This window comes from Lytechinus pictus, chromosome 3, assembly GCF_037042905.1.
Source record: "Lytechinus pictus isolate F3 Inbred chromosome 3, Lp3.0, whole genome shotgun sequence".
In the NCBI taxonomy this organism is placed as follows: domain Eukaryota; kingdom Metazoa; phylum Echinodermata; class Echinoidea; order Temnopleuroida; family Toxopneustidae; genus Lytechinus; species Lytechinus pictus.
In genome coordinates, this window is record NC_087247.1 from 5,383,708 (window position 1) to 5,514,382 (window position 130,675).

Consider the following 130,675-nt stretch of genomic DNA (forward strand, 5'->3'; position numbering starts at 1 on the left):
ACATTCAGAATCAAGCAGCAGTCGGTACCATTTCAACGGCCAGAAAGTATGATCATGTGTTTCATTTGTTCAAAGAGATTCACTTGCTACTGGTCAAAAACAGAATTATAGAAAAAATTGCTTTGTTTACTTGTCCATTAATAACCTGACACCACAATATATTTCATGCTGGGTTTTGGTTTACAGACCCTTTTCTATCCCCCAACTTAGGTCAACAGTGCATAAGTTTCACTGGTCCCAATATTCAAAATCCGTTCATGTTCTTCTGTACAATTGTTTTTTAAAGCTTACAAACCTATGAATTTTATTTGTAACACCCACTTTATGTATTGAAAGCACTTAAAAAGTAGTATTATTCATTTTTATGATAATAAATAAATATAGGATTTGAATAGTGCTCCTATATTACCCCGGCTAAGCTAGACTACCCACCGCATCCGGTGCTCACAGCTTTTTAAGGACTTACATGTACTTCCTGCAGGTACCCATTTACCTCACCTGGCTTGAGTGCAGCACAATATAGATAAATTTCTTACTGAAGGAAAACACACCCTGGCTGGGAATCGAACCCATATCCCTCAGATTGAAAGAAAGAGTCTTAACCACTAGACCACGACCCCCCCCCCCACAATTATATTGGAAAGTGCTTTGAGCATGTTTACATGAAGAAGTGCTATAAATGTTAAAATGTATGTATTTATTTTAATAGAAAGCTGTTCAATATAATTAAACTCCAAAGTTTATTTGGCAAATTGACATAATCCTGGCCTCCTATTAGATATAACTGACCTTTTGAGGAAACAAAGGTTACATTCTTCCATTGTTTAATGTAGACTCAATATGGGACTTTCATGAAAAACCCATTCATTTAATAATAGAATCCTAAGGTTTTTTTTTTTTACCTCAGAAGACCCTTGACCTTCACCTAGTGACATGATATCTAATTATCTTGAAAATTAATAAACCTAAGTGAATTTTTTGATGTTGATACCACAGTACAGTCAAAGTTCATTGACCATAAATTTAACCTGAAACTCATGCACAATGATGTGATAGTTGAATACCTTTATGTCCAACTTTCTTGAAATAGATTTATATACGCACTCTCAAAGGTTTGCCTTTTCAGAAACTTGATGAGATTCAATGATGATAATACAAAATGGTCAAATTTTTGGTGATCGTAAAATACCTCAGACCTTGATCATATGACCTGAAACTTGTGCAATATGATTAATTATATTTAAAGGTCAAGTCCACCCCAGCAAAATGTTGATTTGAATAAATAGAGAAAAATCAATCTAGCATAACACTGAAATTTTCATCAAAATTTGATGTAAAATAAGAAAGTTACTGCATTTTAAAGTTTCGCTTATTTTCACAAAACCGTGATATGCACAACTCAGTGACATGCAAATGAGTCAGTCGATGATGTCCATCACTCACTATTTCTTTTGTTTTTTATTGTTTGAATTATATATTATTTCATTTTTTACAGATTTGACCATAGGGACTGACTTGACTGAACCAAATAGTAATAAACAATGCTATTTCCACATGTATATGGAGGAATTAATCACTATTTCACTTGACAATGAGGGGAAAATTAAAATATTTCATATAATAAAATACAAAAGAAATAGTGAGTGGATGACATCATCAGTCTCCTCATTTGCATACCGACCAGGATGTGCATATAACTGTTTTGTGAAGTTAAGCGAAGCTTTAGAATGTCATAACTTTCTTATTGTACATCCGATTTTTTGTGTTATGCTTGTTAGATTTTTCTCTTTTTATTCAAATAAATTTTTTGTTGGGTAGGACTTGTCCTTTAATGATTACCCAATGTTTTGTTGGAATATCATAATATAGATCCATATATTTCCAAAATTATTAAAATATTTATAAGTTTACTTTTTCAAAATGGACACCACCTGCCAATTTGGTTATGGCAATAATATCAGATTAGGAGCTCAAGACCACGTCACCTCCTGACAGATTTAAAATTGTCATTCATCAAGTGTATGCCCCCCTATTATATTTAACACTTTAAAAAAAGCAAAAATCACCCAAAATCACTATACTCAAAATGACTATCTGCGGTAATTTTGGAGTTACAATACTGGATTTCATGCAGAATAAGTACCATTTTTCTTCAAAAATTGTCCAGCATTAAAATGAGTGTAATTGGATAATTTATTTGAGTACTGTACATGTTATGTGGATTGGATTTAATTCTAAATTGAAAATGGCCCGAGAGAGTATTTTTACATTAAGAAGCATATGTATGTTGAGCACCCTAAAACTAGGGGAAATGAAAAGGAAAATTTGAAGTTTTCTTCAACTTTGTAAGTTTCTGAGAAAAATAAGATGTTACCATGGCAATGGGAGGTTTGCAACATTCATATTTATATTTATATTAAATGCAAGTGTTACCAAGGCAACATCAATTTTTTCTTGATGAACTCATGCAGACCACTTACTGTATTTTTTGTTCAATATTTAATGGTTCAAACCTTACGCATGTAGATTGTGATTTTCATGGTATTTTCCACCATTATCTCCCCCATGTTATTGGGTTGCCATGGCAATGGCCTAAGATAGTATTTATACATTTAGCAACAAGCACTTTTAGATCTAGCATCATATAATTAGGGGAAATTAAAGAAAATTCAGATTCTACAATATTTGTTATCAAATGTATACTTTTCTGAGAAAAAATAAGCTGTTACCATGGCAACGGCCAATTTGCAATATTGATATTTATCTTTAAATTCAAGCATTGTCAAGGCAACATCAATTCCTATCATTCCAATAAACTCATGCATAATACTTATGTAGTTTTTGTAGTAAATGAGTGGGAAAAACCCAACGCATGTAGATTACATGTACATGTAGGTCGCTTTTATTGTATTTCTCGCCATTGTCTTTTTTTACCATGTTATTTTTTTTTTTTACCAAATTAGGTATTAGTTGGTTGCCATGGCAATGGAATGAGAATGTATCTATACATTTAGCAAAAATCACTCCTATGTTTAACACCCTAAACGCAGGGGAAATGAAACAAAACACATATTCTACAACTTTAAATCAAAATTTTTACTTTTCTGGAGGAAAAATGAGCCGTTACCATGGCAACGGGCCAATTGGAACCATTTTGATGATCTTAAATATTTTGAATTTCATTTGCATTTAATTGGAACCTTGAATTCAATCTATTGGCTAATTTATATCATGTTTATCTACCATTTACAGGGGAATACCTGCTATTTTTGAGAAATTAATCCGTTGCCATGGCAACGGTCGAAGACGGCATTTATAAATTTGGCAACAAGCAGATTCATGTTCAGCACCCTCAAAATAGGGGAAATAGCACAAAAAGTCAGATTCTACAGAAAATGTTTGGTAACCTTAAATATTATGACGAGGAGCTGTGTACTATTCAGTCAAGTTTGTCCTTATTGTCAAATCTGTAAAAAATGAAATATTGTTTAATTCAAACAATAAAAAACAAAAGAAATAGTGAGTGAGTGACATCATCGACTCACTCATTTGCATGTAACTGACTCGTTCATCTAACTATTTTGTGAAAAATAAGTGAAACTTCAAAATGACATAACTTTCTTATTTTACATCCGATTTGGATGAAATTTTCAGCATTATGCTTGTCTGATTTTTCTCTATTGATTCAAATCAACATTTTTCTGGGGTGGACTTGACCTTTAAAATATTAAGATATAACGGCAAAATAATCATGGCGTATCAACTTACCTGGGAATTTACAGATTCTATGTCCTCGCCGAATTCCAAGGCTGGTGTCACTCCTTGTGGTACCTAAATCTTCAAATGATACTGGGATAAGCTTTGGGATGGTTTGAACCTTTCTTCCGCTGGGATGTTGTTTCTCTTTACACTCAGCAAATATTGGAAGAGTGTAGTTTAGTCCTAGGCCGTCACTACATGATATCCCCAACGCATTATTCTCTTCTGGCGAAACGAAGAGTGCTAATTATGATCATTGAAAAACAATACGATAAAAAAAAATCGGCAGCAGTCGAAATGTTAGATGTACTGATTACCGGGCTTATGATTTTTTTCACTTCTTGCGTCTTTTTTTTTCAATTCTAAATTTAGTTAGAATAGTAATTCTAAGAGGGCCAGTCTGGTACACTAGCTACGTCGCCCACTTCCTGAATATATATATGAATTATACAGAAGTTACTTTCATAAACCAAACACTATTGTAAAATATAATTTTCAAGGAATACACAACATCAACACCTATTACAGTAACATATCATGATTACTATAGAGATAGAACCGGGCATGGTGGCTCAGTGGTAGAGCGTCCGCCTCATGAACGGGAGGTCGTGGGTTCGATCCTCGGCCGAGTCATACCAAAGACTTATAAAAATGGGACCTTCAGCATTTCGACTGGAGAAGGGTAATAATAACATATTATGTTATGCAGGGCCCGCTGGAAGAGCAGTCTTATGATTGAAGTGGCTACCCTGGGTAAATAAAACGTTATTATTATTATTATTATAGAAGAACTCAGATGTTATGGTAAGATTGTCAGAAGTATTAAAACAAAATGTAAAATAGCAAGAGCATGAAAATTGGCTGATTAGAGCTAAGTATGATAAACATATTTAGCAGAACTCTAATCCCCCTAAAATATTGCTTGTGATGTGACAACACCGACTACACCACTGGACTTGAAATTATGCTGGTGTTTTGAATGACCTCGGGAGATATGGCGTTTACAGCAATTCGTGTTAAGCACTGGTGATGAATGTCGTCTGCTGCTGAACCGAGCGATCGTGTTGGTGTCGATAATCTTGTAATTTCCCTAATTCACATATACACCAACCCTCAGGGATTGGGTTAATCGTGATTGCAAATTCGGTGTTAGTGTTAGTGTTGGCAAACTCAAGTTTATACATGCTAATAAGCAATGATATTTGCCCTTCCTGAATCTTGAAATGATATTAGCCTTTGTATACTTTATGGTGATGTTTTGCAACATTTTCTCTCCGATTTTACTTCTCGCGCAAAGACGTCATAAGTTATCAATAAAGGGGGTTTTACACGAGATCTGCGTAGAGTTGCGTAGAGACTACGCAACACTACGCCGCTATTTGTTTTGCCTACGCAAGTCTACACAACTCTACGCAAAATGGGTACGCGGGATGGCTGTTTGGCGTAGAGCCAGGTCTACGAAAGTCTACGCAAGCCTACGCAACACTACGCAACTGGACGCCACTTCTACGCAACAATACGCAACTGCACGCCGCTCCTACGTAACACTACGCCAAAATAATGTTTCTCAAAACACTTGTTAAAACTTGCGCATGGAATGGCAGAAAACGATTTCATCTCTAGAGTAAAACTCACTGAACAAAATGCAGAAGATTTCATGGAAAAAAATTAACAATATTTTGTGAAAAAAACAGTTATGTGCACTTTGTCATGAATATTGATTAGGTGGGCTGATGATAAAATGTCCCCACTTTCTTTTTTTTATGTCATTACATAACATAATTATTTCATATTTTCATACATGTGCGTACGAGACGTCTCTCTTATAATAAAGTAGGTTGCAGCAATTAACGTCCAATGCATTAAATCGGTTACCAATCCTATCTTTTTAATTCTTTATGGACAAAATTTGAAGAAAAAAAATTATTTAATATAATATACAGGCTGTAATAAAAAAAAAACAAGTAGAATATGATACCATCAATCCTCTCATTAAATATTCATGAAGACATGCATGGAACTGTTTTACCGTATAATGCAAATATTTAAAATGTCATAACTTTGATATTCCCTGTCCGATTTCGTTCAAATTTTGAGTGTTGATTTTTTATTTTTCTTCATATGTTTCTAATATTGTCAGCCAGGAGTCCCCCCTTTAATTGGCTCAAGCTGGACCCTACTGGTTCTTACCAGTTTCTGTCTCGACTGCATAGCAGAGTGCCGCTTTTCTGACGGTGGCGGCGGCGTCGTCAATTGATATGATTATCGGGAGAGAAATTTTATTACATATTTTAAGTAATTAAATATCGAGTATTTCTCATACACTAAATTGTGATTCACAAATTTCCATCCTTCTGCATGCCGATTTCTTAGAACTTTACCAATTTGAACCAGCTGTGAGTGAAACCATTATAGTTGCACAACTTACTTAATTAGTTGCAAGTTAACTCGTACTTTATCTAATTGCTACTAAGAACCTTGATGTTTTTTGCTCGTTGTCTTGCCTGAGCAAGACTACATGTATAGGCGCCGCTTTTCCGACGGCGGCGTCGTCAAAATTGAAGTCTTAACCAAATTCTAGTTTTTGAAATGTCATCATAACTTTATAGAAAGTATATGGACTTATTCCAGAAACTTGGACATATGGATTATCACGTATACCAAACATCCTGCCCGAGTTTCAGATCACATGACTAAGGTCAAATGTCATATAGGGTCAATGAACTTAGACCATGTTGTGGGGGGATCAGTATCGAAATCTTAAGCAAGTTTTTGAAAAGTCCTCGTAACGTAGAAAATATATGGACCTAGTTCATAATGGTGTATCATTGCATATCTTGCCCGAGTTTCATGTCACATGTCCAAGGTCAAAGATCACTAACGGTCAACAAACTTTGGCCAAGTAGGGGGTATTTGTGGAATTGTCATCATAACTTTAACAGCTGATTGATCTAGTTAATGAAACTTGGACATAAAAGCATCCATGTATCACTGAATATCCTGTGCGCGTTTCAGGTCATGACTAATATCAATGGTCATTTACGGTCAATGATCATTGGCCATGTTAAGGGTATTTGTAGAATTGGCATCATAACTTGGAAAATTTATGGATCTAGTTCATAAAACATAGACATAAGGGTAATCAAGTATAAATAATTGTTTTGCACACGTCTTAGGTCACATGATCATGGTCAAAGGTCATTTTGGGTCAATGGACATCGTGTTTTATTATCATATGAATGTAATACTTTTGTGGATAATTATTCAATTTCTGTTTTCAACGTCAGCATTGCTGCTATATCGATTTCGCGTAATGCGGGCGAAACTGCCCGATGCGTTCCAATTGTTTTTTATTTTGCTTGTTCATTTTTAGTACGTCGTTTTTTTCAATAATAAAATGAAATCTGAAATACAAGATATGCAATTAAATAGTGGCGACATATATTTCAGACAGCAAAATATTGTAACTATAGTAATGCACGTAGCGCTACGGTTGATGAGAATAAAAATATATTTTTAGCGCTTAGAAACAGGCTCGATATGGCACTAGGAAATATTTTGTTTTACTTAGGGGTGATGGTATGTAGGATAAATTTGACCAGCAAAATAACAACAGCAACCAAACAGAGTTTTCACTCCAAAATAAAAGTGATTCGGGTCAGGACAAAAAGATGGGTTCAAATGCCAAGAAAAATATAAAAAAAATAGAAAAAGAAGGAAAATAAAAGACAAGAAAAAAAAGTATTATATAACTGTATTTTCTGAATATTATTTAAAAATCTATCACAAAACAAATTTAATTCTAAAATGGTCAAAATGCTCCGGATTTTAAGAAATTTTGCCACACGCGCGCTTTTGTGCCCTCTCATTTTTTGGGGCTAATTACCCAACAGCATCATCGACTACCTTGATAAGATCTGAAAGAACTTGTTCATACATGCCTATAGATTACTCTCCATTTAGGCTTGGACTACATGTATGGGGTAGTCAGCATTATCATTATTGTTGTTATCATGATATACCATCAAAGGTGTTCATGCTCAACTTCAGCATTTCCAAATTGAAATGCAGATTCAATTTATTCATATATCATGAATGTATTATTTGAACTAATTTCCTTCAAAAGCTTGTTGCAAGCCCGCATGGATTTAATTAGGAAATTGGCACTTCTATTCATGCACGGAGTGTTTTTTGCAATTTTTTAATTAAACTTCCTTTTATTTACAGATTTATCTTTTGTGATAGCATCGTGATCTAACTGCTCTTTCAATCATAGACTCGTGGGTTCGAATTTCCTTCAGCAAAGGTTTATCCACATCACTGTCTTTGCACACGACCCAGTTGAGGAAAATCAAATTTTAGAAGAAACTGTATCTAATTGGATTTTCGATTACTATGTACCTCAAAATCGATTTAAATTTCTTTGGATCTAGCGACTAATAATAATTGATAATTTTAATATAAAGGGCTGCTATAAAGTTTACACACTAGCCTGAATTCACGTAATCTTACAAGTCAAAATTATTACTAAAAGCAGGGGCGGATCCAGGATTTTCCAAAAGGAGAAGGGGGGGGCACATTTTCCAGAGAAAAAAGATGACAAGCAAAAAATGTAATAAAAAAGTCTTCACTTTTAAAAGGGGGAGGGGCACACTTGTGTTGTAACGGCATTTTTACAATACCAATTTTAGTTGTGCCTCTCAAAGGGGGGGGGGGGGCACGGGCCGGCTGTGCCCCCCTGGATCCGCCAGTGACTAAAATAGTCCGTAGTAATGCGGTGTCCATACGCTCACAACTTTGTATTTAGACCGAGTAACGATATCAATTTATTGTATTTGCTTTCATGCACGTAAGAGCTTTCTCTTACCTGCATGGATTAAAAAAACCCTGATTTTTCTAATAAATCAATAAGCAATAATGCATTTACAGGCCCCGGTTACAGACTGCCATTGACTTTTACAGTTTGATTTCCGGTATGGGTGCGTGTGCAATATTGGATTACTGAAGGGAAAATACATAGTAACCCACAAATCTGTATATCAAATCACCGATTTTGTTTACAAATATTTTATTGTTTATTTATAATTGTATTTAATTAACGAATCCTTAACGACCATATTGGATTTAGCTCTTTTTTTAGAATAACATTGTTTTTTATTTAGCTCCTTTTGGAATAAAAGCTAAGTTATCATGTGCTTGCCAACTTTCCCAAAAATATATATTTTTAATGCGATAGGTGCATTTGATTCACATGTCTCGAGTACACATACTTATCCATAACATAAATCAGATTTGGTAAAAGTGGATATAATCCCTTTGAATTGTACAAATCATATATTGGAATGCGAAAATTACATGTTCAATAATTTTTCACATCTTTAGCTAATAACAATGAACTTAACTATAGATTTGAAGAGAAACCTATAATCGTTATGGTTATTGCTATGTCATTATACATTGTTGTTATTGTTATCATTATTGTTAATATTATTATTATTATTACTACTATTATCACAATTATTTTTTATTATTATTGCTGTTATTATTATTATCATGATCATGATGATGATCATCATCATTATTTGTATTACTAATATTTTCATCATCGTCGTCATTACCATCTTTTTAAAACCAAAAACAATACTGAAACCAATATAAGAACTAAAAAGGCATTGGGAAATTTAACTTACCAACCAGCATACATGGTAGAAGCCTGCACATAATGGTCAATTGTGCCATCTCCCGCTTTCAATATTAAAATGTTGACATAATGAGACATATATGTTCACAGCCGGCAGCTTCGAAATGTCAGTGGTTAAAATCACTAAAATACACTGAGGTAAAAGTGTTATGTCTAGTTTAGTCATTTATTAATGTTGCGCTCGTTTGCTGCACAGCGTTCCTTTTTGACTGGCGTGCATGTGTGCTACGCCTCTCTACTTAACGATACCAAAACACCTGACGTAACAATGATTTTCAACCAATGCAATCAGGGGCGTAGACAACGGGGGGGATGAGGGGGATGCATCCCCCCCACCTCACAAGGTGGGGGGATGGCATGTACAATCATCCCCCCCAGGTTTTGGGGAATGATATTTGGTTACTTAATAAGTCATAATGATGATAATGATAGTAATAATAATAATGATAACAATAATATTAATAATAATAATAATTATGATGATGATAATAATAATCCTCATCATTATTGTAATTGTGTTTATTGTTTTTAGCCGCATTCACACGGTGAAAGCCAATTCAGACGGTAAAAAAAAGAAAATCTTACAAGTATTTTGTGGTTATCTTGTGGTTTGGAAACCACAAGATAACCACAAGATTAATCGCGCATATTTTGCAGTGCGCGCAATCTCGTGGTGTGGAAACCAAAAGATAACCACGAGTTTTGCGTTTTTCTGAAGAGGTGTAACAGCAAAATTCACAGAGATAAATAAATACGTAGTGTGGTTCAATATGCAATACTATGTGTCAGTCCATTCTGTATTCGTATGCCACGGTGTGTAGATCTTGTCGATGTATGTCTGTCCATTCAAGGCGTAGTATGTGTGTGGTGCGCGCACACACGGGTGTGTGTGTGTGTGTGTGTGTGTGTGCGTGCGCGCTTGTGTGTGTTATTTTACCTCATTAAGTATGCATCAGATTGCACGATTTCAAGTTCAAAATTGCAAAAGCTCCCTACCGTGGGAGGGGGGACACCCCCCTCCCACACCCTCCCCCCGCTCGGTCGCTTCGCTCCCTCGCTCGGGCGCTTCGCGCCCTCACTACCGTTGGCAGCCCAGTCATCCCCCCCAGGTGTACGTACCTGTCTACGCCACTTAATGCAATATCATATGAACGTGTATTATCAGTCACTCCGTGGTCTGGCGAATATGACTCGAATCTTTCAGTTTAAAGTCTCTGGGTTAGCATCCCAGACAAATTGTACGTTCCTTCAGCCAGATATATCCGTACTGCATGTACTGCCCTCAGCCAAGGTTGGGGGCATTGGTACCTGACAAGGTGAATTCATTAAAGCAGATATGAACCAATAGCGCCATCTCGAGTCCTTAACTACTCATACCTGGCCAGTTTCCTGACCCATAATGCTAATGTAATATAGTAAAAAAAGACCCACTTGAATGATAACATGTTTTTTAACTACTCCATACATTTATACCACAATATTTATGTTACCAAGTAGCAAAACAATTACTTTTCCTCTAAAAACATTTTAGTTTCTCAATACAAATACAATTATAAGTCAGTTTATTCTCTGTAGTTATCAGTAAATATCTGAAACGTATATTTTAAGACTATGTATTTATAATAGACAGTCCATGATATACCACACACAGCTCACTCCCCCTTTAACTTTTCAAAGCGCTTGAGCTAAAGCAACTGTTGCCCTTGACAGGCATACGCGCATCCAGTAATATAACTTACGCTATTAGTAGTGTTTTTAATATCGTTATTTCCGATGCTCCTCACCTCCAGAATTGAATTGATGCTCTCTTTATTTCAAATCACACTTATATCTCCAGGGGCGGCGACTTAGTAAAGGAAAGGGCAAACAGGCCTATTAAGTTGACTTCTTTCTTTACTTCTGTCAGTCGAGTATTAACAGAGGTGCATGACCCAGTACAATCTTTTTGATACTCTATTCTCTTCCTTTTAAAAAAATAACTTCGTCTTACTTTTCCCCTACTCTGCTTTTCCTTTTTTGAAAAATCATGAAGGTTTTGGGCGCCCCTGCCCCTGTATCGCCCCCTTTTTTGTCGAATGATTACATTAATTTGCAGCGGAAGTAATCCGAGTGGGGGCGGGGGACGCACAACTATTGTCATGGATGCTAACAATACAATATTCCATGTCGTCTTATGTACACTGAAATAGTCAGCATCGACATTAATAATTAGAAGGTTAATTACAGCAGAACCTCTGTTCGGTTGATCAAATCAGGGACCTATTGTTGACGGGTATTCGTTGTTGCGTTTAATAAATTAATTGTGATTGTCTGCTTCAATGTCGTCTCAGTAATATTAAAGTAGACACCCAAACGATTGAAAGTATTTTATAATAATATATTTCCCCCTCATTTTAAAGGGGAAGTACTATTCATCAGTATCGGTCGCACAGAAATGCTGTTAGCTTAACATTGCGCTAACACAGCGCTAACAAAGGGCCCTGTTACAACCGGTAATCTCGCCGCGATGGCTAATGTCAAAGCATGGAGCTATTAATGCATTATTTACATCACAATCTGTATATCATTTTTCTTTAACAAATCAGCTACTAACAACATGGGTAGAATGATCGCACAGAAGGCGCAGAAAGCACTGTTAGGGCGCCGTTGGGCGCGTGAGTGTTGTTTGGGGATTTGAGTCAGGCAAAATCTATAATTTGTGCGTAGTGATCTAGATTTAACTTAAGATTTAGTTATGATTATTTGCACATCCTACAAGTTTAAAATCTTGTCTAGGAAAGGGTAAAGGAATGTAATTCATTATTATATAGGCCTACAAAAATTTCCTTATTATTACATTTTACACATGAAATGACAGCAAGTAGTAAATATATATTTACTAATTTCATTAAAAAAATATATCGAATTAGCTTTAAGAAGATCAAGAAAATTAGCCTCTCATGATATTACGATGGAGATTCTGTATACCAAAAGAAAATGCAATCCCACTTTTCATCAGTTTATTTCGTTTGAAAATGCTCTTAACAGACTTCACTCATCATGCTCATGATAGAGTATTTGCCAATGATGATTATCATGCGATGAATTTCATCAGCTATTGTTCTTCTTTCTAATGTAGGGTCTATTCTTAAAAATGTCTTCAAAGACTTTAAATAAATGATATATCTTGGAAGAAAAAAATCTTGATGAAAAGGATCATATCTTTGGCACTAATCAACATCCCCCGCTATACCCATTCTTAAAGGGGTACTCCAGGCTGAAGAAACTAAGACGGTTTGAACAGTAAAGTGAGAGAAACAAAACACTGACAAATCAATAAAAATTGAAAATGAATACAATATATTATGCAGGGGCCGCGGAACGGTTTTCAGAGTGGGGGGGGGGGTGGGCTGACCATGCTAAAAATCACAATCATATGGTCATTTTTACATTTTTGTACATTTTTGTACACGGTCCCTGTTATCTTAAAATCTTGCATTAGGCCCTACTTCGGTGAAATTTATATTCATGTCTTCAGGAATATGCAATGAGGGTCTGTTGTATCATACAAAATTAGGTTTATTTAAATTTTGTCGACCCAGAATATTGCTTCAAAGATCATCATTTTGTTACTCGGGTGACATACACACATTCGAGACAATTACGAGTTCATTTCAATAAAATCAGAAAAAAGGGGACAGAGCTAGAGGATATGGCATCATCGTTCCATTTATTGCATATTCATGGCCACATGCTGCTCAGTAATATCAATTGCAAAATATATACAGTGTAAAATTTTTATTATTCAAGAATTTTGTTATTTATATCAGATTTTGATGACATTTTCAGCAATTTGCTCATCTAAGTTTACTCCATTTATTCATATATTGTTGTGAGGGCCCAGAATACCCCTTTAATTTGGTCGAGGTCTATTTTAAATTACTTGCTTAATATATTTGCAATCCATATTTCTGCCTTCATCTGTCCTCCGTCAACATGGTCAAGCTAAAATATTAGTGACGTCACATCCCGTACACAGCTGGCTGCAGCTAATATACATGGCATGTACTTTGCACATATTCGTGTCTGTATGAAGGAGTTTTGAAACTTTCAATTTTGTTTGTTTGTCTGATTTGATGTTAAAATGACACAATTTTCAGCCTGGGGTACACCTTCAAAGGGGAAGTTCAGCCTGAAGAAAAGTTTTTTGAAAAAATAATAACAAATATTGGCGAAGGTTTGAGGAAAATCCGTTAAAGGTTAAGAAAGTTAATTGAATTTTTTTTATTTTTTTATTTGTGACGTAATAAACGAGCAGCTGCCCCATATGTTATGTAATATAAAATGCATGAATTTCACGCTTTCAATGCTTCCTGGTGATAAACTTTAAGATTCAATAACTTCATTATTTATTATCCGATTTAAATATTTACAGCCCGGAGCGTCTCTTTAAGAAGTAGTGGTGATAAATTAATATTATTATTATTTCATTACTTAAGAAACGAATCATCTACCTAGCTCTTTATTTATGAATTCACCCTTTCTTTCACTAATTCATTCATTTATTCATTCATTCATTCATTTGTATTCATTCATTCATTTTGATTCATTCATTCATTTAACATATCATTCAAGCATTCACGCATAGCATATTTTGGAAAATAAGAGAAACATAACAGTGTGTTTGTCAAAATTTGTAAAGGTGTACGAACTCTCTGATTATTACTTCTGCGAGGTATTAGCAATGACGCATGTTTCTTTAACTAGACATGCTATAACAAATATGTAAGTTTATTTTTCGGGTCAATGATAATGTAATCATATTTCTATGCAAAAACGGGTCTCGTTCTTACCCAAACATCACAAAGCCTTGCATTCAGGGTTCCGTCTTACAAAGAGTTGCGATTGATCCGATCAACCACAACTATGGAAAGCCAGCAACATTAACATGTAAAATGCATGTTTGTTCAAAATATGTGGAAGATCTGATGGATATTCATGCACTAATTGTTTTCTTGAAAATTCAGTGTGCTTCTCTTTGCTTACAAAGGACATTGTGCACACTTCGTGTAGAATGAAAATTATGACATTATGGATTTCCCATATTATAGAGGTTGATCGGATCAATCATAACTCTTTGTAAGACGGGGCCCTGTTTTATCACACCCAAAACACAACCAAAATAAACTGACTTAAAAATACACTAGAAAATGCAAACTTTCAATTCATTGTATACAATGAAAATAATTTATTTACATGTATATATTCAACTGGCACCACAAAGCACTCCTAAGTAGAATTGGATTGAGACTGTCCATCCTCTATAATCCGAAATCTTCCTTCGTTGTATATAATGCCAGATACATTATTCATTTAATTAATTGACACCACCAATACCAATAAGTTATATAAGAAATGACAAGGACATTTTTCATTGATTGTATATATATATAATGGAAATGCTTTATTTGTATGTTTTTTATCAATTAGCACCCTAAAGAATTTTTGAAACGAAGTGTTATTAAAGCTCTCCAGCCACTCTAAATAATTAAATAAAATTATATTAAGACCTCTATGCATTGTATATTATGCTTTTTATTTATTTAAGGCCGAAGCACCTTCTAAACAAAATTATCTTACAAATGCCCAACCAATCTATATAATAACATATATTATGTCTCCATTCATTGTATATTTAATTAATTTGCACCCCAAAACAACTTCTGAAATTAAATAACTTGACCAACAGATAAGTTCGCCTTTCACTATATATAAAAAAAATGCTTTAATTACTAGGCATATCAATGTTGTATTGTATTTGTGTTACAGGCGTATCCCGCCACAAGATTTGCTTTTGGGGAATTAGGCCTTCTTCTGTTAACAATTCTTTATATATATATATATATGTGTGTGTGTGTGTGTGTGTGTACTATATAATTACTATTTTATGACAAATAATTTGTATGATTATATCGAACAAAGATATTTTGTATACATGGAAGAAAATGAATGTTTATTTCAATTGAAAAATATAAGCATTGATCATATATATATATATATATATATATATATATATATATATATAAGAAGATTTTGGAGATTCGTTCAATAAAATTGATCATTAATGGCGGATAATTATGTCATTTTATAGAAATTGCTCTTAGATCTATTATCAGAGAACAAAAGAAAAAGAAAACTACTAAAAACCTGTACCTCAATTCATACGTTAAACCTCAAAATTAGAAGAGTTTTTTTTTTCAATGAACGTTATCTTCACCTACGGTTTAAATAGAGACAGAAATAAATATATTATTTACAAACTAAAATAACAAACAAACAAACAAACGATTAAGCAAAAACAAACACAATATGGATGGGTCCATGAATTATTTCAAGTAGGCAACTCGTCGGCCATGATGGTGGATATAAGTCGATATCAAGCGAAAGCGCCCAGTGTCAGATCATCTGTAGAAAAAATAAGCGAAGTATAAGAAATACAGAAGTGATTAATTCGATAAGTAAGCATACCAATTCCACAAGCTACTTCGTTGAAATGTTTTGGTTATTTTGGTAAAATCATCACGGAAAACTAAAGCATCAAACATCATTTCCTATTTAAACGTTAACTGCTTTATTTCAAATTAAGAGTGCACATACATTTACTGTTCACCTTGGTTTAAAGCTCTCTTAACAAATGCCAGAAGCTTTACGCATTCGTGCATGATTGAAGTCACATCATATACATAATAATAATATATAGCATTTATGAGGCGCCGATTATCTAGTTGCCTATTCGAGAGCACGCTAGATATTACTCTGGCTATAGCTCCAGCTGCTCCAGGCGCTTGGTGCATTCAAGGAATAAATCCTGCCGGGTACCCATTCACCTTAACTGGGTTGAGTGCAGCACAACGTGGGTAAATTTCTCGCTGAAGGAAAGCACGCCATGGCTACGAATCGAACCCACGTCCATCTGATTGAAAGTCAAGAGTCCTCTTACAGCTCGTACATACAGCTCGTACATGCAATGAATGCCGACAGAATGTAGAGTGGCCCGTTCTCTTTTTTCTGATGGAGGCCTATACCCCCGTAGTTTTGTTAATTATTGGTGTTCCTTTCAGAATAGCAGGTCAGACTACTTAAGCATTTCCTTACGCGACGCTCTTATGAAACATACGTTTGAGTGTACTACTCACCATTGTCGTACTGGGTGCATCGTCCGGCGGCGTCACGATGTATGCACCCAGAAGCCCTTTGCACACCGCTAGTACCATGGTGAATGCAACGTCCAGTAGCATCTAGCTGGGTACAGCCACCTGTTGGGGCATATTGGATACAACGTCCACTGGCATCCTGGGTGGTACATCCGACAGCCGGAACCTGTTGAACACAACGTCCGTTGGCATCGCGTTGGGTGCAACCACCAGTTGGTGTATGCTGGACACAACGTCCACTGGCATCGCGTTGGGTACATCCACCTGTTGGAGCATTTTGAACACAACGTCCACTGGCATCGCGTTGGGTGCAACCACCAGTTGGGGCATGTTGGACACAACGGCCACTAGCATCACGTCTAGGGCACGTTCCCCCATCGGTCGGGAACACGCCTGGGGCACGCGGATATGCAGGAGCAGCGGGTGCATATGGAGAGCCTTGATGATAAGAGTCATCTCCGTAACCTGGATAAGATGGAGCATAAGGTCCAGTCGGTGGAGCATATGGAGACTGTGGGGCATGAGGAGCGTGTGGGGTATTTGGTACGTGAGGTGCCTGAGGGGCATTTGGAACATGTGGAGTATGTGGGGCATGCGGCATTTGTGGAGCATGAGGAACTTCCGGGGCATATGGGGTCTGTGGCAGTTGTGGCGCATGCGGAGTGCGTGGCACACTCGGGGCCTGTGGTGCATGTGGAATTTGGGGGACCCGTGGTGCATTTGGCATTTGGGGGACCCGTGGTGCATTTGGCATTTGGGGGACCCGTGGGACACTTGGGGCAGATGGTGTGTATGGTGGCAGTTGGGGTGGTGGGGCACGTGGTGAACTTGGAGCTGGTGGAGCTGGTGCTCGAGGAAAAAGGGGAGGAGCTAAAACGGGGCTCCTTGGGGCAGGTGCACGTGGGCGTGATGGAATTGCTGCTCCTGGAAAGACTGGGACACCCGCAGAAGTCCCTGGTATTACGACACCAGTTGACGTACCACTCCCTGTGCTCCCATCTGTTCCGCCAGTAGCATCAACACCTACTTCTGTGCCATATTCTTCCTCACTGCTGTCTTCATCACTACCGTATTCGTATTCTCCATCTGCTGCGTTTTCATATTCCGTAGTGGTAACATCTACATCCGAGATAGGTGCATTGGCGGGGGCAACAGGCTGAACAACAGAAACTCCATCCGTTCCATCTGTGCCATCAGTTCCGTCAGTAGTATCAACGCCGGTACCCTCATATTCGTACTCTTCGCTGCTGCCACTATCGCTGTAACCACCATTTGCAGAGTTACTCAGATCGTATTCAGTAACTGTTACCTCAACATCGGCGTTGACACCTGGTACAGGGGCATATGCAGGTCCTCCCGGGAGAGGAGCTCGTGGTGGCACAATGGGAGCTCTTGCCGGGGGTAGTGGAGCCTGTGGAAAAGGTGCACGTGGTACCACAGGAGGGCTTGGAGCGTATGGCTGTCTTGGCGAAAGTGGTACATTTGGAACTGGTGCTCTTGGTACTGCGGGAGCACTTGGATAATATGGCGCTCTTGGTACAGGAGGACTCGGAGCACGAGGTACTTGGCGGAACGTTTTATCGCATGATCCTTTGTGTTGTACTGAGACTGAAACGCCCGATTTTACGGAATCGTCATCGAGATCACATTCATTGTGATACGTGTGTCCGTTTGAACCGCAGACCGCTCCAGATCTGCTGTCACATGAGTCCCTTCGAGCTATGCAGAAAAACAAGACAATATTTGATTTGCATATGAGGTACTTGTATGCGGTAATAATCTATTAAACTAAATATAACATGCCGCATACTGCTGTCCTTTGCTTTCTCCTACTATTGATAATAGTTTCATATAATTTAATTCAATAACCTTTTGAAAGTCCTTCTGGACAAAAGTCCTCATTTAAACGTAATCTTATTTTGTAAACATTCTATAAATATTGTAGTTGATAATCATTTCCTTGCTCCTATTCCGTACAGCTCGTTCTATACTTTGTATCAAGATGATATCCTTCGGGTATGAAGGTGTGCTGAAGCTTTAGACATGTTAAATTTAAACGTGTAATTTGATTGTAATTGTTTTATTCTGATGTTTACTATTTGTAAACTGATGAATCACGCATGAAGTAAATAGATTAATAGATTGATGAAAACAAATTAAATAATAATTGATTGTAATACAAAAACAAATTACACCAAGTAGGGTATTAAACCTTTATGCTTATTCGGTGGTGATTTTGTCCGTTTTATTAAAATCCAATATAAACACCTTTCAGGCTAGGAAATTGACCAAAATATAAGGTTTTCTTCTTTAAGGTCTCTGATACACAATGACTACATTCTTTATTTGATATATTACAAATCCAGTTCATGCATACGTATTGTGTATAACCACCCCAGTTTTGAATAGGCATACTTCTAAAGGCCTCAGAAGTCAAATATTTTCAATTTAAATCAACTTACTTCTTGGCATTGCCTGGGTTAGGAGAGCTAGTGACAGGAGACATATTGCTGACTTTATCAGCTTCATGTCGATCCAAGAATCTGTCGAATGAAAATCAATGTAAATTTTTTTGAAGTCACGTAAAACTTTGAAATATTATTAGGCATCAATACATACTACGACTGCACGTTCAAACATATCAAAGGCTCATATGAGTGTATCGTAATACACGATAGATAATATTAAAAACTATAAAAGCTTAATGAAATTAAATATCAGACAGTCAAATATTCTGTTTTCCTCTTCAAGAAAAATAAGAAAGAGGGGAGAATACATGGAAGAAGGGAGAGGAGAAAATAGAGAGAAAGGGAAATGAATACAATAAATGATTAGTCTAATGATGAAAAAAAGAACAGTAAGAGATAACGAAATTACAAGAACATGGTAATATACATCATAGATGAATAAAAATAACTGGATATAAATCTACAACAGATAACGATACGGTAATCAACGCGTCATGGTTGTAAATAATGCATGGATAGTATCTGATGTGATTTTTTTAATTAATATTTTAGATGAACTGATGAAACTCAAATTTCTGAAATGTATTGACCGTTTCAATTTTCAGGATTGAAAGATTACAGGCGAGAATGGCAGTTATATTCAATGTAGCTTGATAAACACTAACCATTAATTAAGACATACCTTTCTTTGAAATCCAATATAAACAGGGCACTACACACAGTTCCAAACTCGCAGAAAAGGTTCAACCAGTATCCTGAAAATGTGGAACCTTAAATTCCTGAGATGCGAAAGATCATGAATGATGCTTTCCTTCGAGAAGGCACATCATTTATAGTTACAAGCACCCAATTATAAATCTTTAAAAAAATATGCAAAATCAGTATGAACGTCGCATCTATCTCAATATAATTCAAGAACAAAAACACTCGTGATTCGACGATAGGGTAACCCTGAATGGCTTTACCAGCGCCAATATTTCTGATGCTGTGATTAACTTTGTTTGGTTTATCTCTACTAGATAGAGACACCCTCTCCTAAATTGCTAAACTATTTCCTGTAAATCATGGTCAGTTTAATTTATATGATTCGTTTTCTTTATGTAATTTTCATAATGTTTACCCCCTCACCCGAGTGGCTTATACAGGTTGTCATTGGCCCCGATTGATCATGTTGATAGGCATCGACAAATTCACTGAACGAATTATTGAACAAGCCTGCAGAACGGATGGATGTATAAATCCCATTGAATAGGGGTTAAAACAAACAATGGTTATCTTTCAAGATTGTTAGAAGGAAGACTGTCTACTTTGAGCAGGATAATATCAGCGAAGACTCGCAATTTAGAAGTTCCTTTCACTTCTTAAAATTGTTGTTGTCTCAGAACTGTGTAGGGATGGAAGTTTACCAGAAGTTTATTGACTTCAATCAGTAGAAGTCGGATCCATGGTTGAACAAGTCTTGTCTGATAGAATGTGGAGCTAATCCAATTTCAAAACACGACGCTAGGATATTTTGCTTGCATGATATTTTTTTTGCGAATTTGCAGTTTATAAACACAATCATAAATATATGAGAAAGAATGAATAACTATAACACATGATCCTATTATTAATTTATATATATATATATACACATATATATTAGAATATTTTGTTAATGACATGAAAATGAATTAATATGTGTACACGACGGTGTGTTATGGTGTGTGTGTGTGTTTATGGATGCATTCGGGGGGGGGGGTCGATATGTTTAAAACATTTAATCAACATGTACTGGCAACAAAGCTTTTCCGTTATCTGATTTGTATGAACAGTAGCGAGGCCCTCTTTGATTTTATCCTTAAAGTCTATTTGTTGGTTTAAGCCTTTCGGATTTACTGGGATAAATATCACGCTTCAAGGATTGAGCATTAATGCCAGAGATTCAGGGGCGCTGATTGATAAGCATGATATGCACGTACAAAATATCCTGTGAGAATTCTTAACGAAATATAGTATAAAATACGAATTATTGAATATGCTAAGTATTGATCAATAAAATTGTCTATTACTTGTAACGTCTCGGTGAAAGAAAGGAGAGAAAAAAAAGAGATTATGGAAAGGAGAGAGAATGAGGAATAGTCACCTCAGAGAGGGAGAGAGAGAGAAGGAGAAAGGGCGATAAAATGACATCTTCAAAAGTCATGAATTATACAAAATGGCAAATGAGATAGAGATAGATAAATAAATGAATATAGATAGATAAAAACATCTAACAGTTACTCGTATTGGCTTCGATGAAAAACAAAATAATTCTAAAAGTTAATTTGTTTTGTTAATTGAGACTTTATTGTAGGAAAATGCTTAACTTAAATTTGAGAATAATCCTACAATAAATACTTAATTGGCAAAAAAAAAACCAGTAACTTTCATAATTATTTTAGATAGATAGAGAAAAGTGTTAAGTAAAATCTAATTTATTTTAAAGAAAAAAACCCTGAAAAGTTGAAATTTTGTCCTTTTCATGGTGTCCCCATTTATTTCCGGCGTTTTATGTTCTTTCATTCCATTTTGCCTAATACTTGGCCGTAAAGATCATTATGCTTACGTGTGCCCTGTTGCACTACCATTGTGTTATAACGTTGTCATTAAGTCTAATTATGGTAATTTGATGAGAAATATGAATCTGATAGGCTGGCATTATTACCAAAGAAGTTAACATTGGGAGCAAACATACTAATAATCGCGAAGGTTTTATACAAATATGTCCAACTCACTTCTTAATTTTGCTTGCACCCCTCTCATGCATCGCTCTGTCATCGCACTTTCCTCTCTCTCTCTCTCTGCCCATATTTTCGTTTTTATTTTTTCTACCAATTACATTTCCACTCCAGAATGCTTATGATCCAACTTTACACAATATATTCATTGTGGTTTCGTAACCTCCTTATTCCTTCGAGCTCTTAACCTCTTTCACTGGCGTTTTGTTTTGATAGAAGTGACAATAAACATAAAGACGAATAACCAAATGTAAAATGGCTTATAACTAAATATGGGATCATTGAAAACACGTATTTCCGTTTTGACGTATATTCTGATTATTGTTATTCTAGTTTGTTTGTAGCATCCGGTCAACAATTTTGTTCTGGACTTTCCCTTAAACAATTAAACGACAATTTAAGTAGCGCACACTTTAATAGTCCATTTATAACAATTGAGACTTTAGAAAGGACAAAGTCAGTATGAATGAATTGTCAAAAATCGCGCCTGTTACTTCTCGACATTGGTTCATCCCTTAACTGTATAGTATCTAGCCTTAAAACACACTGTAAAAACGTTGTTTAGACGTTTAAGCGCTTTGTTTAAGCCCGTCACTCAAGCAATATTTGTTTAAAGTATTAAACAAGCTATTAAAAAATTGAACAGGTTGTTTAAACAATATTTAGAAATAAATAATTGCTTGAAAATTTAAGCAACTTGTTGTTACAGTGACAGGCTTAAACATTGTCCATTATTTGTTTTACTGTGCAAGATAAACATGACTCGTAACTCCATGGTTCAATTGAAAACGATAAGGAAGATTGCATTCAAGAATAAATGGTATACAAGTCGATGGAAATCAAATTTGAACACATTTATTTCAAATCAAAGAAAATAAATAAAATATAATGAGGTAAAAACAGAAATTAACGTAAACTACATGTAAAACAAAAAGAAAAGAAAAATGAACAAGAAATTTCGAAATACATAGAAGGAAAGAAAATAAATCCTTTAATGCTAGATGAAACTGATTTTGATTTCATATTTGAACACTTTTCTTAGTGTCAATATTATTCATAATGCAACAGAGCTATCTAAACAAAAAAAAATACTGTATGTCTATGGCAAATAAATATATATTTCCCTGTTTGAATTCAAAAATTCCTTTTTTATAAAGATAATTTTAGTTTATTAAAGCCCTTTAATATCAAACATTTGATTTTAGACATCGTGTTTTCCCCTGTTTTTTGTGTGTGTTTGGTGAATAGACCAAAAAGGCTCCAATTCAATTTTTGTAATTATTTCTCAATCCCATTACCTTATGCATGATGATATTAAACTAATTCATATGAATTAATCCACACATAACTTAATACTTGTAAAATAAACAACTGCAACACCAAGGACACTTTGAGGCCAATATTTATAAAAGTTCTATCGTTTTCCAGACACTCCTCCGGAACATGCTTGACCAGAAGGATCATGGTTGCAACTTCCTCCACTGGGGGCATATACAGGACCTCCTCCTGGTGCTCCTGGTCCTGCTGGTCCTCCTGGGGCATAAGGGCGAGCTGGAGCGTGTGGTGCTGGAATCCTTTGCCCAGGTGCATTAGGTCTAGGTGCTCTTGGTCCAGGTAGGGGAGCACGTGGCCCTCCTGCAGGTGCTCGGGGCCGAGTTGATGGAGCACGCGGTCCTCCAATGGGTACACTGGGCCTGGGTACAGGAGCTTGGGATCCAGGTGCAGGAGCAAATGGTCCTACAGGTCCCCGTGGAGCAGATGGACGCGGGCCCGGGGCATATGGACGGCCGGATACACGCGGTCCGGTTGGTGCACGGGGCCCGCCCGGAGCTCTTGGACTGCCTGGAGCACGTGGACTACCTGGGACACGTGGACTACCTGGAGCACGAGGCGAACCAGGGCGAGGAGCACGTGAACCTCCACGACTACCACCAATCCCATCAGCTCCGACAGCCCCATCAGTCCCGCCATCTCCACCAGCCCCATCAGCTCCACCAGTACCGTCTCCAGCATCAGCACCATCAACACCATCTGCGCCATCAATATCACCAGAACCGTAGTTATAGTACTCTTCACCACTACCACTGCTTTCGTCACTGCCGCTTGAACCTTCACCTTCGTAATCTCCGTAGTCAGCATCAACTTCACCATCGTAATCACCAACGTCTCCTCCATCTCCACCATCCCCACCGTCACTTGGGGAAACGGGTGCAAATCTTGTTTCGGGAACTACTGGTGCGGCTGGTGCAGCGGGGACAGGTGCAGCCGGTCTTGGTGCAACTGGGGCATATGCAGGAGCTCTCGGAGGCTGTGGTCTTGGTGCAGCGGGTACGTATGTTGGAGCACGGGGCATCGGTGGAGCAGGAGCCCGAGGAGCTTGGGCATCTGACTGCTGATCTGAACTTCCACCAGCATCGTTCCCGTCTTGAGTAAATGGACCACTACCTCCAGGGGGTCCCGGTGCGAATCCAGGCATACCTGGAGCATGTGGGGCATGGCTCGGAGGAAATGGAGCATTTGGATAGTATTGTGGGGAATTTGGCTGGTATCCTGGAGCAAATGGCACACCTGGTGCATGTGCTGGGGCAGATGGTGCATGAGGTTGTTGGGGTGGTGGGGCGTTAGGAGCTGACGGATAAGGGCCTGGAGCAGGAGCTCTAGGCGGTTGATAGCCTGGGTGTCCTGGAGTGGGAGCTCTAGGTGGTTGATTTCCTGGATAGCCTGGTGCAGGAGCTCTAGCTGGAGGATAGCCTGGTGCGTGTCCCGGTGCTGGAGCACTAGCAGGAGCCCCTCCTCCCCATGATTGGCGGTCAGCACCACAAGCGGCACCGGGTTTCCCCAGGTCGCACGAATCTCTTGGAACTGAAAGAAAACGGGCAATCAAATGAAGATAGTAAAGTAGATGTGGCCGGCTACATTCTAGACGCGTAAGCTTTTTATGGCACAACGAGAAATCAATTTGTTTTATGCTCTTTATTTGTATTCATTCCAACTTGTAAAATCATATTCACATCGACTAAGAAAAATAAGTTACACTTGCAGATAAAAATACATATGTACAAAGCAGAGGCTGGACCTGGTTTAGGTGCAGCACTATTATGGATATATTTTTTTTTTCTGAAGGGACTATTGTCATGTCTTGGATAAGAATAAATAACCCTTCGAGTGAAAAGTGAGAGTCAAAACCACAAGACCATTTCGCTCTCACACCATCATATTGAAAATGAATAATTTATATATACCGTATACCACAACTAAAAAAGCTATCAATTATTGATATTGGTTACATATCAATAATATAATAATAATTATAAAGTACGTTATAAAAGCATTTTGTCGCAAATAACTAAAATGAATTACCAACTTGGATTTAAAAAATTGCAAGGAACTATCATAAAAGTGTAAATCATATGACTAATGCAATGAAACTCACATCTAGGAGACGCCAAAGAGGAAACACTCAGCGATAAAATACATGACAATATAGCGACAGTCGCCCTCTGCGTCCTCATGATGAACTAGTGCCTGCATAAAAATACGAACCAATGTGAAATTAATGTCAAGTCAATCAAAATGTTTTGAAGCATTTATTGCAGGATCAATTCATGGCAGAGAGTGTGCTACAAAACTAAAATATAAACTCATGGCGAAATTTAAATCCGGGTTAGAAAGACGGTCTTCAAGAAAATACATTGTTTTATCATAAAATTTCAATAGATAATGTTAAAAAAAAAATGAAATACTGTAAATCATTAAATATTGTTTATGTGACACGAGTGCAAGAGACAAATATCCAATAGACTTACACGTGTTGTACAGTTTTCAGAATACAATTACTCTCTGGTATATTTCGCCGACGCTTCTTCCTCCCGAAATGCCCGGAATGGAAAATGTTGTCTTCTCTATCTGAGCCCAGAATGTATATATACCCTCTGAGATGTGTATTAAAATAATCATCAATTGCTCATCCACAAGGAATAATAGCAAGAAAAATTGAAATAAGTTTGAGAGCGAGAGAGAAACAAAGAAATGCCAAGGAAGGGGACCACGTGTTTGCAGCGGAAGCTGCCTGTTGTTCACGGTTATTGTTATGACAATCTATTTTTCACTGTGAACAGTAGCAACCTCGATGGCAGCTTCATGGTCAATACCGCAACTGCTTCTTACAACTTATTATTTTTAACATCCAGTTGGTTTATTTTTAATGTCTTTATCTCTTCAATGGCGTGAAAAAAATCAAGAAAATAGCTTGATACATCCCAGCTTTAGGACAATGCAAGGAGTTAATGATATCTAAATTGTTCCCTCATAGATCATCATCGAAACTAAGACAGATGCTACGCGATGAGGAGCAATGTCAGAATCGGCCTGTTGCTAATATTCTTTTTTAAAACCATATGCGCCTGAGGTAATTAATATTAATTCATCATTTGACCAATCAAACTCTTCAATTCGAGATTCAACTTGATGTGAATGATAATGTATGTTGAAAATCATACTTTCATAACATTTATTTACGCTTCATTGCCAATCTTTATTGAAAAATTCATTATCTTTATAGATCTATGAAAATAGATTTTATACATTACAAACACTGAAAAACAATTTGTTTCAAGATGCCCATTATTCACTTCTTGAGGTGTCTTGTTTGTCTAAACGTTTATTTTGTTTATCGTCCTCTTCTTTGTTTCTTTGCAATTTGATGACAATTTATACTTTGCCACTATATACAATCATTGAGGTGTCTTTTCTCTGTTGCAACGATAATTCAACAACTACGTTAAAAAAGGTGGAATCCCACTCACTTTTTTAGTCTTATAAAGTTTTGATAGAGCAAAGCACAATTAAGACCACTGTGAAGCAAAAAGATGGAGGCGCAATGGTATTTGAAAGGAGGGATGCTAGATGAACTATATAAAAATGACGTAAGAATAGAGGTAAATACCAAGACTTAGAATACTATTTTATGTCACTCTTTATTTGAAGAGTTTAGTTGCAAAAGGGCTTAGGTCCACTTTGGACCATTCTGAGAAAAACCATGTTTTTTATTCTCACTTACTGCAATATTCTTATGAGAAACTAAATTGTCATGATGTACTACCCTATAATGTGAACATAAAATTGGGTATAAAAGAAATCTACCTGTCTTCAATTTTTTCTATAAATTCTTTTAAAAATTATCATTGTGGACCTAAGCCCTTTTGCAAGTAAACTGAAATGAATCCAATCTATTTTGATTAAAAAAGTGATTTTTATTTGCCACTTTTTTCACGTTTTCATGTAAATTTCAAATTTTCTTTGTTTTCATCAAAGCGACTAAAAATGTAAAGGTTTTGAGACAGAAAACAATAAAATTTATGAACAATGGACCTAACCCCTTTTGACAAATGAGCTCTTCAGAAGAGTTTGTTTGCAAAAGGGGTTAGGTCCACTCCAAGAAAATATTTTTTTTATTCTCCTATATTGTATATTCTTATGCGAAACAAAATTGTCAAGATTCCCTACCATGACAACATAAAATTGGGTATAAAAGAAATCTTCCTTTATTCATATTTTTTTTAATATTCTTTTCCAAAAAATTCGGTGTGGACCTAATCCCTTTTGCAACTAAACTGAAATGGACCTAACCCCTTTTGAAAAAAAAAGTGATTTTTCTTTGCCATTTTTGATCACTTTTAAATAGGAATTTCAACTTTTCTTTGGTATCATCTTATAGAGCTACTAAAAATCTATACATTGAGACCAAAAAATCAAATTTGATGAAAAATGGACCTAACCCCTTTTGCAAGTGAGGTCTTCATTTGTTTCCCGTTGTGTTGCCTCTTTTCTTTTTTATCATCCTTTTCCCAATATTTGAAGAAAAAAAATCGCATCATGCACGTGGGTGCATGGGTGGGGTCCCAAGTCCCTTCCAACGGTTTAGTTTCCGACCATTGTTCTTGTTCTTGATTTGTTTATTGCAATAGTAGGTATCATCATTTTTTATTCATTTTATGAAAGAGTTTGATTTTACATGTTAAAAATTCATAATTATGAAAATGGCGTTTATTGAATTTCATAACCAACAGACATTTTCATTTAATTCATAAATAACCGATGAAAGGCATATCTGAGTCGATCATTATTCACGTAAGATGTCAAAGACAACTTCTTATTTATCTCAAAACCTTTTGCTGATTATTTGATATTATATCTCATTATGTAAATTTAAAACAGTATTCGTTTGAAGAACTCGTTTGGACAACTAAAACAAAAATCGGCAATAATAAGTTTCCTTCAGTTTCAAAATCCTCCTGCAGAAAGAACGTTTAAAATTGTTTGAACAGCTGATCACTGAATGCTCGTTGTGGAAATTTGAGAAGAGTGGTGATTATCGTTATTTTGAGCTTTCGTGAAGGATATAACTTGTCCGCACTTGACAAATGCAAATACAGGAATGAAAAGTAAGTTCATTATGTGCAAACCCTTCAGACATCATAGAGTAACAATTGTAATTACATGTGACTTAAGTGTATTCTGATTGGCTGAAAGTCACGTGATTATTCGGACCATTGTGATTCGCATTAAAATTGTTCCCTCCAGCCCTCCATTTCACTCCTGGACCCCCCCCCCCTCTCCGCGCGTCATAGCTGAGTCAAACTTTTTTTTCTCTCTTTTTTTTTTCTTTCTATTCAAGCTCAATATTCGTTTTACTCTCGTCTGCGTTTAACTTAATGAAAATCAATTACAAGTGCAGTGTTGCTTCGTACTTCGATCGTCTATCATCGGCATGCATTTCTTGTATTTTTTTCAGTGACAACCTGTGATGGTGAATCACCAAATTGTTCTGGACCATTTTATAAAGATGTTCGTAATTTATTGTATAAATGACCTTTAGTACAAAATACTTGTGACACCGTGTTGTGCTAATTGATTTGCCCCTATCATGCCTATGTAGCTGACTTAGCACCTAAGAACACGCTCGAGTCGTAAGCGTAGTCGTGAGTTACTTTACAGTTTTATGAAACACCCACCTGGAAACTACTTTCGATTCAGACCTGTCGGAGAACCACGAACAACACTTGCCTAGAGCATGACTGATAAGTTAGCTAGTGCGATTTTCTTCTGAAGTATTTATGTTATTGATTTAGAGTTAAGGTGGCTATGTTTTCATTTCTCACATATTCAATTTTTTTCCCATTCTGTGGCCATTCTAGTTACGTGCATACGCATTAATTGGGACTTTTCGTAAACCTCACGGACGATAATATTAGGGTCCTCTAACACAAAAGTTGACGCTTAATCATACACTTGAATTTTAAGATTGATTGTACATTATAGTCAATAGAATCAAACGTAGAAACTGCTCTACAATCAATGCTAAGCTTTGTGTTACAGGGGGGTTACAGGCCCTACAGATCTCCTGCGACACCCGCACCATACATGCATGTACATTACGACTGATAGTCAACATCGTATAGATTATGACATATGGATAAGAAAGTGGTTTTTCAAACAAATCGAGTACATATTGAGTGAGGAAAAGTTTGAATTAAGGCTTAGATATAGATCATTATAGTCCATCGAATCGATATTGCATTTAATGTGGATTATTGGTGGATCACTGGCAATTGATTCCCTTTGTCAGATCACCTCTCCAGCCGAAACCATTTCGCATGCGTTGATATGTACACAGCATGCAGTAGGCCAAATTCGTCTGAACTCAGTCGATTTTGCGGGGTTTTTTCTTTTGTTTACTCCTTCTACACAAACGATATGCCTCTAGCACAAAATGTAATGGGCATTACGTTTTACTTTCCGCAGAAATGGGGGATTAGATTCAAATTCCGGGGGGACCACTTCCATTGATAAGTGGATACCAGGCGCTACCATGGGGTTTCGAAAATCACCCTAAACAAGGGAAGCAAGTCTTTTCCAGATTATGAAAATGCATCTCTTAACAAGTATTTAGCTTGTAAAACCCTACAAGTATTGAAAATATATCCCCATTTTCAGTATTTTAAACATCGTTTTTGACACCCTTATAACGTTACATAGGCATATAACGTAACGTTCTTGCCCACTCTTTGCCTTTTTACGCGTGGTCGCGCCTGGTATCCACTCTTCAATGGAAGTGGGCCCCCCGGGCGGCCTTTCTCGAGCTCTTGGCGGAATCAAATGTGGCTCTGGAAAGTCGTCCTAAATCGGATATATCGCTGTTACCATAGTAATAACCAGAATTTTGCACACGGAACGCAGATTGAATGTTTCCGTTCCAAATGCGAAACGAAAAAAAATCTCATGTCACACAATTTACATTGCAGGACAGAGTTTTACGACCATGACGGCGGGCCCAAAAGTCTCTTCCAAAATCAACTACCTTTGTAAATAAGCGTACACGTTCTCGAACGAAAGGTCGGGAAAATCCACACGCGCACCGCAAACCCAAAGACAAACACAAGTCCACAAACATGGGTCCGCACTCAAAAATATTGAAAAAAACCCACCATGAATAGAGGCGAGATCTACCTACATCCCCATCCCTCAAAGTTGTGCCATAACCATCTCTTCACACTCGTCTATTCATTATTTCCCTTCCTGTGCTCCCCTCTATTTTCTTCGGAGGCGTTAAAGTACCATCGACACCTTTTATGTCGACTTTACGATATAACGTTGTCGTCAAGTTGTCATACACAATTTTCTATGTCGACTTCGCGAGATTTTTTATCTCGCCATCTCTACAAGTCGATTGCACTTTAGAGCTTCTGCATGTCTAGCACAGAAACGCCCTCACACTCACCAAAACACACAATAACACTTTATTTATTCTTATTTGGATATTTGTCCCTTTATCTCTCTCTCTCTCTCCCCCTCCCTTTCTTTTCATTCTCAGTTGATGTCACCCCATTTTCTGTCTCCATTCTCTCATCTAATCGCTCTTGACGGTTTGTCTGGGTTTTTTTTTTTTTAAAGCATGCTTTACAAGGAATATCTTGGGGTATCTTTTCCCGTTTTATTATCTCTCTGATGCCCTTTGGTACAATATTTTTGTAATCATTTATCCTCTTGGTTCTCTTTGTACTCGCCTCTTTCATTCAAAAAATATCTGACATTCAAAGAAATTAAAGTCATAATAAACGATTAGTTCGAATATAAATTAAATATATAATTCCACACAATCAACAGAAAAAAATCAAATAAAACAATTCAAATAAATAAAAGTACTAAACCACAAGCAGAATACATTATCATACAAGATCAATGCGGAAAATGAATATTAACAAAACATAATGGTAGTCACTCAATAAACTAAACAACGAAATCATAACGAAAATTAGTTTATGATGATTTTCAATAAATAAAGATAAAAAAAAACGATGCAAAAATAAGTTATTATTAATGAATCACAAATGCCTATTATAATGCATGTTAATATATAGATGGTACGCCTCAATTATATGACAGAACTGGAACAATCTTTAGAATATATGTATACAGTGTATTAACACGATCCGATCAATTCGGGTTCGAAAAAATATATTACATGAGGTCACTTAATTCCAAGAACTTAAGTGACCTTAAGAATGAATAGACAAGTGTATACAACTACTAATAATGATAAACAGCTTTACCGTAGTGTGTGCATTTTTCAACAATGGAAATCAAATAAAACCCATTAACTGAAATTAAATTTTCGGGAAAAAAACCCATACAATTCTAATTGAATAATTTATGCATTTTTCCCTATTCATTCAAATGTAAACATAAAAAGAGGGTGCATCACAAAAAACATGATGACTTATACCAAATTTATGTACGTTATATCCTGCAGATCAATATGAAGACAAAGCCATAAGCTCCAAGGAGTCGAAAGTTTGTTGGTGATTGCACTTCGAACCTGATACAAAAGAAAAAGAAATATAATTAAGAATATTAGAGAAAAATCAATGTCCATAAAGATGAAGAAATTCAGGTTTTTTTTCATCTTAAAAGACAGGGCAACTGTAACGTATTTAGTGATAGAAAATAACTATTTGCCCAAATCCATAAAATAAAAATGAAGATAATCAATTACGTAAAAGCAAAAAAATCATGATTTTATTAATATTATTGATGAAACATAAATGTTATTGCATCTGAACCTTTCGAATTTCATGGGGTTATATTAAAAAGTGTAATTTTGCAGAAAGGAACATTCTCATTAGTAGGAGTAGGGGTAAGCTGTAAACACATCAGTCACTAATTATTATTTTTAGCTTAATGTAAGAGGAAAATAATCTTGTTACTGTTGATAACTCACCTCGATTATGTTCTGCATGTCTAGTCATCTAAAATAAAGGGGGAGAGAAAATAAAACAAATCAGAAATCAAGCACGAGCGTGCATCAAGCATTAAATATGAAATAATATATTTTTAATTAAATGATGAGACAGATTTTCGTCTTACAAGGTAATTTTTTTTCGTTCTTTTTGATGTATTTCTTTACTTTTAATCTAGATTTTCAAACTGACAAAAATTCCTCGAAAGTTAAAAAATTATATATTCCCCTTCGACGATTAATAGTAGACAGTGATTAATTGATTGAAATGGTTATACGGGATCATACCTTCATATCTAGCTTTTCATGACAGTGCATTGTCGGACATTGTGAGGGCAAGATGAGATTTATATATTAGTTTTGATAGATGCCAATATATTATCATGATTGCATTGATTCATAATGTTGTATTTGTTTACAATAGTGTTTCTAATAGGCTAAGAAAAATCACCTTCACTTGAATTGTTAGGATCGTTCGCACCACCATCGGTGCAAATGAAATCAGAAACACCATCATTACAAGTGCCAGTGCCTGCATCTCCACCTGGGACATTTGCGGTTCCACCATCGGCTCCAGCGGGGACGAAACCAGGAGTTCCAGCGGGTGAAAATCCAGGAACTATTCCAGGTGCTCCTCCAGGTGCTCCACCAGGTGCTCCGCCAGGTGCTCTTGGCAAAGCACGACCCACACTAGGGACATATGGTCGACTTGGAGCATTGGCACGGCGGCGACCACCAGGGGCAGAATATCCAGGACTAGGAGCGAATGATCCAGAGGAAGGAGCAGCTGCAGGGTGTGGAGCACGAGGTAGGGATGGGGCACGGGGAAGTGCACGTGGTCTGCCTGGAGCACGTGCAACTCCTACACTTCCACGTGAAGATGGAACACCAGATGTCGTGCCAGGAACACCAGCAACTGTCGCAGTTCCGGTCCCAGCATTCCCATCTGCGCCGTCAGCGCCATCAAAACCATCGGCACCGTCAACTCCTTCTGTACCATCAGCACCCTCTGCACCATCATATCCTTCGTAATCGTAAGCCTCTTCACTACTGCCACTGCCATCTCCGCCGCCACTTCCGCTTCCTGCACCAGCACCTGCACCGTCACCTGCGCCGGCTCCTCCTGCTCCAGAATCACCATCAAAATCACCACCAGCATCTGCGGCGAAGCCGGCGAAGCCACCACTACCCACTACTCCTGGAGCATAACCAACGCCTGGGATTGGAGCATTAGGTGCAAATGCAGGACCAGAAGGAGCGGGTGCAGCAGCAGGTCTTGGTGCGGCTGGTCTCGGTGCAGCGGGTCTTGGTGCCGAAGGTGTAGGAGCACGGGCAGGGGGAGCACGGGCTGGAGGTGCACGGGCCGGTGGGGCAGCAGGCGATGGAGCATATCCGGGAGCTGAAGGAGCTGCAGGTGCAGGCGCATACTGAGGTGTTGAGTCATGTGATCCCGAAGTTCCTCCACCTTGATCATATTGCGGACCAGATGGCGCTGCATATCCAGGTTGATATCCGGGTGCCACAGGGGCATGTGCAGGTGGGGCTGGGGCTGCAGGGCGTGGGACTGGAGCTGCAGGGCGTGGAACAGGGGCAGATGGACGTGGAGCAGGAGCTGGAGCCCTTGGATGTGGATGAACAGGCGCATTTGGAGCTGCAGCTGGACCATGACCTCCAACTCCGCCTGCTCCCCCAGATCCACCTGGAGCATAGGGGGCTGATTGTGTCCCCCCTGATGACGATCGGCAAGATCCGTAGTGAGAAACCGATACGTCTTGTCCAGTCCTAGATGCTTCTTTTTCCATCTCGCATTCGTTATTGTATGATTTTCCATTGGAGCCACAGACGTTTCTTGTGTCACTCTCGTCACAAGAATCCCTTGGAACTACATAAAACACAAGACATAAATACGGCATCTTAGAAATTATATACAAAACAGCCACCATACACAAGAAGTTTATGATAAACAATTCAAACTTACGCTTTCCTTAAAACATCATTTTTGGAGCCCACTCTACATTTATGCCCCACTTGACAAGCAAATCGCACATAATACCGTAATCCAACATTTATTATTTATTTTACACAATATAGTATTACTGATTACAGAAAAAATATAAACTTATCATCTTATGAAAAAATACGATTACATGAGACGTTTGCAATAATTTTGTCGACCTGGCTATTCTCTAAAATACATTTATATCTCTATCATAAATGGCAATTTAAATCAAAGGCGATGTATGATATATATATACTCACTTCTGGGTGCACCAATTGAAACGGCAATAAGAGAGAATAGGAGGGCCAGGATAACTTGATGTTTTATAATTTCCATGTTGACACTGTTATGCAGCTTTACAAAATGTTAGAATTCGATTCTGCTCAAGCTTTCACTGCTTGTGGAGTTTGCTGAAAGCGAAATGGTGGAGAAGAACTATCGCCCCCAATATTTATAGAATCGGCATATCTGCTATTATTTATTAACTAATGATGCAACATTTTTTTTTTTTACATGAAACCCTCAACCACATCAAAACAACAATGACTGAACTTGAGATAATCATAATGTTAATCGGTCTTGGTTGATATCAACACAGTAGCAACCTTAAAATATAGACAATGACTAATATAAAGATTTTTGTGCACATTCTTCGATTTCCCCCGATTATCCTCGAATTATACATTATAGATAAAGAAATAGTTTCTTCGACAATAAGAAAAGAGTGGGATTAACACTTGATGATGCATAGTTTCATTCTTAGAAATGATTCTTTTTGTAGAAGGGGGGGGGGGGTCGGGAAGCTCAATGCCGGCAGCTGTATTGCGCAAGTAAAAGTGCCTCACCACACACATGACACATGATTCGATATCTGTAGAATCTTAAAATTCTGCATGAATTCTTACGATTATCAATCATCCCCCTTAGGATAAGACAGAGGCATATCTCGTTAGGATTTAGATTTAGGGCCGGGGTAAACTTAACTCATAACAGTTTGCTTTCAACTTTCAACAAAATGGTCTAGTTGTTAAACAACAACATTTGATATTATTTTTATTATATCATTGATTTTGTATATTCACAATAATAATAAGGAGTGTGTATGCCTACCATCTATTCATAATGATCATCTTGTAAGAGGGGAAAATGCATCTTTTATTATTTCAACAACCGTCCAGGTATCTGGATTATTCGTTAATTACTCTAATATGCAGGATCATGAAAAATGTTTTGTTTTGTTTTCATATGGATGTAGCGCTACCATTTTCATCCGAATTGTCCACCATATGACCTTAGTTTGTAAGAATTAAATTATTAATTTCTTCTCTAAAATTGCTTACTTACTATTTTGTATTTTTTCAAAAGAAAGTGGAGTAAGTTCAGTGGAAAAGTTACCCCTTATCGTCCCCTTCTTTCTTTCGTCACCCTCGTTCACTACTTGATCTTATTAATACAGTAGCAATGTTAAATCAAGGTCTCCAAATCTGTCATAATCTGCATACGATTAAATGCATTATCAATGTCAAAAATGGCAAGTAGAAAAAATATGTCAAATAATTATGAAAATTATGAATATCATAGTTGGAATGCCCTTTTAAAGATGGATTTGTACAAGTCTTCATGAAATCATTTTAAGTGTTTGTGAATTTATGATGAACAATTATTTTTTTTCTCATTTGTTTTAGTATAAATATATATTTTATTTTATATCATTTTATTTTATTTTAATTTTATTTATCTATTTATTAATATATTCATTTATTTATGCAATTACTTATTTATGTTATTATTATTATTTTTTTTTTTGGGGGGGGGGGTCAGAAAAATATAGGATAACTAGTTATGAAGACAAGGGTAATATGTTGGGTTAATGCAGACAACAATTTTTTTTTTCTTGTATAAAACAGAATGTAGGTAACATTCCTTAGATACATACATATTTTTCAAAAAACTGTTTTTATTCAATAAGGCAGTCTAATTCTTTTTAAAAGGTAGCATGAATCAAATATCAAGTAAATGCAATTGACTCCTTTAGGTATCAATACTTCTAATGAATTTTTTTGTGTGTACAGACGTTTTTCAATTACATAGGATTATTTACTACTGGGACCGACTAGCGTTTAACGTCACCATCCGAAAGACGTGACCTTGGATTGAATCTCGAACCTCCGCACAAATTAGTGTATAACTTATCCATGTAGCTAAGATTGTAGATTATGTATACAGGCCAACGTCAAAACGTAGGTCTAGGTTTTAAACTTTTCAAGAAGAATCTTGATTTAGATTTCTCACTGAAATTTCAAAGCAAATATTGTTACATTTTGTACATAAGCTGCATTCTATGCGAAAAATCCATCTTGAAACTTTCGAAGTAAATATTCAGCGATTCATCTTTACACTATCGGCCCATTTCAAAACTTGACAGCACGGATGAGAAAGCCGTTTTAAATACAAAATTATCAAATAAATTCGAAGAATATCAATATAGTCATTTCCCCACACGAGCATTTAACTCGCAAAATCTTGCCCTGGATGTTTGACGTTGGCTCGTTTTCCATCTTAAGCGAGGTGGTTTCACAAGCTAAGTTAACTAAAACAATACAAGATGAGTTAGAATTATTGGTAAATTCCGAATACAGTTTTTAATCAGATGGCAGGGTACCACCAGGTTAAAAAATAATAAAAGAAGGTGGAAAATGAGGGCGATATTAAAAACGGGAAGGATGAATAGTATAAGAAATTAGAGGTCTGGGCCGTGTTTTTTTCCCCCGCTCATTCAATCGAGAGATTGTCAAAATATCGTAGTATCACCCATAACATTAAAAATTAAAAATGAATAAAAATAAAGTAGTTTGGCGAGACTTGTCTGCGAATCATTGACGATGTCACCACATATATCTATATTGAACATGTGGATGAAAAGAATGGCGGCATTGTTCATGTTACATTGGTACTATAAAGACAAACATGACAACAACAAAAACATGGGAAAATACATGAATTTGCCGCATTTGAAAAAAAAACACACACATGCGGGTTCTTGTAGAAATTGCCTGCTATATTATTTACAAATGTTTTTTTGTTCAAACTTTTATCTGTTTACCTTCACATCCCAAGTCTCTCCTCCTCTCCCATCTTCCCCCTCTCTCTTTCTATCCCTTTGTCTGAACTAAAATTAAGCTGATAAAATTTTCTTATGAAATCACGATGTAATAGGTTACCTTCTGTAATTACATTAAAAAGAAGGTAAAGATTAATAATGAAAATAATAAAATTCCACTGTAAAGAGCGGTTACATATGCTTAACTGTTTGCGCTTAATACCTGATATCATATTACTACCCCTGGCTGTAGCTCAAGCCGTCATACTTGTGTAACCATTCAACGAATAAAATATATCGGGTACCCATTTACCTTACCTGGGTTAAGTGCAACATATTGTGGATAATTCTTGCAGAAGGAAATTGACACTCACCTGGAGTAGGATTCGACCCTCACACGTACTCACCACACTCATTCTCCTCCCCCCCCTCTAACTCTTTCTCTATCACACACACAAACACACTTACAACTTCACCTCTTTACTCTTGCACAGATGCATACACTCACACTGTCTCTTTTACTCTCATGTCTATCCACATTTCCTATGTTGCTCCCTCGTTCTGTCCTTTATTCCTTATCGTATCTCTATTCCTTTAACAATCGCTTCATTGCGAATTAAAATAGGAAATGGGTGAATATGGGGAGGGGAAGTGAAGACTATGTATTTTGGAGGTGGAAACCTAGCAAGGAAGTAGAAGGAAACATCAACTATTCTTTCAGCACAAAGCGTCCATGTCACTCACTCTCTTTCACTCTCTCTCCCTCTCCACAAGATTTCCCTTATTGTCTTATTGTTACCGTCGTGTTGGGGACTTTTAGATAACGAAATCAATGAGGATCCTTGCAAATGATATAACGCTATCAATACGTTACTTAATACTCTTGATCAGTATTATAATAACATGTAGAACCCTACCCCGCCCCACCACCACCACCACCACCAGAAAAGACAATAAATAATTAAATATGAATACAGAGACAAAGACATTCTAGAGAAATCAATAACTATTTAATTGGGATGAAACATACACTCCAATCAAAATAAATATATAAATACAAACAAAAGTACCAATAAAGAATAAATAATATCAAACAAAAGTGAAAGAAATAAATAATGAGCGTCAGTGGAACACGAAGGTCAATGATAGAATAACGTAAACAGGAGAAATATGGACTCTTGTCGATGTTCCCGCTTCAGAAACATTGATCTCTTCGCGAATGAATTCTTTAAAACAAACCCTTTGCAAGATGAGGCCCGCTTCATTAGGACCTTCAACTATGGTAACTTTTGCCATTATTGTAACTACCATGGAAACCTTAATTGCGATTGGCCGCTGAGCCCTTGTTACCAAACATACCATAGTTTACAACGTTTTATGAAACAGGCGCCACTTCCGGTGCGGAGATGATTTTTATATTAGAATAGGTATATGGGGCCAGTGCAATTATGCATTGACGTGATAGAGGTGTAAATCTTGATTGCAGTATAAGAATTTTATAGTGACTTGTACAAAAGTATTCTATCCTTGCTCATCAAAAGGAATAATAATAATTTCGACAAATTATTTAAGACAATAACACTCATGTTAAATCACATTCCCTGTAATGACAAGCAGTGGAATTCGGTTTCTCAGACAGTTAAGACGGTATACTATTTTCAAACTACCTGAGATAAACACTATAAATTATTCTACAAACGAAAACATAAATAAATCCTAAATTATACAACAAAATCACCGTGTATCATAAGTCGAATCCATTCTTTCGGAGCACATTCTGTGGGGGGGAAAAGACAGTAGTGATTTTTTAATTGAAAGTCAAAGGTTCTCTTTTGGTATTATTTAATTAAAAAGCAACAAGTTTATTAATACATTTGTTACGATTTTTCAAATTATTATATTTTTGAAAACTTTTTCTAACTACTGAAGACGGGATGTAAGATCTTGTGGTTTACATATAAATGTGGCTTCTATGGTGATCCAGCTATAAACTATTCTTATAAATTTATTTCAAATACGTTTTATTTCAGGTATTTTGGAAGAGGAAACACTTCCGATTTCATCTGAGAAAATCTCACAGGTACATTTATATCAATTATACAATTTCTCTTACTTCAAAAGGGTCGATTCTTTCAGCGTTGCTATTGCGGTATCGGACACAATATTCACGTAGCATTATAAGAAGAAGTAACTTAAAATGATTTCATATTTTATGGAGCTACTTACAAATAAATAAAGTTTGGTTGTTGCCGAGTTATGTCGCTCCAGTAATGGGCAATGGACAGTGCTAGTCATCTGTATGATATTGAATAAATGCAAAAGAATTTTTTTTTTTTTTACGATAATATTATTATACTATTTCGAGAAAGGCACGTGCGGAGAGAGGAAATCAAAATTTTTATTAGACTATTTAGGGTTAATGATTATAATCATTTTATAATGTTTGATATTGATGCAATTTACTGTATATAAGAAAATAAAATAGGAACATAAATTCTTCGAATCTATATGGATTCATTAACCCCTTCAAATGAGATTGGTCATCAATTAATGTTGTTTTCAAAAGGGATTTAAAGGCTAGAAGACTTACCATTGTCATAAGCATTGTTTGATGTGCAACTGTTGCCAGGTGCGTTTTGAGAACAGCTAGCAGTGTCATATCTGAAACCTGGAGCGCCCGGAGCTGCCTGAGCTACTCCCGGTGCTCGTGGTAGAGCCGGAGATGCACGCCCAAATGAAGGGGCATACGGTCGACGTGGTGTATTGGGGATGAATGGGCGAGGAACTCGTGGAGGTGTTCCTGGCCGAGGTGGAAGCCCTGGAGGAGGAACACCAGGTCTACCAGGAACAGGCGGTAAATTGGAAACACCAGGTCCGGTAGGAGCACCGGCGATACCAGGTCCACTTGCAGCACCAGATACTCCACCTGCAGTGCCAGTACCAGCATCAGCACCAGCGGGAGCTTCTGTTCCCTCCTCTACATCTGTTCCATCATTACCGTCATAGTCGTAGCTCTCCTCGCTGCTGTCACTGTCATCTCCATCAGTACTAGCTTCTCCACCTTCAGCTCCAGTACCGTCTACGCCATCTGCGTAATTGCCGAATGCTCCAGTTCCTGGAGCGCTTGGAGCGTATCCAACCCCTGGTGCGTTTGGAGCATACCCAACTCCTGGTCCGACTGGAGCGTATCCGACTCCTGGCCGAGAGGGGGCGAATTGTCGAGGAGATTGTGGCACAAATCCTGGAGCAGCAGGTCTTGGTGGTAAGGGGGCGAATCCCGGTGCCCTTGGTGCTGGTGGTAAGGGTGCATAACCAGGTGCTCCTGGAGAGGGTGCGTACCCTTGGGTATCATGCTCGTATCCCGACGTTCCTCCTGCGTATCCTTGATCCGGGTTGAATGATGTGGGATTATGTGGAGCTGGCGCCCTGTGAGGTGGAACTGGTGCTCTAGGAGCATGTGGAGCTGGAGCTCTAGCTGGAGGACGAGGAGCAGGTGCTCTCGCTCCGGGTTGGTATCCCGGGCGACTTGGTGCACGAGGAGCGGCTCGCCCAGACGAGCGGCAGTATTCGTAGTTGGTTACCTGTATATTCTGTCGAGTAATAGCATCTTCTTCTTCCAAGTCACAAAGGTCGTTATAAATCTTGCCGTTTGTGCCGCAGACCGGTCCCGAGGCACCCCTGTCACATGAGTCTCTCGGTGCTAAGGTAGAAAGAGACAACGTAAAAAAAAATTATATAACAAAATAAAACAAAAAATGAAGATAACTGCCACACAAAACATTCGTTCTCGAAAGGAAGTAAAATGTGCAAAAGAGCAGTCAGAAAAATTAGGGAGATGCACATCCATTCAAAAATAAAATTTCATTTTCGTGAACGTAATGTAATTCATCGCCTTACAATTCCTATCCCCCAAACAAAGACATCAAAACGTATCTAGAAGCGTTCAAAGGGGAAAAAACACATTTATACAGTGCGTATCAAAAATAGTTTACACTTAGAAAAAATCCTGTAAAATTATATATTTGTAATATCCTGAAGATTTTTCCACATTTTAACATTGGTACAGATCCACTTAAAGTGATTGGTTAACATTAGTTTGACTTTAAAAAATCTGAGCTAGAAGGTCACACTTGTCACCTGTGTCTGTGATATGTTACAAAAATAAAGCCCAGAAAAAATTGCGTTCGAAAATAATTATTTAGTGCTTCAAAAATTGAAATATAAAGTGACCGAAAACACCATCTTGATTTCATCCCATACACTTATGTGTACTATTTAGGCGTCTATAAGACGCCTATTTACAAAATCGGGGTTTGGCTTGTAGTTTTAGCTTTTCATTCTCAATAATGGTTGTTTTCAGGGTTTATTAGTTCTAATACATGCACTTGTACACATGTTTCATCTTGGTTTGAGAATTTTTTAAATCGGCTTCTCACAAAGTTAAACAATACCTTTAAGCAAATGACGATATAACTGTCAAAAAATATATCCGCCTGAATGAGCGCCACTTACTTTTGAAAAGTTAGTGAAAAATTATTTGCGCAAAACTCTGAAATAGTTATGCGAATAAAAGTAGACCTTAATCATGAAGAACACGAGGAATTTTGCTAGTAAAATTGATTTGAAGATATCTTTTACCCTTTTCAACCTGTTTTCTTGGCCAAAACACTTCGAAGAGTGCATTGCGCCTCACCCCACTCCCCCACACACCGAGGCCATCGTGACGATGTTTGCTTTACACGGAGATGTGACATAAAATGGCTTAGGCTTCATTTTCATTTTGTTAATCATTGTCAAGCTTGGGAAAAGTGTGGAGAAACAAGTATTAAATGAAAAATGAAAGGTAAACCCACTTTAAATGATACAAACTTAGTGAAAAAATGCTGGAGATGTCAGATATAAACTTTTGTTCAGATTCAGTTATGTCCTCAGGTCCAGCTGGCACAAAAAGGGTAAAGGTTGTGCTTACTTAGTGTTGAAATTTCAATTTGGGTCATAAAATTGTTACAAAATGCTTGAATGTATCCGTTTAATTTCAATTGACTAAAAGTGTAAGGGAAATGGATGAGAAATGTTTCGCAGGGTAAGTTTGATTTCGCCCTTTCCCCTTTACACAGCATGAAAACAAGCATTTCTGCGCAAACAGATTTCTGCGTGCTTTACAAAAATGGACAGTGCTCACTCAAGTGTAACATTCTGTCTAAACTTTAACTTGCATTAGATAGATGAGACCCAAATCCAAGATTACATGTGAAAAAACTACCCACATGTTGCATATTTTTTAATTCCCAGGGCTTTTTCAAAGTGTAAACCTTTTTTTGATACGCACTGTATATACATATATACTTACATCTTGGTGCCGCAAATGACGCAGATATCATCAACATTAATATGGCCACACTCCTCAACACGTCCATCATTGTTTTTGCGTCTAGAGATTAATGGATAACAAATAATAAACATATTACACAATCGCAATCATCATAAAATTGTAACCAGTATAATATTTACATGTATTGACTGAATCCTTATTATTTTGGTTCATTTCACATCCCCCCCCCCCCACCCCACAAAAACACGATCTAACTATAGGACATTGTATAGTAGGTCCATGGTACAATGAAACCATATTTTTTACTTGGTACACAGCGATATACAATCCAAATCTCGTAAAAATCTACCAGAGGAGTTGTTAAAAGTAACATCCAGAAGCTAGCAATGAACTAGCGATTGTCAGGATTTTTTGTTCGCAAAAAATAACCAAAGATGACTCAATTACGTGAACCTCAAACCTGATAAGAAAAAAAAATGCTGGAATACTCACATTGTAAACAGAACTCAAAACTTCTAAATAATTTGTTCGTCTCCAGAAGAGTCAGAAGATGAAATTAATGTTAGATCGCTCTGCGCAATGTCTATTTATACTGTTTTTTTTTGTTCATATCGGTTAATTATGACACGGGGAAATAGGCCTATTAAACTTTTGTAAGAAAAAAAAAGAAAAAAAGAAAAGCTTTAGAAAGTGTATGGGATTATTTTTTTTCTAGATCGGACAGTAGCAATATCCGCTTAGAAGCCATAATCCACGGTCGTATCAAAGCTTAAACGATAACAACACTCATCCATGATACTAGCTGAATGTCACAGAGCAAGATATATATGATTTGAATGTAATCATATAACAAATATATCATGCCTTTGGTCTAATTCTATACTTTCCCCCTTTTGATTGCATCTTTATCTTTGCCGATAAAACACATGGGTGAGAACTGCGAACGGAAAACTGGAGTCAGGGTATGAGTCAGGGATTAGCACGATGAAGGGACAGAAAAACAATTTTCGAAAGGCTCATACGATATAAATCTATATGATTTAAATCGTTGATGGAGTAGCGAAGGCCCATGACCTATTTCTCTTCAATCAATCGTTTCAATTGGCCCGTTTTGAAGTGACGTTTACTTGTTGATTTGAACTATTTGAACCAGTGTGTTAGAAAATCGCACGTACTTTGCACTTGATCGATATCATGATTAATTTAAAACATTACGAGCCGGTGGAAAGCCAGAATTAAAAAATAATTTTAAGTTACATAATGGTAATTTTTACTGTGCTTGTAAAACTCTTCTTGACAATCATTCCGATTCGTAACAAGTTCTCCTGTAATGAATTCATGTTGACGTCCACTTTATAAAACATATAATGCACAGGTTTGGTGATATGTGTAGTTTTACAGACATCTCGCTTATTATATAAATACAAAAGTACTCGGCAAGTCTCTTGCTCCTGTGACTATCAACAATATTAAACTCACACCTGCTCATTATTTTGTATCAAAATTCAAATTCATCACAATCAATGTCGGCAATTAACTGGGTTTTGAAATATATTTTGAACATTTCTATTCGTCATTTATTTTTTGGGGGTATTTTTATCATCTCTCATCCGTTTCCTTTCCGATCTTTTTTTTATATCCATGTGTTTATCGTCCCCTTTCTTTCTTTCTTTCTTTCTTTCTTTCTTTCTTTCTTTCTTTCTTTCTTTCTTTCTTTCTTTCTTTCTTTCTTTCTTTCTTTCTTTCTTTCTTTCTTTCTTTCTCCTTTTCTCTCCATTCGTTTGATTCTTTTTCTATTTACCCCCCCTCTCTCTCTCTTTGTCCCACTTTTCTTAGTTCGTCATTCACCTGATTTGCTCGGAAAAGATGTTCTATTTTTGATTTATTCAATATTAATCATGTTGATTAGTTCATATATTTATTCGTTATCTATATTTCTGTCTACTTAATTATAAGCCGTTTTTCACTTTGCTTATACTCTATATTGAATTGTGATAAGCTTTATTAATATGCTTAGTCTACCCTGAACAAAATTACCAACTTTCTAACATTTGATTGCAATTCAATTCATTTTATTCGTCAAAAAATAATAAATTACATGAGGCATAAACGTTAGCAGATGACATCATCATAGCAGAAAAGCAACGAGCATACGATATTACACCTTCTGCGAGCTATAGGAGGTAGCTTGAGAAAATTATCCTGAGAAATGCACATCAACAACAATCATGAAAATTAAAAGCAAAACGATTAAAGCAAGAGGTATCTCACAAAATTGGAATGCAAATACTGCCTGAGTTTAAGCATAGAATAGAGCTGTCTAGGCATTAAATACTGAGTGATAAGCTGGATCTAATTGTCCAATCTTAGCTTGAAAAGGCGAGACAACTATGATTACAACGTTTTCCATGTTTGCTCGAATTCAAAGAAAAGAGGATTAACCCTTTATGAATATTCATCATTTTTAACACATCAGCAAAACAAGTTGGATCAACTTGTTTTGCTGTCCTTTTGCAGATTACTACCTTAACATTTTCATGCAATTAATGTATTACCATAAAATGCCTGATTTAAAATAGACCCCTTTCATTTAAAAGCACATTTCAATGTGAATAGAAGCAACCCTGAAAATTAGTGTTATTACTTATAGACATAATATAGCAAAACACACACTGTTCTTTCACATGCGTTTGACACGAGCTTTTGAAAAAGTCCAATGATATTAATTACATTGGACTATAAATGTAACATTATACTGATACAAACAAGTTCCGTGATATTTATAAATCCATCAATTGGCACCTTAAGAATTTGTCCCCATTATTAACTTTTCGATCTGTATTTCGATGGATTTTATCTTAGTTTACTCTTAACGAATGCCCGTCGAATTATAATTTTATATAATTCTTATTTTAAGGCAGTAAACTATATGCGTTGGCATTTTAATTGAAGGTTTATCATAATTAGCACTTCACCATGTTTACCTCGCAGATATGCTTCATGGAATGGCCATTTGTTTTACCTGGCAATCAACATTCATAGAATAACTTCATACAAGCGTAACCTCTGTAAATAGGCATATACTTGATACAATTAACTTCGAACCATGTGGATTATAATTTAAATGCGAACTGTTCACTTTGATAGAAAAGTTTAGTTTATAAGAATACAATCAATTTGTTCTAAGTATGTGAATGAAAATATTTTGTTGTAAACTTGTAACTTGATATGAGCATACCTTTTCCCAGTATGGCATGTTTAATAATCTATAAGAATCTAAGCACAATTTTGGACTGCAAATATATTAATAAAATATACAACTTTTACAAGAACAAATAAAATAGATAAAATTATAATTTAAAATACATGTTTATACATAACAAAAAAACCAATTTCAAACCATAAACAGAACACATTGCGCTAAGAAACACCAGTAGTAAGCGCCTTATAAATGTTATGTATAATTATTATATATATTTATCTAACAGGGTCCGTTTCTAATCTGTTTAAGACGATGATCCTTCCTTACACACGCCGAATGTCGTAGATCACATGAACTTCTGTAAGTTTGTCCGTCAGTCCCACACACTTGCATCGGTTGAGCGATGAAAAGACGAGGACAAATCTCACAAGGCTCGTCAGCAAATCCTGCAAATCAAAAGAAAATAAATCACCTATTTAGGTAGCATATTTTGGAGTTTCGCACGATGCACGGCTGATTCAAGAAGACAATAAAGGTATTGAAAGTGCCCGTCAAATGACAATGCACAGTTGAAAGGTCATTTTCGAAAATTCTTAAAACCAGAACCGCAGCTCGTCCTTAGTTTTGGAGCTGACTAACAATTGCAAACATGTTGTTTGTCGTTTGTCAGAGTCCATGCAGTACAAAATTCCTGTTTTGATTTACAAATTTTCGACTTTACGGTTGCTCATTGTCATGGAGGACATTTGAAAATATAGTTCTATGTTCGTAAAAGCGTCACGCGTGGTGCGTAACTACCTGTTATTAGAATAGCTTAAGGGTGTAGGTGATGATAAATGTGTTTCTGCATACAACGATTGACGATCTTAGATTTTTAGAACTACAAAGTGCTTTTAAGAAACCGTATTAATTATTTATTTTGTTCTAGACAACGATTAAATCATTTACAAACATATTCACAATTCGCTAATGAATTCACCCTTTTACAGATATTGGGCGATACGAAAGAGGAAACACGAGAGTGTCAAATTAACACTATTTTGACTAATGAAAACTAGGCGTGTAGGGATGTTTCGAAAATAATAATGTATAATTACCTAAACTGATTTACCATTATCATTAGTTGGAGCGTCGCATCCGTTACTTGTCCCTCCATTTTCTCCATTTTCCCCGCATTCCTTATCTCTACTTGGTGTCTCAGGTTCCGGAGCTGGCGCTTTCGGTGATGGCTTCGGAGCAGGAGGAGGTGGAGGAGGAGGGATCGGTGCTTTTGGTTTGGGCGCTTTTGGGACGACAGGTGGAGGAGCCGGCCTTCGTGGAGGAGCGGATGGAGCCGCTGGACGGCGAGCGGGAGAGCGGGGAGCTGGGGGAGGAGCTCTAGGAATAGTGTTGGAGATTCGATGACGTGGAGATGGGGCTGCGACATGGGGTCTAACTGGAGCTGCAGCAGGTGTATTTCTCCCAGGGGATAGATGAATGTCTACCTCTCCTTCGGTTACCTCTCCGCCGTGTCCTCCCTCTGATGGTTCGACATCTCCTGGTGAAGAGATGTCACACTCCTCGCTGCTGTCGCTTCCACAACCTACACAATTGCAAAATTTATATAATTATGAAATTTCAGGGATCCCAAAAAAGTATTTCTGAATCCCCTGAAATACCATTAAAAGTAGGTAATTATCGAATTACAATATTCAGGGCATAACGCACCGCGATAGTCATCATAATTATAATCATAATCAGACTTATACTTAACATCTATTGTATAATGATATTATTTCATTCTTGTGAGGACGACAAGAGCAGTCTTGCCGAAGTGTCCAGTTTGGGTGGTCTTTTTCACTAGCAGCATATGCCCACGAAAGAATACATGATGTACCGTGAAACCACTATCATTTTAATTGTCCAATTCTATCAAGTCTGTCGAGTGCCTCTTAGAAAGAATAAAAACTACTTACATGTATATATACCTGTCTAAATTTAGTTCTTTACAGCAACAACAGCCCTTATTCTAATAGTATTAGTGAACGGGAGTAACGTTTGTCGAGCAAATCACAACAACTCTATACGACGACAAATGAAAACTTGAGACGGCAGAATATAATTGTATTATTATCTGTTTTGTCATAATGTTGTGTTAAGGAGTTATTTTCGCACGAGGGGTAATAATAGAAATTGCATCCCTCTTGTCGTACAACTTCAACTAACCTGCTCCTCCTATGCTTCCTCCATCAAATCCTCCGTCAGTTGCGTCATTAGTGCCATCTACCCCATCTACAGCATCATGAGCTCCAGCTGAGGGGACGAGGGCCGGTTGGTCTCTAGCTGGAGGAGCCCGGGCAGGAGCGCCCATGACAGGTGCTTTTGTGAAGAAAATGCATATTTGGCAACAATGAATACGAAGAATATTATCATGACTATTGGAATGCAGAGACATGAAAATGATATCAGATTTATATCAATCTGTAATGTTTGTAAAGGATTCAGTCATGTTTATGGGCAAACAGGGACGTAAATCAATGTTTCGGATGGGGGGGGGGGGAGTTTATTTATGTCACAAATTCTGTTCTAATACAGAAATTGACAATTTAGCATCAAACCGTACAAAGCATTTCATGGGCCCATTTCGTCTGGGGACAATAGTGACTCTAATATGCTTGTGCCTGGGCCCATACATGTCTGTCGTTGTTGGTGCTGGATACGCTAGTGATGATGCACATGACACGAGAGAATATTCACAGCTACTAAAGCCTTCTGATTACCATGATTATCATAATATCGGAAATTTGGAATGACAAACCTTTGGGTGCCCGGGCCGGGGATCGGGGCCTTGGGGCACGCGGAGGTGCTGGAGCAAGTGGTGTTCTAGGGTTTGGCATAGGTGCTCGTGGGGCTGGGATCGGTGGAGGAGGAGGAGCTCGAGGTGGAGTACCATGCGCAGGAGCTGTAGGGGTACAGGGAGCAGGGTCTCCTCCGCATTGCCCATTGGAGCCACACGATCCTCCATTGTCGTCTCGTTTAACTGTTTACAAAAAATAAAATGATGACACTGTCGATCGTTTCATTTGTAATATCAAGTAAGCATGACTTTCTGCACTCTAGAGAGGTAACTTGCTACACTCTAAAAAAAATATTGGGTAAAAATATTCCATGAGGATCATGTGTCCAAACAACATTGGGCATTTCTTTTGGGCATTTTCATTATCCAGTGTGATGAAAATTTTGCCCATTCTAAAGTAATTGCTGCTTATTTTTAACCTTACTGGACAATCAAGATGCTTCCCGCATTGGGTAAAATACTGCCCCAAATTAGTTGGAACATAATTACCCTCGTGCTGGTTAAAATTGTACCCAATATGTTTTTACAGTGTATGAAGCCGGGGCGTTGTGAGAATTTCACACATTTTGTAATCAATTGTAAATCGATTTCGGTCCAAGAAGCAATCATAAGTCTTGCAAGAAAATTCAAATAATTCCGTATTAATCATTTTCTAGCTCCATAACAAAATCTATAACTGGCAATGGTCCATCGTTTTCTACTGTTAAAATTTACACTTTATTCTTCTAGCAACATCTACAATGTGCATAGAGGGGCATCGTTACCCCCTTTTCATAGGAGATGGCATTTTAAACTGGTTAAATTGGAGAATCTAATCACAGATTATGTGATAAGCAAGTAAAAGCCATTCCATCAGTTAATGTGCAACTTACAGTGGATTTTCTTTTACTAGCTAGTATTAAATACTGCAAGAAAACTAAGCACGCGGAAAAAATACTGTGAATGATATTGGTTACAATACCTTTTGTTTCAGCCGATATCATCGATGAGAGCATGATTACAGTAAGAACAGTCCACATGTTACGGATACACATCTTCTGGCAAAACTGACAATACTGGCAATGCAAGGATAACGGTAAAATCAGTACGGTGAGGAATCAGTATTGCAATGAATATGATGAAATTCATATTGCTTATAATATAAACATATAAAACAACAATTTTGACGAAAATTGTTAATTATGAAACTAATAATGATGATGATAATAACAGTAGCAATAACCACGAGCATTGTAAGACGAATGATAAGTCATGGACTGCATTTATCAATAATTGACATTATATAAATGTAACTATAAAAAAAAATGACTGCCAATCTATACAATATATACCTCTGAACTTTTGCCATATGGCCATTTTATCATTACGATATACAGTTCAAGTTTCTCGCTCTTACCTCTTGATCAAAAAAGGAAACAATAGTGGTATTATTCTCTGTCTTATTGTTCAAATCTGTCTTCTACTCTGTACGAAATATCCGATTTAAAGCATGATATTTGCCAGTTAAATGGTGAATCCTACTCACTGAAGTCGAAGTGCCCTTATATACATATCTCGAAAGGCTTGTTCTTCAATTTACTTATTTTGCTTTATTTCAATAAAAGGTACTAACTCTGTTTCTTAATTATGATTTTTTTAGTCATTCATCATTAATTGAGGCCATTTGATTTTTATTTCTATCTATGTTATCATCATATCAGACTTATTTCTTACTACGTTCTCTTAAATATCACATTTCAACCCTTTCTCAAGTATATTGAAGGCTAAATCGATTAAGCTTGATTATTGTATAAACTGGTATATTAAGAATACACAAAGTTGCATCTGAAAAATAGATATAACTATGCATATATCTTTATTGCGCGGATGATTATATACCGTTTTAAATGTCACGCCCTTTATCCCGTTTCTATCACGACAGATGCAGGTTTGTTATCGCTTTGATACAGGAAGTCAAGAAAAAGAATGAATGCATCTTATTCAATGTCAATCTGAGATGAGAAATGACGCATCTCTGATATGAAAAAGGTCAATGATGAGACTTTTATTAATCAACATAAATTAGGCAGGTGGGATAAAATGTTGCAGAAACTTGCCTGCCAATTTCATTTCCGATGTCTTTCTTTTAACCATTTGTACTCAATTTCAATATTCGCTAAGGGTTACAGAAAGGCTGATGAATTCGAGGCCTTGGATTTTTTTTCAATATACATGTATACCCAAATTCATGTAAATTACAGTCGCTAGTTTCCAGATCTTCAAGGAAGTTAAATGTGCTGGTAAATTTGGGGGCTTCGGGATTTTCGATTTTGTGGGACAACTTTTTGGGTTTCATCGCGTTCTGGTATACCACTGTAATACGGGTGCACTGCAAAAACGCTGGTGTTAATTTAACACCAGCCTGGTATCTAAATCGGTCCACACCAGAGAGGTGTTGAAACAACACCGATTTGGCGTTAGGCTAAAACTAATTTGGCATTTAAACAGCACCAATAAGTGTAAAACCAATATCTGTTTGATTCTTAACTTGTGTTGTTTCAACGCTTCTCTGGTATGGACCGATATAGATACCGGGCTGGCGTTTAGTTAACACCGGTGTTTTTGCAGTGTGACTTATAACTAGATTTCCGTCGTTTTTATCGTCTCCTGTCTGCCGTTTATTTTACCTTTTTCTTCACCTTCATTTTCTTTTTTTCTACAGACGTAATTACCTTATGATTCGATCAGATTATGTTTCCTATCTCTCATTTTCTCTTCAAAATACGAGTACGCACTCCTTTCTATCCGCCTGGAGCCTTCCTTGTATCTCAAATCATCGAATTTTCCATCGGCCTCAAACTAACATTAACGAGAGCAAAAACACTCAAAGGCAACTTCAAAGTGTAATGCACCAACTCAAAATCATCGTTATCATTCAAGGTTTAATACAAAGGTTACATAAAAATGTAATAAGGAATATTATGTAGAGAGAGAGAGAGAAGTTTGATATCTCAAAAATAACGTTACTCTATAGGCAATAGGCCTTACACATTATTCGGATAGTTTTTATATCATCCTAAGTATTGTCGATGACTCTTGCAACAGAGATAGTGGTTCGGGTTTAATACGATAATAATCTGTTTTATAATATTCCCAGGCTTCCATAATTAGTTACTATTTTTGGGGGGGGTTAAAAATATTTATATCAGTGCAATCAAATGAGTACTTGAACATTTTCATAATTTCATAACGTTGAGATCATGGCCTCCTTCCATACAGGATGTATACTGGAGATCGCACAGAGTGGTATACGTTCTTCCATCTGACCCGCAGACTTCACTACCCCTTGAGACCCCTTGAGATCTCAACCGGACACGGGATACAGATGTCAGCATCCTTCGTATCGCACCCTTCCTCACACACTTCTTCAACATGTTCACCATCAGTGGGGTTTCCACCATCCCCGTCACCACCACCATTACTACCATCTTCGTCACCATCACCTTCCCCACCACCACCACCACCACCACCATTACCCCCAGCCACACCCTTCCCGCCACCACCACCACCACTTTGTTCTGTGGAGCTACCAGTAGGAGAATTGGAAGAGTAGACAACAACTGGAACCAACTTAGGCATGTTAGGGATGAGGTGAACAATGGTTTGATGGAAACCTGATGATACTTTCTTATCGCCTCCTTCTTTTCGAGTGCTGCCTCCTGTATCACCCGCATCCTCACCTGCGTACAGGGAGAACAAGGTCGTGAGATACGGGCGTTTTAATCACAGGAGGCAGTACCATCCATGAACACACATCAAGACCACAACAATAACAACAACAAACATTTTATTTGGACAACCGAGACAGGATACAATCTAAAACGGAATCGAATTAACTAATTCGTGTTATATGTTTTATTATTCACGTATAAATTTCAAAACAAAAAAAATCTATAATAAATAAGTACAAACAAAATAAATAGTAAACAAAAGTACAAGATGTAGATCAAATGGAATGAACTTAATAAATATCAATTCTCAAGCTATTTATATCACCCAAGTCATTGGATTCTATTCCTAGAAGAAATGTGAGTAACGGTTCGAGAGGAACATATAGTAACAATTACTACGGTATAAAATGGAAATGACATTTAAAATATTATTCTTGATGTGACATAACTAGACCTGATAATTTCAGCTAAAGTTTTGTCGAAAACCTATAAGAGGACTACCGCTACGTTCAATTTCAAAGAAGGAGAAAGGGAACAAACAAACAAAAATCCTTAGCCCACTCAAACATACAAGCAAAGTAACATACAAAAGATCAACGAAATATACTCATTGCTCAACCATTTGGGCCACCAATATCAATGCAATCAAAATCTATAGCTAGCAATGACTGTCATGGGGAATGAAGATTACCGCGCACCTGACGTGCCCCCAGCATCTCCACCACCATCACCGCCTTCGCAACCACCTTCACCACAACCACCGTCACCCCCTTCACCACCGCATCCTTCGCCTCCTCCTTCACCTCCCTCGCATCCCTCCCCGCCACCGGATTCGCCATCTGTACTCTCTTCACTGCTGGAGCTGCTGCTGCTACCTTCACCACCACTGACACCACCATCGGCACCACCACTGGCACCCTCTCCAGCATCACAACCACCACCACCACTGGCGTCTCCACCCTCACATCCTCCGTCACCGCCGCCATCACCGCCGCCGTCACCACCACCACCATCGCCTCCACCGCAGCCGCCTTTTCCGCATCCGCCATCTCCGCCACCGTCTCCGCCATCTCCGCCACCGTCTCCGCCACCATCGCCTCCACCGCAGCCGCCTTTTCCGCATCCGCCACCGTCACCACCTCCATCACCGCAACCATCGGCTCCTGCATCGCAAGTGCCTCCTCCTCCACCTCCCCCTCCTGATGGAATAATAACCAACGTAATAAATAACAAGAACGTGGGGGGGGGGCTTGATATCGAGAATTGATGTATATGGGAACCGAAATAGTCATTTCCAATTCATACGTCCTTTTTTCAAATGTTTTAATATAACTTTCATGAATTTAGAAATTTTACAAATTTGCTTGGAATGGTAGCGGTTCTTTGTTTTGCTTTATTAGCTATTAAGAGTAATCCGTAAGCATAATGCTGTGCGTGAATACAGGGGCGGATCCAGGATTTTCCAAAGGGGGAGGGGGCAAATTTTGCGGAGGAAAATTTTGACAAGCCAAAAAAAAAAAGGTTTTCAACCATGAATTAAAGACATTTCGTGCCCGAAAAAAGTTGACAAGCAAAAAAAAAGGTCTTTAATTTTAAAGGGGGGGGGGGGACATTTCGGTTTCAATTGTATTTTTACATTACAAATTTTAATTTCTCTTCTCAAAGGGGGGCACGTGCCCTATGTGCCCCCCTCTGGATCTGCGCCTGCGTGAATATAAATTTGTCATTTTCGTGTCATCTAATGGAACAAACTGTTGGGCATTTAATAGTCGTTCAAATGTCTTTAATATCAAGAAGCATACATTTTCTTAACAACTTTCTCACATAATTATGTTCTCAATGTTAGGGACACTGCTAAAAACTTACAAAGCCCGAAATATTGTTTTTCTTTTATCACTAATCAATATTTTTGAAAGTCTGGAGGATTATGCTCATTCAAATATTTAATTGTTAGAAAGAGGATTTCGGAAAAAAATAAAAACAGACATTGACTGTCGGCTTGTTTATAGATCCAATATAATCTGTCAAATATTATTTGCATTTTACAAATTCTAAATCTACAAGAAATTCCATAGCAAGGCAAAAGTGAACATGCTGGAAATAAAAAGAAAATGATTCATCATTTTGACATCAAACATAATGAGTGGTAGCTGAAATATATATATGTATATAAAACAAAAAATCTTACGCTTTTCTCTTGGAGCTCCTTCAGTTACCCTACACAAGAGGAAGAAACAGACAAGGAGTGCCAATCCGGTGACAGTCTTCATTATGATGGCTTCTGAAAATATAATATTTATTTCATTCACCTTATATTTTCAAATTACAGCAAAATATAACAAACATACAACGCAAACTAATTCGAAATATATAATATGCGGTAATGAGTAAATGTAAATAAAATGGCATACAAATTTCAATAACATGAAATTAAAGGCAATGGTAAAAAGCTGATTTTGTACACTGCATTCCCACCTAATCACTTGTGGACAAACAGTTATCAATGGTTGAAATTTGTGGAGCTGACGTTTTATGATATGCGATGTATTGCAGGAACTCTTAATATAAAAACAAATGATTTATGTAAATCATGTTTTTCATAGTTTCTTTTGCGAAAAATTAACAGGAAATCTTGTAAGTATTTTTCATAATCCAGCAACACTTTTCTTCAACAGGATTCACTTTAAATCAAAACATTTTATGTAGTAGAAATTCAATACCAAATGTTACCAAGTAGATTATACTCACAGCTTATAATCTTGTAGCCAGGAAAGAATATGTGCAAATGTTTCTTTGATTACTCTGCTTGGGAGAGTGAGTAGTGAGTTCGAATAAAATTCTCCTTCCTATTTATACTTGATTTTAAACTCCATGACCGATGATGCCAATGGGTGGGCCATCTTCACTCGACATTGGGCGGGCACGAGATGCTCAGGGTATCTTGGGATAATCTTCAAAAATAGGAAATAAATAATTACGACGTCCATGGGCCCTGACGATATACATATTTGTCTATCTACATATTATAGGTATAGAAACTAATAAATATATCAATCGTTGCTTTGACAATGACCATGATTTAACATGTAAGCGCCGGTCAAGAAAAGGGATAAACGTTGTTTGATATCACATCTTGTACTGTACGAGACCACACCCTCTCTAAACTGACACATCTGTTAGACAGTATAAACTGCAACACGTGGGAAGATAATAGGCGAAATACAGAGATTTACGTCAGAGCTACAATGTTATCATTTTCAATATCATTGTTTCCGAGAATTCATGAATGACACATATTGATATGAGCATCGGGCCGGATTAAATGTTTTTTTTTACAATAAATATTTTGTGATTTTTATCAAATGTATTATTGTTATTTTATTAAAAAGTACAAACTTGTACAGGGGCGGATCCAGCCTTCGCCAATAGGGGGGGCCGGAATTTTGTCAGCCATATTTTCCCCGATCGGCCGCTCGAAGATGATTTTTTTGTTTCTTTCTTTGAAGGGGGTAGTCCTATAAGTCACTTCTTAGCTTTATTCTATACACAACAAAAAAAGTAAGTCCCCCCTTGAACAAACATAAATAATTTCCGAACCAATGCGAGTTTTTGATATATTTTTACATGAGCGTGTAGGTAATTTTATAAGCTACCATCTGAGTAAATGTTATGGACGTATTTTACGTCATGCTTCAGTGAGCACCATCAGAAGGCAAAAATGTCACTTTTCAAAAGTCACAAGCCAAATATCATGACTTTGATTCCATTTTATTGGAACTGATTCCATATTCTCATCATGAAAAATAGTCAAAAGGCTTGTAAAAGGCACTTTCTAAAAGACGATGCAGCTTTTTTGGTTAAATTTCACGGTTGAATAAACACAAGTCCAAATTTGCTATAATTGGATTTTTTACGCATTTTTATCATTAAAAATGATAGAATATGATGACAGTTATTTTGGGGAAGAGTATCTTCAACAATATTCATCGTTTCACGGTTCAATGAACATATATTGAAAACAAAAAATACGATTTTCAAATATCATAGGCAAGAATTGTTTCATTTTGGTTACTGAAACTGATCTTTTATCAACTTTGTCGTTATGTTCATGACCAATTAATATGTTTTAATGATTCAAAGGCGTTTACTTAAATATTCACGCTTGAATGAACATGTGGAATGTGATTAGCTCTTTGTTACGTTATTGGAAAAAATGCAATTTGTAACTATGGATATCTGTCACAAGCCTCCTTGCATGGTTCATTTGATTTTATTTTTATGAAAATCCCGATGTTTAATGCATCAGTGAGCACACAATATTCGAAAATTATGCAAATGAGAAGAAAGTTCAAGGCCTTGGCCCCACTCTGTGCCGTATTGAATTGCTATTTTGATATGCGCGCCTTTTGGATAGTGTTACTCTGAAGCCATGTGCGAAGTTTCATGAAATAACCGTTGGCAGAAGTTACAAAAATCGTCCATGAAACAAACCCTTATTTCATATTTGTTGAAATTTTGACTTCCTCTCTCATAGACTTGTGTACATTATGGGTGTTTATGTTTAAGAACAAGTAACCCCTTATTCAATATGGTGGAACTTTTTTTCAAGGCTGTCTTTAGCAATGTCATTTGGCAGTAATGTTTATCAACCTATGGGCAGAATTCTGTGCAAAAATGAAATCGATTTGTTTATTTATGGATGAGTGAGCACGCATCAAAGTGGGAAAATGGGTATTTTCAATGTCACAGACTCATTTTAAAGGGTAATAGGTGAATAGTGAGGGCAAATTCGGTCTCAAATGTGACTTTAATTGCTGTTGTTTTTATCATCCATCATTTCTATCACCACACACTTTCCGAACTTTTAACATTTTCATGGTTGAGCGAGCACATTCGAAAAGAATGAATACTCTTTATACTGCATAAATGTATTCTTTTCCTTACAATTTCTCATGATCAGTTTGATTTATGGACAAATCAGGGGTGGATCCAAAATAAAAAAATGGGGAGGGGCCTATAATCGGGGGAGCTACCAACATTTTCAAATTTTAATATGACCTATCAAGTTGTAGAGGATACTACCGAAACCCCCTATGATGATACGTCACAATACAGGGGCCGCGGAACGGTTTTCAAAGTGTGGGGGGGGGGGCTTAGCCAAAAGTGGGGAGGGTGGCTGACCATGCAAAAAAATTACAATCGTATGGTCATATTTACATTGTTGTACATGCTTTTGGAAAAAAGTGGGGGACCCCAGCCCCCCCCCCCCCCGCTTCTGCGGCCCCTGCAATATTGTGCTCTTTCAACCATGAACATACGATATCAAAATTGTGTGTGGAGTGGCTAAATGATGGATAGTAAAACAGCATTAACATCATAAAATTCACCTAACAACATTTTTTGCCCAACTTTGTATTTGCCCAATCTGAAAAACGACTCTTGTGACTTTCAAAAATGGTCATTTTTAATTCAATCTTTAATTACTCATGCATGACTCAACCGATCAATCTCATTTTTCCCTAGGAGTTGCTTAATGAGTGTAGAAAACCACCAACGAAATATCATATCTCAAAATAATTCCGTTCAAAAGTTACAGCAATTTGATTTAGGGGGGACTTACTTTTTTTGTTGTGTATATAAATCAACATAAATACATTATATCATAATCCTTATTTTATAATGCAAGCGCGAAGCGAGAGCTAATTTTTTTTTGAAATTGTATGTATTTTTCCTAAAATTTGAACATTCTTGGCAAAGTTTTTATCCTGGAAAAGATGTGCCTGCAACTGAATAATTACTGAGAACGCGAAGCGCGAGCAGAAATTTTTGATACACGTTTTGAACTGATCGAAAAGGTAGGCCTGCCTGATAAAGACTGCTTGCAGTTAGCCATGAAGACGTTACATATTTCTACAATCAAATAATGCGAGCGCGGATCGCGAGCGGAAAAATTCGAGATTTAGACCTAGAACGGGACACTCTATTCATGTTTTGTAAATCATGAAAAGGATGAGTAAGAGGGGATCTTCCTATATTAATAATGCGAGCGCAAAACGCGAGCAGAAAATGTTTGTATTCGTTTTGAACTGATTGAAAAAGTGCCTTTTAAGGACTGCTTGCACCTAGCCATGCAAACGTTACATATTTTAACAATCAAATAATGCGAGCACGAAGTGCGAGCTGAAAATTTTTGAAATTTCTACATAAAGAATGGAAAATTTTAATCATTTTTTGTAATCGTGAACAGGATAGCTATATAACTTAACAATTGATGCGAGCGCGAAGCACGAGCAGAAAAATTCGAGATTTAGTCCTAGAACGGGACACTCTATTCATGTTTTGTAAATCATGAAAAGGATGAGAAAGAGGGGATCTTCCTACATTAATAATTCGAGCACAAAGGGCGAGCAGAAAATTTTTGATATTGTGATCTGAAACTGGATAACTGAATGAACATGCGCGTGCGTGTTTCAGATTTAGACCTAGAATCTAGGCATTCTAAATACATCTTTTATTATTAAAATAAAAGCGAGCGCAAAGCGCGAGCTTAAAATATTGATATTCCGATCTGAAAAGGGGGTCATTTTCAGCTTTATATTTCAAGCACTTTGTAGGAAAACTGCAAGGTGGATATAAATCGCACTTAATAAAGAGCTGATATTTTTCATTATTATTACTTTGAGACATAGGACCGGGACATCCTTAGGACATGTTATCATATGAATATGATGACTATCTTTCTATTCCTCTTGCTAAGCGCGAGATTAAACAAAAGGGACAATTTAATTATTAATGGATATCTTATTTATTAATGCATAATGAAGGCGCGGAATCTGATGATATTATGGCCTGAACACTACATTTCAAGTACTTGTATTATTATGAATAGGATGCATCAGTAATCAGTTGATATGTTTTTAACCATTAATGCGAGCGCAAATCGCGAGCCTAAATTTTTGATTAACTGTCATGAAAAGGGGATTTTAAGTAGTTTGTTATATAATCAATATTGAGACATACATAACCCGCCAATAAAAATGCAAGCAAGGCAGCGCTAGCTGATACGTTTTGACAATCAGACCTGAAAAGGGATATTATTTGAAAATAATAGGTACCTGATAAATCAAAATTCGCGAGCGCGTAGCGCGAGCAGAAAATGATATTCAGACCATAAAACTAGCATTTTTACAGAGCATTTAAAAAAAATCAATTTGTAAATCAAACAAAATAATGATAGTTCGATTTCCGAGGAGAAATATGTTTTGTATATTGACTTCCAAACTTGATATTTAATCTACATGTTGAACAAGATATGTGAATCACCTAACAGGCAATGCGAGCGCGAAGCGCGAGCGAAAATTTTATATAGTGACATGAAAGATTTTATTTTATTCACTCGTCTTCCTCCTCTTCTTTTTTCTCCTTCCTTTTCCTTCCTTTTTTCTTTCTTTCTTTCCTTTTTTTTTTTTTTTTTGCTCCACCAATAGGGTGGGGGGCGGGCCCCTCGGGCCCCCCTTGATCCGCCTTTGCTTGTACATCGAATCAATAGGATTGTCTGTTAATGTTCCTTCTTCTTGAAAAGTTGTAATTAGCGGATTAGCAGTGCATGCATTCAATTGCGTAGAAGGTCAATAATTGTATCAATATACCTACAGGATTTGTCTAGAACATGTTCATGATATAATGAAACATCGTAGTTGTCTATCTAATAAATTAATTATGGGACCCATGGGATTGTTGACTATGCTACCATACCTAAACAACTCTGAAACTTGAATTCAATGTGAGTTGCGAAACGAGCCAAAGGTTTAAACTCCAGACGTGGCGCGTGGGACAAATTTTCTATTAAAAAACACGAGCTAGCAAAACATGTTATTTTTCATACTGCAAATCTTATTTTGGAATAGATTTTGACATTTCATGAAAAATCGTATCATATTTCACTCTTTTTCCTTTCGTTTTTCACTCTTTTTTATATGATTTAACTTGGTCGTTGAAATTGTCTGTCCCCTCCCAACATTTGTAAGTCTCCAAGGCATTAAATGATAGGCATTACTATTTTTGAAGCCAAATGGATTATCGCATTGTAATAATATAATTATACATATCCCAATCAATCACATGAGACTATAATCTACAAGGCTTCTTTCTTCTTTAGGCCTCCATTTCTTCTCCTTTACTATTTTTTGTTCTGAACTGCATCGGGATGTTCCTTTATTCCATGTGCATAAATTAGTTGGTTCCTGAATATCGTAGTAACTATGTCTTTTAATTTATAGTTGCATTCAGTGGTGTTGGAATGTTTAAATGTGTCAAAAATCTCGTAGGATGGCCCATTTTCAACAGTAGGATGAGCCACTCTCAACACACAATGTTTCGCCCTTCAAAACCTATGTCAGATTTAAACGTTTGCCTTAATTTGTATACATGTATTTGCATTGTACTGTTAGTACATGTACAATTTCACTTGAGGTGAAAATGTGGAACGAAAGTTTGTAAGCTTATTTCAAATCATAAATCCACTAGTTGGGCCAGATAACTCAAGCTGACTTTAGAAAAGTAGATGCAGTATCCACCTTGTAAATCATCGGGGTAGAGAAAGGAAATTCAATAAAAGGGAGAGGGGGGGGGCTGGGCGAAGAAAAGGTACTCAGCTTGCCCTTCTCTAGTGCTATTTGTAAAGTTTATGTTTCTCGCATATCTCACATTTTCTTTGTCATTCTCCAGCATGTTCCCAATTTATATCTCTCGCTATTCTTTAGCTATCACGATGGTATGCAAATGAGGAACTGATGACGTCACATAGTCATTATTTTTGTATCTTATTTTATGAATTTCATTTTCCCTCCTACATGTAAAACACATAATGTTGAACTTGGTTTGACCATATCGTACCGTTAACATGTTGAACCTGCAGATTTGCGACATTTTAAAAGTTTATTTCAATCAAGTGCTTTCTTAGTTATCAAGTATATAAAAATTTAAATATATCATGTCATATAACACAATACAAAATAAATAGTGCGTTGCTGCATCTCCTCCCTATGTTTGATGTTTCCAATTTCCGACATGTAACTTTTTAGTGAAATAAAGCGAATTCGAGAGACTATTAACATACAACGTTAATTATTGCACATCCAATATACATTAAATCTCAGTTTTGTGCTTGTTAGATTGATATTTTGCTTTTGAATTAAAACAACTTGTTTTGGGGTTAAACTTGACCTTAACCCCCACTCTGTCTTTTTCCTTTACTCTCTCTCTCTCTCTCCTTTCATCATCCCTCTCGTTCTCCTCTTTTTGAAACTTCCTGTTTTGCACCATGCATCCGTGGAAGGACCACATTCTTTCTATTATATTTGACTCAAACTCACATTCTTTCAATCTCTCTCTCTCTCTCTCTCTCTCTCTCGTCCCCCATTCTTCATTATGTCTTCAAAGTCATCTCCAATGTTCACTCTCGTTAATTCGTTTTTCTTCTATTCCCCTCTATACTTGTCTTTCATTTTACCCTCTCCCATGTTTTGTAGCTGTAACCATTATGTATTCCATATTCTAGATTTTCCAACTCGTAATTATCTTTTAAAATACAATATTTTAAAAAAATTGCAAAACACGAAACATAGATTTTTCTGTCATTTAATTGTTACGTATTAGCATTACAAGTCAATGACGAATAAATAAAAATAAAACATAAATAATAAAATAAAGGAATGTAAAAGACAAAATCATGGCCTGAAACGTAAACATGCTAAAAAATAACGAAGAATAAATAATGTCTCCTAATAACCATTTGCATCTGTCATAATGTAGAACTCTGGATTGTTGAGAATCTATAATTGAATTGAGTCTTATTGGCCTTCTATTCGAATCACTTTCCCTGTTTAAACACGCATCCAATGAACACCATTTTCAATAAATAATGATAACTGTCATCACGGTACAATGAAATAAATCAATTAACCTAACGAAATTCATAAGCCGATTGTCACAGTCATTAATATGGGATGTCAGACCGTCTGTTCAGGTGCATATCCTTGAAAATAGAATCTGTAAAAAAAGAAGTAAAGAAAACCAAAATTGATTTAGCCTACATCAAAGTTTATAGACACGGTCTATGCAAATTGGCAAAATGACACAGCACAGTGTATTGTTAAGATGAACTGCAAAAGTGAGAAATTAAAGTGATGGAAAGCTTCCCCGAGTCAGAAGGCATTTTGTTTTCATTTAAACACACGGGGAACACAAAAACTTTGTAATCCATCAGCTACAAGGAAGTGTCCATTAATTTTGCTCACGAGCAGTTCAACAAAATACTCATATATGAGCGAAATAACAAAACCCTGAAAAGCGACGAGAACTTCATTGAAGAATAAACTAGTTTGAATGATCACACTTTGCTACGAATGTGCTAAGTTTCGTGTACATCGTGTTACGTCACACCCACACCAACAGAACCCGACTCCAAATCCATATGCCATTGACAATAATGTAAAACTTGTTACCTGACTGGAGTATACTTGGTTAGTATGACTGCTGCATAATGTTGTTGTTTCACTACTATTTTCATTCAGAAATTTGTCAAAAATCTTAATATCAAATATTGGTGCACTCTATACAAAGGTTTACCAAATATTGGGTAAAAGGGGAACATGCATGTTGATTTGGTAAAAATATATTTTGTAAATTTTACGCAACGTTGCGTTGAAATAGCCCAATATGGGGTAAACAAAAATACCCAGCAAACATGCATGTTCCCTTTCTACCCAATATTGGGTGAAATTTTACTCAGTGTTTTTAGAATGTGTGAGCGAACATCAATCTTTCCGCTTCCTTACGAGTTAATTAGGTCCAATTAGAATATTAACATTAACTATTTTTGGATTATAGGAACTACATAATTCAGAAATCGACGACTTTATACCTACCTTTAGCAGGCTCCATCCTTTGCCTTCGAAAGCAGGAGATCACCACGGATACAAGCAGAGTATCGGAGGTCACATGCACTTCTGTATGTCTGTCCGTCTGTACCGCACACCCCCATGCTATGTCCCACGAAATGGTTTGGACAGGGAACGCAGTGGTTTCTCAGGTCCTCTAAATGCAGAAGGAAGTCATATGATAGGGTCAGGTATAATTTTCTTGATTAGATAATAATATTGGAGAAATTAAAAGAATGTATTGAATTTTAAAGGATTTTCATCAAGATTATTAGTTGATATGTTTTTATTATACGTACCACTAATTTGATGCTTATTGACATATTACATATGTTACGCCTTGACCTTACAAGATGAGGTAACATATTCAATTTTGTCTTTCAATTGATTTATTACATTTTTTTATATACCTTCATTTCAAATCACCGTGTCACCATAATACTCCTAAAGAGATGTACTTTTCTGAAATTATTTGAAATAATATAAGTGAAGTGAAAACAAATCAATGGTTCCAGGGAGATGTCTCTCTTTTATGCTTATTTCATATCCATTCAATATCGAAGCAAATCGTTGCAAAATGTGTTGCATTGATTTATAATACTGCACCGCCTATAGCTATCCCCGAAGTATTTTTTTCTAAACGCAGCTAAATGGGTAATACAATTATTATTGCAGCATTGCTACAAACAATGCCACCCTACCTTTTCGCAAAAGAAGCATCAGGATTGATGTTCCTCAAGAGAGGTTCACATTTCCCCCTCAAAAACCAAAATAGCATAAGCGGGAGATTTTGTTTTATGTGACGTGTATCGATGAAGACGGCCATTGAATGTGACTACATTTAAACAAAAAAATGTCCCACCGTAATCACCATTGGTATCACAACCATTACTGGTGCCGCCATCTCCATTATCACCACATCCGTTGTCGCCATTGTCTCCATCACTGGGGCTTTCGGGTTCAGGTGCAGATGGAGCCTTTGGAGCGGGAGCTGGTGCAGGAGGAGCAGGGGGAGCAGGAGCAGGTGGAGCTCTCGGTGCTGGAGCTGGTGCAGGTGCTGGAGCTCTTGGTGCCGGGGCAGGAACTCTTGGTGCCGGGGCTGGAGCTCTTGGTGCCGGGGCTGGAGCTCTTGGTGCCGGGGCTCTATAAACAGGCGCCCTAGGAGCCTGAGCTGGGGCTCTATAAACAGGCGCCCTAGGAGCTGATGGTGCAGCGGCGGGTGCATATGCAGGAGCACGGGGAGATGGAGCACGCGCTGGTGCACTAGGGGCTGGTGCCCTTGCAGGAGCTCTGGGGGCTGGTGCTTGTGCAGGTGCTCGTGGACGTGGAGCGGCAGCAGGGTAACCAGAAGGAGCAGCAGCAGGTGCTCCAGCTCCTCCGCCTCCGGCTCCTCCACTAAAGCCTCCACCATCGCCGCCGCCAGCACCTCCTCCCCCACCACCACTTGAACCACTTCCGGCACCGTATTCATATCCTCCACACTCTTCACTACTGTCACCACCACAACCGCCTGTAAACATTGAGACATTTATATATTATGTATTTTAGCAATAAAGATATACTCTACCACTATAGATAGCATTAACATTTATTGATACTGGTATTTTCGTTACATTTTCTGAATGAGATGTTTTCATTGTCTCTTTAGTCTTACATAATTTTTAATTCCGAAGGAATATAGGCCTACATTTAGTTTCTTTTTTCAATGTGACTTAAACTAACAGATCTGGGGCAGTAACTTCAACCTTCTTCATTTCCAATAGCATCATATATCAAAATTACCCATCGGATGATAATTTATTATAAGCTGATATATTCAAATCGGAGTAAAACCATTAAAGAAAACTTTTCCCGGGATAACAATGATATAATTAGGCCTATATATTGCTCGAATAATGAAAGTATATTTATTTTACCTCCGAATCCATCTTCGCTGCTGCCTCCACCGTAGTCGTATTCATAACCGTAATCGTATCCCTCGGCTCCATCTCCTCCCTCTGCTTCACCGTACGCTGCATAATAACCTGGCCCTGATGGAGCAAATGCGGGAGCAGAAGGAGCTCTTGCGGGTGCTCTCATCGGAGCCCTAGGTGATGGAGCGGCTGGGATCGGTGCCCGAGGTGCTGGGGCTGGAGCACGTGCTCGTGGGGCTGGAGCTCGTGGGGGAGGAGGAGGTGGAGGCGGAGCTCGGGGAGCAGGCACTGGGGCTGGGGCTGGTGCAGGAGCAGCCGGTGCACATGCCCTGGGATCTGCTGAGCAGGGATCCGTGGAGCCACAGTCAGATCCGCCGTTGTCACATCCATTTCCGTTATCATCACGTTTCTCTGCAAACATTCAGTGCAAAATGAAGGAAATCTGATTTTTGTTTCAATGTACAATTTTCTCTTTAGAGACGGGTATATTTTTTAATCAATGGCATATTAACCATCTGTAATAGAAATTATATGACAACATTAAATGTAACGTCTCCATTTTACTAATCTCTGTGACAACTGTCTGCCAATTCACCCCCCCCCAAAAAAAAAAAGGAACAATATCACATTTCATGTTTTTAAATGCCAAGTCAATATGATCAAATCAAATCAAGCCTTGCTTTCTTTGGGTGGTGTGAACACTTCTTACCTCGCGGCGCTGCGACAGAGGGGTCGACCGTCAATGCCAGCAAAACTAGCAACACTAGGGTTTTCACCAAATCCATCTTCATGACTTCACAACCTGCTGTGTATAAGGAAAACATGAATACATTTATTAGCAGGGAACATTATTTCACGGGGATTTCACGAAATAAAGACTAAAAGTCACCTAAAATTCGACAATCATGTCTTCAAAAATATTGATAGCTATTCATTAAGTTTACATTGCAGTCCATATTCGGAGTTAAAAATATATATACATGAAAAAAAAAAAAGGAAATGTGAATATTGAATCATTACCAATGATGTCAATGTGTGCAAAAATCGGATATAAAAACACCAATGCATTAACATGATTAAAATAATAAATTGTTCGACTTATACAAAAAATGAAAAGTCATAAATTATACTTACAAACCAGTTAGTTCCTATTTTTATATCTTGTTAAACTATAACAGAGGTTAATTGTCCTTAATTTTGTATGTTGATTGGCTCCTCAACTCTGGGAAACTGGGTGATATGCTTTTGGTATTTCCTGTATTTATAATATTTCTGAAAATCTATTTGTTTCATGTCGGGAAAACGCATATTCTGCATCCCTTTTAATTGGGAAGTTGCAATTTATTTTAAATATAGTAATATATAAAGATATCAATTTGTATTGATATTTTTGTGTATAATGTTGATTATGATCATATCGATGACTATGTTCCGAGAATCGATTTAAGTTTGAACGTCATCTTACAATCTACCAATCAGCAATGCATTTCATTAGAGAACTATTTCTTATGTCTTTAGTTTATTCATCACGATCAAATGTGACATTTAAAAGCGAACATCAGTTCACAGAGATCCATCTCCGAGACAAAGCCAAGTGTACCCTTGACAGATAAACATTTATTACTCTCATTTTTCTGTGGATTGACAAATTCCGGATCCACTTCAGAAGGGCTTTTGATGATACGTGACGCGATTAGATGTAATTCCAGAACATTCGTTTGTCTTTATTCAACAAATGTGCAAAATGTTTTAAGTCTTTGTCACGTTTTGAGTTGAACTGGGACATGCGACGATCCGCATCATTTCTCTTTCACTTTTAATATCTCTTATTTCGTTGTACACGAATTGTGAGAAGTAGTATAAGGCAATCGGAGTGGATGGATAAAATGAGAAAGAGAAGAAAAGGATGATCAAGGAGAAGAAGAAGTGGTAAAGAGAATAGGAAGGAGAAGAAAATGGAGAAATGAAAAGAAGAAGAAACAGGAGAAAATAAAAAAGTACAGGAATATTAACGAAGAAGAAGAAGAAGGAGAAAAGAAGAAGAAGAAGGATAAGAAGAAGAAGAAGAGCAAGAAGAAGAAGGAGAAAAGAAGAAGTGCAAGAAGAAGGAGAAAAGAAGAAAAGGATAAAAAGAAGAAGGAGAGGAAGAAGGTGAAGAAGAAGAAGAAAAAGAAGGAGGAGGAGGAGAAGAAGAAAAAAGTGAGGAGGAGGAAAAGAAGATTAACAAAGAAGAAAAAAGAAGAAGAAGATGATGGTGATGAAGAAGATAATGAGAAGGTGATGAAGAAGGACAAGAACAACAACAAGAAAAGGATAAAGAAAAGAGAAGTGAATAAGGAGGACGAGGACGAAGCAAAATAATTATAAGAGGATGATGGTGGAAAGGAGGGTAACAATCACGGAAGCGATGGTGAGAAAAAATTTGGAATTTGCCGTGAAAAAGATAAAAAAATAGGAACAAAGAAACTAATACCGTACAAAAAGACGACAAATAAAAAAATAACATGAGAGTAATGATATATAAAATAAACGGAAATAGATAAACTAAAAACAAAATAAGGAGTGGAAGGAAAAGAGGAAAGGATATATTCATCCTTTAACGATTAATGAACTTTTTTCTACTATTCAATGAAAGTATTTAATATGCGTGCATCATTGCCACCAATCGGCATCACCAGTATCATCATCATCATTGTCATCATCATCATCATTATATGCATAATTATCACATAATCATCACAACCATCTCGACGTTATATCGCAATAATCAAATCACCAACACCACCACCATGCATCATCATCATCATCACCATCATCATCATCCTCCTTATCATCATCACCGTCATCATTATCGTTGTCATCGTCATCACCGTCATGATTATCAACATCATCATCAATTTATTTATTATCACCACAAACATCATTGGAAAAGTCATTACTACCGCCATCACCACCACCCCACCATCGTCCTCATTGAAATCATTTTCACCAGCATTCATCATCATCATCATCTTCATCATCACCACCACCATCATCATCACCATCATCATCTTCATCATTATTATCATCATCATTATCATTATTATCATCATCATCATCACCACCATCATCGCCACCAGCACCAACATCAAGATTATCACCATCACTATAACAGTTTAGACCACATCAATTACTTCAATCATTAGTCCTCATTTACCAATGAGATGAAAAAAATATAATATAGTACACGTTATGATTTTTCAAAACAATTTATTTTTTCTATGCATAGGAATGCAAATAAATAAGACACTAGAAACGAAATCATACAGCAAAGCAAAACAGAAATAAAATCAACGTAAAAGAACAGAGTACAAAACTTGGACAAACAAAAAAGGTAAAAGAGTTGACATGAAACCAAAAAAAATGATCAAAGGCAAACTACAATTTTTAGTAAAAGGTGCGTAAGAAGGATTACAATGATATAACATCACCAACAGAACAAAGACGAATGGAGTATCGAAACAAATATACAAGAGATCAAGGATTTGTTTTATGTAATTCAAATTGTGGAGATAGTACATCATACGGTTGTATGTTTCCAGTCTTGTGATTATGTAACAAATGACTAAACATCATCACCGTTCCTGTAAAGAAAAAAATAGGAAAATGATAAGAGAAAATACAATGATAATCCACATGCTGATAACAGTGAATTAAACAATAATCAAGATAATCGGCGTAATATATTTTGCGCATATTCGTAAAGTGAATTAAAATTTCATGAAAAGTACAGCAGACGACCGTTATATGAGTAGCAAAGCATCATCCAAACTTGGTGTCACTTCCGCGGTACAGACAGCTTTTATCGATTACCTAATTATGCATGTTCAGATTAATAATGATAGAAATTTATCCACATTGTGCTGCACTCAACCCAGGTGAGGTGAATGGGTACCCGGCAGGAGTAATTCCTTGAATGCACTGAGCGCTGAAAGGCAGCTCGAGCTAAAGCCGGGATAATAATAATAATAAACAATGCGCCTCGGCATAGATTATTTCTAGATAGATGGCACTATATAAATGCCTATTATTATTATTATTATTATTGTTATTATTGATATAATACGAGTTATAGTGGAGGGTGTTCTGATTCAGTTTAAAGAAATGTTTTACAGCAGCGACCTCAAAACTGTATGTACATTATCGAGTTATGATATGAAGATTATACAGCCTAAAATCTGTAACCGCTTATAATCCCTCTGGCCATTTTGTATGCATAATCTCTTCTCCATATGGAGTATTTCATCCAGAAGTAAACATTTAAAAACTTTTCTTCATTTTTGCTCTTTCATGTTCGATAAGTCATTTATACTATGGATGATAAGTAATAGCTACTGAGATCACGATTCTAGACAATTAAGATAGGCATGGGAACTCACCATTTTAGCAGCGCCCTATCTTGGTCATCGTGAGCTTCTTGTTGGCTTTGGAACAGGCTTCGTAGCTTAGGTGACATGGACTTTCATAGGTCTTTCCGTTAGAACCACATACCTTGTACTGCTTTACCATATTTGCTGGGCATTTAGTACATCCATGTCTGGTGGAACCTGCATTGATGCACAAATAATTTCTGCACAATTTACAAGAATTTCTGCTATGGAATAGTAAGGTATTGGTTTCGTATATGTTCGTTCATAAAATGTTCGTTCGAGAATAGCAAAGGCACCACTTAAAACCAGGATGTAAGTTTTGTTTCATTTTGTTTTATTTTTTAAACCTTATTGTAAGTGCTTTAGTCATGATTTCGATGCCATTATTTTGTTTCAAACATTTCATTTTCAGCATCAGTTGAATTGGATGAATTTCAACAGCCTGTTTGTAATATTCCCTGTCCTGTGAGAGCTTTGATTCAACTATCCACAGTTGACGCTGGTTTAAAACCAAATGATAAGCGATATATTAATCAAATAGTAAGATAGTTTTGTCATGAAAATGTAAACTTGTGATACAATCCTCACATATTCCTTACCACCGTTTCCTCCACCGCCGATCCCGCCGCCATTACCGCCAGCTCCAGTTCTCTCTTCGATACCACCAGCTCCATTCCCTCCAGCGTCACATAATTCACCACCAGCCAGGTTGCAACCGCCATCTCCTCCATTCCCTCCTCCTCCTCCATCACCACCATCGCATCCCTCGCCTCCGTTGCCATCGCAACCACCATCTCCGCCATCACCACCACCATCTCCGCCATCACCATTATCTCCGCCATCACCTCCATCACCACCATCACCTCCATCACCACCGTCACCTCCATCACCGTCTCCGCCACTCTGCCCACCGACCCACCTAGGAATGTAGATTGGGATGAACTGAGGGCGAGAAGGAGGGAATACATTGTTGTAGCTTCCACCTGGGGGGTCTGCACTGCTTTCTTCATATCCATCGCCGCCATCACCGCCACCGTCTCCACCACCGTCTCCGCCACCATCTCCACCGCCATCACCTCCGTCACCTCCATCCCCACCATCACATTCTTCTTCACTGCTGCTGCTACTGCTTCCTCCTCCTCCTGTGCATCCACCTCCACCGTCAGCAGCTAATGCACATCAAAGGTAAATAAGAAATGTGAGGCCGTATTGTCGATGCAATGCACGCACTTCCTATGTTATAGTTATAGTTAGTATATGGCTTTTTCAACAAAGTAAAATTATATAATTATATAAAATAACATAGTCCAGACCATGTTTGTCACTTCAGATAAGTATAACAGGAGTAAATCATTATTCAACCACAGATTATTTAATTTTTTTTCAAATCGTAAAAATGGGGATGTAGAACAAAAACACAGAAAGAGTAAAAAGTACATCAAAAAGAGAGGTATGGGAGATGCAACTAATTATTTCCCATATTATTTGACTGAGAGAAAAAGTAACTTCACACCTAGATCGTCTTGCCCCCCTTCCTATCAACATATCCCCGCAATCATGACAAAAGCGACAAAGAAAAAAGTCAAACTTACCCGAAGCTCCACCAGCATCGCCACCATCACCTCCGTCACACCCGCCATCACCTCCACATCCGCCATCTCCACCACCGTCACCACCTCCACAATCTCCGCCACAATCTCCACCGCCGTCACCACCATTTCCACCACAGTCGCCGCCACAGTCGCCGCCACCATCCCCTCCGCAATCGCCACCGCCACAGTCGCCTCCACCGTCTCCGCCATCTCCACCATCACAGTTGTTACCGCTGCAATCTCCTCCGTCTCCTCCATCGCCCCCGTCGCCGCCATCACAACCTCCGTCTCCACCGTCACACCCTCCATCACATCCACCATCGCCGCCATCACCACCATCGCATCCACCTCCGTCACCGCCTTCAGCATCGCCTTCCTCTTCACTGCTGCTGCTGCTGCTCCCGCCTCCACTTCCACCAGCAGATGCACCACCATCACCGCCATCACCACCGTCTCCGCCACCATCGCCGCCTCCATCGCCACCACCGTCACCACCTCCTCCATCTCCTCCACCACCATCTCCTCCACCACCACCATCTCCTCCACCACCACCATCTCCTCCGCCTCCATCACCACCGCCACCACCACCACCGCCACCACCGCCGTTTCCATCATTACCGCCACCGCAGTCACCACCTCCACCGTCGCAGCCACCATTGCCGCCTCCATCACCACCACCTCCATCACCTCCACCATCGCCGCCGCCATCTCCACCGTCACCGCCATCACCTCCGTCACATCCATCCCCGTTACCACCATCGCATCCATCTCCACCACCGTCTCCTCCGCCATCCCCTCCATCACAACCGTCTCCATTACCCCCATCACAAGAATCTCCGTCTCCTGTAAATAAAAGTACATAATTATTATAATGATGACAATGATGATGATGTTGATGATGATAATAATGATAATTATAAAAATAATGATAATAAACATGATAAATGTAATAATAATAACAATAATGATAATAGTACGTTTTATTTTAATGTTACCCGTTTACATCAAAATTTTGTTCAAATCTGTCATACTTTGAGGAGCCCATAATATACAAGCTTTGCTTTCTATAGATCCCACTATAGTTGGATCCTCAATTTTCGCAACTTATAAATCATATTATCCTTTGTATTTTATCATCATAATGTGTCTATTTTAAGTTGATTTGATGACCTTGGAATACTATTTATGACATTGACTTGTTGCGATTATATTAACTTGGCTTATATTTGTTCAAATTGAAATAAATGAAATGAAATGAAATAATAATAATGATAGTATCTTATTCTTGAAATATTGCTTATTGAAGCTTTATCCCCAACTATAAAAGACTGGATGACTGACTATCATATTCAAATATAACTGTTTCCTGAATGGCGTTGAAACCACATCATGATAATGATGCATGAGTTGGCGTGTTTATTAGACAATGCAATTAGTGTCAGATGCTGCAAAAATAACAACTAAAACATCACACTCCCACTGATACTGCAATTTCTGGAGACTTCTCACATTTATATATATATATATATATATTCAAATGTTTCTTGATTTAGAAAAAAAACTCATGACAATGAAATACCTTTACATCTGATGACATGGCTCAAGAAAAACTTGAAATAAACCCAAATGAAAGACGAAAATTCAAAATTGAAATTACTATTCTTGTAAGTTATATGCCTGTGTCTCATGACTTTGAGGAATACCTACGTTTCGTGATCATGTTTAACCTAGGAGCTGCTACAGCACTGTCTACGACAAATCCTAGGCAAGCCAGGAGAGCGAACACGGCTACCGGCCTCATGCTGGTAAATGTGCCTGCAACAGAAAAAAAACAAAATTAAAACAAAAGAGGAAAATCAACAAAATCAATCAAAGTCAAAAGAATATATCGTGAGGATAATCAACGTGCTCGACGAATATCCTCCACCATATTTTACGCCTACTACTCACTCAGATAGAAATCTTCTTTTTTTTATAATCATCCCTGGATGAAATTTTGAATTTTGTTTGAAATGCATAACTCCCATTACGATTCTATTGTTGTCAATTTTTTTCCACTGCACAGTGTTTTTTTTTTATTCTTTCTTGTTAACTTTTGACATTTCGTTTGATGCATGGCATTCCTTCGTGTAAAAATTTTAACAAATCTTTATGAAATTCCAGCTGATAAACTGTCTACTCCATGATGTTTTTCCATGACGTCATACACTTTGCGAGTATTTATTGTGGTAGGTATTTTCTGGTTTGACGCTGGAACTATCTCATAGATCCTACCAATCTAATTTCCAGAAGATTCATTTTGAATAAAGAATAATCGCTCCAAGAATGTGATTTACACATTCACAAAGTCATATAAAAGTGAAAAACATTTTTTTTCCAATTTGCTCTTGGGATCGTATGATACCGAACCAATGCAAATCAATTAATAGAGTATACTTACTCCTTGAATATTATAATTCCACAGATTTATTAAGATGTTTCTCTCCTGATGATTCCCTGTGTCTCAAAAACGGCTCGAACGAGCAAAAAATGATACTTCTTTCAAGACAAGTTCTCTATTTATAATGAATTGCGTTGGGAGAAAATCATTTACGAAACAAATCACACAATATGGGTGGATAGTTCTCACAATCTCAGTCCAATCAAATCATATGCTAACAAACGTAGATTAATTTCATCGAAACTTTTCCTATATGACCATGGAATAGTTTCAGCGGTCAAAAAAGAAGAAGAAAGGAATAAAGAAGAAAATTGCTGTAGCGAATAAAGACCTTCGTTGCTATCTTATTTGCAAAAGTCATAATGGTACACACCCAACTTTCTAGCAGCTATTGGCATGGCCAGGGAAGACACATGTTTCTAGCTAAACTATCAAAGGCGATTGATAATGTTGTTCAGTTTTACTAATCCAAGAATGAGTCATGGCCATTCGGATATATATCTCTCGCTTATCCACTCCAAATGTATGGAGTATGTATGGACATAACAGAATTCCAAGAAATGACAATGGATTATGGAGAATAGGGGAAAGTACTTCACAAACATGGAAAACGTGGACAAACCATTTAAACAATCCAGGGGCCTGTTGCATAAAACTTTTTACCTGTGAAAATTCTGGTAAAAACTGAAAACTAAGGTTAGTCTGATTTCTGCCATTGACTTTAACACAGGGCAAAAACTCCGGTAAAAACAACCTGAGTTTTCTCAGGTAAAAAGTTTTATGCAACGGGCCCCAGGTGGCTGTTTCATAAAGCTGTTTGTAAGATACGAATGATTTAACGCACGACTGGTGATCCTTTCTTGTGCTAAATGATATCAATGTATATAGACGGGTCAATATACGACCAAAAATAGCCTTACCCGGAACAAATTGCAACAAATGATTTTTCAACGGTATTTTGTACTATTTGACCTCAGGAATAACATACTAAAAATCTACCAAAATCCGCATCTGGGAAAGTGGTTATATTCAAGATGGCGTCCAAGATAGCCGCCATTCACTGAAAATTGATACAACTGACACATTATCCACCCTAGAATCCTATTTCGTTCTATATTCCATGGTCTGGGGTACAAAAGTTGATTTAGGCTAGAAAGAATTATAAGCCCTCCAGTGTACCAGGCAAATCAAAGATGGCGCCCAAAATGGCTGCCGTGGGCTGAATATCCACAATTCATCTAAATTTGTTTTTCATTCAATGGTTTTAAGGGTGAAATAGTACATTGAAACAAGTTAAAAGGACAGCCAGTGATCTGGTGTGTCCAAAAATCGCATATTGCTTCCAAAAACGGAGTTTAAAATGGCTGTTGATAATTAAAATGGACATAGTTCATTTCATATCCGCCTGGGACATAATGATTTTGGTGTCTAGACCACGATTTCAATGGTCAAATAAGACATTGGGACAAGTTACAAGGACAGTCAGTGGTCCAGTATGTTCAAAAATCCAAGATGGCTTCCAAAAAAGGAGTCGAAAACTGCTGTTGCTACTTAAAAAACCCGACATAGTTTGCTCAATGTCCAGAAATATGATTTTTTTTTTGGCTATACCATGGTTAAATGGGTCAAATAATACATTGGGACAAGTTACAAGGAAAGTCAGTGGGCTGGTATGTGCAAAAATCCTCGATGGATTCTAAAAATTGATTCTGAAATGGCTGCTTATACTTAAAGCGGACATAGCTCATTTCATTTTGGACTGGGATATGTGATTTTGATGTCTAAACCACTGGTTTCAAGGGTCAAAAAATATATTAGGATAAGTTACAAGGACGGTCAATGGTCTGGTAAGTCCAAAAATCGAAGATGGTGTCCAAAAATTGGTCTTAAAAATATGCTGCTGAAACTTAAAACGGACAAAGCTCATTTCATATCGGCCTGGAAAGGTGATTTTGGTGTCTAAACCACTAGTTTCAAGGATCAATTAATACATTAGGGCAAGTTACAAGGACAGTCAGTGGCCTGGTCGGTCAAAAAACCTAAGTTGGCTTCCAAAACTTGATTCTAAAATGGCTGTTGATACTTAATAGTGGCATAGCTCGTTTTAAATCAGCCTGTGAGATATGATTTCGGTGTCTAAACTATGGTTTCAAGGGTCAAATAATAAATTAGGACAAGACAATGGCAGTCAGTGGCTTAGTATGTCCAAAATTACAAGAAAGCTTCCAAAAATGGAGTAAGAAAATGTCTGATGTTACTTACATAAGGACATAGTTTGTTTAACATCTGTCTGGGGAATATGAGTTTGGTGTTAAAAGCATGGTTTAAAAGGGTCAAGTAATACACTAGGGTAAGTTACAAGACCAGTCAGTTGTCTGTATGTTAAAAAATCCAAGATTACTTCAAAAAATGGGGTGTAAATTGACTGTTGCTGTTTAAAAGTATGCATAGTTTATTATAAATACACCTTGGAGGTATGATTTTGCTGTCTATACTAGAGTTTACAGGGTCAAGCAATACATTGGGATAAGTTCAAAGGACAGTCAGGTGTCAGGCATGTCCAAAAATCAAAGATGGCTTTAAAATTGGGGGTCTTAAAGACTGCTGTTACTTAAAAGTGGATGTAGAACATTGTAAATACACCTTGGGGATATTATTTTGGTGTCTACACTAGGGTTTCAAGGGCCAAACAATACTTTGGGACTGGTTACCATGATATGCAGCAATCCATTTTGCCTTGAAATCCAAGTTGGCTTAAGAATGGGCTCTAAAGTGACTACCGTTACATAAAATATCTACCTGTTAGAAATAATCTTGGTGCCTACACTTAAATGCATGGGGAAAAGTTATCATATTGTTTCATGAGTTGGTAACAACACCCATTTTGATGAAATTTTAGAATCCATCATGGATTCTTTGACAAAATGGGGTACTAACCATCCTTGTTACTTTTCCGAATGTATTATTTGACCCTTCATACCACAATTTGGACACCAACATTATTTCTTGCAGATGAATATTGTAGAACTCTGACCACTATTGAATGATATGAGTCGTTTTAGATTCCTTTTTTAAAAACCCTCTTGTGTTTTCGGCAAACTGGACAACTGCATATCAATGTAACCAGTCCAAACGTATTATTTTAATCATGAAACCATAGTGTGGACACCGAAATCATATCTCGTAGGTGGATTTTAAAGGAACTATGTCCATTTTTAAAGTAACAGCAGTCATTTTAGACTCCGATTTTTTGAAGCTTTCTTAGATTTTCGAAATACTGGGCCACTGACTGTCCTTGTAACTAATTTTCTGCCTTTTGAAACCATGATATAGGCAACAAAATCATATGCCCTTGACGAATAAAACATAACTATGTCCATTTTTAAATACCATCGCGGCTAATTGATACTATTTTTTAAGCCACCGTGGACTTTTGGACATACTTGACCACCAAACGTCCTTGTAACCTATCCCAATGTATTATTTGACCCATTTAACCATGGTATAGGCACAAAAAATCATATTCCCGGATATTTAACAAACTATGTTGGTTTTTTTTTAAGTAGCAACAGCATTTTTTACTCCATTTTTGGAAGCCATCTTGGATTTTTTAACATACCGGACCACTGACTGTCCTTGTAACTTGTCACAATGTATTATTTGACCATTGAAACCATGGTCTAGACATGAAAATCATATCTCTCAGGTGGATGTGATATGAGCTATGTCCATTTTAAGGATTAACAGCCATTTTAAACTCAATTTTTGGAAGCCATCTTGTATTTTTCGACACACCAGACCACTGGCTGCCCTTGTAACTTGTCCCGACGTACTACTTCATCATTAAAACAATCGAATGGAAACAAAATTAAAGCCACTTAAGTAAGTAATAGATGAATTGTGGATTTTTTAGACTACGGCAACCATTTTGGGCGCCATCTTGGATTTTCCTGGTACCCTGGAGTGCTAATATTCACTCTAACTTGTATAAATAAATTGTTTTACCCATTGGATCATGGAATATGAATCCAAATAGGATTCTAGGGTGGATAATGAGTGAGTTATATCCATTTTTAGTGAATGACGGCCTTCTTGGACGCCATCTTGAAAATAACCACTTTCCCGGATGCGGATTTTGGTAGATTTTTAGTATGTTATTCCTGAGGTCAAATAGTACAAAATACCGTTGAAAAATCATTTGTTGCAATTTGTTCCGGGTCAAACCATATATTGACCCGTCTAATAATTGATATATAACCTAAGAGCATGTTTCAGTCATGCGTAAAGGTGTGCGTAACTTTACGAACAGCTTTATGAAACACCCACCAGGTAAGAAAACAAAGGGGTACAAGTAGAATGGTATATACGGCGAGATGTGGGTAAGGGTGGTTTTTTTTTTTGTGTGTGTGTGGGAGGGGGGTACGTGAGGGGGTGAGTTTGTAATGCCCGACATCAGAGAACATTTTATAACGTTTTACATTAACCCATCAACCGGGGACACCCTACAACCTCATTAATTTCAAATTGTTCTATATAGTACACTCATGATTGTAAAAACTTCCCATTTGACCAATGAAACTCAAGTTATGTGTGTGTGTGTGTGATGTGGGTGTGCGTAAATGGCGGTGGGAAACGTCCCCGCTTAGCGTACTATATGCTCACATATGTCCGAAAATACGCCTGGGTGGTGTTTCATAAAGCTGTTCGTAAAGTTACGCACAACTTTACGAACGACTGGAACATGTTCTTATCCATAAGTCAGCTACATAGGAATATATCATATAGCACAAGAAAGGGTCACCAGTCGTGCGTAAAATCATTCGTAACTTACGAACAGCTTTATGAAACGGGCCCCAGGATTGGCCAGTTACATTAATTAAATTCAAATTTTAGTGTATGAGACAGCAAACACATGCACGTCTTCACTTTGTGACTCCCCGTATGTTAAATTACAAGACCGTAATTATGTCTGAGCATAGTCCATGAGTCTGAGAAAGGGGTTAAAATACGCATTTTCTTTGGTAAATTCTCTGTTTCAAAATTAATTCCAAAAAGCAACGGTGTCAATATATCTCATTCTGATTTCATTGAGTATAAGTCTCTCAAAATCAATTCAATTTTTATTATAAGAAACCATCTTCCTCTTCTCTTCTTCAATGTTCTTTTCTAAAGTTTGGTATACATACCAATGTGATCTCACTCTCTCCCATTTTTTTACTTTTTCGTTTCTCTCTTCATTATTTGTCTCATTCTTTTTCTCATCTCAACATTTCTCTCATTTTTTCTTTCTCTTTCTCTCCGATCTGTTGGTCAATTTTCTATCCCCATGTGTTTGCAGCTTGTTTGTTAAGTTATGTCTTTCACTCCGCCAGTCTCTCCCTCTCTCGTATCCGCCTCCACTCATTCTCCCATTCCCTTCTCTCTGTCGGTAATTATGAACTCCACAGTTGAAGTCTTTCATAGTACTGTCTGACTGTAGTGTATTCTAACATTTCTTCCATTTGAGGTTTATAATCAATAAAAAAATCAAGATTACAAACCTAAACTAGGCATCATCAGTCATCAAGGAAAGAATACAATAGTATATTTAAAAAATAAAATGTTCAAAGAGGTTATTTTTGTTAAAGACACACAGTCGACCTTTTGTCAGGCAATTCTTTGCTCAATAATTCTCAGTTTGCATCTACTTTGAAAATTATGCATAAAACTCCACGTCATTATAATTATGTAACCCCCACCATGATTGCTCCGCAACTACATGTACATGATGTATGATACCCGTATTCTGCTCATCACACTATCAGCTCACGTTATCACCCATCACTCTTTCAACATGATCTCACAGCTTTCTCACTTAATCAAATGATGATTCAGATACAATTGAATACATTGTTAAATACATTTATTAGCTGTTAGAGTTTTCATTCGTTCCCTAAGGGTACACAAAACTTACCATTCCATGAATGCTTCAATTCACATTAAGACATAATAAGAATAATTCAAAATTGCATTTTTTTTTTAAAGTGAACAACCACATCAGAAACGTTTGTTTCTTCATTTTCATCGTCAGACCATGCTATGGAACGACGATAATAAATAAATATAATAAATAATACAATAAATAGTTACAAAGTCGACCTGACTATAGGTACATCTGGTTGCTAGTTGGCGTGAAATAATCACCACCTTGACCGTCTTGTTTGCTTGCTTCCTACGTAGTCAGCTCAGTACAAGTTCTGCATAAAATGAAAATTGGAAATCATTGAAGAAAAGTAAATTTACTGAGAGAAGAAAATAATATTACACAAGAATGTAATTTCATTACCTTTTCAGTGAATTAATGTGGTCTCTATTTTGATTCGCAATGAAGATGTATGGAAATATTCCAAATTTTTTCATCAATAATAAATGATCATTTCTGTAAAAAGTATAGAGTAAACTGCTTATAATTAAAAATTGCCGTATAAATTATTATTTTCAGTATGCCTATACATAAATATGAATGAAATTTAGTTCCATTATACACATGTCATATTTATTTATTTATGCATTTATTTCAATCAGTTTTGTTTTGGCGTTTGCGTGAACTTTCCTTATTTTGCTCTGGGACATCGATACTTCATGGGGGACATTATGTGGGACATTACAGACATGAGGCATCACTTACCCTTAAACTGCGTTACAAGCATTGCCGCCAATCCCCTGAGCGTCACAACCTCCACCGTTGCCACCGTTGTCTCCTCCGTTTCCGTTATCAGCACCGCTGCCGTTATCGCCGTTATCCCCATTGTCACCATTATCTCCGTTGTCGCCGTTATCGCCGTTGTCGCCGTTATCGCCGTTATCGCCACCATTGTCACCACCGTTACCGTTTTCTCCACTGCCATCTGGAGCTCCGGGTGCGGGTGCTGGTGCGGGTGCCGGAGCAGGTGCTGGAGCAGGAGCCGGAGCTGGAGCCGGGGCAGGAATTGGTGCTCGAGGTGCTGGGACGGGTGCTCGTGGGGCTGCTGGAACTGGCGCACTTGGTGCGTAAACTGGTGGGCTGTACACAGGTGGTGATGGAGCGTATGGAGCATGTGCAGGGGGTGGGGCGAATCCTGGAGGAGCGGGCGCGGCTGCAGGAGGTAGAGGAGCAGCTGCTGGCATATGGGGTGCCGGTGCATGGGGGGCTGGTGCATAACCAGGAACAGGTGCAGCAACTCCGACATATACTGCGGCATGCTCACCAGAGTCTCCATCACAACCCCCGGAGTCTCCGCCATTGCATGCGCCACCGTAACCAGCTCCAGCACCTCCATTACCTTTAAATCAATTAAGAAAAAAAAACCGATTTGAATCCGAATAGAACACTTCTCCTCAGTTTATTAAATCAATAAAAAAATAATCATTTGTTTGATCATGAAGAAGAAACTATTGAAAAATGATGCTACAAAATAATCTTAAATTTAGAAAGAGTAATTATAGCATATATCTGTAGCAGTTTTGATGCTTTGTTTCTCAAAGATGGTTTCACGCATCTGAACTGAAAGTCGAACATAACAAAAAAAGTTAACAGATGTTTAGGATCATCACTTGGTTGATCCATGTTATCAAGTGTTATGACCATTATTTTTATAAGTGTTTAAAAGATGAAATATGAATAAACAGAACGCCATACCCGATGAGCCTCCAGCAGGGGCGTAAGCTCCACCATGACCACCGGGGCCACCGCCAGGAGCGAAAGCGGCGCCACCTCCAAGCGCACGACCGGCTCCTCCGACTCCAGGAGCGAAAGCGGCGCCACCTCCAGGCGCACGACCGGCTCCTCCGACTCCAGGGGCGAAAGCTCCACCTGCTCCAACTCCTCCACTCGCATCTGCTGCATCCCCTCCATCTCCGCCGCCATCGGCTCCATCAGCTCCTCCGTCTCCGCCATCAGCACCACCATCACCGCCACCTCCATCGCCTCCACTTGCTCCACCGTCTCCATCACCTCCACTTCCGCCATCGGCTCCACTTCCTCCGCCCCATCCTCCTCCACTTCCACCACCGCTTTCGCTGCTGCTACTGCTGCCCCCTCCTGCACGTGAATTGAAAGCATTTGATTTAATAATTCGTATTAAAGATTAGATGTAGGGTAGATAGTAATGGATTGTGTCTTGATGTTGGCAGATTTTAAATTATTTTTTTTTTCGTTTATCGCTATGGTTGGGATAATCATTTTGCCATCAGGTTCTTCAAAGCGTTGAAAATATATATATTAAAGAAACAGGGTTGCAAAGTGTGATTTGGAACTATGTTCGTTTAGGTATTGAGTGCATAATTTTAGTGGATAATAATTTTGGTGGAGAATAAGTTTATACGCTTCCAATGTTATTATGACAGTAATCTTGATTGCATAAACATGGAAATATTAATATATCTCGGAAGGCAACACAAATTTGCATTTACCGATTTTGATTTAGCTTTTAGCAATGTAGGCATCATACATGTATTTCACAAAAGGATTTACCTCCATAGCCGTGTCCTGCACCGCTTCCATCGCCTCCACCACCGCTCCCGCCGCATCCGCCTCCTCCACATCCACCTCCTCCACCACCGCTACCATCACCGCAAGCGCCACCTCCACCACATGCTGTAACGATGTAGGATAGAAAATATGATAGGGAGATCATGGATGCTTTGCTTTCTTTAATCTATTTTCCAAATTACTCATCGATCTTATCATCATCATCATTTCTTAGGATGTGGCTATTTCTCTTTTTGAAAAAAAAACACATGTAACTTATTTCTAAACTAAAATAATACGCTTGTTTAAATATTCGTTTATAAAATGCAACCTATTTAAACGTTTCTTATACATAGCGTAGAAAGTGAAATACTTTGACTTCGCTTACCTAAATAATAATAATCCGCTTTAATATAGCGCTTAATACATCGGAACGAAGTGCCTAGGCGCTTCACACGCAGATATATTTATTACCCCGGTCGTCGGATTCAATCAGTCATTCCTCGACTCCCTGGGGAGTATTCCAGTCAGTCGCCGATGAGGCGCACACAGTACTGGACAAGTTACAATGACTTTCACATCCCACCGGGTCCCCATTTAGCACCTGGGTCGAGAGTGGCAAAGTTTGGATTAACGCCTTGCCAAAGAACGCCAGACCGTGATGGGATTCGTAAAACACGGCCCTCTGTTTACAAGGCAAGAGTCAGAACCACTACACCACGGCTCTTCCACACCACAAATACTGTATGTGACTGACATTATGATTTTCGAAGTGTAGGCCTACAATTTTCATCTAGCCATGCTACTCTGCTTGTTAGAATATTTCTTCGGAGGAAAATAATGAGGTTTCTAATATGTTTTTTTTTCTTCCAAAATGACTATACTTACCGGGAGCCGTTATTGCAGTGCCAATCAGAAAACTGAGGAAGACTAAGGCAAACACACTTTGTTCAAACTTCATGGTGACTCGAATTGCTTTCTTGCTTTCTAGAATGTCCTTTCCGAATTTCCCTATGATGAATGTTTCTCTGATTATTCCTTGAGGAGGAACTGATGCTCTCTGCTTCCAATCCTCAGAATTTATACCCTTCTCCATCACTTTTAATGACTATTGTATTTGCCACGAGTCCAGCAATTCGTACACTTTGACCTCTTAAGAAAATTTAGCAACATTTATCTATTTTTTGTTAGCATGTGCAATCTATTCTTGAATAGAGCTAAACATTCTCGAAGGAAACAAAGGAAAGACGAAAAAGGAGAAAGTAAGAGATGATGGGTGCAGATAATTTGATAGAAGACTGTCTAGGTCGAATGAAATAATTATTCCTTAATTGTTTCCGTAGATGGTTGCCATTAATTGCATAGATCACATGGACATCTCCGCGTGCAAGCGTTGAATGTATGCGACACAGAAGCATCAATCTCCGATAGGATTTTGTCACATTCATTCGTAGTTATTGTTCACTTGACCTAGGGTCTTCACATACAGTAGTGATTCACATGGACATGAACATGTGGTTGGATTAATTAATGATACAAAGCAAAATCTAAAAATCCTATACATTTTGAAAGCAATCAAGAAAACTCAAGATAATACAAAATCATCATACAAGTTTTTTTTTATGTAAAGAAATGCCAGAATTTGGTCAGTTACGTCTGGAGAAAGAGCTATATTAATTTCTCTTTATGAATGTTAGGACTCGATGGATAGGATTTTAGTTTAGCATGTTTTCAGAGAAAATCAAACGAAACACAAGTTTCAACTCCTTTATGAAAATCGTTAAAAGTCATGAAAATATTTAAAAGACATTAAACAGGGATTCCATATATCATATAAAACTTCCATCTCATATGCCATCTTTTTCGGTACAAATGATATAAATGAAAGTACTAATCATGAAACTCATTCAGGAAATCATGGAAGTAATTTCTTTTTTTACACAAATCGTTTTTCATTTTCCCCCTTCAATATTGATATGAAGCTTGACGTTCTCAGCAATGTGTATCAATCGGTAAATAATAAGACGAAAATGAAGAAAATTGGAGAAGAATGGAGAAACCAAAAAAATGTAGAAACGAAATTGTATGATGAAAAGATAAAAAGGATATTTTTTATATTATGTCATTTTCTTCACTTTCTAAATATACTCTGGAAAGCCCTCTAAAGGCAGTGAAGTTGTCATTTTCCAAAAATACATTATAATACAGTAAGTAATAGCACAATCGCATTAACGTTCACAAATAGGTACAGATACTTGTATACAGTGGCGTACCTAGGATTTTCCACAGGGGGGGGGCAAAACCGTCCGCCAAAAAAATTACAAGCCCAAAAAAAAAAAAAAAAAAAAGGTCTTCAATCACAAATAAAGGATTTTGTACCAGAGAAAAAATTTGACAAGCAAAAAAAAAAAAAAAAAAGTCTTCAAGCTCGTCAGGGGGGGCAATAAAGGTCTTCAAGCTCGTCAGGGGGGCAGGGATACGTCCTTTGCATGGGTTGTGGCTCGTCAGGGGGGCATACTGCCCCCCCCCCCCCGTAGGTACGCTAGTGCTTGTATATCCATATAAGAAGCACTCGGCTTCACATTTTTTTTACAGTAATCCTTTACCGCACATTTACCATGATCTTAAATCGTGGATATGTCTTAGGAAAATTTCTATCAGAAAGTGAGTCTTCTTTAGTAGTTTCCTCTCAAAATTAAAGTTTTCTTTTAAAGAATGATCCACATCCGTCTAATTGCATATTATAGTGATATGTAGGGCCTACTGCCTATTCTTGTTCCTACGTTTGCAAGTGAGAATAGGACCTGGGGCCCGTTGCAGAAAGAGTTACAATCAATCGCAACTCTAAAAATCACGCGCAACTTGATTTTTAACCAATCAACAGCGCGCATTAGGGACTTGCGATTGATTTTTGACTTGCGTTTAAACGTAACTCTTTCTGCAACGGACCCCAGGTCCTTCTTTTTTGTAGTGAATACACTAGTGCCCTCTCCCATCCCCCTTATTCTAAAATCCTTAATTCACCCTATTCTGAAATACATGTATTTGAGGACGATTTTTAACACACAAATTGGCATAATGACTTGCTTATTACCAGTTGACAGGAAGATGTTGTAGATATTGTAGGGTCTTGTTATCACCGAAAATGAGATAACCTTACTTCCGTTCAAAGTGGTACTAGATATTCCTTGACAGTCATAGGCATATTTGTTCCCTTCCAAACCTTTGCTATATTATGCAGCTATGCGTATTAATTGGTGCGTAAATTGCACGTGTGAACAATGGCGTATAGATGGGGGTGTCTTGGGTACCCTATCCCCAAAGAAAGTTTACCACCAAGAAAAAAAGAGGAAAAGTGAAAAGCAATATAGGTGAAATATAATATGATATTCGATATTGTCAAAATCTATCACAAAATTAGCTGCATGTTTTGAGAAGCTCAAAATTTTTGCAATATACCATGTTTGGTCCCGTAAAAATAGTTGTCATCACTCCACTAAATTAAAATTCATAAAAGAAGGTGTGAGAGTGTGTGCGTGTGGGTTGGTGTTTGGGTGTGTGTGTGGGGGGTGTGCAAGGGTGGGTGGGTGTGAGGATGGAATAAAGAGCGGGTGATTATTTGTGGGGGTGTGAAAATAAAGTGTGCGACTAGGTGTACAAAATATGTCGCAGAGTTTTACCCAAGTATAAGGTAATGTTTTCATATCAATTTTAGATGCAAGATTAAAGGTCAGATCCACCACAGAAAAAAATAACGCTGTAAATATCAAGTAAAATAATAAAGTTATATTTTAACATTTCGCTTATTTTTATATGCACAACTGAGTGACATGCAAATTAGAGAGTCGATGATGTCCCTTATTTACTATTTATTTTGGTTTTTATTGTTTGAATTATACATTATTTCAAATTTTAAAAATGACAATAAGGACCAAATTAACTAAACCATAAAACGTTAGAGCATTGGTAATTCCACATTTTCAGGAGGAATAAAGCTTTGTTTCACATGACGATGAAGAGTTAATTATAATATTTCATATTTCATATAATAAACTACAAAAGAAATTGTGAGTGATTGTTGTCATCAGTCCCCTCATTTGCATATCGATCAGGATGGGTTCATAAGTGTTTTGTAAAATTAATTGAAAATGTCATAACTTTTTTATTTAACGTCTGGTTTTGATGAAATATTCAGATTCATGCTTTTGGGTTTTTTCTGTTTTTATTCAAATAAGCTTTTCTTGGGGTGGACAACCCCTTTGGTGACATGCCATTTGCTCCGGGCTTTATTTCGTCTAAGATATAGGGGTATGGTTGCAATATGGTTTTATGATAGGTTTAGGATAGTGTTAAATCCAGGGTCGAAGTTGGTCATTCCATTAATGTGTGGAATTTGCAGCGGGGCATTTGTCGCCGGAGCAAAAGCCATGGAACCGTCAGATGAATCCCATGATAACTTGCATTGCTATGACTTTATGTATTGGATTTGAATAAGATAACTAAATCATGCAACATATTTCTAAGTCTCTGTCGAACATGTCGAAGTGTAGTTCACGGTTGAATCAAGGCGATTGTGGATCCGTGGGATCGGCATTACTCTTGACCTCGCAAAGTCTTACAGGATAGACTATTTATGGTGAGAACAGATTCATTCTCGTCGTAGTTCTTCCCGAGAAACAGATTTATTCTACACCCCCAATACATCTGGGGACCGTTACAAAATTTGTGCATTTAAACCGCCAATTCCAAACGTCAATCGCAAACCCGATGTACCGATGCTTCTTATTTCTTGAAAAACAAATTACGGTCGACTCTTTGAGTTGCGTTTGATCGTAGCTCTTTCTGCTACGTGCCCCTGGAATCATATAACCCCACGGGGGGGGGGGGGGGGGCGCTTATTCACATTAGTAATCAAAATTAAAGCGATGTACTCAAAATTAAATATTATGTAATCAGAATAATGTTTAGAAGGTCCTACTTATAGTATAAAGCAATTCCAACATATTTTGGAAGTTTCTTTTTAATTTAATTTATCAGAAGTACCGCGTTTGTCGAAGGAACCATGAGTGCATTGGCAGATATGACCATGATTGTTGGCACGGTGTCATAAGTTCAGAGTAAGTAGATTCCAACATGCCCTAAGAAGATATGCTAGGTATAAATACATATATAAATATATATACAACAAAATCAAATTAAATCAACATAATGAGTAATATTTGAATGTTCATGGGTATGTTCATGGGCCGAATGCAAGAGAAGGCGATATAATGAAAGTGTGGTTTTTTTATTATAATAATCATGATATAATAAAATTACTAGAAAATAATAATGAGGCCTTAAAAGGCGTATTTGTGAAATAAATTCAAATCAAAATAAAAGGTGCACACTAATTATAGTCATAAGGATTAGTTAAGATGCATAATTATAATTATTATTATCATTATTATTATTGTTGTTATTATTATTATTATTACTATTATTAGTATTATTATTATTATTATTATTATTATTATCATTATTGCTGTTATTATTATTATTATTACTATTATTATCATTGTTATCATAATGATGTAAGACTGGGGATGATCATCATAATATTGATACTGAAATAAAACATTTTGAATAAGTCTCTCAAATAGCCGTAGTGTCATGAAAGGGGCATGTCATCACGTCTAGGCGTTCTTAAATCTTTCTTATATCGTCGAGCGTTTCGTGACTCACACTTCTTTAATCTGTCTTCTGTGATCGCCATCTTTCGCATCTGTTTCAGAGACCTCCATTGCGATGACAAGAAGGTCAATGCGAACTAGATAGGAGATAACTGATCATAGCGGATTGGGCAACATCCTCTCTCTATTAACATTCGTTCGCAATGATTCTGTGGAATGCGTGTCAGTGATCACGTGATGATATAAGTAGAATGTGATTGGATGATTGTTGAAAGCGTGGAGCTTTCCGCTTCGCCATGAGTATCCTGCCGTTTGTGAGGAACCTAAAACATTTTCCTCAGTTTGGTTTCTCTGCTTAACTCCTGGAAGTTGCGTTGTATTTTCTCTCAGTATTTTCATCCAACATAGTATTTCGATTTATGTATATAAATACTTAACCTACATGGTAAGCTGTGTTCAGGTTATATTAGGCTTTTCGTTCTTGCGTTTTTTTTTTTACACAACTGCCCCCAAGTGTTTGTGTTTATTTTGTGTTTGCCCTTTTTCCATTGTTTTCCAACCCCTCATAAAATGTTCTCCGTTTCTCGCTCACTCGGTCACATCTCCTTTTTGCTCGTTTACCCTCCTCCGTTCACTTTATCTTTCCCACTCCTATCCTTACACGTCGCTCCACAACGATATTATTTATTTTCAGATAAAATTTCTTTTCAAAACACGTCGGGTTGTTATTTTTTTACTTTTAGACCGCAAGAAAAAAGTAAAAGAATAAGAAAAAAAAAACAATTTTTTGTAGAGGTGTCTTTCCAAAGATTGACGAATGCTTGCGTTGCATGACATTGTATTAAAGCAATTGATTATTCGCATATCCATATTTTTTCTTTTCCCATCATTCCCTGTCAAAGTAACGGTAAGTCAATTTCGATTAATTTGTGCTTTGATTAAAGAAGTTGACTTTTTCGCTGTTGGGTAAAGGTTCCATGCATTATTCGATAGTTAGACTGCTGATGTACGTTGGTCAATGCTGAGCGAGTCAAAGTTCGAGCAAGCACTCGGACACGAAATAAAAAAAAGAAGTCAATCGGTTTTGTATAATATTGAAAATAAACATATTGTTTAAATTTGGAATTATATTTCAACATCTAATGACCATGATGACTGTAAAATCGTAATTTGAAATATCTGAAATAAGATAGAGAAATAGATTAGAGCATTGTCAGATATATTTCATCTCCTATTAGATTAGTCAAACCTAATTTATTCGTTGATTTGAAACAACATTTACGTGACATCTTTTTTGCGTTAAGAAGCTTTTATACATTAGTATTCGAAATCAATTCGGAAATCAGATAGCTCTGATGAAGAAAACAATTAATAGGAACAATTCATCCACACATACAAAAAACCCGTCATTTTCAATGCGGTGTTCCAGTTTTACTCTTTGTCTATTTCACCATCGAATAAAGTCCAAGGTCCTTTAATCACACACTTTTCCAACTCATAATTTGTTCTTTGTAGCTTTGCTTCTAAGATGCTTTTTAAAGTTAAATTAATGAACCATTTTATGGCATTAGTTTACGGTTTCCCTTTAATTATGGAAGTATCCGAATGCTTTACAAAAAAATGTGATTTTTTTTTGTATAGTACTTTTGATGCAAGTACCACGTCATTAAATCCATCTTAATTGGTATCGAAAGTAAGTCGGATAATTTTAAACAGCCATATCAAATGCAATGAATGAATGATATGAATGAAAAAGTCACGAGTGTATTAATAATAAAAAAGGGCATTAAAAAACAATCACTGCCTGACACTTGAAGAATATTACAATATACACCATCTGTCGCTGAAAGCCTTTTTGTAGCATTACCATGATCACAGTAACTTAACCATTATGTTTTATTTATTGTGAATTTCTTTTTTAAAAAATGTTCATGTTTCAGAGCATGCATAACCAGCCCTCTCCTCAAGAAACACCTAAAAAGACCAACATTCAATCTAAGTTGACTTGCTTAAACTGCTTCTAATGTCTTGATCCCTTGTCGAATAAGCATTCCACTTGTAACCATGGTAACTGTAGCGAAGAGTCACATGACTTCTTCAAAGTTCACAGACTCGCTGATTATCAGAGCAGAGTTCAATTTTTACACCAGAATGAAACCAATCTTCTCTTCGAGTTGTTGATTTAAAAAAAAAGTATATAATAATTTAAGGAATAGCGAGATTGCATCCTTCTTGATCTAGTTTCTTGGTAAGTCCGGGGTCTGTACAAATGGCGATCCATAGCTGGCAGGCATTCTGATATGTTGTCCCTTTATTGTCACATAGCGGCTCATAGATATCCGGACATACCACATTACAAAAATCTAATGGAGAAAAGGCGAGAAAAGAAAAAGAAAAATCGTAAAGAAATATATATTGTGAACAAAAAACAGTTTTTCGGATAAAATAGAGTCGAATACATAACATAACGTTGCTTTTCAACGGATTTTGCAAATAAAAGTCTGATTTTTGTTATCCATACAGAATTGCATGATCATAATTACCAGGGATGACACGTTAACTTTCATTTTTACTGCTAATATATTGCTATTCAAAGTGTAATCTTGAATATAAAGCTAATTTGAATATGTTCAAAGTTATTACAAATCTAAGTTAAAAGGGGGCATTCTACAAACACGATCCCATCCATTGGTACCATAATCACCAATTAAATTATTCATTTTTCCATCCATGTCAAATTGAATTATTTTTCTTAGATGTATCATAAGCATATTTTCTTCGGAATGGATGTAAACGTAATATGATAAAAATGAAGAAAACAAATCATGAAAAGTATGCGCCAATCCTGACTATTGATGCCAATGAGCCGTATTGAATGCGACAGGTCGCTTGCAGTTTGAACACTGTCGAAAGCCATGAAATTTTGACATCCAAAGCAGTTTTTCTTTTTTTCAATCAGAATGACAACTACGTAAATATCGTGCGAGTTTCATATTTAAAAACATGTAATCATTCTTGCATTCCTTTAAAAAAATCAACCAAACATACACCGTTATCATTATAAATTTTATTATATACCAAAGTCATTAAGAATATTTTTTGCCGAAGAAAAGTCCCTGAACGTCAAAATGCTCTGATTGTTTTGTTGTTGGGGGGTCACCTAACCTTTATACCCCACCCCACTCTCTCCCTCTAACTTGCCCCCTGAACATCTGCCTCTGTAAGCCACTGTGATTTGAGTATCCTTGTATTTGCAAGCTTCAACAGAGAGGGCGCACAACGAAGAATATGTCTTGCCGTTTGTTGCACACACTGGATCCATGACGTCAGTGCAAGTATCGGGACATTCTGGAGAAAGAACATAACGAATTAATGAATAACTACAGGATAAAGTTTTGATTTAGCAAGCAAGCAGATAGATAATTTTACTAAACAGAAGAACAAAAAACAACTAGAAAAGGAGTGGGTAAAAATGTATTACGAAACAGTTAATAGAAACTGCAAAATGATGAACAAATGACTACAGAATTGCAGTCAGTAATATATAAAATGGGCATTTTATCAACAAAATGGAGCAAAAATATAGACGTGAGAGAAGAGAGAATGATATATTCAAATTCTTAACAAGTGTAACGGAAGCGAGCGATGAGATAATATGAATGACCCTTCACCCCCCCCCCCCCCCTTTTTCATATAGAACTTACTGCGGATATAATTATTAGCAAAAGGGCGATACATCTTCATGTCGGAATAAGGTTTTCAAAGGAACTGACCACACAAACATACTTTTTAAAGGTGAAAACACACACACAAGAATGATATTTATGATCAGGTCAGCAAATTAATCCCCATTAATGGAGGTAGAGCGCCCCCTCCTGATAGTGTTTTGATGACTTTTGATGATGCTACAGGAGAAATGCTGGTGACATTTCACCTCGGGGAGAGGGAGCGGGCATGAAAGAAATGTTTTGCCCGTCCTCCCGGAATTTTCCAGGTACACCACTGTATTGTCTTTACCTTGATTCGGGCAATGTCCAAGATGCGCCACCTGAAGATCGGGAAGGTTGTACAGGCAAGAGATTTCCCGAAGTGCACATTCGCTGGTGTAAGTCATGTTGTCTGATCCACATACTTCATTTATCTCTGGTGGACAACTCGGGCAAGCTACAGGAGAAACGAATGATGTCAAGAAAAATAAAATTCGCCATGAAAAAAAAGAAGGTTGCCCTCTTCGTATGGTATAACATTACACAAAATTCTAGGGGGTGTTGCAAAAAAATATTTGCGATCAATTGCAAATATTCTGTTGCAATTTTACAACTGATATATCAACGTTAGCTGTGGCAAATCAGATTATACTTCTTGTTTCAAGGAGCATATTTTTATTAGTAACCAATCACTAATTTGCAATTAATTACAAGACATATGATTGATTTAGGGACCGAAATAGACTTGCAATTGATCGCAAGTTTCTTCCAACACCCCATTAGTAAGGTATTTTAGTGCAGAATACCTAATTAATTTGTTAGTTTTTGGGGCAATCATCATCGAATTCCCCATTAAACAGGTGTTCCAGGCAAATGATGTGTGTTCTGGTTAAGAATGATATATCCAACCTACTGCCCTCGCTATCTCTACCATTGAAATCATGAATATTGATAGAGTTTATTTCACCCTCTCCCTGTAAGACTTCATGTGCTTGGTGATCATAAAGTTTATACTTATCAGGAAATGATGAATTTATGAATTAATAAATAAAACAAGAATGATCATATGGATACAGTAATGAAAATGAATAAATAAATGATTTCTTGAAAGATGAAAATAAAAAGTCACTTAAAAAAAAATCAAATTGAATTCGAATTGAGGATATAACAACATTGAATGTTGGTCTATCCTCAATTCGATCTGTTAACAAATTGCATGTAATATTTTAGTAACCCAAGCATAAATCAGGGAAGCAATAATGATTTTATTTTAGAACAATTCATTCAAAAGATCAATGAAATTATAATGTTTAAAACGGTAGCGAATCACATGTATGGATCAGGCATACAATGATGTTTAAAGATATTTTTTTGAAATCAGACACAAATAAAAGCAAAAAAATGCAAATGTGTTAAGCGAACATAATAAAATGAAATTAATCGAGTTCATTTTCTCACAAGGGGCAGTAAGACTTCGAAAATGAATATTTTTAGCCAGTGCATGCTGACTTACAATTTGGCAAGCCGTAAAATCATTTAATCCTTTTGACTTGATAAAAAAATCAAGGTTTTAAGATCAAGAATTATCATTTGTTAACAAAAAATATGATTTTTTTTGTTATACATCAACAATTCGATTTCTTGAGATCTAGAATATTAAAATCTCGATATCAAGAATTTGGATTGAATGATATAACGGCTTTGACAATCACATCTGCACACGCTGACTAAACATAAAGGTGTGATATCCACTAAAAGGGAAGGAAGAATTTGAACATGGCAAATGGCTCGACATAGGACTATTAAGACCTTGAATCATATACATACAAAACAGTAAAAGAAAGAAGGTAAAATAGAATAGCAATACGGGCATGTTAAGGGGGACAGAAAATAAGCGGCATCCTTTTAACCAAGCATCTCAATTACGATTAGCCCTGTAATGGCATTTTCATCTGTGCCATCAACTTAAAATTGGTTGCAGTTGGGGTACAGCTGAAACACTCACATCGTTGTAGATTGTTTGGGCATTCTCCCGCAAGAAGGACCTTTCTCGAGTCATCTTTGGCCTTACAGGCGGCTATCTGGAAATGGCACAACGACGGATAGGTGATGTTTCCCGTACCGCATATCGGAAGATACTCCATTGGACAGATACTGGTCGGAGGACACTGTCTTTGGGCTTGAGGACACCGACCACGGGTTGACACGACCAACATCCTATCTTCTTGGCATTGCTTGACAAGGAGATGACACTCTGTTTCGTACGTCTCACCATCCGTACCACACACGGCAGCGGAACCGTCGGCGGGACCATCGGGGCAGTTGTCGTTGCAGGGAGTATCGCCGCGACCAGGTTGTGGTGCTGAGGATTACGTCGGCCATGGTCGTTAAGCGGGTGGAACAGACGGAAGGCAGATGCAAAGCAGAAAGAGAGGGATAGAAAATGGGAAAAGAAAATTGAACTAATTGAAAGTAAGTTTTCATAATAGAGTTTGTTTTAGTAGTTTGAACATCAGAAAAACGAAAATGCCAATAGTTAGGAAAATGTTTTATAAATCATAGTAAACAAAAGTGTGATGGTTAAACAAAGATTAACAAAAAAGCGTAACAAAAAAGCGTAACAAAAAAACACGTAAAAATAGTGACTAAAAAGGTAATCTAATTATTAACCTTCTGAATATGAATAACCTTGTGTGTATGTGTGTGTGCTTTATTTTAATTGATACAGTACTTTTTTTTGCTTAACGTTAAATCCATGCAGATACAAAAACCATTTAAAAAACCCACATTCTTATAAAGAGTAAGAAAATGGGTTGACGTGAAAAAAGGGTTCTATGATCTCTTTTAACCCCGGGGTCAACCCATCTCTAATTCTCCTTCCTATACAATCTCCCTCACTCTATCGTCGTTTCCATTGTCGATTTTTGCTTTATTATGTTCATCACCTCCAATTCTTAAATTTATCTTTGAAATCTATACTGCGTGTCTTTCTCTAGTTTTATCTGAGGATGATTAAATGTGCGCGTGTCTAAAGAACCTCGGTGTATAAAAATAATCTATCCTCATCTTACAAGAATTTTTGTTTGCACTTTTTTTAACATGAATTTGCTTTAATAAATGGAAATGCAAGGTATCAGTAAAACTCAGGATAATCAGTCCGCAATCTGATACGCAAGCTGAAACCCCCCAAGTTCTTGAATTCAAATACTTACTGTTATTTCCTCCAAACTGCCTTGGCGTTCTTCTGGTAGGAGTCGGTGTAGTCATTTGTGTTGTTGGTACTGGGGTAGTGGTGACCATGGATGGTTGCGTCATCATAACGGTTACAACAACTGCAAATAAAAAAAAAACAATGAAATTACTTACTACTTTGTAAAAAAAAGTCATGATGTCATGCGTAGCTAAAAATACGCATCGTTTTATAATAGATTGAAATACACAAGGAAGGAACTTCAAGGCTCTGCCACAAATCGCCTAAGAAGCGAATGTGTGCGTTTAGCCGTTTTCATCAATAAATGAATGAAATAATCAATTAAACTATAGATTACTTTATTGCTGTTTTTTAATCAATTTAACCATTTATTTATGTATGTATGTAATTATTCATTTACCTATTTATTTATTCAATCATTTATTTATTTCACTCATTTTCATTTTTTGACGGATGGTGGGGGGGCGGTCAAATATATTTTTGTAAACGCGTCTCAAGTCGTTTACCGAGAGTCCAAGCCGTGCTAAGCTTTGGACATCAAATGTCTGAAATTGTAAGACCATTGCAGACGGTATCGACACATGACGGTATGTGACAAAGCTTTTTTCATGTTTACATACACTCACAGAATAATGCAAAATATTAGATAACATACATGCAAAGATAAAACAATATCACTATTAAAATCGAAAGAATGCAACAGAAGTTCCGAAATTCAACAAATTTATGATTGAAACATATTCTAAACGGTCCAAGAATGCCCCAAAAGACCCATGCATGACGTTGTAACAGCACTTGGTAATATCTTGTGTGACTTGAAATAAAAAGGGGTTATAATTTTAGTTATTCTCCTAATGTGAAACTTGCCAAGTCGAATTTCGATTCCTCATTAAAAAACGATGAAAATTAAATCGCAATTTCCAAATTGCCCAGAACTCTTCTCAAGCAGAATTGAAAGAGCACTATCCAAAATGCCCCTGTCCAAGTAGTGTTGATCAAAATATTTTTTGTCAGTAAAGATGATGGACCAATGATAGTACGGAAATTTGGAGTAATTGATAAAAAATAGCATTGATTATTTGTCAGACTTTGCCTGCTAAACATGCTCTTTTTGGGGGTACATTTCCATTTTACCAAGCGTTCATACCAGGTTGCGTTGTAGGGGAGGTAACCTTCATCGCCGGCACTAGTGTTGTAGGTTCGCCCCCGCACAATCCTTCATTTATAACCGTGATGTATGTGTTGCCGTAGCAGTTGATTCGAGTAAGGTGGCAACGTGATTCGTAGACAACTCCGTCGCTGCCACAGACGAACGGCTGTCCACTCTGGCAACGGAAGTCGCAAGGGTCACGGGCGGGTGGGGGACGAGTTGCCATGACTATGGTTGGCATGCAGTTAAATCAAGATGCAGATCGGTGGAGTGGAAAGAGTGTGGTGGCAACATGCAAAGAAAGGAGAAGTAGGCCTATATTAGTCACAAATACCCACAAATATAATAAACGTATACGTGAAAACATGAAAAGGGGAAATTAGTTTCGTTTTTAAATGATATTTCTTAAGGCTTTTGTATAATTATGAACATCCAAACATGTTTTCCACGTGTTATTTCCCTATAACAATTAGTAAGTTAATAATCCAACATTTGAGTTAGCTCTTTACCTGGAGGTCTTGGTATCCATATGCACGACCCCCTTCGTGTGACGTGAATAATCGGATAATCTCTCCCATGTGAACAGGCCGCCAGTGCTAGGCGGTACTCGCTCCGATACGTGATACTGTTTGACCCACAGACTGGCCCAAAGTTGTTCCGACATCTCGTCACAGCAATGTACTGTTCACACATCGTCTCATAATCTGATGAGTCCGAGTCCTCGCAGCTATCTTTTAATGTAAGAAAAGGGTAAAAATATAGTATTAACATTTCTTTTTCGCCATTTCTCCCAACCTGAATGAAGGTGCTAATAAAAAAAGAGAAACACCGGCCTATTTTTCGAAATTTTACTTTTTGTTTATTGTCAATAGTGCATGTGTGTGTGAGGGAGGATGTGTGGGTGTGTGTGCGTATGTGTGTATGTGATTGAGTTTTTAACATTTAACGCCACCATCCGAATGACGTGACCAGGGCTCGAACCTCCGCATCATTTTGTAACTTCCAAAATGTAGCTTGGATTCCAGGCACACGCCACAGCTCATAGGAATCGATTATTTATCGATAGGTGGCTATGAATGGCTATTATCATTATTATTATTATCATCACCATCATTATTATCATCATTATTATTAATATTATTATTATTATTATCTTCATCATCATCATCGTCAATATTGTTATTGTTATTATCATTGTTATTATTATTATTATTATTATTATTATCATCATCATTATCATTCTTATAATTATTATTAAGGATGATTACACCTTGGCCATGACTTTATCATCTGAACCCAAGATACAGAGGATAATTTATTCACTCCAACTTGTCCTTATCCACGCCTATATTATTATTCGTCCCCGAGAAACTTGATGAGGCATTCCACATGTAAAGCCAGCTTCGTGATTAATTAATTGATTAAGCGTTTGATATTTCCTGCAGAGGGGACGGTGGTTAATTTGGCATTGTATTCGTGTGGCATTTTTGAGAGAACTTAACCGAACGCCACATGTACTTGACTTGGGTGGAAATGTTGGAAATGAGAAAAAAAATAGAAGTAAACTGAAACTGAAACCTGTATGCCGACCAGAAAGATGTGCTCCCACTCCATCCTACCCTAATTGCTGAAACTCTAATAATTACAACAATTTGTGAGCAATAGATAAAATCTACATGCAATTTCGCTTGTATTATGATGTTACAAAAATATAAAAGCATTCATGCAGGTGTCAAAGTCAGAATATTATAATGGTGTATATATATATGTCCCAAACTATACGTGAACTAATTTTGGTAATAATTGACATAGTTCGCATTCTAGACAAATAGATAAAGACACACAGTTACTGAAATGACAGGCATATTCGATAAAAAATTATGATGAAACCATTATGATAATGATTATGATGATGATGATTATTATCATTATTATTATTATTATTATTATTATTATCACTATTATTACTATGAATTGCGAAACGAATATTTTTACATGGTCCGAAGGTTTCGTCAATATCTCGATCTCAAATTAATGAGACTTTAAAATCAACTTATAGAACAAAATAAAGGTAAAATAAATGCATCAAACACGTCAGAGACAGGTAAAATGCCAAATAACCGTAACTTGATTTGTCATCTTTTTCACAGTTTTTAGTATTTGCTCATGAAATGAAAAAAAAAATCAGACCCTTGTCGGGAATGGTAAAAATGACACTAAATCTACCGATCATTTTTTTATTCCGATTTGAATCAAGGGTCATGTATAGTATGCAACGAAGCCGTGTAAAACATCGAACTATCATAATAATTTTAGACATATATCTTATTGTAAAATCATAATAACCCTATCAATACAGACTAGGATATTTCGACGCCTAAAGAGACGACGGGGGGGGGGGGCCCAAAAAAAGACAAATGATCTCGGCCGTCGATCGCACGTGTTATCCATGGCATAATCTACAATGAGATAAAATCTCATTGCTAATTGATTATGCTAATTTATGCGTAAAATCGAAAGTTTGTTCTAATTAACTAAATGATGCCTCTAAAATGCTATTTTTTGGTTCATAGACGCTTTGTAGGAATCTGATCAAATGTGCTTAAAAATCAACATTACATTTATTTTCTTATGTATTTTATTGTTTTTTTAATTTCTTATATATTTCTTTGTTATTCAACTTTTTGTTTTTTAATGTCTCTTTCAATGGAAATTGTCAGAGACTTTATTTTGACCATAAATAATATGAAATCAATTTATTTTAATCAGTTAAAGTAAAAATAATGATGCATTTATAGATTTTGTCTAAAACACTATTTTGCATTGGATTGTAAACAAATTCTCGTTTTTGAGCAATTTTGGGTCTGCATGCACTTACGAAATGTTGCGTAATTTTGGAACCGCGTACACGGGGTCGCAATTTTGGTCTCAAAAGTTGCGCGAGACTTGAAAAGAAAAAAGAAAGCGAGCGTCGCGGTCAAAAGTTTTGAGCGGCGGATTTGTCGTGAAAATGTAGAGGGGGGTAGCTGAATCAGCTCCTCCAGTCTAATTAGGGTTTTCAAACCTTGACAACCTAAATAACAAGCAGGTGTATGATTACATCACAATATTCACAAATGTTGATAAAGAACATTATGATTTATGTTGGCATGTTATGAAAGTGTTTTCCATTCATATTCCATGGATCAAGGATGCTGATTCATGTTCCAGATTTTTATATGGATGAAATGATTTTAGTTCAAAATGAAAGACATCTTCGTCTGTAAACGTGTGCATCTTAAAAGTGCAATCCGCACCCAATACAATCGTCGGCATTATGCCATATAGCCTGACGACGGATTCTCATCTTATTGAAAGACAAGATTGTAAGTAACCAAAAATTCAATTAGAGATATGTCAGAATTGATTATGTAATCGAATTCAATTTGCCTTCCATGTACTCTTCGACTTAACTTTCCAATTAAAAAAGTTATTGCCAGAAATTCAATAAACAATGATCTCACTTATTGAGTCTTGATTTAGAATAGTTCAAGACACTGATGTTGTTTCAGAAACATGCAAGGGTTACATCTAAGTTTAATAATCATTCAACATATGTTACTTTCACTTTATGCGACTATAGAGTGCTACGACTGTTACAAAAAAAAGTATGCCGTGGTGCCGTAAGTCTGCGCAGAGTCACGAAACGGCTGTGATAGTGGAGAGGAGAAGGGGGGGGGGGGACCAGGCAAACATAACAATAAATGGTAATAATTACATATTCTGCACACATTTATAATAAAAAAAAGTTGTGGGGCTAAATCCCCAACCCCCTCTCGGTTCCGTTGCCCCTGAGAAACAACTACATACAGCTCGAACTTAGTAAAAAAAAAATGAATCAAAAACATCTCGTCAAATTCAATAACATGACTAAGGATCTTAATTGCTATAAAGATTTCCAAAGCAGATCTCGTCAATACTTTTAAAATTCAAAGAAGGATCTTAATTGCAAAAGAAAAAAGATTTCTAAAGAAGATAGGTTAACGTATTTTAACGTATTTCGTCTAGCAAAGTTTGGTCTGCCAGCACACCTCGACACCAATGGCATGAGCCAACATGGATTACCCTATATCAAATTGAAACTAGGTATCGCATGTGACAGTGCCAAGAAGTCCAAACATTACAGCTTTACAATGTTCAACATGTTCGAGCTATACAGTCGAGCTACATCCTTACGCTGTAACTGTTAAAATTTATTCGATTCGCATCTTTGCATCGAACAGAGATACATTCTGCAATTAGTGTTGTTCATGTTTGACAGAATGATAAATCAATGTTAATCGAACTACTTTTTAAAAAGCTATAATATTGGGGGCAATTCGGGGATCTGGACACCCGGTCAATTTTCAGGTTGATAAAATATTTTTTTAGTCTACCGTTAATGCCATGGTTATTAATGCATTATTGGGGAATTTTCGCAACCACTACACAGGCGTTTTCTGGAACGTTGAGAATCTATTGTCAAAAGACTTTCATGACGAAGCAGTCTTTGTCGAAAATCGGTGAATCAAAATAAGTGTGTCGACCTTGACTCTTGACGAACGTATTTGCAATTTTCATTCAGTCCGAATGTTAGGACGATCTGCTGTCCCGGTTCATCAACTTTCGACAAAAACCTCTGAGATGTCCATTGTGATCTGTCTTTCATTTAAATAGATTTATTACGTTGCAGAATTCGTCCCCAGTGCATTAGCAAAAAAAACAAAAAAACTTTTTGTTATATTCAAGACTGACGATGGTAGCGTAAATGATAAATAGTTCTGGAATTTTTGGTACACATTTGACGCAATTTATAGCTGCTTCAACACTCGAATTATTTAATTCAGTAAAACCTACAAATTGTAAGACTTTTAATCAAATTGTTGATTTTCTTTTACTAAAAGCGGAAAAGATTTTAATTGAGAAGTTGTGAGGATCATGGAATCGCATCGACATATTAGTAGCATATCACAACATCATTTTAAAGAGAAATTCCAGTAGTTGCAGTAAACACTGATTTCATGAGAAAGCCTGTAAAACCAGGCTTAATTGTCAGTATATCATAGAGGATCTAGATCTGGTGCAGTTACATAAAATGAACTTTGTGAAATCTTGAAATCTACGCTGAAAAATGTTCAGACTGAACTTCCCCAACACAGATAAGCGCACGTGGGACTGTGTATAATTATTGCTTTGAGCGTCGGGCCCGACGCTCTACCCGAATCCTGTGCTTATTTGCTGATTTCTCAGCAATTACACAATTTCTTCCAGAATCCTTTGGCACATGCGTTTTATTTATACAAACAGACACTTTGGTGGTCATTTCATTGGATTCTGTACGAACTCATTTTGATATCGTTACCAAAACTAGCATTTACCTTTAAGCTTAGATTTGCGTAGGTCACTAACACCCCCCCCCCCCGCAAAAAAAAAATCAACTTACCGTCTTCACTGGAGTCCGCTGTCACCCGAAGTGATGCCGCATAGATGATGAACATGAATACGTTGAAAATGTACTTTAAATCCATTACGTCTCTTCTTTGGTTTGGTTTAGGCCTATATACAATACAAAGTGTCCTCTTGTCTCAGCTTATATAGATGACGTGTGTTGTCTATTGCTTTCACCTGAAAAATAGAGGGGAAAATGAGAACAAAAGAAACAATCTTTAGCAAATTACCAGCAAAGGCCTAGAATTGTGAAGCTGGAAAATAGCCATATACTTTTTGTGAATAACACATGGCCTTTTCTGACAGTAGGAGCCGTTTATCCTTGTAGCTTCTTTCGAGAACTGAATTTAATATATATATATATATATATATATAAACCATCTTAGAGTTAATGCATTCTATCATAGGTTAACCGTTCTATCAACGTAGTAAAATACGTCTATGAATTAGTCCAAGGCGGACACCAAAGTACACGGTCGTAATTTCCTCAAACATTGTCAAATGATGAACAAAAATAAATAAATAAATAAATAAATCGTTTCAAGTAATAATATCACATCATGCATCATCTACCATACGCTCCTTTAGACCCTCTTACAGGCTTATTGTTCAACAAATCACTGGCAGTCGCCGGGCTATTGACAAGAAAGTATAGCCAACAGCCAGTAAAACCGACCTCTAAGGTGTGTACTGCTCCGAAAGTAGCATTTCAACCGTCCCATGACGAGAGATCTGCTACTTCATCCAAACCCTTAGCAACCGTCACGATGAATATGCCCCGTTGCTATGGTTCTACAATGTTTGAAACACAGCGTCCATGTTTTAGAAAATAGGTTAGAATGATGGATATTCAGTTTTTCGTTTGTCGGAGGGTTGGGATATGTCATTATTGTACACTTGAGTTTTTTTTTGTTGAAATTTTGGGGAAGGGGGAGCCCTCCCCATCGCAAAGAAAGTGTTAAAGAAAAAACTATGTACATTGTTAATCTATTGTATTTTTCAACATCTTGGTTTTTATGGACTCTTTTTTATATCTGGTAGATCTGGCAGACTATAAAATCAATTACGATTTCCAGCAAGTGACCTTTCAGAGCTGAAGGTGACTTTGATTCAATGGAAGGAGTATAACAATCTGCCCAAAATATATTGAATGCTACGTGGTTTATAAAGAGGCATAACAATTGAAAAATAAAAAGAAAGTAAATAACTATAAAGAAATTCGTAGTAAGCAAGAAAAGTTTCTCTCGAAAGGGGGCAAATCAAGAAGAGCATGCAAGCCTTCACTATTAGCATGAATACTTTTGCATTCGCCGAAAATATTTGTTAAAATAGTGTGAATACAGCCTGTTTACATTTAGGCCGAATTTTAACTATTTTCGTTGACCTTGATTTTGTTCATGAGCCAACATATTATTTGGTAAATTACCATTACTGCCAATATCCGGGGACCGAGTTTAAGCCGTCTGCATTCTTTGAACTTGGGGCTAAATATTGATAATTTAGTTCCCACGTGTTATCAAATTGCAGCTCACTTAGAATATTCGTACCGGTACTAAGTAAAAAAAAAACCCAGAAAAGTAAACACAATAAAAGCATGTTTTAAATGTGCTTCGCTATAAGATCACTTTTGCCTGAATAGAAGGATACGGAGTCATTCCATTTTCCAATTTAATAATCCTAACAATAATTATAATTCGTTTATTGACATTTCATATTCTTTTATTCATCTTATGTCATTTAAACTAAAAATCAATTATTTTTTTACCCTAGTCAAACATAATTATCCATACTTTATGAACTTTGAAATGGCTTCTGTTTCATTAATTATTAGCTCAACTGGAAACAATCCAATGAGAATTTGCAATCAAGATTTCGCTAGGTGTAACCTTAACGGTGAACTTGAAGTGCTCACCTGAGTTATACACGATGGTTATGAATCAGACGGAATGGAAATTGCGTGTATTACATTTACATCATTGCCATGGTAACAGTCGTGAATGGGTAAGTGCTAAGATATGAATGCAAATTGATTCAAATGAAAAGTGGGTTTGGGTGGGTATCATAAAAAGGTATCTAACCCAGATAAAAACGTTGTTTAAATTAGAGAATCAGACAGGGTTTTTTTCTTCTTTTTTTTTTTTACAAAATCTGATAAACGAAAATATTATCATAACGAAAATGCTATTAATTCCACAAGTTGTAATCACTTTTATGTTTGGTTTATTAATTATTTACAAAGTGTAATATGAGCGTGATTCGGAGCAAAGACAATCCTGATAACTCCTGAAGTTCATTATACAAATTAGGAGAGTTGACCCTACCGTTTGTCAACATCTACCCACAAAACCCCGAATATGAGATGGAAATAGTTTTAGTGATTTCATTTTCAATAACTTTCATATTTCTTGTCCGATTTCCTTCAAAGTTTCATCATTGTGTTTTCCATTTCCCAATTACACGAATTATCCTTTGCAAAGGGGGATTCCCTTGGTGCCATATACGGTCGTCTATTGCTAGATCTTTATTTATTCCTTTCTTTGAGTTTTGTATTAAAAAAAAAATGGCCACTCCTCTTCAAAAAAAATAAGAAGCCACCTTGGCGAAATCATTTATATCATGGCAATGTGCAAGACTCTCATCAATTTGATTTCAAACGAGTGTACCATCATAGACCATGTAGACAGATTTGACCAAAAATTACATTGCTAAACACAGCATCAAAACGAAAAGCAAAACAAAGCACAAGAAATACAACATCTGAAGCGGTTACATTCGTAATCTTATACCAGGAAATTAACTTTTGATTTTTTGGTGGGAAATTAGTCATCAATTACCGAAGATAGTGCGGTCTCATACTGTTGATCATTCTATTGATTCTATTGACATGATTGATATAGGCCTTGTGTGTTCTACTTTCCCAGTTCTTAAAGCAGGGTGTTGGTGAATAATGTGTTCAGGATGCTTGGTGATGTCATTATTTCCGACTAGTGTCTATTATCAACACCACCGGAATACAATAGGATAGGATAGGATAGGAGCTGTTTCAACGATGTAACATGATCGTGAAAGGTCGAATGTCAAACACTATACTTTAAACATTCTCGCACTCCCACACTTTCAAAATACATAATTCCATATCTACCTATTTATCTAAGGAATTAAATAAATTAATTTTCTTTGGCATTAAAATCGGCCTATTTCAATCTTCCTGTTTACCCAAGCTCCATGATACGATTGTACTGTGATTATCATCTGCCCACTGCTGCTGGATGGTAGCCAACATGCATCTAGACATGATTTTGATGAGATCGTCTGCAAACTTTTTTTTCTCCGATCGTTATATCAGGATGGAGGAGGAGTGATCAATTTTCCGATAAGACGCTCTCAAATGATTTAAAATTGGAGCCAACCAAAACTTGCCAACTTGCACCAATTAAGTAAGGTGTATGTTTGCATGGGGAGTCGAGTACACGCATGCGGGATTACTCTGCAAAAACTCCGGTGTTGATTTAACACCAGCCCGGAATTTTTTTAAACAACACCATTGGAATTAAACCGATGCGGCTGTGTTGATACTAATTGGTGTTGTGTAAACACCTATCTGGTGTTAGACCAAAACGAAACTGGTGCTGTTTAACACTTTTCTGGTGTGGATATATATAGATTCCGGGCTGTTTGTAGTGTGTGATGATACAGAAAGAAATAATCGATTTATAATGGGAATGTTTTTTTTTATTTATAAACAAAAATAATATGCCGCCATAAGCTCAACTGCATAATTGTGTACACTGAATTTCAGATATTATTAAACAACCGCATCATAGACTGTTTTTTACAAACTTAAATAGCAATTTACAAATCTAAGTAATAACTTAAAGGACAAGTCCACCCCAACAAAAAAGGTGATTTTAGTAAAAAGATAAAAATTCAACAGGAATAACACTGAACATTTCATAAAAATCGGATGTAAAATAAGAAAGTTATGACATTTTAAAGTTTCTCAAATTATAGGCACATCCTGCATGTACTGGTCGGTACGCGAATGGGGAGACCGATGACGTCATCCACTCACGATTTATTTTGTATTTTATTATATGAAATATTCTAATGTTCAAGTGAAACAAAGATTAAATCCTCCCTGAATATGTGGAATTAGCATTGTTAATACTATATGGTTCTGTCAAGTTGGTCCTTATTGTCAAATCTGTAAAAAATGAATATTGTATAATTCAAACAACAAAAAACGAAAGAAATAGTGAGTGAGGGACATCATCGCCTCTCTCATTCGCATATCACTGGGTTGTGCATATAACTGTTTCGTGAAAAATAAGCGAAATTTAACATGTCATAACTTTCTTGTTTTACATCTGATTTTGACGAAATTGTCAGCATTATGCTAGTATAATTTTTCTCTATTTATTCAAATAAACATTTGTATAGGGTTTGACTTGACCTTTAAAGTAGCTTATACGAATACGCACTTTTATAGTTTCAGGTTCGGCCAAAAGCGTTTCAAGAATTTAGCTACCAAACCGACGTTAACATGTATAAAAGATATTTTTGTGCTTTAGGTTCAGTATTGGAGTAAATCCTCCATCAAAATGTACCAAATCCCCATCATGAACCTCTACGCCACATTATGTCGCCACTCCTGTATACGCCACCAATCCACGTCAGCGATGAGTACATCCTTTGTAAAATATTGCTATGTCATCCTTATCATGTCCATGACCCTCAAATCTGTCTGAGATCCACAATACCATTGTATGCTTGAAGTACATTAATACAACAACATCAACAGCATCAGCAACAGTAGGTCGGTTTAAAGGTTAATGTACTTCATGAACATGTGGTGGCCGTAGCGGTGAATTGGAGTCATGGTTGCGGCCATGTTATATGGTTTGGCACAAGATGAGTTGAGAAACAGGCTCATCACAGTAAAACATAATCACATAGGCTTAACTTTCGGATCTTTAATAATGGTGTGTCGATGAGAGACGAGGCTGTCAGGAATGTTCCAATACCGAGACGGTTAAAATCCTCTTGCAAATCTCGATGCTGGTAAAGCATGCAATCAATGCGTTTTACTTGCATTCATATTCAGCAGGTGTTCAGAAGCCGCCATCAGAAAGAGAGTAACGATCAAGCGAGACAAAAACAACATAAGCTTCGTTTAAAGAATCAAATGAATAGCATCTCAGCATAAAATGATGTCCAACTTAAACCTGCGAGCTGTTAAGTAAGATGGTGGTCCAGTGGTAGAGCGCCATATGGCGCCGTGGTCTTACCAAAGATTTGAAAAAGAATGGGACCTTCTGCCATCTCGCCAGGCACTCCAAACAATAATTTGCTAAGCCCACTGGAAGACCAGGTGGGTGTTTCATAAAGTTGTTGGTAAGGTACGATTGACTTTACGAACGACTGGTGATTCTTTTTTAGGAGCTTATAATCAACACCAACGAAATTTTGGTGCGCAAAATTTTCCAAATTTAGGATCGCCAGTCGTTCGTAACTGAAGAACAGCTTTATAAAACACCCACCAGTTTAAAAAGCAAGAGTGGCTCCTCTGTCATGCGTGTAGTGCAGACACGTGGTTGATAAGAGTTAGGTTTATTTTTATTACTATTGGTAATGGTTAAATATTCACCTGTGCAATCGTATCTAAAGTCATCACACGGGTAGCAAAAAACTATATTATAATAAAATTGCACTTACCGAAGCTGCATATGATTAATCCCTCTTGTTTCTTTGCCGGTTCTATTGTTGTCTGTTATTTCCAGATGGGTTACAGGGAATCCATGATGTACCGGCATCACTTCATGAAAGACAGATATGACGCCACATCCCGTCTTTCCTCTAAATGATTACATCGGAACCACATTCCGTGTTAGGTACTATCAACCAGTAAAAGGGTATTCCTGCAAGTCCAGGAAAAGAGACAGTTCTTGGATGTTGTATCTTTTGTGGCAAATCTCGACTTTTATGTTTCCGTGCAAGACCCGATGACGAGGTAATGTTTATTCGGTTCTCAGTTAAACGTTCAGGTAGTTCAAAGCACCCGTCTTTGGTGTGTGCTCAGTCAAGGAAATAAAAAGTGACCACGCATCCGCCTTTGAAGATGCAAAAAGACAGCTCTCGGTGGGGGCAATTCCCTTGAGACAGGCCGAATCAAACAATCAGCCAAGTCAGGATGACGGGAAATCTTTCATATATCTTTCGGCGGGAAATTTCGAAGGTACAAAAACAATGACCTCCCTCTCCACTACGTTTGTTTTCAATTTGAACTCGGGTATGGACGAGCCAAGATACAATTGACAGATGCCATTTCATAGCAACATTGAAGTTTTATTTTGAACAACTTCCAAAAATTTAGTCTATGGATGCAAACTCCAAGAAGTAAAAAAAAATTGCACGATGTCTTGAACCAAGTCTGCTCTCTGTTTTGGGGTTAGTGTTCAGAAAATATTGAACACGTTGAAATACGATGCCTAGGTAACGTCGCAGAGACGAATGTCAGAGTAGTCTTTATTCTTCAGCCACCATTTTTAAACAGTTTATGGCGATACACTAAATGCAAAGAAGGTGCCCACGTGCCCGGGAGCATTGTACATACAGCCATGTTTACCTGCATTTGTTGGCAACGCTAGAAACTTGAACTTCCTGTCTGTATTTCCTGCGTTTTAATCAGGGGAATTGAGTCTCATCACTCCTACGCTATCTTGAACTTTTCAATTCATTTTGAGTAAATGCAAAATTATTTCGATTAGTATTAATCATTTTCCTTTGCCTTAGCCATTGTCAAATCGATTTGTTATTCGTATTAATCAGTTTAACTAACAAGTGTTATTTCATATAATTGATAAGGAATTGTCAAATAATGAGGACTTCACTTTTACCAAATGAAAGATGTGATGTGTTTGATTAAAATCACCTTACGTTTTTTTGTTTATTTATTGTATTTATTGCGCAAGGTCAGCCCCTACCCCCCCCCCCCCCACTTTCCGCTCAGCACTCTCTCTCTCTTCAAATCCGTTCCGCTGCCCCTACATTGTTTAGGAAATTCACGTTCAGGATTGACCTATCGTTTAAGGGGTATCTCTCTGGTCTTCAACTTGTTCACGGATAGTTTGCGACTTTGACGTCTTCCAGACATCTAAAATAACGGAGTCTTTGAGGGGTCACAAGAAAATCGAACATGCTCAATTTAAAGTAAGAAAATTTTTGACACTTTTTCAAGTCTTCGTGATGTCTCCGCGACGATTGTGTTATCAGAATACCACCAAAGATGTCTAGCAGACAAAAATTAACGATTATCAGACTGACAGAGACAGGGGTGATTGATTCGTTCATTTATGTATTGATCAATTTATTGACTGGCTGACAGGCTGACTGACATATGTGTGTATATATGTGTATGTGTGTAATATGTACATGTTTATATGTATATGTCTGTATATATGTGTATGTATGTATATATGTATATATATGTGTGTATGAAGGTATATAATGTATGTAATTATATGTGTTATATGCATATATGTTCCCTGCATGCTTATCCCTCTCTTCTATTTTACATGCCATGATGCATTTACTATTTACATTAAGACATAAGTTATTGATTTTTTTGACGAAATACTATTCTGTTTTTGTTTATCTGATAACAATCCTCGAATTGTATAGCTGTTTTGTATTATTGTGTACTTTTTGTTTTGAACAAATCATAAGCGAATGCCAGTGACGTTCGTATAAATTCAATTCAATTCATAAAATGACTAACAAATATCTGACGGACTTTCTTTAATGATTTATTGATGTATGATTGCTTCATTGACTCGTTCATTGATTTATTGATCGATTGACTGGCAGACGAGCTGACAGACAAAAAAGTCTGACAGACAAAATGAATGACAGACAAAAATCTGCCAGACGAATTATCTGACAGACAAAATCTATCTGACGACAAAATGACTGACAAACAAAAAATCTGACAGACGAAATATCTGACAGACAAAATCTATCTGACAACAAAATGACTGACAGACAAAAAAATCTGACAGACAAAATGACTGATAGACAAAAAATCTGACACAAAATGTCTGACATATAAAAGAATTGACAGAAGAAATGTCTGACTTTGATTTATTGATTCACTGATTGGTAATTGTTTTGTTGATTCATTTATTAATTCATTGATCGATTGACTGGCAGACTGGCTGGCAGAAATAAAGTCTGACGGATAAAATGATTGACAGATAAAATGACAAATATCTTACAGACTTTTTAAAGATTGACTGATTCACTGATTTGGTAATTGCGTCGTTGATTTGTTCATAAATTTATTGATTGACTGACATACAGTCTGACAGACAAAATGAAAGGCAGATAAAAAATCTGACAGACAAAATATCTGACAGACAAAAAACTGACGGACAAAAAACCTGACAGACAAACAATCTGACAGACCAATTGTCTGACAGACAAAAAGTCTGACAGACAAAAACCGATCTGGCAGACCAAAAGTATCTGACAGACAAAATGATGGACAAAAGGACTGACAGACAAAAAATCTGACACACAAAATTTCTGACAGGTAAAATAATTGACAGATAAAAAGCCTGACTTTCTTTGATTCATTGATTGATTCACTGATTGGTGATTGTTTCGTTAATTATTTCATTAATTCATTGATCGATTGACTGGCAGACAGGCTGGGAGAAAGAAAGCCTGACGACAAAATGATTGACAGATAAAATGACTGACAAACAAATATCTGACAGACTTTCTTATAGACTGACTGATTCACTGATTTGGTAATTGCGTCGTTAATTCGTTCATTAATGTATTGATTGACTGACAGAATGACTGACAGAGAGTCTCACAGACAAAAAGTCTGACAAATGACTAACAGACAAAATGACTGACAGACAAACAGTGTAACAGAGGAAAATGACTGACGGAAAAAATATATGACGAGCTGACTCACAGACTGACTGAGAGACAGGGGTGCTTGCTTCGTTGATTTATTCGTTGATTTATTGAATGATTGATATGGCTAATATATTGGCGTGCAGACTGCCAGAGTGACAGAATGACAGACAACATGACTCACTAACTGATTGGTATACTGATTGATTACTGATTGGTGTACATGGTAAATGCTACTTGCATTGTTTCTTGGTTCTCATTTGCATTTATCAATTCAATTAATCAACTTCATGGTTTCATTGATAAATGCCAACATTTTAATATTGTGTTATATTAATTCTTATGCAATGTATAAAATTGGGGTTATCATCAAGCCCGCAAAACCATTCGTATAATTATGTTGATGTATCTATTATTATTTAATTTAAAAAAAAATGGCTCGCACGATCAGACTTCGCGCTTGTATTAATTGTTAACTGGGAAACACATCTTCCGCCCTTTCACACGGTTAAAAATCGTAATTTGAATGATGATTCCAGTGAAAAATAAGGCTAATGGCGAAAGTGAAACCAAACTGGAATCTCGAACGCTAATCACAATCACGAAATCAAATTCTATTACGGAGCTGAATTCTAGTTAAGTTTCACTGAAATTACGGTACGAATTTTCCGTGTGAAAGGTCCGATGATTCTAAAGCCGAATTGCATTAATCATTACAGTGATGATTCAAGATTCACGTGTGAAAAGGCCCCTTGTTCTTTATTTAATAAAGCGTTTGAATTGTTTTCCGATCGAAATGTAAAAGAATTGTGAAGCTCGCGCTTCGGGCTCGAATCAATTGTTTAATTAGATGCACCAGCTCGCACTCAGCACTTTCATGATTACAAAAAAATGCACATAGTGTCCCGCTCTTAGGTCTAACTCTAGAAATGTCAGCACACGCTTCGCCCTCACAAGATAATCGAATCTTGTGAGAGATTTGGACATAATGTTTAGAAGAAGATATTTCACCCTTTTCCTGTCCATTTTCTTTTCTTGTTGGTGAATTTTTGTTTGCCCCACCATCTGCAGGGACGTAGATACGGGGGAGGGGCACGTGCCCTTCCCCCGAGATTTGGTGCCCCCTGACAAAAAAAATTGGCGGAACAAAAAAAGGGAGAAAGAAAGAAAAAAGAAAAAGAAGGGAAAGATAGATAAAAAGAAGAAGAGGAAAATAAGAGGAGGAAGAGGAGTGAAAAAAATAAGGTGAGGGGAAGATTTGCGAAAAAAAATTCATGTCACTATATAAAATTTTCGCTCTCGCATTGCCTGTTCGATTCATATCTTGCTCAATAGGCTGATATGGAGCTCAAGATATCAAGTTTTAAGTCAATATACAAAACATATGTAAAATGCTTGTTACCTATTCTTGAGTCGTCGCAGAGACGTTTGTCGTTACATTCAAGACACTTTAATGTTGGAGAAGTCTCGGCGACTGTATTCTTTGAGACGTTGCTAAGGTGTCTTCTTCTGGTTAGATAGGACCTTTATGGCGCTGTCACATTTCCCCTTTGGCAGCCGTATGGTGAGTCGAAAACAGCAGTTTTTAACATTTTGTTTGTACCAGCTACATATAGGTGGTTGAATAAAAATGAATAAAACGGCTGCTTCAAGTCGCCGTACGGCCGTCGTAGGCGAAATGTGACTGCAGCATTACTGTGCAACTATTTGATTTGCAATAGCGGGGATCACACGTATATCTCTAAACTTCAAGTCCTACTCGTGGTTTAAATTGACCTCCGGGGGCACTGACATTGTAAGGTAGACACCATACTTGTACACAGAAACATTGAAAATACATTTCCGTTGCGTAACAATAAAACAAAGAATGTAGTCAAAACAAACTGCAAATTACTTCATGCAGCTTCCCATTTCTAAAAAAAAGTACAAAAGAATATACATTTGCAGTGCAGCATTTAATGTCAAAACTGTCTCAAAACTGAAATGCAACTTGTGTTGAATATGGATAATTGGGAATATTTCCTATTTCATTTGATAACAGAACATGGATGGATATTTTCAATTCGATTTAATTCAATTAAATATTTATTTTCTTCCGATTGACATTTCATCCATTTTTCATGTAGAATATACAATTCATAATAATACTCAATTTTTATATAGCGCATATTGCAGTTAAGTCTCTTAGCGCTCTAAGAGAGAGAGAGGAAGAAAAGGAAAAACAATCATATTGAACCTACATACGTAAATAAAATAACCTAAAAACATAATTTTACATATTTGAGACCGAATTTTGACAATTTGGGACTAGATAATGCATCATTAGGAAATTTGAATTTATATTTTGTAAAGGTAACACTTTAACATAGACTTAAAATAGATCAAAGGAAGAACATTATTTGATGTTATCGGGAAGTTTATTCCATAGTTGAGAGACTGAATATTGAAATGCTCTTTGCCCACGCAAAATTATATTTACATTTAGGCGGATGAACATTCTGTTACTTGAACGTAATTGCCTAATCGAGTGATACTCATTGAGAAGCTGTTGTATGTATAAATGAAGGGGTTACTTTATGCTGACATTTAAAAGCAATTACAAGGGGTTTGTAGTTTGTAATTTGAATATAAGTATAAAAACAATTTGAAATACAGTAAGTAAATTGTGTACATGGAAGAAGGCATAAACAACCCGGAAAGCAGGTGATTGTGCTTTTCCTATTTTTCTTCATTATTTGTGGCATCAAATGTGATTTTAAAGGAATGTATTAAATGATACCCCATCTCTTAAAACTTGATAAAACACAAACAAATCGCCTTAATTATGGTGAACATTAAAGCGTATAACCATGGTAATTATGTGCTTATTTCAGCAATAAACAGGATGATTTGTGGGAATACACCATTTAAAGAAAATAAAGAAACTCTTTAGTGTAGAGCTACGCGTGTGAAACATTCTAGCACGGGGGGAGGGGGTATATGGCCCCAATGCCCCCACCCCAAGAGGAAGAGTCAAATCTTACATAATTTTTCTGGGTTTTATGTCAAAAGTTTATCCTAAATTATTAAAGGTTTTTTATTAAAGAGGTAAATTCTTTAAGCGTTCGCTTCGCTCACTCGAATCTTTTTTAGAACAAGGGAGCGTTTCTTGAAAGGAATCGTTGGAAGTATTATTTTACAAGTTCTGTTTTATCCGACAGTTGCCAAAGGGAACAGTGCTTCTCAGTCAATCAAAAGAAAGGAAAGTTGTCAGATCTCACAACTTGTCAGACAAGAAATGTTAATGAAATGTGCCCCTCTTGCTGTTGCTCCATTCGCCATATATCTAGCCCCTCATTGTTTTCATTTTTTTTTTTTTTTTTTTTTTTTGGGGGGGACTTATTACGCTACTGCCAATTCTCCCCCTCTCTCTTGATTCAATGTAACTTGTAATTAAACATGGGTCGACCAAATGCTTTTGTCAGAGTTCACTCAATACCACTTATAATCGTGAAGTGAGGCAAAGGTCTCTGTGTATCCTAATAATGTAGGGATATGATTCCTTTGTAATTAAAGAAAAGGTGTTGAGGGTTTGTCGAAAAAAAGGCAGTACGGAGTTTCGTGACAAGAATCAACTTGCCTTTTCAGCTGTGTTGGCCCAACTAAACACTGGAAATTGTTCATGTGACTCAATTGTCTGTTCTTATTTTCTGATACCGTATCTAATTATATCTGTATTAAATACAGATATAATTAGATACGGTATCAGAAAATAAGAACATTTTATGGAATAGGGCGCTAAATATGATGCAATTGTGTAATATCTAATAAACTAGTTCACTAGCTTTCGTATTTTTACCGATTTGCCTTTGATATAAGTACAATTCATTCATCCATTGTACAGACATTGACCTCATCAGTTTGTACCCACTGTGTGCTGAAATGATAAATATTTGGTTTCTTGTCTCTTAATCTTGTTCATTAATAATGATCAAGGTAGCCGTGCTAAAGCCGGGTTAATAATAATAGCAGGGCCCGCTGGGAGAACAGTTTTCGGAACTGAAGTGGCTACCCTGGGTAAATATGCCGTTATTATTATTATTATTATTATTATTATTATTATTATTATTATTATTATTATTATTATTATTAATGTATTAGATATATGGTCAGTCTCTACTACATATCTCCCCACCATATGCCTTGGCCCGAAATAAATTGAATTCTATGGCATTATCTTTTTCTTCTATCTAATACCCCCATCTCACTAGGAAGGCGATCGTGGCGACCATGGCGATCTGTGTAAATCCCGCAAATCGTAGCAGAATCTTCCTCGAATTCTATTTATAGCCTGCGAGACGATTGCACTGCAACTTCTATGCGACCGACCTGCGCTGAAGGCGATGGTAATACGCTGAAAGTGCGACGATGCCACTTTCTTGCGACGATTCGAGGCAGATGTGATGCGCTGCTTCTGCGATCAAAGCGATCGTACAACGAGGCTCATACGCTAATTAGGACCTCGGTACGGTGGTGCTAGGAATGAAGCGATTATGTTACGTTCATGATGGGCTCTTGAAACGATTTCAAGCAATCGGCATACTAATCGCGGCACATGACACATTTTTCAGTCAATTGCCAACCTCCGACCAACATGGATGTCCAGAATTTGGTTGGACTTATACATCTTGGCATTCTAAAAGAACATCAGTTAAAAGTTGAATGCGAGGACAGGAGAAGGAGGAGGCCAAAAAGATAAAGGGTCCGATCCTGGCTGTCACCTAAGTCATAATATACAATATTTTTAAAATTTCATTCAAAAGATGTCGACGAGCCTAATAGTTAATATGATGATGCATCCAGAATTTCATAAAAGAGCATACAAATCTTTGATATTCTGTTTATTTTTTTCCACAAAAGTTTGTCACTCAAAAATATTTGGTAAATTCCTTTCAAATTTGCTGATGTGAGAGCACTCATAAAAAGGGAGGGGGAGGGGGGCACAATGCCAGAATCTCCCTAAAGATTGCCTTTCCCAATCAATACATTAGTGATCGAATCATTAACAAAATTTGATGTTGTCTACTGTCACTGTGGTTAGAATTCAATTTATTTTCAAAACATAATCAATTTATTTATTTCTGCAGAGGTAACCCATTTCGTCATCAAGACATGTGAGCGTCTTTTTTCTCTTTCCAGCTGGCTCAGCAGTAAGATTTTCATCCTCCTCCTGTACCCCCTCCTCTTCCTCCTCTACCTCCTCCTCCTCTACCACCACCATAACCCCTTGATCTTCCTCTTCGACCGCCGGTGTACCGGCGGATCCTGCGCCTGGCAGATACTGTTCTAGGCACCAAATCCGCCGGCGGATCGTGTTCTACTCTGGCGGATTCAGTACCACTCTCTTCGGAAGATATCGTTCTTGCGCTATCGCGATATCCTTCATTCACATACGTCACGTGGTACGAGAAAACTAGTCAAAAGCGGTAGATTTCATCAATTAAAGCTGCAGAAAAAGATATTTATGTTATCTCTATGTGATATGAGTGAAAAAATAAAATGCGTAATCTGAAAGGGGAAAATAACGCATTTTCTCGTTACAACTCTATGGAATTACACCACTTCTAACATTGCGAGGCCGGTGAAAGCATTTTCGAAACCCGATATATTCAGCTGTAAGCGATGACTGCATGAAACTTGCATTTCTGTTTTTAGTTTAAATTAATAGCTTTTGATTTGTCTGATTTGTCAATTAAATGTTGGGGTCTGGTCTGGGTCTTTAAATAGTCCACACTTAGTCTTCATTCAACTGTCAATGTCTGCTGCACTACTAGTATACAAAGAATTTCCCCCCAAGATAATGCTTGTATTCAAATAACATGCATTTGTTAATTTATTTCATACCTATTAATTTATTGCAGTATGAAAAATCCTTCTTATCACAATTTTAGGGATAAATTGGGCACAATATGCATCGATTAATACATAGTATTAAATGAAGGCAAACAATGGCAGTTTCGATAATTAAAATCAGTATTTTGTATTAAAGGGATGGTCCGGGCTGAAAATATTCATATCTTAATACATAGAGTAGAATTCACTGAGCAAAATGCTGAAAATTTCATCAAAATCGGATAACAAATAATAAAGTTATTGAAGTTTAAAGTTTAGCAATATTTTGTGAAAACAGTCGTCATGAATATTCATTAGATGGGCTGATGATGTCACATCTCCACTTTCCGTTTTCTTATGTTATTACATAAAATCATATTTTTTTCATTATTTCATACTTGTGTGAATAATATGTCTCTTTTATAATGAAATAAGTTGCAGCAATAAATATCTAATGCACTAAATCAATTGTCAATTCAATTTTTATAGTTCTTGGAGGAAAAAATACAAAAGAACAAGTGGAGATGTGACATCATCAGCCCACCTAATGAATATTCATGACGACTGTTTTCACAAAATATTGCTAAACTTTAAAATTCAATAACTTTGTTATTTGTTATCCGATTTTGATGAAATTTTCGGCATTTTGCTCAGTGAATTATACTCTATTTGTTAAGCTATAAATACTTTCAGCCCGGACCATCCCTTTAAGCTTTCTAAAGGGAAGTATAAATAATGATCACTGCAAAAGAAATTCTTGATTTACGAAATTCCAATGTATTATTATTATTTCCTCCACATTTTCTCGTATATTTTTTATTATTTTCTCTCCCTCCCCTTCCTCTTTCTGTTTCTTCTTTTTGGTGCTATATTACCCATGCGTATACGCCCCAGATATATTATTCATAATGCGCCAGAAAGGTTACGAAACTGGAAAAGAGGCAAAAGGGGCGAAATGAGCAGGGATAGAAAGAAAGGCAAAACAAATAAAGAAATGAAAACCAGGAGGGGTATAGTGAGAAACAAAAGATATAAAGGAGAAATTATATTTCACTAAAGATCCCATATTGATCTTAAAATTAGATGACTGAGAGGTAAATTAGGGAGCACCAAACGGTACGTGGCGTATCTAACTTTTGTCCTGGTGAACTTCCGGTCCCCTTTAATTAATTCAGATTCCTTAACATTGAAAAAAAAAGAATGTTTTTTTAATATTCTTTTTTTAAATACATGAAAAATTAAAAATAGGCTTACAATTAACTACATAAGAAGTTGATCACGTTTTGACATTCTTTTTTGATGTTTGTTAGAAATATCAAATTTATGTTTTTACCAAAAATTAGCATTCTACAAGCAATAATATTATGAGCGAACAGCAAAACATAATTATTTTCATACATAATTTGCATCATTTATTTTGAAATATGAAGTTTTAACTTGTTGAAATTTTTCTAAACATTTGTAATTTAAAAAACCTATAGGCCTATATGGGGTGCAAATTTTCGCCAAACAGTCTGGCAAACTGACACTAAACATGGTGTGAAAAAGCACAGTTAAAGAGGTCGATGCATATACTGCGGACTGAAAAAAGTATAAAAATTCACAAAATAGAATGATGAAAATTTCATCAAAATCTTATAATAAATAGCATAGTTTTGGCGTATGTGCCAGGTCTATGTGATACATGAAATATCGAGACATATCATTTCTCCTATTAATCCTCATCCCCATCGAGCCCTTTGTCAAAAGCTGTATGGATCCGCCCCTGAATAAGAATTCACTAAAGGCGGACGAAACCTGGGACGAACCCCCCCCCCCCCCCCATTGCGATCGACATTGCCTGCAGAGCCGCGCATGCGCGCGCTGCCGAGGTTGTCTGTCCAAATCAACATTAAACGTAAAGTCAATAGAACCAAATCCGCCGAGGAACCAAATCTGCAAACATCAAGCCGCGTCAAACCCGGCGGATATGGTTCCGATTAAAAACGATATCGGCCATTTAGAACCATATCTGCCGGCGGATACGGTATCCGCCGGTGGAACCAAATCCGCCGCTACACCGGCCTAAAATTAGAGGGGTAGCTTGGGCAGCTTTCCCTTTTCTGGTCTTTTTTCTGGGAGGTATGTTTGAAAACGCCGTGGTATCGCCTCGTAATCTGTTGCAAATATGATAATCCGCCACCATCGGCACGGCGTTTTATAGCAGCGCGGACGGTTGTTGCGCAATCGCTGCCCAGTCATCAGCGGCGCAGCAAAAGCGCAACGCGAACGCCTGTAGCGGGCTGAGAACGTGTGCCACATGCCACCCAAAGAAGGAAGCGTCGTGGTGGAAGCTGTGTGAAGCGTGTCGAGCGCAAGGCAGTCGCCTTGTAAACGGAAGCAGCGTAGCAGAATTGTCTTGGGAACGGGCCTGAAAACCACGGGCGATCGGTGCCGCTTTTAATGCGCTTATACTACGCTTTATGCGTTGGGGCTCCGTTACAGCTACGAATATGTCGTTTGTAATACGCTCATGACTCGATTGTGATGCGCTTTAGCACCTCCGCGATCTCGCTACGTAAGTTTTGAACATGTTCAAAATTGTGTGGCGACCAGGAAGATGGTGGCGATCCTTGCCGCTTCAGAAAAGATCAAGGTACGACGGAGAAGATTGAAAAGATCAAGGCACGATCAAGCTACGTTATACCACGCTTTGTCGATTTTTGACGATCGCAGTGAAATCGCCATCTAGTGAGATGGGGGTATAAAATAGCGTGTGTGACTACATTTTTTACTTTCCACCAACAGAGGGCCTAGCAAAATTATGCTCAAAATTACAGTATCTAAGCGCACTGGTGAATAATAAAAATGATTTCCACGATTATAGTTTTTAAAAAACCCACACAATTCATATGTGAGTGGAATTAAGTATTTAATTACAGTGATATTCTAAAGACTGTGGGTGCATGAAATACTTTATTTCAAGGTGCATTATAACTAGATACCTTTGAATGTGTGAAATGCCATATTAACCCTTTGCGTGCGGGCCCGCGAAACCGGATACCTCTCCCTGCGGCGGAGCCGTTTTTGTACATTGCTGGTATTTGGATCTGTGGCGGTGTTTTCCTAATCTATTGCTAATTGCGCCAAACTGAAGTATTTTCAGGATTTTTAGTAAATGTAAAGATGAAAGATCAGACATTTTTCTTTCTAGAACTAAAGGTCTCGCTTCTCAAATCAACAGAATAGTTAAGAAATCTACGAGGAAAAAGTCGTGTTCTTTTGTCAAATCTTCGCTTTTTCCGAAGCCAATAGGCACTGTGTACAAAAATGCGTAAGGGCAATCAGCACGCGCGGACAAGTCGGGTTCGATCGATACCGCTTTGTTGTCTGCTCTGGTGCTTTTTTTCATTGCCTATTGTCACGCTACTCATGAATGGTCTCTTTACCCCCTTGTATACAGATCATTTGCAAAGTGTATAATTACGACGTAATCCGTTTTGGGAGAAATCACAGCATACCAAATACCTTTATTTTCCAGAATGAATAAAAAAAGGGTGAATATTCCCTTGCAAGTACAATGATGAAGCTGCGCAACGAAAGTCCAAAACTATTTTGTGATTTTTGGCTTCTGGGCTTTGAGACGGTGGCCTCAATGTTTCACTAAAAATCGCCTTTGGTTTCTTCTTTTCATGAATTATAGTTTGTAATAAAAAAATTATTTTGTTCCTGAAGATTGCATACCAGTCTTCGATTTGTTTTCCTGTTGCAATTTCAAAGAGCGAAGGGGGGCAAATGTGACTCAAATAGTTGATCTGAAATCATACCTCCCAACGCTCTCCTCGTCTTGTTCTACGTTTCATTTTTTTATCTCCCTTTTCCATCCAAAATAACCATGCTACCGATTACTGTTCGTCACAATGAGAGAAAGTAAATTATTTTTATCTATTGAAATTGTAGCATCTAAATTAAATTTATTTATACATCTTTTTCAAATATTTGGGTGTTGATTCTCACCAGGGTTAGCGCCCCCCCCCCCATAAAAAATATAAGGTCAACCTGTCTTTTTTTTTCTTTATTTGGATCCCTTTCTGCTACGCTATTCGCCAGAAAAACAAAAGACAAACAAAAAGAAGAAAGAAACTGGCGAAAAAAATTAATAAAATTTTTTGGGGGAGGGGTAGGTGTAAGATTGAGAGGGGTTTGTCGGGACACGTCAAACAAACGTGTTTTTTTTTTAGGTGGATGGCTCAACGTAAATTCTCAATCTATTTCCTCAATTTCCGGCGAGGAAACTTTTAGTTCATTGTTAGTTTTAGCGTTTGAACTGATTATGCTTTTGTCGAATTTTCAATGCAAAAATTTTCACCTGGGAGAGAAAGAGAGAATGAGATGAAGAGCTTCCAAAACCTAACATGACAAATTCATTCTATAAAATTTCATCTAACGTCCCCCCCCCCCCCCCCCTCTCTCTCTCTTCATCGGAAACGGTTCCGAGAGAATGCCTCGTTTTTGCCAACTTGTATCGGAGATGGTTGGATTTGTGGGCCTCTCGTTCTATTGCATCGTGGTCATCATGTCGAAAATTTTGGGGGTTTTCCCCCAGTTTCTCAAATGATGTCTCGAAAAACCTTTTAAAATTACTATTGTAACTGTCATTTCACAATAAATTCTATATGATCTTCCATTTTCTATATTGACAACAAGGGTAGATATCTTTCGCAAAAGACAATATGATGATGATGATCATCATCATCGTATAAAAATGCACAACTAAACTATTTTTTGTGAACTTGGGGCTTAGGGTTATGGCAAGACAGAGGCCTCAATCTTACAATAAAAGTAATTTTCTTTTTTAGATATTTTCATAAATCATATGTCTCATTTAATTCGATTTTCCACGCAGCTACTAGTATTATAATGATAAAATAATTTTGTTCCTGAAGTTTGCGCACCGGTATTTGTAATATCCTGAAATTATTTCAAAGTGTTAAACGAATAAAAGTGACTAAAATTGTAAGTCTGAAATCATACCTCCCAACTCTCTTATTGTCACTTTCTACGTTTCTTTCTTTATCTTACTATTCCCTCAAAAAGAGCCATGATAGCAATTACTGAAAGTAAGAGAGAGTAATTTTTCTTGAATAAATTATAGCATCCGTAATTATAAGTGTTTTTTTTATTTGTTCTTTTGTTTTGTTCGATTATCTCCTTCGTTTTGTTATATTGTCTCCTTGATTTCACAGCCGAAAACAAAGTAATAAATAAATCATTAAAAAAACATTCACAATATTTAGAATTCATTTTTGTCTCTATCGTTTTAATCGTTCAATCTCATTGTACAGAGGCAGCGGAGTTGGTAGGAAGTTTCAGTCCTCACCCTTTTCAGCAAACATGTACAAAAAAATCCGAAGTCTATATAAATCTATGATTTTTTTTGGGCCGGTCCACTCCCCACATTCAGCTCAACCCCCCATTATCAAAAACGCTCAGTGGCCCCTGTTTTTTATTTTTAAAAATCAGATATTTTGGTTTTGATGCTAACCAGGGTAAGCGCCCAAAATGTTTGTTTGCAGTAACGGAAACAATTTGTTTTCCTCTATGAATCTTTTCTACCACGCTATTCGCCGGTAAAAAAAAAGAATAATTTGGCGAAAAAGTAGGAAAATCAATAAAATTTGGGTCGGTATCGACATTTTTTTTTTTTTTTTTTTTTTTTGGGGGGGGGGGGGGATGTAGGTCACGCATGGATAAAAGTTTGTAGGATTGAGAGGGTTCTATCAGGTGACACGCCAGACAAACAAATTATCATCCTGTATCATTCTATTTCCTCCATTTCGCGCGAGGAAACTTTTAGTTCATTATTGGTTTTATCATTTGCAGTGATTATGTTTCCGGCAACTTTTCAATGCAAAAGTTTTCATCTGGGAAAGAAAAGGAAGTAAAATGAAGAGCTTCTAAAATCTAACCTATTATAAATTCATTCTGTAAAATGACATGAATTAAGAAATTGTTATTTTTTTTTGCCGCTTCACCCCTGTCCCACGGCTCAACCCCTGCACCATAAAAAAAAAATTGCTGTCCCTGTATAACATCTTTTTCCAAATATTTTGGTTTAAATGCTAACCTTGGTAAGCGCCCCAAATGCAATTTTTTTTTGGGTCGTAACGGTAAAAAAAGTGGCCAGGACGGTCTTTATTCTTATCTTTTCTACCGCGTTACTCGCAATTAAAAACAGAAAATCGGAGAGAGGAGACAAACAAGCAATTTTAGGGTGTAGGTCAGAACATTTCCATCTCGGGAGGGGGCAAGGTCAAACAAGAATAATGATAAAAAGTCATCAGTTTGGCAAGGGTCTGGGGACTGAGTTGCGACAAACAAACGTTGTGGGATTTTTTAAAAGTAATCTTACCAAAAAATAAAGTCATGTTGTTATTCGTTTAAGTAGATATTCATGGAATTTTAGCAAAAGCGCACTTGTCTATTCCCCCTTTTATATCTGTCTCTCATTCTCTCTCGTTCTCCGTGACATCTGAACATATTTTTTCTATAATTTCCCTAAATGATTCTTCGTTCATCCTTATATGCATCATCACCCAGGGGTAGTGCTTTTATGCAATATGAATCAATGACGGATGTCATAAGCACCTGCGTTGCCGGTAAATGAGACAATTTTTTCTTTTTAGATACGGTATGTTGGTCGAAAAAAAAAGTATTCATAAAAGCTTTTTGAATTGCTAAGTACGAAAAGCATTCAATGGGTCGTCATCCTGCCGATAAACACTAATCTTCCTTTTGTTCGGGGCGTTGACCATCTGTATCCTGCTCTTTTCGGGAGGAATTTGTTTGAGTGGCCGCCCAGACATTCTTTTGTTCGGGTAGTGCCGATATCATGAACTACGTGGACGTTTCCCTTTTGAAAAGAGCAGAAGATGAATGGTGTGCTTAACTGCTTTCTTTTCTCTTTTTTTTTCAGAATAGTAGACAAAAATAATAAGAAGGGGGGTAATGGGGAGGGAAAAAGTTCAAAAGTGTACCGAGATCAGCTCAAATTACTAAGACATTACAAGCTTTTTGTTTTTCTGAAAATACAATCGATCGATGAAACCAAGGAGATATCATTCTATCTAGAGTGATATCTTCTTGATTACAAATAAGACGAAAATGGTGAATAAACGCGTAGCTTATTACGTGACGATCTTGCAGAAAAGATGTTAGCGTATATTCTATCAGAAAAACGATATGGATCAAATCACGTGATCAGAACAAATCACGTGATCAGAACAAATCACGTGATCAGGCCTTGTGCGTGCGCGTACGTGCTCGTTATAAAATTTATCCTCCCCGTCAGACTCCAACGAGAAAATCGGGTAAAGTTGAAAGGATTTCCTATTTTCGGGATTTTTCCCCACGTAGCCGTATATTTTTTTCAATCTGTTATCGAAATAGGTTTATAAAGGAAATAGTGGCAGAGGTTTTAGTACATAACAATTACGAAAAAGCTGAAAAACTTCATTGAATTAAACCAAACATATCTCGGCTTCTGTAGAAGCCCGTCGTAGCTAAGTGAACGACTCGCTGGGCTTCTGTGGAAGCCCGTCGCACGCAAAGGGTTAAGGTATACATTTTATCATTTACAACATTAACTGGTAAAAAATTTGTAAGGATTAAACTGTGATTCCATCATTTGGACATTCTGTACATATAATACAATTGTTTGTGCACTTTTGAAAGAGTTGCAGAATGAAAGTGATAACGTAAAATGCAGACCCAATAAAACTTGAATCATATCCTCAATTGATTACCCTATTGGAGTGATTCATTTCTGCCAAAATATGATGAAAACAATTTCAAGTGGAGCGTCCCGGTCTTTCCTTTTTATGACGTCAGGAATTGATCACGTGATTGATTCAGTCTTTGAAAAGATCATCTCGAATCCCATAGGACTTTACGTTGTCATGTTGATATCAGGCCCAGATATCAGGAAATAGTTTTATAGAGGAAATGACTTGACAAGGAGGGCTCAATAAACTAGGAAAATGAAATAGTAGGAAAAGGAAAGTAGAGTTAAAATAGCAAGAATAGATAGTTCGAAATATGAGAGGTGAAAAACACAGTTAAAAAAATGAGGAACGAATTGGTTTTATAATTTATACATCATACAAATTACTTTAATTGAGATAATTTTTAGTAAGAAACTTGAAAATTAAACAATACTGTAGTATATCAAGGGGAAGTCGCTAAAATATATATAGAAGAAAACCTGAACATTTTTTAAAACTATTATAAGTGGCGGTAGCGATGCAATCGAATTTAACGGTCAACCAAAATAATTATCATATTTCTTATTAATATTTGTCTACACGAATCTAGGCTGTTTGGTTTATGTTTGTTTTATGATATAGAAAATTCGTAATAATTGTATTGGATAGACGAAGTCATGTAGGTTCCATTCACCGCACAAGCAATTATTTCAAACGCCATTGTGGACGATTCAATCATGAACTTTCAATGACATTAATTAGCAATAGCATCATAGCTGTTGTTGGCATGTCTGTTCGTTGTTAATACTTTATTTGAGATATCATCAGTGACTCATTGTTCATTGAAGGTTCCTCAGCTGCGCTAGTATTGATCTGTCTCTTACTTCCGAATAAAATCACTTCTTCAATTAGCCTCGTTTCAGACCTGCTCAGTAATTCCTTTCCATTTGTGGCAATACGCTCGTGATTTGATTAAAGTATATCGTTGGTTGTTATTCTCGGCTATGTTGACAACTTTTTACTCGATCATAAATACTTGATAGCCAGTTAATGGGTTTGAATAGTTGATATTTTAGTCATGTGATTAATGTTAGGACTGATGTTTCATAAAGCTGAATGTATCTTACACACAACAGGTCTCATTAACATTTACCTAAGTCGAAATGTAATCTTTGTCGACTAAAATGCTTTATTTAACAAGCAAAAATTTTCAGTTTGAAAAAATATATATATCTAATTCCAGGATAGTTATCACTATTACGTTAAAAACAATTTTAAATCTCATATATTACCGAAACAGCAGAATTATCAGTAGTTCGTAGTACTTTCAAACAATTGAAATAAAATACACAAGTTGGTTGACTGACTGTTATTATACTGTTATAATCGAAAAAGTCGCTTGTATTTTTATGTCGAAATGAAATATTTAGATGCTAGTCAAAATCATCCACGCCTTTCATGCATTAGGTGAACTAAAATTCGGAATCAGATACAAATTTATTATGTGTATGGCCGTACGCATATTTTTTTCCTGGAGAAGGGGGGGGGGCAATTTAAAATTGTCATAGAAACTCAATAGCGAGCGAGCGAAGTGACCCAGCCTGTCATGGGGGCGCTTTTGCATTTTCTATATTGAAATTGAAGTATTTCGTGCACATTTCTATGAATTTGCGAAAGCTTTCATTTAAAAAAAAAAAGTTTTTAAAATTTTAGTTTTGCAAATGCCCCTGCCCCACCACTTCCCGCTACGCACGGCATGGTTATGTGAACAATGCTTTCTTCATGGTTCTTATGCAATTGATTCATTCATTATTTATTTAGTATTTTAATTCTATTTATTATACGAATACATTTTCATTCACCCATTTTAAAATGGGAAATTATATTCAAGCCATTATGGATTTGCGGTCCGTATACGACGCACAGGCCATAGAGATACCAAAGTGCACCAAAAGTCACTTTGGACATTTTATTATTTTTTTGTCATGCCCAGCTGAAAGGCAACACTTTGAAGTATACTTTCGTAATTTTTTTTCATTCCGGAGTGTACATTAAGGTTATTAATATCCTACTTCAAATCGTAAATGTGACATTTTGTCAGTGCATGGCCGCGTATATGACAACCTAATTGAAAAAAAAATCATTTCACATGAGGTTTCCGTGTATGAATCTGAAATGGCTCCCACACTTTCCTGATATATTCTTCTTCTTTTTTCGTGTGAAAGGGTTAAAAGTAGATAAAAGGCACACTTCGGGTTTATAGGATGATTACATGGGCCGCAGAACGATTTCCAAAGTGGGGGGCTGAGCCAAAAATGGAGGGGGAGGGGCTGACCATGCAATTAATCACAATCCTATGGTCATTTTTACATTTTTGTACACGGTTTTTGAAAAAAAATGGGGGGCTGAAGCCAGCCCCCCGCTTCTGCGGCCCCTGGATTATTCCGACGTTGAAACAGGCTGATAATCCACGTTTTTTTGCATTTACATTATAAACGATTATTTCCGTGGATTTCCGTCTAAATTCTATCACCATCATTTTCCCCGATGTCTAAGCATTAAGTATATAATAGATTTAGCTGCCGTTGTTGCCCGCTTTTCTGTTACAGCCGATTTTGCCCGAAAATACGGTCATGCCTTATCGCGGCGCAACGTATGGGGGCGCACATGATCATTCATTTCATTTGCGCGGTGCAGATCGATAATAGAAGTCCCGGTATAATGTTAACAAAATTAGGATTGATAGCGCATGATTTCGAGGGGTTACACCGATCTTCCATGATAAAAGTGTATTACAAAATAATTGCAGCTAAAACTCTCCTCAGTGATACATGTATGGTGTGATGTACTGTGCGTTTCGAACCCCAGTCCCCGCCCCCCCCCCCCCTCAGTGTTATTTAGGGTACGCCTGTGCTTGTTCCCTCCCTTTGAATGCATCCCCCCCCCCCTATCTCACGTCTGCCAAAATGTCTGAACCCCCTTTCGCGGGCTCTTTCTGCCTTGGAGACCCCCCTAAATCCGGAACACTGTTCAGTGTACCCCACTCTCTCAGGTTGGCTCTCATTCCACCCCCCTATCTCAGGACAGATAATCTCCCTCCACCCCGCCCCCCCCCCCCTCTCTTCATCTCAGGTAAGCTGTCATTACAATAGAGGTTCCCTGATGTCATAATGGAGGACAAGCTTCAAAACTAGCAGGAATTTCAGGAATTAGATCCCGGCATTTGATCAATTTTTCCGATCTATGATATTCAAGATATTTCATAACCCCCTTTTTAAATTTCTCAGGAGAGAGAGAAAAACAACCTTTTTAAAGAAATTTCCTGGTGAAAAGTAAAATACACCCCCTTTTTTACAAACCGAGAGCCAGACTTGTCCCGCGAAAAAGTACCCCTTTACTGGACATTTTGGGAACACGCGTGCGGTCCCTCGACTACGGAGGAGGGGGGGGGGGCGGGCCCCAGTCTTTAGAGCTTCATACAAGCCGCTTTATATTGACAGAATTAAAAGGGTTTTTTAAATTTAATCATCATTTTGATGTAATATAATTATATTTTACGGTTTAATACACACGTTTTAGACACGTGGAAGCACAAAACAATGTTTTTCAAGTTAATTTTAAAGTAACACCCCTAACAAACATTATATACACGTAGCCCAAAGCGTTCTCCGTAATTCATCACTTCACAGATAAATTTTAAGTTACCAATCAAAATAAAATATCAAGATGACGTCTTATGGATTTGGAATACTTATATCCAGTCAATTTTTCGCCCATGATTACCCCCCCCCCCACCCCCGTTGTAATAAATATATAGCAGTGAATATTTTTTGGCGCAGTTCGAGCTCGTTCTTGACGTAGCTACATCGTTGCCCATACCCCCATCTTATTGAGCTTAATGAAAACATTTGAATCTCAAACATTGAGAGAGCTAAATCATGAAAATTAAAAGATAGGCAATGGCGCCATCTTTTGTCATTTTGGTTTAACTCCCGTGCAAAACTTGTTGAGCTCTGGCAACTACTTTGAAAACGAAATGAAGTGGATGTGCCGCGGTCGAATGGTCTACACTGTGACTTAATAATATATCATGGGTTCTATTCTCGGCACGGCACATCATGCCCACAATATTAGGGACATGCGCGTTTCCACTTAACTCCAAATATTTCTACTGAAAATGCAAACTTAAAAAGGTGTTCTTTTTTTCCTTTACAGTATTACAAAATATACAAAACTCCGTATTGGTGATCTTCAGTTTTATTCCATTGAAAAGTTTGTATTTGAAATATATTAGCCGAATGTCCATTGTGAATCTGAAAATCACCCTATATTATAATCAGGTAGTTTTAGTGTAATCTTACAGATTTAAAATCCGTCCCCATTATTTTTGGAATAGTGACAAATGATAGGTGATACGTATAATGATTATTGCTGAAGTTTTAGGCTTTCATCCAGTCATATTATACAAACAATATGCATGTAAACACTGATTTTAAATCTTCTTTTCCCAGCCTTTATGAATATGAGCAAGCCGATGCTGCCATGTCTCCCTTTCTCATTTATTTCTCTCACTTCTTCCGCACCTCAAGAATGTATCATCCTGATCTCTCATCTCCCCATCCCTCCGTTTGTCTGTCTCTGTTTCTCTCTCTCTCTATCTCTTCCAAAAAATATAACAAACAGAAACGACTCTATCATGACTGTCTATCACAAAATATTTTTTCCTTTCTGAATTTATTCTCATTCCACGGTAAGCAATCTCCAACAAAACTGATTATTTGACAAGAATATGCTTATAAGATAAGATACGACGGTCAACATGACCATATTAATGAATACAAATATGAAAACGAATATATACAACCATTAAAATACAAAACAGCACAATCATAACAGTCACGTGACGCTTAGGGCTGATATTTCCAACCTGTAAACATTGATTATTATTACAACACCTACAATATTTATAAATAAAATAATATTATATAAATTTATTCTTACTGATGTCCACTATCTGGAGGGGACAAATCGTAACCGATTGTAGATTCCGGCGACAACTATTATGCACATTACTCAAACACAAATGTATACTGGTCTAAAGGCGTCTAATTAATTTTGAAGAAAAAATAAATACATTTTAATTACACTATCCGAATTTACGTGGGGGCGAGGGGTAGTAAATGTTCTCTCACTAAGTTTTCACGGGGGACGTGCAGGAGTATATACTCCATCATGTTACCGGGAGAGGGTACCTATAATACAGTAATGTCCCTTTTTTAATTAAAAATTACCCTGCAATATACAGCGAATAAAAAGCCAAATAGATATCCTACAACTAGTCCTAAATCAATATCTTAACACATACATGAGAAATTCCCCCTTTATATTATATGGCATTATACCGTTTTACCCGAAAACGTTATTCTTATGTTCATATCATACGTAAGCACATACAGTTGTGCTCAAAAGTTAGTGAACCCTACCACAAAATGCACTCCTTCGTGCTGAGTGTTGGTTGAACGTAGATAACAAAACTACACTGTTCCGTGAGCCAAGAGAAACAAACTTTATTGAATGTAGTAGTTTTATCCCCTGACTTTACAATAAAATAAATTATGATGTCATGGCAGAACATGAACACTTTAATTGTGTTTATTTTCAGTGGGGTTCACTAACTCTTGACCACCACTGTCACTATGCATTGGCACATTACCCAGACACTTACGCAAATAAAGCTTAGTTTGCCAATGAAAAAAAGGTTCAATATCATATGAAGACATACATCGTATAGTGTCCCTTCATTGTCAGATATCGAATCGCGATATATTTTGGAGCTTGTACATTAATTGGCTGAAAAATGTCCATTATTACATGAATTCCAGCCTATATGCGTATATATTTTTAAAATAATTCTTAGAAAGTGTATTAGCATCAAAAGACCCTTACTTTCCATTTCAAAGGATTATCATACAAATATATACTTTCATTCATGTAAGCATACGTCATATTCAGGATTTACCGCAAAACATGTAATACAAAAAAGGTAATGATGGTAGCAGTGTTGAGAACAAGATAATTTATTTAATTTAAAAAAATGTTAACTAAAATGAGGCTTATATTGGCTTTTATGCGATTGTTCACGAGTGGTCATTTCGACAAAACACAAAAATAAATAAATAAATAACCATATCATTATCATAGTCACTGACTAATTAGTAATTATGGCAATCATAATGAATGTGTGCTTTTGCACATCATCAAACGCAAGAAAATCCTGATTCCTGTCGGGTAATTAGATAAAAGATCATTACGTTTGAAATGTGAAGTTATTAAATAAATATTAAGAATAAGTTTGACAGTTGGAGGTCCATGCAGTGAACCAAAGAGCAACCTGAACATTGATTGGGCTGCAGTGGCGGACCGTGACCCGGAGGAGACAATTGATTGGAGGGGCACTGTATTGTTTGTGAACAATGCTGTGCCCCTCCAATGCTTTGTCTCCTCCGGTCACGGTCCGCCACTGGGCGGGGGCGACTACCAATAAACTTTTCGACAGTGCAAATAAAATGAGGAAGAAAATACAAAATGGGGAAGAAAAGATGAAGAAATAATCGGGTAACTTTGAATATGGACTTCTCAGTAGGGTCCACGACGAAGCAGAGGATATACGTTAATCTACATCAAAATTATCTTGTGCTTCATGACTCAGCCTAATATTCGTCGACTTCTACGAGATTAGAATGCCTGCGGTGTTCTAGCGTATAATTATTTCAGTTTACATTGAATCAGGCCG

The 130,675-nt window shown here is 37.0% G+C and overlaps 9 protein-coding genes across 18 annotated transcripts; all 9 read right to left on the bottom strand.

Annotated features, from left to right (window-relative positions):
* Window positions 1-15,875: 15,875 nt before the first annotated feature.
* Window positions 15,876-19,182, bottom strand: LOC129255998 (uncharacterized). Its single transcript, XM_054894308.2, has 3 exons — window positions 19,116-19,182; window positions 16,636-18,372; window positions 15,876-15,904 (listed from the first exon to the last, which is right to left on the bottom strand). The coding sequence occupies exons 1-3, from the start codon at window positions 19,180-19,182 to the stop codon at window positions 15,876-15,878; spliced, it is 1,833 nt and encodes a 610-aa protein (XP_054750283.2).
* A 3,484-nt stretch (window positions 19,183-22,666) lies between these two features.
* LOC129256573 (basic proline-rich protein-like) lies at window positions 22,667-25,779 on the bottom strand. Its single transcript, XM_054894742.2, has 3 exons — window positions 25,687-25,779; window positions 25,314-25,405; window positions 22,667-24,742 (listed from the first exon to the last, which is right to left on the bottom strand). Exons 2-3 carry the CDS (start codon window positions 25,390-25,392, stop codon window positions 23,295-23,297), a joined length of 1,527 nt encoding a protein of 508 aa, XP_054750717.2. The 5' UTR covers window positions 25,393-25,405; window positions 25,687-25,779; the 3' UTR covers window positions 22,667-23,294.
* A 12,487-nt stretch (window positions 25,780-38,266) lies between these two features.
* Window positions 38,267-43,163, bottom strand: LOC129256571 (calcium-binding protein P-like). Of its 2 annotated transcripts, XR_010293233.1 has the most exons (5): window positions 43,101-43,163; window positions 42,627-42,707; window positions 39,867-40,976; window positions 39,503-39,571; window positions 38,267-39,053 (listed from the first exon to the last, which is right to left on the bottom strand). XR_010293233.1 is itself a non-coding variant. In XM_064097834.1 (4 exons), exons 2-4 carry the CDS (start codon window positions 42,694-42,696, stop codon window positions 39,564-39,566), a joined length of 1,188 nt encoding a protein of 395 aa, XP_063953904.1. In that variant the 5' UTR covers window positions 42,697-42,707; window positions 43,101-43,163; the 3' UTR covers window positions 38,267-39,563. The 2 variants fall into 2 exon arrangements, 1 of the variants encoding a protein (XP_063953904.1); XM_064097834.1 differs by having other exon boundaries at window positions 38,267-39,571.
* A 2,926-nt stretch (window positions 43,164-46,089) lies between these two features.
* On the bottom strand, window positions 46,090-52,264 carry LOC129255996 (skin secretory protein xP2-like). The gene is made up of 5 exons (XM_064097919.1): window positions 52,009-52,264; window positions 48,608-48,829; window positions 48,016-48,168; window positions 46,922-47,392; window positions 46,090-46,256 (listed from the first exon to the last, which is right to left on the bottom strand). The coding sequence occupies exons 1-5, from the start codon at window positions 52,262-52,264 to the stop codon at window positions 46,090-46,092; spliced, it is 1,269 nt and encodes a 422-aa protein (XP_063953989.1).
* A 256-nt stretch (window positions 52,265-52,520) lies between these two features.
* On the bottom strand, window positions 52,521-55,179 carry LOC135153797 (loricrin-like). Its single transcript, XM_064097946.1, has 3 exons — window positions 55,105-55,179; window positions 54,545-54,637; window positions 52,521-53,555 (listed from the first exon to the last, which is right to left on the bottom strand). Exons 2-3 carry the CDS (start codon window positions 54,624-54,626, stop codon window positions 53,044-53,046), a joined length of 594 nt encoding a protein of 197 aa, XP_063954016.1. The 5' UTR covers window positions 54,627-54,637; window positions 55,105-55,179; the 3' UTR covers window positions 52,521-53,043.
* A 6,801-nt stretch (window positions 55,180-61,980) lies between these two features.
* Window positions 61,981-66,445, bottom strand: LOC129255995 (skin secretory protein xP2-like). 2 transcript variants are annotated; one of them, XM_064097836.1, is made up of 6 exons: window positions 66,344-66,445; window positions 65,919-66,014; window positions 65,213-65,620; window positions 64,168-64,806; window positions 63,285-63,453; window positions 61,981-62,406 (listed from the first exon to the last, which is right to left on the bottom strand). In XM_064097836.1, the coding sequence occupies exons 2-5, from the start codon at window positions 65,998-66,000 to the stop codon at window positions 63,287-63,289; spliced, it is 1,296 nt and encodes a 431-aa protein (XP_063953906.1). In that variant the 5' UTR covers window positions 66,001-66,014; window positions 66,344-66,445; the 3' UTR covers window positions 61,981-62,406; window positions 63,285-63,286. The 2 variants fall into 2 exon arrangements, with proteins under 2 accessions (XP_063953906.1, XP_063953905.1); XM_064097835.1 differs by having other exon boundaries at window positions 64,159-64,806.
* Window positions 66,446-68,449: 2,004 nt separating this feature from the next.
* Window positions 68,450-73,011, bottom strand: LOC129255992 (uncharacterized). Its single transcript, XM_054894301.2, has 5 exons — window positions 72,918-73,011; window positions 71,211-72,053; window positions 70,218-70,787; window positions 69,628-69,795; window positions 68,450-68,832 (listed from the first exon to the last, which is right to left on the bottom strand). The coding sequence occupies exons 1-4, from the start codon at window positions 73,009-73,011 to the stop codon at window positions 69,632-69,634; spliced, it is 1,671 nt and encodes a 556-aa protein (XP_054750276.2). The 3' UTR covers window positions 68,450-68,832; window positions 69,628-69,631.
* Window positions 73,012-80,515: 7,504 nt separating this feature from the next.
* On the bottom strand, window positions 80,516-83,234 carry LOC129255991 (uncharacterized). Its single transcript, XM_064097921.1, has 5 exons — window positions 83,027-83,234; window positions 82,142-82,264; window positions 81,308-81,709; window positions 80,863-80,951; window positions 80,516-80,692 (listed from the first exon to the last, which is right to left on the bottom strand). Exons 1-5 carry the CDS (start codon window positions 83,232-83,234, stop codon window positions 80,516-80,518), a joined length of 999 nt encoding a protein of 332 aa, XP_063953991.1.
* A 5,658-nt stretch (window positions 83,235-88,892) lies between these two features.
* LOC129257941 (serine protease inhibitor dipetalogastin-like) lies at window positions 88,893-108,032 on the bottom strand. Of its 8 annotated transcripts, none has more exons than XM_064096193.1 (9): window positions 107,060-108,032; window positions 101,340-101,521; window positions 96,388-96,609; window positions 95,876-96,106; window positions 94,730-94,849; window positions 93,523-93,879; window positions 91,828-91,974; window positions 91,012-91,158; window positions 88,893-90,173 (listed from the first exon to the last, which is right to left on the bottom strand). In XM_064096193.1, the coding sequence occupies exons 2-9, from the start codon at window positions 101,422-101,424 to the stop codon at window positions 90,016-90,018; spliced, it is 1,467 nt and encodes a 488-aa protein (XP_063952263.1). In that variant the 5' UTR covers window positions 101,425-101,521; window positions 107,060-108,032; the 3' UTR covers window positions 88,893-90,015. The 8 variants fall into 8 exon arrangements, with proteins under 8 accessions (XP_063952263.1, XP_063952264.1, XP_063952265.1 ...); XM_064096194.1 differs by lacking the exon at window positions 107,060-108,032 and adding an exon at window positions 106,633-106,928; XM_064096195.1 differs by lacking the exon at window positions 107,060-108,032 and adding an exon at window positions 105,826-106,844.
* Window positions 108,033-130,675: the final 22,643 nt, after the last annotated feature.

Excerpts from the sequence above, each read along its gene's own strand:
- LOC129255998 (XM_054894308.2), bottom strand. The coding sequence starts at position 19,182 with ATGAAGCTGATAAAGTCAGCAATATGTCTCCTGTCACTAGCTCTCCTA. Across the intron at positions 18,373-19,115 it reads AACCCAGGCAATGCCAAGAA|CTCGAAGGGACTCATGTGAC; the intron begins GTAAGTTGATTT and ends TTTTCTGCATAG. Across the intron at positions 15,905-16,635 it reads ATGCACCCAGTACGACAATG|ATGATCTGACACTGGGCGCT; the intron begins GTGAGTAGTACA and ends TTTTTTCTACAG.
- LOC129256573 (XM_054894742.2), bottom strand. The coding sequence starts at position 25,392 with ATGAGGACGCAGAGGGCGACTGTCGCTATATTGTCATGTATTTTATCG. Across the intron at positions 24,743-25,313 it reads CTCTTTGGCGTCTCCTAGAT|TTCCAAGAGATTCGTGCGAC; the intron begins GTGAGTTTCATT and ends GTTTTCTTTCAG.
- LOC129256571 (XM_064097834.1), bottom strand. The coding sequence starts at position 42,696 with ATGATGGACGTGTTGAGGAGTGTGGCCATATTAATGTTGATGATATCT. Across the intron at positions 40,977-42,626 it reads GTCATTTGCGGCACCAAGAT|CACCGAGAGACTCATGTGAC; the intron begins GTAAGTATATAT and ends TTTCTACCTTAG.
- LOC129255996 (XM_064097919.1), bottom strand. The coding sequence starts at position 52,264 with ATGCCTAAGTTGGTTCCAGTTGTTGTCTACTCTTCCAATTCTCCTACT. Across the intron at positions 48,830-52,008 it reads TACGAAGGATGCTGACATCT|TTAAACGAGACGACAATGGA; the intron begins GTATCCCGTGTC and ends TTTTGTAAACAG. Across the intron at positions 46,257-46,921 it reads CGCTCCAACTAATGATAATG|GATTTGCTGACGAGCCTTGT; the intron begins GTAAATCAGTTT and ends TTTGATTTGCAG.
- LOC135153797 (XM_064097946.1), bottom strand. The coding sequence starts at position 54,626 with ATGAAGACTGTCACCGGATTGGCACTCCTTGTCTGTTTCTTCCTCTTG. Across the intron at positions 53,556-54,544 it reads AGGAGCTCCAAGAGAAAAGC|GAGGGGGAGGTGGAGGAGGA; the intron begins GTAAGATTTTTT and ends TTATTCCATCAG.
- LOC129255995 (XM_064097835.1), bottom strand. The coding sequence starts at position 66,000 with ATGAAGATGGATTTGGTGAAAACCCTAGTGTTGCTAGTTTTGCTGGCA. Across the intron at positions 65,621-65,918 it reads CTCTGTCGCAGCGCCGCGAG|AGAAACGTGATGATAACGGA; the intron begins GTAAGAAGTGTT and ends GAATGTTTGCAG. Across the intron at positions 63,454-64,158 it reads TGATACCAATGGTGATTACG|AGGACCTGAGAAACCACTGC; the intron begins GTGGGACATTTT and ends TTCTGCATTTAG.
- LOC129255992 (XM_054894301.2), bottom strand. The coding sequence starts at position 73,011 with ATGAGGCCGGTAGCCGTGTTCGCTCTCCTGGCTTGCCTAGGATTTGTC. Across the intron at positions 72,054-72,917 it reads GTTAAACATGATCACGAAAC|GAGACGGAGATTCTTGTGAT; the intron begins GTAGGTATTCCT and ends TTTTATTTACAG. Across the intron at positions 69,796-70,217 it reads CGGCGGTGGAGGAAACGGTG|GTTCCACCAGACATGGATGT; the intron begins GTAAGGAATATG and ends GCATCAATGCAG.
- LOC129255991 (XM_064097921.1), bottom strand. The coding sequence starts at position 83,234 with ATGGAGAAGGGTATAAATTCTGAGGATTGGAAGCAGAGAGCATCAGTT. Across the intron at positions 82,265-83,026 it reads CACTGCAATAACGGCTCCCG|CATGTGGTGGAGGTGGCGCT; the intron begins GTAAGTATAGTC and ends ACATCGTTACAG. Across the intron at positions 81,710-82,141 it reads TGCAGGACACGGCTATGGAG|GAGGGGGCAGCAGTAGCAGC; the intron begins GTAAATCCTTTT and ends ATTCACGTGCAG.
- LOC129257941 (XM_064096193.1), bottom strand. The coding sequence starts at position 101,424 with ATGGATTTAAAGTACATTTTCAACGTATTCATGTTCATCATCTATGCG. Across the intron at positions 96,610-101,339 it reads AGCGGACTCCAGTGAAGACG|ATAGCTGCGAGGACTCGGAC; the intron begins GTAAGTTGATTT and ends TTACATTAAAAG. Across the intron at positions 90,174-91,011 it reads CAGAGGCAGATGTTCAGGGG|ATTTTTGTAATGTGGTATGT; the intron begins GCAAGTTAGAGG and ends TTTCTCCATTAG.